Source organism: Salmo trutta, chromosome 28, assembly GCF_901001165.1.
Source record: "Salmo trutta chromosome 28, fSalTru1.1, whole genome shotgun sequence".
NCBI lineage: Eukaryota > Metazoa > Chordata > Actinopteri > Salmoniformes > Salmonidae > Salmo > Salmo trutta.
In genome coordinates this window covers 17,241,046-17,385,224 of record NC_042984.1, presented here as the reverse complement: position 1 = coordinate 17,385,224, position 144,179 = coordinate 17,241,046, and the positions used below count along the sequence as shown (strand labels likewise).

Genomic DNA, 144,179 nt, shown 5'->3' with positions numbered 1-144,179 from the left:
GCAGCTCAGTTTCCAACTCATTTTGTGGGCAGTGTGCACATAGCCTGTCTTCTCTCAATAGCAAGGCTATGGTCACTGAGTCAGTCACAGAGGTCCCCCCCCCACCCCAATCTCAATCAGTCTGAGAGTACACGACTGTACCACTGTCAGTCTCACTTATCCGCTGAGCTCTGGCTCCTCATCAAACATTCAGCAGCAGCTTCTACTTTACTTTTCTCTTTCTGTCTCCTGTCTCCTATCTAGATTGTTTTCGACAGGACTCAGGGCCATGTACTATATCTTTAAATATAGAGTCCTTTTACTCTTTTACTAGAGTAAAGGCTGCCATCTTTGTATCGTTTTATAGGCGTATGGATGGGTTAGCAGGGAATCAGCAGAACTGTCACAGTCCACCTTAACCCCATCTCCAGAGAGGAGAGAAGAGATAGGCAACAAACAGAGAGGAGAGAAGAGAGAGACGACAAACAGAGAGGAGAGAAGAGAGAGACGACAAACAGAGAGGAGAGAAGAGAGAGACGACAAACAGAGAGGAGAGAAGAGATAGGCAACAAACAGAGAGGAGAGAAGAGAGAGACGACAAACAGAGAGGAGAGAAGAGATAGGCAACAAACAGAGAGGAGAGAAGAGAGAGACGACAAACAGAGAGGAGAGAAGAGATATGCAACAAACAGAGAGGAGAGAAGAGAGAGACGACAAACAGAGAGGAGAGAAGAGAGAGACGACAAACAGAGAGGAGAGAAGAGAGAGACGACAAACAGAGAGGAGAGAAGAGATAGGCAACAAACAGAGAGGAGAGAAGAGAGAGACGACAAACAGAGAGGAGAGAAGAGAGAGACGACAAACAGAGAGGAGAGAAGAGAGAGACAACAAACAGAGAGGAGAGAAGAGAGAGACGACAAACAGAGAGGAGAGAAGAGAGATACGACAAACAGAGAGGAGAGAAGAGAGAGACGACAAACAGAGAGGAGAGAAGAGAGAGACGACAAACAGAGAGGAGAGAAGAGAGAGACGACAAACAGAGAGGAGAGAAGAGAGAGGCAAATGACCTGGATTATGCTGTTATGTTATTTAAAATGCCAGCCGCCAGCCCGACACACTCCTAGCTGCCCCGTAGTTTCCTTTATCTCCCGTCATTAGGAACACGTTGGTTTAAGTCCTGCTGGTCTGGCCTTCAGGCCTGAATATTCCTTTAGTTTTTTAACATTACCTTCCATTTCTTCAAAAGAATTTAAAGGATTACCAATTTGACACACTGTTTATTTTCTCTTGACGTTTTTCTTGTGGCTCATTGTGGCAAAGGTACGGTTGGCTGACACACAGAGAGGAGCGTGCTGATTCATAAGCAAAGAAAAATCCTCATAGTGACTGAAATGGGACATATGTGTAATGTGTTGTTGTCATTAATGTGGATGGTTGAGGAATTAGGACAGCTCTGTTCTACTCTGATGGCAGCTCATCAATTAGCAGTTGATAACAGGATGGCTGAGCCTGTTATTATGTTTAGGCCTGAACCATCTCTACCTATTATTAATGAATTAGTCCGTCTCTGCCTTCCATCACTTCCTATACTGATGTAGTCTGTGACTGTGTGCCAAAGATCACCCGTTCCCTGATATACATAGGGTGCAATTTAGGACACAGCCGTAGAGATACATCTACACTTCCCTTCCCTGAAATCCATCAGGAGCCTCTATGCTACTTTACATTTCAGTCATACACTTCCCACGTGGAGACTATAGCAGCTACTATCTCTCCCACTGTGAGATGTACAGTCATTCATCCCATTCAGCCCACACAGATAGTGTGCACCCCAAATGGTACTCTATTTCCTACATAGTGCACTACTTTTAGCCAGAGCCCTAGCGAAGTGTAGATAAAATATTTTATCCTTATAGGTGTGTCCTAAATGGCACCCTATTTCCCATATAGAGTGTGACTTTTGACCAGGACCCATAGGGGTCTGGTCAAGAGTTGTGCACTTTGTAGGGAATAGGGTGCCATTTGGGATTTATACTATATGTAGACCCATGGCAGTGTACTGTACAGTATCTGAGGCAGCAGGAGGAGCAGTAGCTCTATAGTAGTGTATGACCATGTAGTATGAGTTATTACTGACCGCCACAGCACCGGACCTGGTTTACACGGTCGGACCTGGTTTACACGGTCGGACCTGGTTTACACGGTCTCCCCTGGTTTACACGGTCGGACCTGGTTTACACGGTCAGACCTGGTTTACACGGTCAGACCTGGTTTACACGGTCAGACCTGGTTTACACGGTCAGACCTGGTTTACACGGTCAGACCTGGTTTACACGGTCAGAGGGCGCCACCACACCTCTTTATTATTTTAACCTTTATTTAACTAGGCAAGTCAGTTAAGAACACATTCTTATTTACAATGACGGCCTGCCTGCGGGGACGGGGAACACATTGTTATTATTTCATGTTTTAATAACATATGAATATAGAACAAAACATATATCACGACAAGAGAGACAACATAACACTACATAAAGAGAGACCTAAAGACAACAACATAGCAAGGCAGCAACACATGACAACACAGCATGGTAGCAACACAACATAACAACAACATGGTAGCAACACAACATGGTAGCAACACAACATGGTACAGACATTATTGGGAACAGACAACAGCGCAACGGGCAAGAAGGTAGAGACAACAATACATCACACAAAGCAGCCACAACTGTCAGTAAGAGTTTGATTGAGTCTTTGAATGAAGTTATTGAGATAAAACTGTCCAGTTTGAGTGTTTGTTGCAGCTCGTTCCAGTCGCTAGCTGCAGAGAACTGAAAAGAGGAGCGACCCAGGGATGTGTGTGCTTTGGGGACCTTTAACAGAATGTGACTGGCAGAACGGGTGTTGTATGTGGAGGATGAGGGCTGCAGTAGGTATCTCAGATAGGGGGGAGTGAGGCCTAAGAGGGTTTTCTAAATAAGCATCGCAAAGGGTATACAGAGATGACCAGTTTACAGAGGAGTATAGAGTGCATTGATGTGTCCTATAAGGAGCATTGGTGGCAAATCTGATGGCCGAATGGTAAAGAACATCTAGCCGCTCGAGTGCACCCTTACCTGCTGATCTATAAATGATGTCTCCATAGTCTAGCATGGGTAGGATGGTCCTCTGAATCAGGGTTAGTTTGGAAGCTTAGGTGAAAGAGGAGTGATTACGATAGAGGAAACCATGTCTAGATATAACTTTAGCCTGCAGCTTTTATATGTGCTGAGCGAAGGACAGTGTACTGTCTAGCCATACTCCCAAGTACTTGTATGAGGTGACTACCTCAAGCTCTCAACCCTCGGAGGTAGTAATCACACCTGTGGGGAGAGGGGCATTCTTCTTACCAAACCACATGACTTTGTTTTGGAGGTGTTCAGAACAAGGTTAAGGGTAGAGAAGCTTGTTGCACACTAAGAAAGCTTTGTTGTAGAGCATTTAACACAACATCCGGGGAGGGGCCAGCTGAGTATAAGACTGTATCATCTGCATATAAATGGATGAGAGAGCTTCCTATTGCCTGAGCTATGCTGTTGATCTAAATTGAGTAGAGCGTGGGGCCTAGGATTGAGCCTTGGGGTACTCTCTTGGTGACAGGCAGTGGCTGAGACAGCAGATTTTCTGACTTTATACACTGCACTCTTTGAGAGAGGTAGTTAGCAAACCAGGCCAAAGACCCCTCAGAGACACCAATATTCATTAGCCGGCCCACAAGAATGGAATGGTCTACCGTATCAAAAGCTTTGACCAAGTCAATAAAAATAGCAGCACAACATTGCTTAGAATCAAGGGCAATAGTGACATCATTGAGGACCTTTAAGGTTGCATTGACACATCCATAACCTGAGCGGAAACCAGATTGCTTACCAGGGAGAATACTCTAGACATCAAGAAAGCCAGTCAGTTGATTATTGACAAGTTTTTCCAACACTTTTGATAAACAGGGCAAAATAGAAATAGGCCTATAACAATTAGGATCAGCTTTATCTCACCCTTTAAATAAAGGACATACAGGAAGTTACCTAGGGCACTTAACCTCCGGCTTCCTGGACCTTCAGCTTCCTGGTCCTGTCTTATCCATATTGCATCTTGTATATTATGGGGAATGTCAACAGAATGGCACAGTGTACACACACACACACACACACACACACACACACACACACACACACACACACACACACACACACACACACACACACACACACGGCTTTCCTGCCCACTCCGCTGTAGCAGAATGCATTTCTGTAGTACTCACAGTAGCATGTCCATAACATACATAACATGGACCTGTAGATATATATGGTTGAAAGAATAACCCTTACAACAGGGACTTACAGATGGGAGATGTAAACATAGCTGTCCCAATGCTTATAGTGGCTTTCAGTCCTGAAATACTGTATATGTGAAATATATTTAAAGGTATATGTATGCCAAATGTCTTCTTCTCTGCATGGCTCTGTCCATATAGTTTAGCAGTGTATACAGGGTATGTAGTATTGAGGTACTTGACACTGGAAAACATAAACATACAGTACACATATGCATATTAGTGCTGGGAATTTCCAGGGACCTCACGATACGATAATATCACGATACTTAGGGCTGAGGGGGCTGGGGGCCGGGGACGAGGAGGGTTAAGGGGGCTGGGGGCCCGGGAACGAGCAGGGCTGAAGGGGCTGGGGGCACGGAGGATGAGGAGGACTGAGGGGACTTCTCTTTCTGACAGGGCAGTTGTAGGATCTCATGGGGCTGCTCCATTACTGACTGGGACCTTCATTATTGAGGCCGTCTCAAGCAGAGAGCTCCATTGAGAAGAAGAACTGCCACGCTAGCTGCCACACGGCGGCGGTCAGCGCTCTCCTTTTGCCGTCCACCAGCCCGTTTAAGGGATTCCTGGACAGCTCTGCAGGTCTCCTTTGAGCGCTGCACCCAGTCTTCCACCGCAGGAGCCTCAGTCTGGCTCTGAAGCCAGGGCACCAGGACCGGCTGGTAACCCAACACGCACTGAAAGGGCGACAGGTTAGTAGAGGAGTGGCGGAGAGAGTTCTGAGCCATCTCGGCCCATGGCACAAACCTTGCCCACTCTCCCGGCCGGTCCTGGCAATAGGACTGCAGAAACCTGCCCACATCCTGGTTAATTCTCTCCACCTGCCCATTACTCTCGGGGTGAAAACCTGAGGTCAAACTGACCAAAACCCCCAGTCGCTCCATAAACGCCCTCCACACCCGGGATGTAAACTGGGGACCCCGATCAGAGATGATGTCCTCAGGCACCCGTAATGCCGGAAGACGTGAGTAAACAGGGCCTCCGCGGTCTGTAGGGCTGTAGGAAGACCGGGCAAAGGGAGTAGACGGCAGGACTTAGAGAACCAATCCACAACAACCAGGATCGTGGTGTTCCCCTGAGACGGAGGGAGATCGGTGAGGAAATCCACCGACAGGTGGGACCACGGCCGCTGTGGAACGGGGAGGGGCTGTAGCTTCCCTCTAGGCAGGTGTCTAGGAGCCTTACACTGGGCGCACACCGAACAGGAGGAGACATAGAACCTCACGTCTCTCGCCAATGTGGGCCACCAGTACTTCCCTCTAAGACCCCGCACCGTCCACTCAATCCCTGGGTGACCCGAGGAGGGTACCGTGTGCGACCACCTGATCAATTGATCGCGGACACCGAGCGGGACGTACTTCCGACCCGCAGGACACTGAGGTGGAGTAGGTTCTGACTGTAACGCCCGCTCGATGTCCGCGTCCACCTCCCATACCACCGGTGCCACCAGACAGGAGGCCGGAAGTATGGGAGTGGGGTCGATGGACCGTTCCTCGGTATCGTAGAGACGAGACAGTGCGTCGGCCTTAGTGTTACGGGAACCTGGTATATACACGAGATAGTAAACTGGAATCTAGTGAAAAACATAGCCCACCTAGCTTGACGAGGGTTCAGTCTCCTCGCCGCCAGGATGTACTCCAGATCACGGTGGACAGTCCAGATGAGAAAAGGGTGTTACGCCCCCTCAAGCCAATGTCTCCACACCTTCAGGGCCCTTACCACAGCCAGCAACTCCCTGTTCCCCACATCATAGTTACGCTCCGCCGGACTAAGCTTCTTAGAAAAGAAAGCACAGGGGCGGAGCTTCGGGGGCGCGCCCGAGCGCTGTGACAGCACGGCTCCAACCCCAGCCTCGGACGCGTCCACCTCCACTATGAATGGCAAAGAGGGGTCCAGATACGCCAGCACAGGAGCATCAGTAAACAGAGTCTTCAGCTGACCAAAAGCTCTGTCCACCTCCGCCGACCACCGCAACTGCACCGGCCCCCCCTTCATCAGTGAGATAATGGGAGCCGCCACCTGCCCAAAGCCCCGGATAAACCTCCGGTAGTAATTGGCAAACTCTAAGAACCGCATTTCGGCCAATTACGCACGGCCGAAATGCGGTCACATTCCATCCCCATCCCAGATGTGGAAATGCGATACCCCAGAAAAGAGACGACTTGTTTGGAGAACACACATTTCTCGGCCTTGAGGTACAGGTCATGCTCCAACAGTCTCCCAAGCACTTTACGCACTAGAGACAAATGCGCGGCGCGTGTGGCGGAGTAGATCAGAATGTCATCGATGTACACCACCACAGCCTGACCGAGCAGGTCCCGGACAATCTCGTCTACAAAGGATTGAAAGACGGCTGGAGCATTCTTCAACCCATACGGCATGACGAGGTACTCATAATGGCCAGATGTGGTACTAAATGTGGTCTTTCACTCGTCCTCATCTCGGATACGTACCAAATTGTACGCGCTCCTGAGATCCAGTTTTGTGAAGAAGCGCGCCCCGTGAAATTACTCCACCGCCGTAGCAATGAGAGGTAGCGGGTAACTGAAACCCACTGTGATGGAATTTAGACCTCTATAGTCAATGCACGGACGCAAACCTCCCTCCTCCTCCTTCACAAATGCAGCACGCATGCTCACGCCGTAACACAATTTAGTTTGTGTTTCCTGTTTGAAGGGCAAGAGTGTAATAATCAGGTTCTCTTCTTTGTAAGTGTGTTATTCAATTTGTGTGATATAGGATTTGTGCAATTTAGTTTTATTTGTGTGTTTTTTGTTAGCAATAGGGTAATAGTTTAATAATTTGATTATTTTTTATTTGTATTTATATACTACAATTTGTTTCTATTTGTCTTTGTTACTTTTTTATATTCATGAGTCTTATTTTGTATACATTTATATAGTTTTAAATGTTATGATTATTTATTTGTGTTGTTCCAAATGTCTGAATAAGAATGACTTAAATGTAAATGTTAGTGCGGAATGGGGCTTTTTTTGTGTTGGGTGGGGGGGCTGAAGGGAGGGTTCGCCCAGGGAGCCATACAAGCTAGAACCTCCACTGCTTGTATGAAAGGCGTTTCTGGGTTAACAAGGTGCATTAGACATGCAGCACGCATGCTCACACCGTAATTAACATTTAGTCTGCTCTCTGTGTCTCTCACAACTCTCTCTCTTTCAGCACACATCTGCTTTAAGACCAGCTTCACATCAAAAGGTTCATCATTTACTTACTGATGGTATTTCACTATTTTATCTATTCTTTGTAGATGTATAAATTATTATATGCACACTGTTCAAACAAAGGTTAGTTAACCTTATACTTGACCTGTAACGACAATTTATAATCCTATAATACCATGTATTGAGTTTAAGAATGGGCTACTGAATCCTTCTAGAAATGTCTCTCAGGGAAAGAAAGAGCAGGAGCAGAATCTCATTGAGGGAAACTGCATAATAACCCGGCATAATACCCTGAGGGCAGCTTGAGCTGGGTGGAAAAACAAACCATATTGTATATTATGGGAAAAGTTAACCGAATGGCACACACACACACACACACACACACACACACACACACACACACACACACACACACACACACACACACACACACACACACACACACACACACACACACACACACACACACACACACACACACACACACACACACACAATCAGACATTGACTCCTGTCTTAGGTTATATTATGAGTATAATGAGGGCTGACCGAGGCATGGCCGTTTATATGTTATTATATTTACACAGCAGTTCAGACTAGAATCTATATTTCAGTCAGTAACCTCTACAACATCCTATTAGAACATATAGCCTGTATAGAACATACACTGAGTGTACAAAGCATTAGGAACACCTGCTCTTTCCATGACATCGACTGACCAGATGAATCCAGGTGAAAGTTATGATCCCTTATTGATGTCACTTGTTATATTCACTTCAATCAGTGTAGATGAAGGGAAGGAGACAGGTTAAAGTTACATTTGTTAAGATTTTTAAGAGGGTGAATGGGCAAGACAAAACATGTAAGTGCCTTTGAATGGGGCATGTAGTAGGTGTCTGGTGCACCGGTTTGTGTCAAGAACTGCAACGCTGCTGGGTTTTTCACGCTCAACAGTTTCCCATGTGTATCAAGAATGGTCCACCACCCAAAGGACATCCAGCCAACTTGACACAAATGTGAGAAGCACTGGAGTCAACATGGTCCCACATCCCTGTCGAACACTTTTGACACCTTGTAGAGTTCATGCCCTGACGAATTGAGGCTGTTCTGAGGACAAAAAGGGGGGGGCAACTCAATATTAGGAAGGTGTTCTTAATGTTTTGTACACACAGTGTATACGGTGCCTTCAGAAAGTATTCATGCCCCTTGACTTATTCCACATTTGCTGTGTTACAGCCTGAATTCAAAATGGAATAAAAAAAATGTTTCCTCACTAAACTACACACAATACCCCATAATGACAAAGTGAAAACATGTTTTTAGAAATTATTGCACATTTTTTGAGCATGAAATACAGAAATATCGAATTTACATAAGCATTCACGCCCTTGAGTCAATACTTTGTAGAAGCAACTTTGGCAGTGATTGCAGCTGTGAGTCTTTCTGGGTAAGTCTAAGAGCTTTACACACCTGGATGGTACAATATTTGCACATTATTATTATTTAAAAAATTCTTCAAGCTCTGTCAAGGTGGTTGTTGATCATTGCTAGACAGCCATTTTCAAGTCTTGCCATAGATTTTTATACCGATTTAAGTCAAAACTGTAACAAGGCCACTCAGGAACATTCAATGTTGTCTTGGTAAGAAACTCCAGTCTATATTTGGCCGTGTATTTTAGGTTATTGTCCTGCTGAAAGGTTAATCTATCCCCCTGTGTCAGTTGGAAAGAAGCCTGAACCAGGTTTTCCTCTAGGATTTTGCCCGTGCTTAGCTCTATTCCATTGCTTTTTATTTTAAAAACTCTGTAGTCCTTGCCGATGACAAGCATACCCATAATAACATGATGCAGCCACCACCATGCTTGAAAATATGAAGAGTGGTACTCAGTGATGTGTTGTTTGGATTTGTCCCAAACATATTCAGGACATAGTTAATTTCTTTGCCACATTTTTTTTGCAGTTTTACTTTAGTGCCTTATTGCAAACAGGATGCATATTTTTTTATACTTTTCAATCTGTCATTTAGGTTAGAATTGTGGAGTAACTACAATGTTGTTGATCCATCCTCAGCTTTCTCCTATCACAGCCATTAAACTCTGTAACTGGTGAAATCTCTGAGCAGTTTCCTTCTTCTCCAGTAACTGAGTAAGGAAGGACACCTGTATCTTTGTAGTGACTGGGTGTATTGATATTCAATGTCTACTTTATCATTTTTTACCCATCAACCAATAGGTACCCTTCTTTGCAAGGCATTGGAAAACCACCCTGGTCTTTGTATAACATCGATATTTTGTGCACACAATACCCCATAATGCCAAAGTGGAATTATGTTTTTAAACATTTTTACAAATGAATACAAAGTGAAAAGCTGAAATGTCTTGAGTCAATAAGTATTCAACCAACCTCTTAGTTGTGGCAAGCCTAAATAAGTTCAGGAGTAAAAATGTGCTTAACAAGTCACAAAATAAGTTACATGGACTCACTGTGTGCAATAATAGTGTTTAACATGATTTTTGAATAACTACCTAATCTCTGTACCCAACACATACAATTATCAGTTGAGCAGTGAATTTCAACCACGAATTCAACCACAAAGACGGCAGGTAGCCTAGTGGTTAGAGCGTTGGACTAGTAACTGAAAGGATTGCAAGATCGAATCCCCGAGCTGACAAGGTACAAATCTGTCGTTCTGCCCCTGAACAAGGCAGTTAACCCACCCTTCCTAGGCCGTCATTGAAAATAAGAATTTGTTCTTAACTGACTTGCCTAGTTAAATAAAACTAATCCAAATTAGAGATGGCAATGGTACATCAACAAGCCATGGTCATGGCTTTCTATATGAACTTTATTTATACTTCCCATGTTGTTTTGAAGATCTTTTTAGATTCTGAGAGTATGCTCTCCACATTAATAGTCTAGAAGTGATGTTCCCCTCCCTTAGTTGAAGTGTAGTCTGTCTACTCGTGAGAGTCTACAGCACAAACATTAGATGGTTTTTCCCCTGAAAGCTTTCTGAACATGGTATCTACGTTTTGACAATCTGTCGACTTTAGACTACTTACGTTCCCATTTTAATTTGTTAATCTGCTTTTAAACCTTTTAGTCAGACAATTGTTTGGTTGTAAGTTTGTTTCATATACTCTCTTTCACGTTCTCTTTCTCTGTGTTTCTCTTTTTCTCTGTTTCTTTCTCTCTAATTCTCTCCATCTCTTTACCTAACTTTAACCCTTTCTTTCTTTCTCTAGAGACATCCTTAATCCTTCTGTACTCTATAATGATCCTTACCTGGATATGTTGCATTTATCTCTCACTCCGTCCTCGGTCCCACTCTCTTATAGCTTTCTGTTTTCTATCTCTCACTCCGTCCTCGGTCCCACTCTCTTATAGCTTTCTGTTTTCTATCTCTCACTCCGTCCTCGGTCCCACTCTCTTATAGCTTTCTGTTTTCTATCTCTCACTCCGTCCTCGGTCCCACTCTCTCATAGCTTTCTGTTTTCTATCTCTCACTCCGTCCTCGGTCCCACTCTCTCATAGCTTTCTGTTTTCTATCTCTCACTCCGTCCTCGGTCCCACTCTCTCATAGCTTTCTGTTTTCTATCTCTCACTCCATCCTCGGTCCCACTCTCTTATAGCTTTCTGTTTTCTATCTCTCACTCCGTCCTCGGTCCCACTCTCTTATAGCTTTCTGTTTTCTATCTCTCACTCCGTCCTCGGTCCCACTCTCTCATAGCTTTCTGTTTTCTATCTCTCACTCCGTCCTCGGTCCCACTCTCTCATAGCTTTCTGTTTTCTATCTCTCACTCCGTCCTCGGTCCCACTCTCTCATAGCTTTCTGTTTTCTATCTCTCACTCCGTCCTCGGTCCCACTCTCTTATAGCTTTCTGTTTTCTATCTCTCACTCCGTCCTCGGTCCCACTCTCTCATAGCTTTCTGTTTTCTATCTCTCACTCCGTCCTCGGTCCCACTCTCTTATAGCTTTCTGTTTTCTATCTCTCACTCCGTCCTCGGTCCCACTCTCTTATAGCTTTCTGTTTTCTATCTCTCACTCCGTCCTCGGTCCCACTCTCTTATAGCTTTCTGTTTTCTATCTCTCACTCCGTCCTCGGTCCCACTCTCTTATAGCTTTCTGTTTTCTATCTCTCACTCCGTCCTCGGTCCCACTCTCTTATAGCTTTCTGTTTTCTATCTCTCACTCCGTCCTCGGTCCCACTCTCTCTTATAGCTTTCTGTTTTCTATCTCTCACTCCGTCCTCGGTCCCACTCTCTTATAGCTTTCTGTTTTCTATCTCTCACTCCGTCCTCGGTCCCACTCTCTCTTATAGCTTTCTGTTTCCTATCTCTCACTCCGTCCTCGGTCCCACTCTCTTATAGCTTTCTATTTTCTATTTCTCACTCCGTCCTCGGTCCCACTCTCTTATAGCTTTCTGTTTTCTATCTCTCACTCCGTCCTCGGTCCCACTCTCTTATAGCTTTCTGTTTTCTATCTCTCACTCCGTCCTCGGTCCCACTCTCTTATAGCTTTCTGTTTTCTATCTCTCACTCCGTCCTCGGTCCCCACTCTCTTATAGCTTTCTGTTTCCTATCTCTCACTCCGTCCTCGGTCCCACTCTCTTATAGCTTTCTGTTTTCTATCTCTCACTCCGTCCTCGGTCCCACTCTCTTATAGCTTTCTGTTTTCTATCTCTCACTCTGTCCTCGGTCCCACTCTCTTATAGCTTTCTGTTTTCTATCTCTCACTCCGTCCTCGGTCCCACTCTCTTATAGCTTTCTGTTTTCTACCTCTCACTCCGTCCTCGGTCCCACTCTCTTATAGCTTTCTGTTTTCTACCTCTCACTCCGTCCTCGGTCCCACTCTCTTATAGCTTTCTGTTTTCTACCTCTCACTCCGTCCTCGGTCCCACTCTCTTATAGCTTTCTGTTTTCTATCTCTCACTCCGTCCTCGGTCCCACTCTCTTATAGCTTTCTGTTTTCTATCTCTCACTCCGTCCTCGGTCCCACTCTCTTATAGCTTTCTGTTTTCTACCTCTCACTCCGTCCTCGGTCCCACTCTCTTATAGCTTTCTGTTTTCTACCTCTCACTCCGTCCTCGGTCCCACTCTCTTATAGCTTTCTGTTTTCTATCTCTCACTCCGTCCTCGGTCCCACTCTCTTATAGCTTTCTGTTTTCTATCTCTCACTCCGTCCTCGGTCCCACTCTCTTATAGCTTTCTGTTTTCTACCTCTCACTCTGTCCTCGGTCCCACTCTCTTATAGCTTTCTGTCTCTCACTCCATTTTTAAATGGAACGACAGAACAGTAGCAAGTTTTCTATCGCCTTGAGTCTCTTCACTCTTTTTTTGTCTTCAGCGTTTTTCTAATGACATTCCCGTCCATGCGGAGCGCTGCTAGAATAGAATGGCTTAATACGGAAAGAGAATGTTGTGTTTAGCACTATTCCATTCTGAAGACATTCCACAGCCTACTAATCGGTCCCCCTCAACCTATTTATCAGCATCAAGCCCCAGTCTTAATGCACTGTAAGATAATGAAAATCCTGATGTTCATTAATGGAACTCAATTAAAAGAGCGAGGGAAGGAAGGGGAGATGGGAGGATGGAGAGATGGGGAGGAGGAAGGAAACATAGTGAGGAGTCTCAGTGAACCATTGAAAGGAGCCCCAACATGGCCCCGCACAAAGGCCTTTATTTGACTTTCCTTCTACAGGGACTTGCTGGGCGTATTAAAACCCTTAATAGGTTCTATTAACACACAATCCACTGTGAGTCAGAGGAGGGGCAATGAGGGGGAGGGGAGGATAGTTCTCTGTGGAGGAGAGAGGGGAGCAATTATGGAGGGTATGTGCACTTTGTCCAAAACACAATATTTGTATGTTTTTTCAGCTTCGGTCCGTATTGATTTTGAGGATGAAGACTTTAGTTGAGAGTAGTAGTAGAGATGAGAGATGCAGTAGGTGGATGCACATGTGTGTGTGAGTTGGTGTGTGTATCAGGGGTTGGAATTGAAATGATTTTCCAATCGTTCTGTTCCCCTATTTGTTTCATTCTGTTCTAGTGCTCCGACCAGCATAATGAAGTTCTGAACCGGTTTGAACCCCAAAAAAGTACAGCTTCATATAGTTCCTTTTCCTACATTTTTTAAACTCTTGAAATCAACATCATTTTTTACATTGAGCTTATTAATTTACTCCACCAATAAGGATAGAACAGCTTGCTATAAAAGGGGTAAGCTAGTTGTTTACATGTTTGATTGGTTAATAAGTGCAGGTGGGAGATGTGACTGAAATTGTATGGGTGGGAAGAGAGCGAGAGAGATGCGTGGGTGTGAGGGGGCTTGGCTTGAGGCACTGAACATCATGACGTGAGTTGGATTGCATTTAGGCTACTAGCATCATAACTTCACTGAATTACATCATTATAAACTAGACATTAGTGATATTTTTGGAACCAACAATTACATTATTAACCAGTTCTCAAGATTTGAAAACAATGGTTTCATTTTGGAACACTAGAGATCACTTTCATTCCTGGTTTTGGTTCTGTTTTTTCCCCAAAAATATGTTTGGTTCTGTTCCCTGAACCAATTCCAACCCCAGGTGTTTATAGAAGAGGGCACAATCATACACTCCTTCGGCTGTCAGTAGTGCCTCTTCCTCTCATCCTGCAGCTGAAATGAGGTGAACAAAACTCCACCTTCCATCAACCTGGTGCATCTCACATCAAATAAGCTGTCACAGAGAGAGAGCTGCAGCCCATCCTAGCAAATACCTCTCCTTATCCCTGTACACCACTGTTACATGTTACAGCCCCAGCCAGCATTCCCCCGCCTGCAGCCCAAAGTAATCATAGTCATTTCCCGCCACATTAAGAGGGTCATTTTCACAACGCCGCACCAAGTAAATTGGCAACAGGCTTCTGTATGGCCCTGTAACTGAAGGGTGTGGGGTGGGATGTGGGGTGGGATGTGGGATGTGGGCGCGAGCCGGTGACAGTCACGATATTGTAAAGCACAGTGGTTCTCTGAGTACTCAGAAACACACCCACACTCAAGGGTACTTTGATTGGGGACAATATGCTAGTAGCATGTCCAGGTGGGAGCTGAGGTAATCACATAGTCACGCCATCAGTTGGACAATAGTCAATGAACTGTTTGTGAGGAGAGGAGAAGCTTAGGCTGGTGATGTGGAGGAAGGAGGGAGTCCGAGGAGGAAGAGAGTGTGTACTTGTGCTTTCCCTGCACGGTTAGCCCAGCTCTCAGAAGATGAAGCATTGCAGTGTTGGTATTCAGGAATAGTACTGTTGGTCCTCTGGAGGGGGAGGGAGAGAGAGTAACCCTTTCATCTATTTTTTATGCTCGTTAACCACTACTGTCTGACTGCTTTTTCTTCTCTTTCTCATTCCTCCTCTTTCTACTGTTTTTCTTCTTCTAATAAGTCCATCGTTTTCTGACTCTGCCCTGAAATGTTTTTGGAGCTATTTGGGAAAGGTCACATTAGCATAAAAAAGTCCACATAATTTTCCCTCTTTCTTCAGAACGGAGTCCGTTGCAGAGAAGATGCTCACCAACTGGTTCGCTTTCCTTCTTCACAGATTCCTCAAAGTGAGTCTAATGCAACCTCCACTTCACCCGTTTTAGTAAACCAGGGTTTTATAAGAGTTGTTGTTGAAATACATTTTATATCCTTAATCGATATGTGTTCTCTCTGTCTCTCTCCCTCGCCTCTCTCTCTCCAGGAGTGTTCTGGTGAACCTCTGTTCATGCTGTACTGTGCCATCAAGCAGCAGATGGAGAAGGGGCCTATAGACGCCATCACCGGAGAGGCACGCTACTCCCTCAGTGAAGACAAGCTCATCAGACAGCAGATAGAGTACAAAACTCTGGTCAGTACCACTCAGGCAATCACACACACACACACACACACTGATATACAGACAGACAGACAGACAGACAGACAGACAGACAGACAGACAGACAGACAGACAGACAGACAGACAGACAGACAGACAGACACACACACAGATTCTACTGACTCTACATACACTATATCCCCCCCCCCCCCCCCCCCCACACACACACACACACACACACACACACACACACACACACACACACACACCCTGACCTCCTCTCCTCTCCTGTAGATCCTGAACTGTGTGAACCCGGACAATGAGAACAGTCCTGAGATCCCAGTGAAGGTGCTGAACTGTGACACCATCACCCAGGTCAAGGAGAAGATACTGGACGCCTGCTATAAGAACATGCCTTACTCACAGAGGCCCCGCGCTGTCGACATGGACCTGGGTAAGATAGACACACACACACAATACACACAAAGGGGATGACATACACACACACACACAAAGGTGCTGACATACACACAAACACACACACACACACACACACAATACACACAAAGGGGATGACATACACACACACCTTCCCTAGTCTGACAGACAGCCCCCCCCCACACACACACACAGTCTGCCACCCACTCCACCCCAGAGCCAACACTGCCTCTTCCACCTCTCCTCCTCCTCCTCCTCCTCCTCCTCCTCCTCTTCTCATGTGCTCTCCCTTCACACCAATGAGAGACAAACAATAACCTCAAGTCAGAAGTGCTAATCACCAGCAACAACCACAGGGGACAACCTCTCTCTCCATATCACTATCACCTAGGTAACACTAGGGTGTGTGGCAGTGATCTCCGGACACAAAGTAATACATTCCAGTCAACAGAGTAGAAAAATCAATGATCACTACCTGGTGCCCGACATGGCCCACCATTTCCACATCAACAACCTTATTATCGTTTCATTATCAGACGAAAAGCCGTCAATGTGCCCATCTACTCCCCACCCTCCTCTTCCCCCTCCCTCTCCCTCTCCCTCGAGTCACTTTTCTGGAAAGGATTCTCTCTCTTAGTCCTTCTCCTCCGGCGTGCGTTTTTCCCACCATGCGACACAAGTATCACTGACACCAATTACGCCGGTGAGGCTGAGTGCCAGCTACGCCGGTGAGGCTGAGTGCCAGCTACGGCGGTGAGGCTGAGTGCCAGCTACGCCGGTGAGGCTGAGTGCCAGCTACGGCGGTGAGGCTGAGTGCCAGCTACGCCGGTGAGGCTGAGTGCCAGCTACGCCGGTGAGGCTGAGTGCCAGCTACGCCGGTGAGGCTGAGTGTGTATACAAATTGAAATTGTTTGTGTGTAATGTTTAATTAAAATGGCCGTCAATCCGGGCGGGCGCCTTCTCTCTGGTCTCCTAAGCGAGCGGAGGACACGGCGTGCTCTGTGTGTGTCTGCAGAACAGAACGGCAACACGAATGGCTATTGATACGGCTTCATTTGGATAATGTGTTTTCTCAAGAGTCCTTTGGAAGCTTGTGACGTCTGTGTGCCTCTCCTCAGTGACACCAAGGCAAATGAAGACGCAGTCAGAGAATAGCTTAATCGTTTTGGACTCATCTTGCTTGAAGAAGTAATGGCTATTATAGCAGTCTTGGCAACACCCTTAGAGACAAACAGATAGAATTGTCAATCCCTTTAAACAGTAGAACAGTGTTGTTCAGTCACTGGAATTGGTTATGCTGTAGGTAACTCTGCTCACACCACATAAAAAAGGCATTACTGTAAGATGCAAAGGCTTCAATAGTGAATGGATAACACAGACTAGAGAATATGTGTGTATGTTCTTGCGCACACTGTGTGTGTGTTTGTGCACGTGCATAGGTGCGTTGGTGTGTGTGTGATTGTGTTTCTGGCAGTGTGACTGACGCAGCATCTCTTCTCTCTGGTCCCGTCAGAATGGCGTCAGGGGCGGATGGCCCGCGTGGTGCTGCAGGATGAGGACATCACCACCAAGATAGAGAACGACTGGAAGAGACTCAACACACTCATGCACTACCAGGTACAGTGAACTGATCTATGTTACGTATATCTAGACTCAACACACTTATTGATCACCAGGTAGGGTTATCCCATCTACATCAAGTATATATTACAGTTTGTTATGGTACAGTATCTATGTATGTCTCTCTGGAGGTGATTGGATTCAGCTGCATTATGAACACCCATTCTATACAGTAGATTATGGAAATTCAATGTATAGAAGTTAAATGACCCAAGCCCACTCAGGTGTTCTGTAGGGGAAATGTAATGCTCAGACTCCTGACTTTGAGATGTTGAATCCTCCTCCTACAGACTCTCATTAGAATTCACTAGTCTGGTTTGATCTGATCTGCATGACTCACATAGAGTAGAGGGCAATTATTCTGCAGGTGGTGGCCGTGGAGAGAGAGGACCACCCTGGAGAAATACAGCTCAGTATTTATTTATTTATTCTCTCTCTCTCTCTCTCTCTCTCTCTCTCTCTCTCTCTCTCTCTCTCTCTCTCTCTCTCTCTCTCTCTCTCTCTCTCTCTCTCTCTCTCTCTCTCTCTCTCTCTCTCTCTCTCTCTCTCTCTCTCTCTCTCTCTCTCTCTCTCTCATCTGCCTCTGCTCAGGGACTAGGCTGTCCTTTACCTGTTACCATGGCAATTAGCCCTGCCTCAGCCTCCGCTGAACTTCTCTCCACATCTCAGAGGGTCCGACTTTACCTGCAGTTCCCCGCCACCTTAATGTCTCAAAGAGAGAGAGAAAGTGAGAGGGACAGAAAGGGAGAGCGAGAGAGATAGACGGGAGAAAGAGTGAGCGAGGGACAGAAAGAGAGACAGAGAGAGAGGGGCGAGTGAGAGAGAGGGGAGAAAGAGAGAGACGGAAGAAAGAGTGAGAGAGAGTGAGGGAGAAAGAGAAGTAGAGAGAGAGGGCAGTCTTCTCCAGAGCACATGAGTCTTTCAGCAGTACAGAGGGTCAGCAGGCTCCCATTACTCAGACAGGGAGACCATCTGCCCATCTGCCCAGAGCTCCCGACTGCAGCCTGTAGAACCTGCAGCCCTGGAGCCAGGCTGAGGTCGGTCTGTGTGTGTGTGTGTGTGTGTGTGTGTTTGTGTCTGTGTGTGACTGAGGACCGGGACTGGTCGGTCAGGGAGGATGGGACGGGGGGGCTGGGGCTGCAGCCTTACCAGAGGCCCTCTCTCTCTCTCATACCTGCTGCCCCAGAGGAGGAGAAGAGAGAGGTAGAATCATTTACAAGGTGTCAGGGTTATTAGATGTGACATAACGTAGTGTCCTTCATAGAGGACTTGGTCCCCTGCTGATTTACTGTCTGTACCCCCTCTGTCTCCTTCCCTAGTCCTCTCTATCTCACTCTTCCACTTTCTTTTCCTCTAACCTTCTACCTACTTCCTCCCTCCACATCCCTGTCACCCACAGATAGTGAGCACTGAGCAGTCTCACCTTCTATCTCTCTCTCTCTCTCTCTGTCTCTTCCCCCCCCCTCTCTCAGCAGTCACAACCTCTCTCTCTCCCCCTGAGCTCCGAGACTGTCTGAGTCTCTCTGAGTCTCTGGGGTAGCCTGTAATCATTGATGGAGGAAGTGCAATATGTTAACTTCCATCTGTCTGTTGTTGTTCTGTTGCTTTGTGTCACTCTGTTTCCTTCATTAGCCATGGGAGACGCTGCAGGGCACATCATCACACACACACACACACACACACACACACACACACACACACACACACACACACACACACACACACACACACACACAACATCACACACACACACACACACACACACACACACACACACACACACACACACACACACACACATGCATAGAGACAAGAAAGTACGGGGGAAGAGAGTAGATGGTGAGGAGAGGAGAGGTGAAGAGAAGAGAAGAGAGGTGAGGTGAAGAGAGGAGAGGAGAGGTGAAGAGAGGAGGTGAGGTGAAGAGAGGAGAGGTGAGGTGAAGAGAGGAGAGGTGAGGTGAGGTGAAGAGAGGAGAGGAGAGGAGAGGTGAGCTGAAGAGAGGAGAGGTGAGGAGAGGAGAGGTGAGGTGAAGAGAAGAGAGGTGAAGAGGAGAGGTGAGGTGAAGAGAGGAGAGGTGAGGTGAAGAGATGAGGTGAGGTGAAGAGAGGAGAGGTGAGGTGAAGAGAGGAGAGGTGAGGTGAGGTGAAGAGAGGAGAGGAGAGGAGAGGTGAGCTGAAGAGAGGAGAGGTGAGGAGAGGAGAGGTGAGGTGAAGAGAAGAGAGGTGAAGAGGAGAGGTGAGGTGAAGAGAGGAGAGGTGAGGTGAAGAGAAGAGAGGTGAGGTGAGGAGAGGTGAGGTGAAGAGAGGAGAGGAGAGGTGAGGTGAAGAGAGGAGAGGTGAGGTGAAGAGAGGAGAGGTGAGGTGAGGTGAAGAGAGGTGAGGTGAAGAGAGGAGAGGTGAGGTGAAGAGAGATGAGGAGGGTGAGAGGTGAGGTGAAGAGAGGAGAGATGAGGTGAAGAGAGGAGAGGTGAAGAGAGGAGAGGAGAGGTGAAGAGAGGAGAGGTGAGGTGAAGTGAAGAGAGGAGAGGTGAGGTGAAGAGAGGAGAGGTGAGGTGAGGTGAAGAGAGGAGAGGAGAGGTGAGGTGAAGAGAGGAGAGGTGAAGAGAGGAGAGGAGAGGTGAAGAGAGGAGAGGTGAGGTGAGGTGAAGAGAGGAGAGGAGAGGTGAGGTGAAGAGAGGAGAGGTGAGGTGAAGAGAGGAGAGAAGGGGATTAATGGAGCATCTTTTGTTGTGTACTGTATGAGCTAGGTTGCTAGGGTGTGTGTGTGTGTGTGTGTGTGTGTGTGTGGGCACAAAGAGAGACCCCAACTCATTAATCCCCAGTGAGAGAATAGAGAGAGATGGAGAAGTGTGTCTGTGCGTGTGAAATATTTTGATATTCAGATTTACACTGCACCCCTGTGACTCTGCTAATTCTCACACATAGAAGAGGGACCAGACTGAGATGCATTAGAATTCATGGAACTCCTATCAACCAGGGACACCCTGCTATTTATTTGCCCTATCACATGGGAGATGATCGTGTACATACCCTGGTTATGGAAATACACACCACCTCCTCACCCTCAGCTCCTGCAACTGAAATTAACAACAGAAAATACATTTCAAATGAGACTGTACAGTAGCATCTTTATTCAGTAGCTACCTTTGCTAGTTTGAGCTCATGGGAACTGAATGAATCTCTAGATAATAGATTAATGAGATAGGATCCTGGCTGATTGGAGATTTTAATCTCTCTGTTGATTAGTCTTCCTCCTTGTCAAAGCCCAGCTCTTACTCTCTATCTCCTACCCTTGAACCTCTTCCTCCCTCTCCTTCTCTCTTTTCATCAGCCCAGCTCTTCCTATCTCTCCCTCTGTATCCCCCTCTCCTTCTCTCTTTTCATCAGCCCAGCTCTTCCTATCTCTCCCTCTGTATCCCCCTCTCCTTCTCTCTTTTCATCAGCCCAGCTCTTCCTATCTCTCCCTCTGTATCCCCCTCTCCTTCTCTCTTTTCATCAGCCCAGCTCTTCCTATCTCTCCCTCTGTATCCCCCTCTCCTTCTCTCTTTTCATCAGCCCAGCTCTTCCTATCTCTCCCTCTGTATCCTCCTCTTCTTCTCTCTTTTCATCAGCCCAGCTCTTCCTATCTCTCCCTCTGTATCCCCCTCTCCTTCTCTCTTTTCATCAGCCCAGCTCTTCCTATCTCTCCCTCTGTATCCCCCTCTCCTTCTCTCTTTTCATCAGCCCAGCTCTTCCTATCTCTCCCTCTGTATCCCCCTCTTCTTCTCTCTTTTCATCAGCCCAGCTCTTCCTATCTCTCCCTCTGTATCCCCCTCTTCTTCTCTCTTTTCATCAGCCCAGCTCTTCCTATCTCTCCCTCTGTATCCTCCTCTTCTTCTCTCTTTTCATCAGCCCAGCTCTTCCTATCTCTCCCTCTGTATCCCCCTCTTCTTCTCTCTTTTCATCAGCCCAGCTCTTACTTTTAGCACTTTATCTCCCTGATTTGAGTCAGATTTACTTTCTACTTACCTTGGTTTTATCTCTCGCCTGCTGTGCCTACATGGGTGGCTTTGGCCAGGGGGACAGCTAGAAATGTGATGAAGGAAATGGCTCCATGAAAGGCCTTGTCCCTATCCTCCTGCAGAATAGTTGGCTGAACTAGGCCAAGACATTACTAGAGCCCTGTCACTGTGCCTCCATTCTGACCTTGTGTTGTCCTGCTGGTGTTGTGTTGTGGGGGAACTGCCATGACTTCACCAGGGGCTCCGGTTTCACACTTCCCCGACAGAGAACCTGCACTGGGACGTTTGGGGATATTTTAGACAAACCCAGACAGACACAACAGATAGTTGGATATATGATCATTTCCTACCATTTTTATATATCTTTCCATCAATCTGATTCTCTGTGGCGGCTCATCCCTTCTTATCATCTGAACAAACAACGCCCCACAGGCAGACTTTGAGTTTTAAAATATGTTCCAACAGAAAAGGAAATCTAGATCGACGTTTTGGCAGGCAGAGTGAAGAGTGTGTTCCTCTCCTCTCCACAGATTCCTTTGAGCCAAGACAGTTGGTATTGGGTCTAATGACTGGCGTCTGGTATTGCAGCAGGTTGAGTGATATTTTCAATAGAAATGAACCCAGTGGGACTGGACCCTCTACACATAACATGTCACTTTCGAGGTGTGCTCTGAGACACGATTTTGTTTGATAAAAACACAGTTTAGATAATTTGAGTTTCATGTAATATACTTATAACCATTTAATCTTAATGATCTTACGTCTATATTAAAGACCTATCAGTTAGGTCATTTTGTGTGACTAAGCTACAGCCCAGTACAATCTGTGATAGATAGTCATCCTAAACTGGGCTTCCAGGGGATCAGGTGGCCTGGGAATCAGAGGATCGGGAGATGAGAGATAGAAGTGGGTGGGTGGGGGGGCTGTTTGATGGAGGTCTTATCACTGTGTAGTACTGGCCTCTTATCACACCTGCAGGCCACTCTCATGCTCACCTCACCTCCCTCCCTCCCTCCCTGCCTCACACTGTGGATTAGCCCTGAAGGATGGAGGGCGGAGAGAGGGAGGTAGAGAGTCAATGTCCAATCCCTGCCAGAAAGAGAGAGTGTGGGAATAAACAGTAATGGGGCCTTCCAAGTTGTCACTACTGTCAGAGCTTGTAGGAGTGAGAGAGAGCAGAGGCTTTAGACAAAATGGAGAAGGTTAGGATGGAGAGGGGGAAGAGGATAGATTAGGGTTGAGAGGAGGAAGAGTGAGGTCTTCACAATCCAGAGCTGGCAGAAAGAGGTTTCCAAAGAGCATTTTTAATTTCCCTCTAAGAGGGCAGACGGTGTGGCATCAATTTCTGAGAAGAATCCTCCTTAAGCCTATGTCCTTTCGTGTCTCTCCAGTGTGGCTATTAGAGTGGGCCCTGTGCTGGAGCTGGAGCTGGCTGTGGCCTCTACCCCAACCCTGGCTGTGACCCCAACTAATGGCCTGGTAGAGATTAGTCAGGGAGGGGGGTGGAGAAGAGAGATGAATAGAGAGAGGGGGAAGGAGATGAGGGAAGAGACACCCCTATAGGTGCATCGTGGGGCCATGTTATTAGCAGTTGAATAATGGGGGGAGAGGAGAAGGGGAGGAGAGTGAAGAGAGGCGACCCAGCCAAAGAATTATAGAGGCTAAAAGTCAGGAGGGGTCAGGGGAAAGGAGCTTATTTCTCTACTCCTATATGACATGAAAATAAATATTTTTCTTTCTTTAAATAGAATCTGAGGTTTTCTTTGAGCCTGTGGCTGCTTGGTGCTTTCACATCGTTGGATGTTTGTCCTTCTTGTTCTCTCAAACTCAGATCCATCCACTGGGCTGGCTGCAAATGCCAGAGAAGGCTTCAGATAGGAACAATAGTGTATTTATGTGACATTCTTTGTCCATTCAGTTTGAAAGAGTGCACACAAACACACCTTCACAACTGTGATTAGCAGTGCACTGTAGAGGAAATGTACAGCAAATGTACAGCAAATGAACAGCAAATGAACAGCAAATGAAAGTGGCTTGGTTTAGAACACTAACTTTTATGGCTGTGGCTTGGTGAGACTGGACACAGAGACAGCAGTGCCTCTTCCAAGACAAAAGGTAGTCAGAGAGCCCAGGTTGAAGTTATTTTCTTCTGGAGTAGAGCAGACGCATCCTCCTCCTATATCACCCTACCATATCTCACATCATCCTACAATATCTCACATCATCCTCCCATACCTCACATCATCCTCCCATACCTCACATCATCCTCCCATACCTCACATTATCCTCCCATACCTCACGTTATCCTCCCATACCTCATATCAGCCTCCCATACCTCACGTTATCCTCCCATACCTCACGTTATCCTCCCATACCGCACCTCATCCTCCCATACCTCAAATCCTCCTCCCATACCTCACGTTATCCTCCCATACCGCACCTCATCCTCCCATACCTCAAACCCTCCTCCCATACCTCACATTATCCTCCCATTTCTCAAATCCTCCTCCCATACCTCACATTATCCTCCCATACCTCAAATCCTCCTCCCATACCTCACATTATCCTCCCATACCTCACATTATCCTCCCATACCTCACGTTATCCTCCCATACCTCCCATTATCCTCACATTATCCTCCCTATATCCTCCCATGCCTCACATTATCCTCCCATACCTCACATTATCCTCCCATTATCCTCCCATACCTCACATCATCCTCCCATCATCCTCCCATACTTCCCATTATCCTCCCATAACTCACCCCCCCTCCCATAACTCACATCCTCCTCCCGTACCTGACATCATTCTCCCATACCTCACACCATCCTCCCGTCTTCCTACATACCTCACATCATTCTCCCATACCTCACATCATCCTCCCATATTCCTCCTATCACCCTCCCATACCTCACGTTTGTCTCACTCTCTCTCTTTTTTTCCCAATCCCCACACTTTTAGTCTCTCTCTTTCCCTGTCACTATTATGGCTTTATTTCTCTCTCTCTCTCACTCTCTTTCTTTCTCTCTCTCTTTCTCTCTCTGAGCTGCTTGGTGGAAGCGTCGCCACCACTGCTGTGAGGACAATGAGGCAGAGGCGGTTGTTCGCTAGACGTGCCAGTGGGAAGCCCTCACTCCGTCTTTCTACCCGCTCCCCCTTCCATCCCTCCTTTCCTTATTTCCCTAATGGCTGGGGAGTGATGGGAATAACAATGAGGATGATCTCAAGCACAGTCATCACGGAGGCATTTGAGTCGTTTCTTACAGAGATGGTCTTCAGAGAAATCCCACAGGGCTTTAGAGAGAGTAGAGAAAGAAGCTGAATGGAGAGAACATGACAGAGTACAGGGACTGAGGGATAGAGGTAGAGAGGGAGGAAATGATGTGTCATGTGAGGATGTGTTTGTACAGTGAGGGAAAAAAGTATTTGATCCCCTGCTGATTTTGTACGTTTGCCCACTGACAAAGAAATTATCAGTCTATAATTTTAATGGTAGGTTTATTTGAACAGTGAGAGACAGAATAACAACAACAAAAAATCCAGAAAAACACATGTCAAAAATGTTATAAAATGATTTGCATTTTAATGAGGGAAATAAGTATTTGACCCCTCTGCAAAACATGACTTAGTACTTGGTGGCAAAACCCTTGTTGGCAATCACAGAGGTCAGACGTTTCTTGTAGTTGGCCACCAGGTTTGCACACATCTCAGGAGGGATTTTGTCCCACTCCTCTTTGCAGATCTTCTCCAAGTCATTATTAAGGTTTCGAGGCTGACGTTTGGCAACTCGAACCTTCAGCTCCCTCCACAGATTTTCTATGGGATTAAGGTCTGGAGACTGGCTAGGCCACTCCAGGTCCTTAACCTCTCTGGGCAAGGTGGGACGTTTGCGTCCCACCCTAGTCAACAGCCAGTGGAATCGCGTGGCGCGAAATACAAATACCTCAAAAATGCTAGAACTTCAATTTCTCAAACATATGACTATTTTACACCATTTTAAAGACAAGACTCTTGTTAATCTAACCACATTGTCCGATTTCAAAAAGGCTTTACAGCGAAAGCAAAACATTATGTCAGGAGAGTACCCTGCCAAAAATAATCACACAGTCATTTTCAAAGCAAGCATATATGTCACAAAAACCAAAACCACAGCTAAATGCAGCACTAACCTTTGATGATCTTCATCAGATGACACTCCTAGGACATTATGTTATACAATACATGCATGTTTTGTTCAATCAAGTTCATATTTATATCAAAACCAGCTTTTTACATTAGCATGTGATGTCCAGAACTAGCATACCCACCGAAAACTTCCGGTGAATTTACTAAATTACTCATGATAAACGATGACAAAATACATAACAATTATTTTAAGAATTATAGATACAGAACTCCTTTATGCAAACGCTATGTCAGATTTTAAAATAGCTTTTCGGCGAAAGCACATTTTGCAATATTCTGAGTACATAGCTCGGCCATCACAGGCTACCTTATTTGACACCCTCCATGTTTGGGGCTCACTAAACTCAGAATTACTATTAGAAAAATTGGATTACCTTTGCTGTTCTTCGTCAGAATGCACTCCCAGGACTTCTACTTCAACAACAAATGTTGTTTTGGTTCCAAATAATCCATAGTTATATCCAAATACCTCCGTTTTGTTTGTGCGTTCAGGTCACTATCCGAAGGGTAACGGGCGAGCGCATTTCGTGACAAAAAATGTCAAAATATTCCATTACCGTACTTCGAAGCATGTCAAACAGTGTTTAAAATTATATGCATATTCTCGTTTATGGGCAAGAGTAGTAACCAGTTTAAATCAGGTACGTTTTTTATCCGGCCGTGAAAATACTGCCCCCTAGCCCCAACAGGTTAATGTGCTTCTTCTTGAACCACTCCTTTGTTGCCTTGGCCGTGTGTTTTGGGTCATTGTCATGCTGGAATACCCATCCACGACCCATTTTCAATGCCCTGGCTGAGGGAAGGAGGTTCTCACCCAAGATTTGACGGTACATGGCCCCGTCCATCGTCCCTTTGATGCGGTGAAGTTGTCCTGTCCCCTTAGCAGAAAAACACCCCCAAAGCATAATGTTTCCACCTCCATGTTTGATGGTGGGGATGGTGTTCTTGGGGTCATAGGCAGCATTCCTCCTCCTCCAAACACGGCGAGTTGAGTTGATGCCAAAGAGCTCCATTTTGGTCTCATCTGACCACAACACTTTTGCCCAGTTGTCCTTTGAATAATTCAGATGTTCATTGGCAAACTTCAGACGGGCATGTATATGTGCTTTCTTGAGCAAGGGGACCTTGCGTGCGCTGCAGGATTTCAGTCCTTCACGGCGTAGTGTGTTACCAATTGTTTTCTTGGTGACTATGGTCCCAGCTGCCTTGATATCATTGACAAGATCCTCCTGTGTAGTTCTGGGCTGATTCCTCACCGTTCTCATGATCATTGCCACTCCACGAGGTGAGATCTTGCATGGAGCCCCAGGCCGAAGGAGATTGACAGTTCTTTTGTGTTTCTTCCATTTGTGAATAATCGCACCAACTGTTGTCACCTTCTCACCAAGCTGCTTGGCGATGGTCTTGTAGCCCATTCCAGCCTTGTGTAGGTCTACAATCTTGTCCCTGACATCCTTTGAGAGCTCTTTGGTCTTGGCCATGGTGGAGAGTTTGGAATCTGATTGATTGCTTCTGTGGACAGGTGTCTTTTATACAGGTAACAAGCTGAGATTAGGAGCACTCCCTTTAAGTGTGCTCCTAATCTCAGCTCGTTACCTGTATAAAAGACACCTGGGAGCCAGAAATCTTTCTGATTGAGAGGGGGTCAAATACTTATTTCCCTCATTAAAATGCAAATCAATTTATAACATTTTTGACATGCGTTTTTCTGGATTTTGTTGTTGTTATTCTGTCTCTCACTGTTCGAATAAACCTACCATTAAAATTATAGACTGATAATTTCTTGGTCAGTGGGCAAATGTACAAAATCAGCAGGGGATCAAATACTTTTTTCCCCTCACTGTATATCTTAGAAAGAGACAGAGGGTGACAAATCAGGCTTGCAGATCAATGTGTACTGCATACATTCAACATGTTATCTGAGAGCAGTACACCTGTAGATTGGTGATTGAACATGTTATCTTATCAAAATGTTCTCTGTTGTGTTGTTGCAGGTGTCTGACCGTTGTGTGGTGGCGCTGGTGCCCAAACAGACCTCTTCCTACAACATCCCCCCGTCAGCCAGCATCTCCAGGACCTCCATCAGCAGATATGGTGAGTACCATTGAACGACATTGAACATTATACATCTCTATGATAAGTACTGTACCACCTTAGCTCCTCCCTCTGTTGGACCATTTCAAACAAACACCTGTTACATAATAGATTAACACGGGGAGGGGTTTGAGATTAAAGTGTTCACTGTGTAAGCCAATGGGAGCAGACCTGATATAAACATTAGACTTTTAGATTAGCTTGTAGACATTTTAGCAGACACTTTTGTCCAGAGCCACAATGTGAGCAAAACTAAAATCATCCTAGCTAAGACCAGCTCTTTTTGGATCGTCTATGCTTTGCTGCGGAGGCATAGTTTACCTTACTCTCTCCTCCCGACCGTGTTTGCTGCAGTTTGCCTCAGCCCAGAAACTGCAGGGGTGGCAGAGGGATGGAGAGAAACAGGAACAGAAGGGGATAGAGGGATGAAGGGTGAGGGGGCGAGTAGAGAAGGCCGATGGGAGACATGGAGAGAGGTGTTTGTTTTAACCATCAAGTATAATAATGAGGATGCCAGACTGAGCCTGGAGCCAGGGTATAATAGTCCGACACACACACACACACACACACACACACACACACACTGGTGACAGACACAGCGGTGAGCCACAGGGCGTCCCGTCTGGTCCCATGCCCAACCCCAGACCTAGAGAACCACAGCCAATTATTCACTGTGAATGATACTTTACACCAATGGGAAGTGAGAACAGAGCGTGGTTGGACAATTATCAGGGCTGGGATTGAATGAGAACCCCCATAGGTTGTTGTCAGTCGCCTGGAGACATGGCCAACTGAGCCAAAACAGAAACATCATCCCTCCTCCCTCCCTCTCTTCCACACACACACACACACACACACACACACACACACACACACACACGCGCACTTCTCTCAACTAATTTATCAATAACAAAACCAACAGTGTATATCAAATTACCAACTTTAAATATCTAAACTAAGTTTGGTTCAGTGGCCAGTGAGGCATACAGTATTATACAGTATTCCGTCTTGAACAGTATTCCGTTCTCAACAGTATTCCGTCCTCCACAGTATTCCGTCCTCCACAGTATTCCGTCCTCCACAGTAATCCATCCCCAACAGTAATCCATCCCCAACAGTAATCCATCCCCAACAGTAATCCATCCCCAACAGTATTCCATCCCCAACAGTATTCCATCCCCAACAGTAATCCATCCTCAACAGTATTCCATCCTCAACAGTATTCCATCCCCAACAGTAATCCATCCCCAACAGTAATCCATCCCCAACAGTAATCCATCCCCAACAGTATTCCATCCCCAACAGTAATCCATCCCCAACAGTATTCCATCCCCAACAGTATTCCATCCCCAACAGTAATCCAGCCTCAACAGTATTCCATCCCCAACAGTATTCCATCCCCAACAGTATTCCATCCCCAACAGTAATCCATCCCCAACAGTAATCCATCCCCAACAGTATTCCATACCCAACAGTAATCCATCCTCAACAGTAATCCATCCTCAACAGTATTCCATCCCCAACAGTATTCCATCCCCAACAGTATTCCATCCCCAACAGTATTCCATCCCCAACAGTATTCCATCCCCAACAGTAATCCATCCTCAACAGTATTCCATCCCCAACAGTATTCCATCCCCAACAGTATTCCATCCTCAACAGTATTCCATCCCCAACAGTAATCCATCCCCAACAGTAATCCATCCCCAACAGTATTCCATCCCCAACAGTATTCCATCCCCAACAGTATTCCATCCCCAACAGTATTCCATCCCCAACAGTATTCCATACAAGGGTTGCTTCAATCTGTTTTACTACAAAGAACGTGTTGAATATTTTACCAAACTCATGAAATAGCAATGAGACGGTGAAAGGGGATGTTTTATAGTGTGTGTGTCTATGTATCTGTGTCTGTGTGTGTGTGTGTGTATATGTATCTGTGTGTGTGTGTGTGTGTGTGTGTGTGTGTGTGTGTGTGTGTGTGTGTGTGTGTGTGTGTGTGTGTGTTTTGTACTGCTTTAGAAAACAGACGCTCCTCCTCTGGCTCCACCCCCATCAATCATAGCCTGGCACAGCAGGCACAGATGTGCCTGACACCCAGCTGATTGATTCATATCAATTTAACGTTCAGCACTTAGCATCTCGCCTCAATTTACCGTGCCAGCGGTCCCCCGCCCCCAAATAACCCGCTACACGTTCCCCCCTGACGCCTCACAAACACACACACCTGCGGCCCTCATACCCACCTCAGGTAGCCTGAAGCCTGATACTGTGGTCACAGAGCTGAAGAGCAATCTTCCCCATGGAGAGGAGAGGAAGGAGGAGAGAGAGGGGTAGGGACCTGACAGTGGCATAAGATGAGATTTGAGACCTCAATTCACCCCACTGTCACACAGAGAGAGAGAGACATACATACACACCCTACCAGACCGAAAGGTCCCCAGGGGCCAACCTAAAGACAACTGCTGGTCTTTAGAACATATCACTTAGAGCCGAAAGTCGCTGTAGTGCTCTGGGGCGTTGTTGTCCTGCACTGCCCTTAGAAGCCAGGTGAGAGAGATCTGACACTGATCTAGAGTCCCACGAGACCACTCATAGACTCAGACACACACACACACTGCCGGGAAGGAAATAACTGCTAATTAGGAAGACTGGAGAGGAGGAGAGGAGGAAGAGCACCATTCCTTAGTGTCAAAGGAATGGGAGATCTGAGATTGGAAGAGAAGAAAGGACAGACAAGGGGAGGATGGCTGGAGGGCTTTACATATTAGAGATCTTTTGATGCATTGATTAGGACTGTGACTGAGGCCCTTACAGTGTGGCGACAGCAGGAAAGAGACAATGATTTATTTTAAGAGGAGAGCCACGTCTCTCTGTCTCTCTCTCTCACAGATCTATTCAGAGAGATGGATGATATGAAAGAGTGAGCGAGAGGAAGAGAGACAGAGAGATAATATGCGAGTGAGAAAGAGTGATATGATAAGAGAGAGAGATGGGGGAGAGAGAGAGAGAGAAATGGGGAGCGAGAGTGATATGATAAGAGAGAGACAGAGCGAGAGAGATGGGGAGAAAGAGAGAATGGGGAGAGACACAGATGGGGGAGAGAGAGATGGGGAGAGAGAGACAGAGCGAGACAGATGGGGAGAGAGAGACAGATGGGGGAGAGAGATGGGGAGAGAGAGAGTGATATGATACGAGAAAGACAGATGGGGGAGAGAGAGACAGAGAGAGAGAAACAGGGAGAGAGAGACAGAGAGAGAGATGGGGAGAGAGAGAGATGATATGAAGGAAAGAGAGGAGGGAGCTGGGCTGACAGCTGCCCCTCCACTCTCTGGACTTAATGAAATATTAATGAGGTGCATGGCTCCTTTCATCTTTGGCATTTTATTAGGATCCATCTAGTCTAGTGAAAGGGAGCTGCTCTTGCACTCCAGAGGCCCAACAGACATGTATCAACATCGATGGCCGGCTGTAAGCTGTATGTGCCTGCTGTAAGCGGTCTCTATGCAGATAAATGCGGTCAGAGACCAAGAGCAGCACTGCCCCCTCAAGATTCTGAGCCCGCTTGGCAGGGTTGGTCCTGCAAAGCCAAAGCCCCCTAAAGGGAGAGCATACTACACAAGGAAATTCTCAAAGCTGCTAATGAGAACCTTGATGACCTTGTACCTAGCGGGGATTCCGGTGGGGTGCCCCCACCCAGGCAGTGGCAGGGCTTTTACACTAGCTGCAGTAACCCATGGGGAGGGGGTCACACTCGGACATTCAGAGAGGGGGTATATTATTGTGAACCTGGTGGCACAAAATCAAAAGTCTGACTGCATGGAGATGCTTGGGAATATGGTCAATACGGGTGACCGTATTGTGGGTGTTTCAGGGAAAAGGTGTACATTTGACCACCATCATCTAGGATGTGACAATAGTTAATAAAATCTCTCAATTTCTGCCCATTTTTTTGCACAGTCTTGCAGGCCTTCTAATGCAGCTGCAACTGTATATGCATTAGTAAATCAAGACCTTTCTTGAGTTGGGCTCTGAGATGGTGCAACTGTTGCGAAGAAGTAAAAGATGTTAGGGACAATAGAGGATGATCCACAGCTATATATACTGCTCCAAAAAATAAAGGGAACACTTAAACAACACATCCTAGATCAGAATGAAAGAAATAATCTTATTAAATAGAGTGAAAGCACCGCCAGCATTCAAAAGTGACCAAAACATCAGCCAGGAAGCATAGGAACTGAGAAGTGGTCTGTGGTCCCCACCTGCAGAACCACTCCTTTATTGGGGGTGTCTTGCTAATTACCTATAATTTCCACCTGTTGTCTATTCCATTTGCACAACAGCATGTGACATTTATTGTCAATCAGTGTTGCTTCCTAAGTGGACAGTTTGATTTCACAGAAGTGTGATTGACTTGGAGTTACATTGTGTTGTTTAAGTGTTCCCTTTATTTTTTGGAGCAGTGTATAATACAAATCGAGGTGAGGGCGATGGAAATGCATTTGGCAATTGATTTACTTCAATTCGGTAAATGGCACTGTGTGCTCTTTTCGAAGGATGGATCCCAGTCTGTTTAGGGCTATGGGATACGGGGGATCAGGGGGTGGTCTGCTGGGCATTGGGATGACAACCCAACTAGGGATGAGGAAGGCTTTTAGCGGGTGGAATAGTAGGGACCAATTGGAGGTTTACTTAGTAGCTATGCAAATATCATGGTACGGTGCTTTCACTCTAGTGGTAGCATGAGACGGAGTCTACAACCCACACAAGTGGCTCAGGTAGTGCAGCTCATCCAGGATGGCACATCAATGCGAGCTGTGGCAAGAAGGTTTGCTGTGTCTGTCAGCGTAGTGTCCAGAGCATGGAGGCGCTACCAGGAGACAGGCCAGTACATCAGGAGACGTGGAGGAGGCCGTAGGAGGGCAACAACCCAGCAGCAGGACCGCTACCTCCGCCTTTGTGCAAGGAGGAGCAGGAGGAGCACTGCCAGAGCCCTGCAAAATGACCTCCAGCAGGCCACAAATGTGCATGTGTCTGCTCAAACGGTCAGAAACAGACTCCATGAGGGTGGTATGAGGGCCCGACGTCCACAGGTGGGGGTTGTGCTTACAGCCCTACACCGTGCAGGACGTTTGGCATTTGCCAGAGAAATCCAAGATTGTCAAATTCGCCACTGGCGCCCTGTGCTCTTCACAGATGAAGCAGGTTCACACTGAGCACATGTGACAGACGTGACAGAGTCTGGAGACGCCGTGGAGAACGTTCTGCTGCCTGCAACATCCTCCAGCATGACCGGTTTGGTGGTGGGTCAGTCATGGTGTGGGGTGGCATTTCTTTGGGGGGCCGCACAGCCCTCCATGTGCTCGCCAGAGGTAGCCTGACTGCCATTAGGTACCGAGATGAGATCCTCAGACCCCTTGTGAGACCATATGCTGGTGCGGTTGGCCCTGGGTTCCTCCTAATGCAAGACAATGCTAGACCTCATGTGGCTGGAGTGTGTCAGCAGTTCCTGCAAGAGGAAGGCATTGATGCTATGGACTGGCCCGCCCGTTCCCCAGACCTGAATCCAATTGAGCACATCTGGGACATCATGTCTCGCTCCATCCACCAACGCCACGTTGCACCACAGACTGTCCAGGAGTTGGCAGATGCTTTAGTCCAGGTCTGGGAGGAGATCCCTCAGGAGACCATCCGCCACCTCATCAGGAGCATGCCCAGGCGTTGTAGGGAGGTCATACAGGCACGTGGAGGCCACACACACTACTGAGCCTCATTTTGACTTGTTTTAAGGACATTACATCAAAGTTGGATCAGCCTGTAGTGTGGTTTTCCACTTTAATTTTGAGTGTGACTCCAAATCCAGACCTCCATGGGTTGATAAATTGGATTTCCATTGATTATTTTTGTGTGATTTTGTTGTCAGCACATTCAACTATGTAAAGAAAAAATAAGAAAAAATTAATAAGATTATTTCATTCATTCAGATCTAGGATGTGTTATTTTAGTGTTCCCTTTTTTTTGAGCAGTGTATATAGGTTCAGAACTTTTGTGAAATAGCACAGTTACAAATAGAAATCAAACTGGATGGACATCAGAAATAGAGGAACAACTAAAAAACAAAAAAAAATAACTATTGGAAAATAGATTGTGTCTATAAAATGTGTATAAGATGAATAAATTGAAGGTAAAAGCCAAAGTGTTTATTAGTTTACTCCAATTGGGGGTCGGTGGTAGGGTTGGTGGTAGGGTTTGCGGGGAATAATAATAAAGGTATATTCTTTAAAAAATGATGTATGTCTATATAGGTATGTGTATGTATATATGTGTATATGTATGCATGCGTGTAAGGATATATATATTGACCAAAAAAATACATGGGGGATTGGAAATGATGCAGACAATTACATTGATGGAAGCAATATTCTTTCCGCAATATTAAGCTGATCCACCCCCCCAATTATTATTATTTTTTCATTATTTTAATTTATTTCTTTAAGTAAAAAAAAAACATAGATGGCCGGCAGACAGACATAGACCTGCAGGCAAATTAGAGAGGAGGTGTGTGTGTGTGTGTGTGTGTGTTAGTGTTTATTTCCAAACTGAACAGGACAAGGGAAAAGAGCACAGAACTAGGAACACAGTGGCTCATTTACAAGTGTCTAATTTCTCTCTCTCCCTCTCTCTTTCCCACTCTAGACTCATCCTTTCGGTACACAGGTAGTCCAGACAGCCTCCGTTCCCGTGCCCCTATGATAACCCCTGACCTGGAGAGTGGGGTCAAGGTGTGGCACCTGGTCAAGAACCACGAGCATGGAGACCAGAAGGAGGGAGACCGAGGCAGCAAGATGGTCTCTGAGATATACCTGACCAGGCTGCTGGCCACCAAGGTAACCTCCAGCTTACATACTTCTTTATATACCAACACACTGCATTGTCTCTCCATATTTCAATTCTACTACAGTAGTTAACTTTCAGTTCCTGTGGTTATGTTTACATACATTTTACAAAGTGGCTGGGGATACGGTTGTATGTTATGTATCCCGTGGCTATTGACAGACTTTTGTCTCCGTAGGTTCTCTCCTATTCTTTGAGGAAATCAGTTGTTGTTGAGTGAGTTTATGTAAGTCTGAACTAGTGTGTTCATTGTTTTTACCCAGGGTACCCTGCAGAAGTTTGTGGACGACCTGTTTGAGACGTTGTTCAGTACCGTCCACCGGGGTAGCGCCCTGCCCCTCGCCATCAAATACATGTTTGACTTCCTGGACGAGCAGGCGGACAAACACGGCATCCACGACCAAGATGTCCGCCACACATGGAAGAGCAACTGGTGAGAAAACTGAATGATGTAGAATAGAAATTATAGGATGGGTCTATAATAGGATGTATAATATAGGATTTAATGTGTATCTCTTAGTTCTACAAAAGAGTCATGACTAAACTATATCAGAGGATGATACACTGAGTCATCAGTTAGAAACATTTTCAAATATAGCAATACTGATTTCTGCCTGGCGTTATGAGCCTTAAGTTCCTCACTTTAGTGACCCAGAAAGAGGAGAGAAATAAAGTACTGATAGTTAGTGGATTCTGACTCTGACTGAGGGCTTTGGTAACCCAGAGAGTGAAGAAAAATACTGAGAGTGGATTCTGACTCTGACTGAGGGCTTTGGTAACCCAGAGAGTGAAGAAAAATACTGAGAGTGGATTCTGACTGACCCATTTCTTTGCCCTCTCTCTCCCTCTCTCCCCCTCTTTACCTCCCTCTCTCTCTCTCCCTTTCTTTACCTCCCTCTCTCTCTCAGTCTTCCACTGCGGTTCTGGGTGAACGTGATCAAGAACCCCCAGTTTGTGTTTGACATCCACAAGAGCAGCATCACGGACGCCTGTCTGTCTGTGGTGGCCCAGACCTTCATGGACTCCTGCTCCACCTCAGAACACCGCCTAGGCAAGGACTCACCCTCCAACAAGCTGCTGTACGCTAAAGACATCCCCAACTACAAGAGCTGGGTAGAAAGGTAAGAGTGAGACACAATATACACATGGTCATTTCCATGTAAAAGAACCCATGAGCACCAGCATGTGGAGTTTATAGGAGCATATTCAATTGGGTGTCAAATGAAAGCTGAAAGTCTTTGTTTTCCATCCTAAAAATGTGGAATTAGCAAAGGCTTTGAGTTCTGGTCAGACAGACGGAAAAGGGGTCTTAGAAAACATCTACCAGAAAAGGTTTTAAAACGTCTTAGAAATACATTAAAACACAATGTTAAAGTAAAGACCCCTGCCAACTAATATCAACACCTATATAGTTTCAGAGAAAATGTTTTGTCTTCTAAGTTTAAGAAACATTGCCTTGTGCCTTGAAATGCCATTACCAAAAACCCACATATCTAAGATATTTTCTAAATTCTCTCCCTCATGAGGAAGGAGGATAATGAAAGTTCACAGAAGTAACAAGTAAAGGAAGACCTATCACTTAGTTATAGTGGTTTTTACTAATATCAATTTTCTTTATGAATTATTAAGTGATCGAATTTCTGACATTTCTGAAAAATGTATGCAATTGATACAATGGGAAATCATAGTTGTCACAAACCACAGTTGGGTTCACAAGTTAGGACAGGACAGCACAGTTAATTGTACAGCACAGTGGAGTACAGTACAGTAAAGTATAGTTCAGTACTGTACAGTAGAGTAGAGTTCAGTACAGTACACAGTAGAGCACACTATGATGTACTGTATTGTACTGTACTGAACTATACTCAACTGTACTGTGCTCTACTGAACTCTACTTTACTGTGCTGTACTCTACTGAGCTCTATTGTGCTATACTGTACTCTACTGTAATGTACTGAACTATACTGTGCTGTACTGTACTGAACTCTACTTTACTGTACTGTACTTTGATGTCCAAACTTGTGAAACATAGACATCTGTGATTGATTCAGATTTAGTCCGATCCTGACCAACCAAATGGGGTCTTGTTTGGGGGCAGAGCTCATTAAAATAATAGCAAGTGTGTAGAATAATACCCAAATATGCAAAGGAGGATATTACATATCTATCCATACCTTTGTGTACCTACAGTATTTAGGATACATCACCATGAATAAAATCCATAATTATACATTTCTGTGTACAGATCAGATCAAGTTGAAATTCCTTTACCACAATTATGTTACCGAGTGTAAATCCACTTCAATAACCAAAATAGATGTTTTCAAAGTCAGCGAGTCATGTCATAGATGACACCCCATTCTTTCTGCAGACATCGTGAGTCATTATTCGGAGCAGATATTTAACAGAGTTTTTCGAAAACGTGGACACAGAAAACTGAAGGAGATTTTTTTCTGTTACTAAACAGTTCTTACAGTAAATGTGTTTTTGTAAAAGTCTAAATTGTTGAAATTAGTCCTTGTGCATAGAGTTTTGTATTTGTTGAACTTTGAAATAAAATGTTTTTGTTTGGCATACATTTTAACTCTGAGCACAATTCTGGTACTGTGGAAATGCCCACATACAATTCTATATCCTTGTTTTATTACCGCTCATACAAACTGTTTTGGTCCTGGATACACTTGCATTATATATGTACTTGTAAAATGTGACTAATATGTAGAAAATGAGGCTCAACTTTCCAGGAAAGCATTGTGGTATAGAATATGTGCATGTTGATAGTGAGTGTCGCCCCCTGTGTGTGCCTCCAGGTACTACGCCGACATTCACCGTCTGCCAGCCATCAGTGACCAGGACATGAATGCCTACCTGGCAGAGCAGGCCAGGCTCCACTCCACAGAGTTTAACATGCTCAGTGCTCTCAACGAGATCTACTCCTACGTCTCCAAATACAGTGAGGAGGTGAGTCCTGACACGCACATATAGACACACACACACTGCAGTGATGGCCATTCTAATAGGCTAGGCTACAATCCTATTAACCCTCCTCTTCACTCAAGGCTAGTTAAAGGTCATTCCTAACTCATTTAGAGTGTCTAGAACTTTCAGAAAGGCCAGGTTTCTCTGATCTGATGCTATTCTTAAAAATAACCATACTCCCCACTCTACCACATCACATAACCCATCCTAAGTGCCACATGTCCCGGGTCAGTGAGAGCTGTAGCAGACCTGGCTGTGGGTGTATGATATGTGGAGGAGCGACAGGAACAGAAACTGTACAAGCAGCTCAGCATGCCGCCCCATCCCCTGAGTGGTGTGAAGGAACACAGCCCTGTTCTCTCCCTCTCTCTGTGGCTCTCTGGAGCAGAATCAAGATGTGGCAGACCATTTGTCTCAGATCACAGGAAGAGTGAAGAGGGGGGTTGAGGGGATGAGAGGGGAGAGATGGAGAGACAGAAAGAGAGTTAGAGAGACAGACAGAGAATCAGGGAGGGCAAAGTGAAAAAGAAAGGGAGGAGAGAGAGAAAGAGAGAAAGATTGAGGAGGAGAGAGAGAGTGATTAGGGGAGGAGGAGAGAGAGAGAGAGAGAGCGAGAAAGAGAGAAGGATGGAAAAGTGCGACAAAGAAGAGACGGAGAGAGGCGAAACAATGTGGAGAAAGAGAAGGAGAGAGAAGACAGAAAGACAGAGGGGAGAGAGAGAAGGAGAGAGGGGGAGAAAGAGGAGAGAGAAAGAGAAAGGTTTCTGTAATGGAGACGTTCTGGCTTTAATGTCAGCAGCTCCTCTGGGAGCCATTAGTCTGACCTTTATATTAGACCACATTCACAAGAATTAGGAGCCCACTCTCTCTTCTCTCACTTTCTTTTATTTTTATCTATCTCTCTTCCACTCTCTCTGTATCTCTCTCTTCTATCTCCTCTTTCCTTCCTGCCCTAAGAGCTTGAAGCTGCTGTAGCTAGAACTAGGGCTCACTTTAACTCGCTCTCTTTAAACCTCTCATAGACCACCTCTTTAACTCTCTCTCTTTAAACCTCTCATAGACCACCTCTTTAACTCTCTTTAAACCTCTCATAGACCACCTCTTTAACTCTCTCTCTTTAAACCTCTCATAGACCACTTCTTTAACTCTCTCTCTTTAAACATCTCATAGACCACCTCTTTAACTCTCTCTCTTTAAACCTCTCATAGACCACCTCTTTAACTCTCTCTCTTTAAACCTCTCATAGACCACCTCTTTAACTCTCTCTCTTTAAACCTCTCATAGACCACCTCTTTAACTCTCTCTCTTTAAACCTCTCATAGACCACCTCTTTAACTCTCTCTCTTTAAACCTCTCATAGACCATCTCTTTAACTCTCTCTCTTTAAACCTCTCATATACCACCTCTTTAACTCTCTCTCTTTAAACCTCTCATAGACCACCTCTTTAACTCTCTCTCTTTAAACCTCTCATAGACCACCTCTTTAACTCTCTCTCTTTAAACCTCTCATAGACCACCTCTTTAACTCTCTCTCTTTAAACCTCTCATAGACCATCTCTTTAACTCTCTCTCTTTAAACCTCTCATATACCACCTCTTTAACTCTCTCTCTTTAAACCTCTCATAGACCACCTCTTTAACTCTCTCTCTTTAAACCTCTCATAGACCACCTCTTTAACTCTCTCTCTTTAAACCTCTCATAGACCACCTCTTTAACTCTCTCTCTTTAAACCTCTCATAGACCACCTCTTTAACTCTCTCTCTTTAAACCTCTCATAGACCACCTCTTTAACTCTCTCTCTTTAAACCTCTCATATACCACCTCTTTAACTCTCTCTCTTTAAACCTCTCATAGACCACCTCTTTAACTCTCTCTCTTTAAACCTCTCATAGACCACTTTTTTAACTCTCTCTCTTTAAACCTCTCATAGACCATCTCTTTAACTCTCTCTCTTTAAACCTCTCATAGACCATCTCTTTAACTCTCTCTCTTTAAACCTCTCATAGACCACCTCTTTTATTGCCACTCTATCTCCTGCACTTTCTTCTCGCTTTGTCTCTTCTTTTACCTCATGCTCCTTCCCCACTCTAACTTTCTTTCACACACACACACACACACACACACACACACACACACACACACACACACACACACACACACACACACACACACACACACACTTATGCCCTCTCTCTGTGTCTCCTCTCCCTGTCTCCTGAGTGCTTATGCCCTTATCTGTAGCTGTCGGGGTTGTTTGTTCCTTGCCTGACTCCTTGTGCGGCCCCTCTATGAACGGGCTAGAGCAATACTAAATGGATTAGGGAGATGGTAGACAGAGGAAGGGAGCTGCACCTGCATACAGCACAGCAGATTAATAACAGAGTGGTATGAGGAGGAGGAGAGGCTCCGCTGGGCTCTGCTCTGCTTGCCTCGAAGAGCACTTAGGCAGATGAGAGCGAGACAACAGGCAGGGAGTCTACTATGGGACAGATTGCTGGAGCTATGTACAGACTGCCAACAGACCCTAAGAGAAACTAGTCTTCATTAATGTCCCCACAGTGTGTTTAGCACAATGCCTACAATGCTTAGTTATGGCAACACTGTTTATTCCTGGGAGGCATATCAAGCTTTTTCAGCCCTTATTCTTGTTCAATGAACCACTGTTCACATAGAATACATTTCTGTCATATAGAAAAAGGAGAGATTTGCTGCATTAGCATTGATCCATACCTTTGATCGATGTCACTGTGTGGCATGTGGCCCATACCTGTGATCTTATTGGGTATTATTTCTCCTGTTTGATACAAGCACATGAAAAAGCCCCGCCAGCCACCGCGATGCCACGCTGATGTACATACAGCATGACGTGACTGTGTGACACTGCAGACAGCAGAGAGGAGACCCTGTCGGATTCCCCTTTGAACAAGACTTGACAAATGCCACATTTACGGAGAGAGAAAAGCATAAGATGAAACCGAGAAAGGGCATTATACTTGTTGGATTCCTCGGTTTTGTGTTACCATCTCCAACAGAGACAATGTTATATTCATTAAATAAAAAGCACACATGATCCCACCCATCCAACAGACAGTGAAGTCTGGACCTTTTGCGTGCTGACTGGCAAAGACCAGAGTCATAAACTCAGCCAAAAAATGAAATGTCCCCTTTTCAGGACCCTGTCTTTCAAAGATAATTCGTAAAAATCCAAATAACTTCACAGATCTTCATTGTAAAGGTTTTAAACACTGTTTCCCATGCTTGTTAAACAATTAATGAACATGCACCTTTGGAACGGTCGTTAAAATTCTAACAGCTTACAGACGGTAGACAATTAAGGTCAGAGTTATGAAAACTTAGGACACTAAAGAGGCCTTTCTACTGACTCTGAAAAACACCAAAAGAAAGATGCCCAGGGTCCCTGCTCATCTGCGTGAACGTGCCTTAAGCATTGCTGCAAGGTGGTATGAGGATTGCAGATGTGGCCAAGGCAATAAATTGAAATGTCCGTACTGTGAGATGCCTAAGACAGCGCTACAGGGAGACAGGACGGACAACTGATCGTCATAGCAGTTTCAGACCATATGTAACACCTGCACAGGATCGGTTCATCCGAACATCACACCTGTGGGACAACAACTGCCCGAGATACACCAGGAGCGCACAATCCCTCCATCAGTGCTCAGACTGTCCGCAATAGGCTGAGAGAGGCTGGACTGAGGGCTTGTAGGCCTGTTGTAAGGCAGGTCCTCACCAGACATCACCGGCAACAACATCGCCTATGGCCACAAACCCACCGTCACTGGACCAGACAGGACTGGCAAAAAGTGCTCTTCACTGATGAGTCACGGTTTTGTCTCACCAGGTGTGATGGTTGGATTCGCGTTTATCATCGAAGGAATGAGCGTTACACCAAGGCTTGTACTCTGGAGCGGGATCGATGGAGATGGAGGTGAAGGGTCCATCATGGTCTGGGGTGGTGTGTCACAGCATCATCGGACTGAGCTTGTTGTCATTGCAGGCAATCTCAACGCTGTGCGTTACAGGGAAGACATCCTCCTCCCTCATGTGGTACTGTAACAGCTGTCGGGAGAGAGAGTAGACCAGGGTGCAGCAGAGGATGTGTTCATCATTTGAATTTTAATAGAACAACGTGAACACCATACAAAAAACAAGAAAACTGACAGCCAAAACAGTCCTGTCAGGTGCAAACACTAACAGAAACAATTACCCACAAAACCCAAAGGAAAAACATGCTCCTTATGTGTGACTCCCAATCAGCAACAACGAGCTTCAGCTGTGCCTGATTGGGAGCCACACACGGCCCAAAACAAAGAAATACAAAAACATAGAAAAAGGAACATAGAACGCCCACCCAATGTAACACCCTGGCCTAACCAAAATAAAGAACAAAAAACCCCTCTCTATGGCCAGGGCGTTACAGGTACCCTTCCTGCAGGCTCATCCTGACATGACCCTCCAGCATGACAATGCCACCAGCCATACTGCTTGTTCTGTGAGTGATGTCCTGCAAGACAGGAATGTCAGTGTTCTGTCATGGCCAACAAAGAGCCCGGATCTCAATCCCATTGAGCATGTCTGGGACCTGTTGGATCGGAGGGTGAGGGCTAGGGCCATTCCCCCCAGAAATGTCCGGGAACTTGCAGGTGCCTTGGTAGAAGAGTGGGGTAACATCTCACAGCAAGAACTGGTAAATCTGGTGCAGTCCATGAGGAGGAGATGCACTGCAGTACTTAATGCAGCTGGTGGCCATACCAGATACTGACTTACTTTTGATTTTGACCCCCCCTTTGTTCAGGGACACATTATTCATTATCTATTAGTCACATGTCTGTGGAACTTGTTCAGTTTATGTCTCAGTTGTTTAATCTTGTTATGTTCATACAAATATTTACACATGCTAAGTTTGCTAAAAATAAACGCAGTTGACAGTGAGAGGACATAAACATTTTTGCTGAGTGAATACTTTGTCATTCCTTACCATTCAGTCAACATTGTCTATGTTGTACAGATGTAATTGAGCATTACATGAGCATACTCTAAGCCACCAGCAATTGTCTATACGTTCTATTTGAAATAGTCTTGCAAAATATTTGCATATGAAGGGTTTGCAATTGATGGAGTCCCTGCATGTGGCTTCCGGGTTAGAGTGACACTAAATCATGTTGTTGTCCTGTCCCTAACCCCCCAGATCACCATGGCCCTGGAGCAGGACGAGCAGGCTAAGAAACAGCGTCTGGCCTACAAGGTGGAGCAGCTCATCTCAGCCATGTCCCTGGAGAGCTGAGACAGACCACGGGATTAGACGACTGGACCGGCCCAGGATGTCCATCAGCCACCCAACAAACAGTCCCGATACTCACCGTGTGATGGACAACTAACCACCACGGACCTGGGACATTTTTAAATCCACAAACAAAGAGTTTTGTTTTTATCTTATTTTCCTCTCATGCCATATTGCCAGCACCTGGCTAAAAGACGCCATCGTCTCTGGAAACATGGATGGTGATGATGATGATGTAAGGTGGGACGACCACACCACAGACCTCCATAAAGGCTACATGGCATATTTCTTTCCAAAGGATATTATTTTTGTGTTGTGTGTGTATAGCCCTGAAGGAGAGATTTGTTGAGAGACAGAACAAACCGAGGGGAGATCTTATAGTCAGATACACTCTCTGTCTGCTCAACTCACATCAGAGACACTGAAAGAAGAAGGAGAAGAGAGATGGAGGATAAAGACTTCTCATGTTTGATTCCAGAGATATTGTTCCTGAGTTTTGCTTCCAAATGTTTATTTTTGTATGTGTACATTTTGATTTTATTGGTTGCAGTTGAGCCATCTTCCTCTTGATACATACATGGACATTGTTGTACTGTACAAAGTCAAAGGTTGTGTTATAACACATGTTATAGGGTGGTGTAGCCATCAGAAAGACATGGTTCTATGTCATGTCTTGTCCTGCTCTCTGTTCTCCTCAGACAGTATTACCGTTCATTATCAACATGATACTCGAGACCAAGTGGACAGAACCCAGCTCTGACTGTAACCCATCAGCCCTGTACAGAAACCAACCAAATGCATCCTCATCATACGAGAGCGAACGGAACTCAGAACAGACTTCCTCTGGAGGGGTCAAAGTTCAACCAGCATGCTTATCAACCCCAAACCCCTTTACCCTGTGTGATAAGAGAAAATACACAGGTCCACAGAGTATGTTGGGTATAAGGACAAAACAACAACCAGCACCATACTGGTTTGTATAAGACCCTCCTCAGCAGTAACGTCATCTGTATGTACTGTAGGTTCTGTTTCATACATGTCAATGTATGTGAATGTACAAAAGCAGATGTGGGTTTTTCTTTCTCGTTTGGGTTTGTTTTCTAAACAAAATGGAGTTAGTTGAACAGAACACTATAATGTCTAAATAGATGGCCAACTGAACATGTACTGAAAATTCATCCGTCCTAGTCCTTTGCCCCTCTCACAATGTTTTACCTGTTACCAAATCTCTATCTTTATCATAGGAGGGTGTGTACTATGCCGTCTGTATTTTAGGCGTCTTTGCCGTGACTACGCTGCCCTTAACATACAAATACCATAATATACTGGAGACTAGATTCTAGAGGCCTGCCAAGATGGGGACTGAGGCCGTCCGGCCGGTGGCAGCAATAGTGAAAATACTCCCTAATATAACCATCGTTTGTATCGCTTTTGGGGATCGGATCAATTGTGTGTGTAAAACTTGCATGCATCATATCACATGTCAGAAGAAGTGTTTTCAAGGTCTATCTTTGTTTTTTAAGTGCCAATGGATCAGGCTAGCTGGAGATGGCCAGCAGCTAAATGTTAGCAGACGTTAGTTTTCTACCCAACTACTGCACCAACAACAATGTATTTCTAAAAGATAGTAAGAAGAAGCCTGTGTGGGTCTAGTTTGAGTAAGTGCCAAAAGATCCTGTCGTTTTAAATGATTCACTGATGTGTCCAAATCGATGAATGCTTTACAGAGGGAGCCAGCCGGGCCCTCAGACTGAGTCTGTAGAGAGGTGCTCATGTAACTGGAAGCTTGTGAACAGGCAGCAGGTACGGAGGAAGGTAATGTAGTAGGCTCAGGAGAGACACGACGCCGTATAATAGTTACTTGCCCTTTTTTGGTTTTTGGCAAGAAGAAAATATCTCAACTGCAAGCATGGACAAAAGAGGATATAAACATCAGACATAATGCATGTTACATTACCAGGTAGATCTTTGGTAAGATTGGATTGTCCTTTACCAAACTTAACCCATTCATGAAAGGATATATAGACTGACTTCCAGTGAGGAATAAGAGGGAACCTTACATGTACTCGTCATAGCTGGATGACCATATACTGTAGATTCACTCTGCTGGATTAGTGACCATCACCATTCTGTTTTCTCCAGACTTTGATGTTTGCTCATTGTTTACATCAAGTACTTGAAACTAGGTAGTATTAAAGGTGTACAGTATAATTACATTATTTATGGATGGAGAAAATATAACACCAATGTTGATGGATGAAAGGTGCTTATTATTTTCTCTGCTGCCTTAGAACTCCAAATGAACCAACCATAAAACCCCTGAGTTCTCCTGATTCTTCTTCACCACTTCAACATTAATCTACAGCCTCTGGTGGCTCCATTTTGTTGAATTTGACACTGTACTTTTGACAAGGTACCTGGGCTGCCACGCTGTGTAAAGAAGTGAAGAGGGTATGACCTGGTTCTGTACAGGAAGGTGGGCGGTGATTCAGTCATCTCGCCAGAGCTGTTTGAAGAGTAGAGCTCAGTCAGAAATGAGAAAGAGAAACACCTTTATTTTCTTTCTACTTTTTCTCCCCAATTAGTAGTTACAGTCTTGCCCCATCGCTGCAACTCCCGTACGGACTCGGGAGAGTCACCGGTCGAGAGCCATGCATCCTCCGAAACACAATCCTGCCAAGCCGCACTGCTTCTTGACACACTGCTCACTTAACCTGGAAGCCAACTGCACCAATGTGTCAGAGGAAACACCATACAACTGGCGACCATGTCAGCGTGCACTGCACCCGGTCCGCCACAGGAGTTGCTAGTGTGCGATAGGACAAGGACATCCCAGCCGGCCAAACCGTCCCCTAACCCAGACGACGCTGGGCCATTTGTGCGCCGCCTCATGGGTCTCCCGGACGTGGCCGGCTGCGACACAGCCAGGGATCGAACCCGGATCTGTAGTGACGCCTCAAGCACTACCGATGCAGTGCCTTAGACCGCTGCGCGGGAGGCCCTGAGAAACCCCTTTAGCTCTGGTTTCCTGCTATGAAGCAGTGATCGGAGTGTAGTTGTGTGATCAGGAGATAGATGAAAAAACACATCAAAACTGGTAAAGAGAAATGCAGGGAGACCACATGATTGGCATGGTATTAATATGTCCAGCCAAGGGGGGTGGATGGGTATAGGGAGAGAGGGGGGATGTCTGTTGGCCCCCTGGTAAGCAGTAACTACTCCTGCTCAACACAAATTCTGTGTCTATAGGTGCACTCTAAATATAGACACAGACACTCATGCTCAAATGTACCTTGTATATTGTTACGCTATATTCTCCATAGTAGTAACAGATTAAAGGCCCAAGGCAGACGTTTTTATCTCAATATCAAATCATTTCTGGGTAACAATTAAGTACCTTACTTTCAATCAAAATGGTCAAAAACAAAACAAAATAGCTTCTCAGCAAGAGCAATTCCATCCCACCAAAACAGGCTGAAATTTCAGGCTGTCTTTTCAAACAGCTCTTACACTAAAAGGGTATTATCATATTTTTCACGATTTAACAGTATTATTCCACCTCATGTTTTTGACTGCACTGGGCCTTTAAAAGAAAAAGTGGGATTTGACTTGAACAAAGTTTGCTTTTCTCTTGAGGGATCTTTATTTAATGTTCTGTTTTTGCTTCACTGTTCTTAAAATGATAAATCCAACCTTGTCTTTTGGTCAGCATGCCATAACACCAATAGAAAATACATTTCTCACATTGTATTATTCCTTAATTAAGTCTTAACTCAAATCTGTCTGCGTCTGACGTTTTGTGAAAGAGATTTTTATAGTTTTTTTCATACTATACACTTTTGTATTTCTTGGGAGATGATTACATTCAATAAGAAATGAAAAGGTACATTTTTTATAATTATGTTTGTTTGACATTCTGCAGCGCAGAATTTAATTTCACAGCCAGTTAATGGTCTCTGAGGCATGTTGCAGTTGATACACGTTGGCGATAGAATATTATTAAACGGCGACTTAATTTCCACTACAGAAGACATGAGACCTAATTGAAGAAGATTGTGCACTTTTCTGCTCTTGGCGCTGTAGGTGATGTAGGGATGGGTTTACTGGTATGTTTCATTACTCACAGAAAAACAAGAATTATTCACCTTTTTTCTTTTCTCACGATGTCAGTCGGAGGAATTGAACATCAGATTAGTAATATTCTCTTCATGTCGAAAATATCACGGAATATGAAATGAATATCCTTCTTCCATTCGAAACACAATACAATGTACACAACCCTTTGTAGACACTGGAGTTCTGTAATATAATCAATACAAATGATGACGATGATAATAATAATGGCTGTCCTTGTTGTTTTATAAAAGTGTTGTGAAAATTGTAAGAAAGTTAAAAGTATTTAAAGAAATTGTTCTTGTGTTTTTTTATTTGCTTTGGTTTTGTTATCATAATATATTATTGTGTACCTATTGTAAATATGAAGCACACCTATTTTGCAAGCCAAGGATTCACTTTGTACTGTTGTTATATATAAATAAACTTTGCTGGTTAAAAAACACATAGAGCTGAAATACACTGCCTTGTCTGATTGACACGAGAAGAAACAAACTGCATCTGAGAATCAGACTAGGAGAGTCCTGGGCAAGCATATTGCATGTGTTAGCTACAGTACGACAGATACAGGCAGTCAGAAGTGGGAGATATTAGGGCTGGGAATTGCCAGGGACCTCACAATACGATATTATCATGATATGTAGCTGCCGATACGATATGTATTGTGATTTTCATGATTCTGTATGTATTGGCCCAGTACATCACTGGGACAAGCTTCCTGCCATTTAGGACCAATATAATAGGCGGTGTCAGAGGAAGGCCCAAAAAATTGTCAAAGACTCTAGCCACCCTAGTCATAGACTGTTCTCTCTGCTACCGCACGGCAAGCGGTACCGAAACACCAAGTCTAGGTCCAGAAGGCTCTATACCAGCTTCTACCCCCAAGACATAAGACTGCTGAACAATTAATAAAATGGCCACCCGGACTATTTACATTGACACCCCCCCCTCTTTGTTTTTACACTGCTGCTACTCGCTGTCTATTATATATGCATAGTCACTTTACCCCAACCTACATGTACAAACTACCTCTACTAACCTATACTCCCGCACATTGACTCGGTACCGGTACCCCCTATATACAGCCTCGTTATTTATTTTTTTACTATAGTTTATTTAGTAAATATTTTGTTAACTCTATTTCTTGAACTGCATTGCTGGTTAAGGGCTTGTAAGTAAGCATTTCACGGTAAGGTTGTTGTATTCGGCGCATGTGACAAATAATATTTGATTTGATTGCAATTTGATACTGCGATTTTATTGCGATATGATGTTTCAATATTTTATGTTGCTAACTATTTTTCTGCTGGAGAGAGACAAGAGAGAGAGCATGAGAAAATTACTTTTGATCAGTCATGGAAATAAAAGTACTGAAAACATGTTGGCCACTATTTACAAAGAAGATGGAGAACAAGCTATAGGATAAAAAATACTGGAGTTTTTGCAGACAACCGACTAGTGATAGGTAATACAGTAGCTAAAAAAATCCACATCACAAGGTGACATCATGAATATTATATTTTTGATCTCAGGGTTTATTCTGCATCAAAAAGGGGCTTAGGTGGTGGGCGTGGCAGGGGGCCTAGCTGTGGAGCGCAGTCTGCCTGTCGGCTTGGCTGAATTTCAGAGAGCATAGAGATTTTTGCATTTCTAAGACAATTTACTGCTATGCTACACACTTCTCCATGGAGCTGAGAGAAATATTTGCAGTTTTAAAGTTAATTTCCTGCAATTCTATATATTTTTCCATGCAGCTGAGAGAAAATTATACAGTTTTAAAGCAAATTTCCTGCGATTCTACATACAGTGCCTTCAGAAAATATTCATACTTTTTGATTTATTCCACATTTTGTTGTGTTAAAGCCTGAATTCAAAATGGATTAAAAACAATTTTTCTTACCCATTTACATACAATACCCTATAACGACAAAGTGAAAACATGTTTTTAGAAATGTTTGTGAATTTATTGAAAATGAAATACAGAAATATCTCCTTTACATAAGTATTCACACCTCTGCTTCACCTTTGGCAGCGATTACAGCTGTGAGTCTTTCTGGGTGAGTCTTTGCACACTTGCATTGTACAACATTTGCACATTATTCTTTTTAAAATTCTTCAAGCTGTCAAGTTGGTTGTTGATCATTGCTAGACAGCCATTTTCAAGTCTTGCCATAGATTTTCAAGCTGATTTAAGTAAAATCTGTAACTAGGCCACTCAGGAACATTCAATGTTGTCTTGGTAAGCAACTCCTGTCTATGTTTGGCCGTGTATTTTAGGTTATTGTCCTGCTGAAAGGTTAATTTATCCCCCTGTGTCAGTTGGAAAGCAGCCTGAACCAGGCTTTCCTCTAGGATTTTGCCCGTGCTTAGCACTATTCCATTGCTTTTTATTTTAAAAACTCTGTAGTCCTTGCCGATGACAAGCATACCCATAATAACATGATGCAACCACCACCATGCTTGAAAATATGAAGAGTGGTACTCAGTGATGTGGTGTTTGGATTTTCCCCAAACATGACGCTTTCTATTCAGGAGATAATTTGGTCCCACATGTTTTCTGAGCCAAAAATTTGAATACAAAGTTATATATTTTTTTTGTGTTATAATTTTCAATGTTGGACATGAAAGACTAAAAATACCACGGTAAAAACAACAGGGAATCAGCTCCAAGTGATTTTGATTTAAAACAATATTTTCCAAAGTATTCGTACGTAATCTAGCCGCAATATTAAATCTGATCTACCCCCTCATTAAAACTAATTTTTCAACCACTCCACAGATTTCTTGTTAATTAACTATAGTTTTGGCAAGTCGGTTAGGACTTCTACTTTATGCATGACATAAGTAATTCAAGTGGGTCAGAAGTTTCCATACACTAAGTTGACTGTGCCTTTAAACAGTTTGGAAAATTCCAGAAAATTATGTCATGGCTTTAGAAGCTTCTGATAGGCTAATTGACATCATTTGAGTCAATTGGAGGTGTACCTGAGGATGTATTTCAAGGTCTACCTTCAAACTCAGCGCCTCTTTGCTTGACATCATGGGTAAATTAAAATAAATCAGCCAAGACCTCAGAAAAGATTTATAGACCTCCACAAGTCTGGTTCATCCTTGGGAGCAATTTCCAAACATCTGAAGGTACCACGTTCATCTGTACAAACAATAGTACGCAAGTATTAACACCATGGGACCATGCGGCTGTCATATCACTCAGGAAGGAGACGCTCTCACCTAGAGATTAATGTACTTTGGTGCGAAAAGTGCAAATCAATCCCAGAACAACAGCAAAGGACCTTGTGAAGATGCTGGAGGAACCGGGTACAAAAGTATCTATATCCACAGTAAAACGAGTCCTATATCGACATAACCTGAAAGGCCGCTCAGCAAGGAAGAAGCCACTGCTCCAAAACCACCCAAAAAAAGCCAGACTACGGTTTGCAACTGCACATGGGGACAAAGAGCGTACTTTTTGGAGAAATGTCCTCTTGTCTGATGAAACAAAAATAGAACTGTTTGGCCGTAATGACCATCATTATGTTTGGAGGTAAAAGAGGGAGGCTTGCAAGCTGAAGAACACCATCCCAAACGTGAAGCACGGGGGTTGCAGCATCATGTTGTGGGGGTGCTTTGCTGCAGGAGGGACTGGTGCAGTTCACAAAATAGATAGCATCATGAGGTAGGAAAATTATGTGGACATATTGAAGCAACATCTCAAGACATCAGTCAGGAAGTTAAAACTTGGTCGCAAATGGGTCTTCCAAATGGACAATGACCCCAAGCATACTTCCAATGTTGTGGAAAAATGGCTTAAGGACAACAAAGTTAAGGTATTGGAGTGGCCATCACAAAGCCCTGACCGCAATCCTATAGAAAATTTGTGGGCAGAACTGAAAAAGCATGTGCGAGCAAGGAGGCCTACAAACCTGACTCTGTTACACCAGCTCTGTCAGGAGGAATGGGCCAAAATTCACCCAACTTATTGTGGGAAGCTTGTGGAAGGCTATCCAAAATGTTTGACCCAAGGTAAACAATTTAAAGGCAATGCTACCAACTACTAAATTGAGTGTATGTAAACTTCTGACCCACTGGGAATGTGATGAATGAAATAAAAGCTGAAATAAATCATTCTCTTAACTATTATTCTGACATTTCGCATTCTTAAAATAAAGTGGTGATCTTAAATGACCTAAGACAGGGAATTTTAACTAGGATTAAATGTCAGGAATTGTGAAAAACTGAGTTTAAATGTATTTGGTTAAGGTGTATGTAAACCTCAGACTTCAACTGTATATATACTGCTCAAAAAAATAGAGGGAACACTTAAACAACACATCCTAGATCTGAATGAAAGAAATAATCTTATTAAATACTTTTTTCTTTATATAGTTGAATGTGCTGACAACAAAATCACACAAAAATAATCAATGGAAATCCAATTTATCAACCCATGGAGGTCTGGATTTGGAGTCACACTCAAAATTAAAGTGGAAAATCACACTACAGGCTGATCCAACTTTGACGTAATGTCCTTAAAACAAGTCAAAATGAGGCTCAGTAGTGTGTGTGGCCTCCACGTGCCTGTATGACCTCCCTACAACGCCTGGGCATGCTCCTGATGAGGTGGCGGATGGTCTCCTGAGGGATCTCCTCCCAGACCTGGACTAAAGCATCCGCCAACTCCTGGACAGTCTGTGGTGCAACGTGGCGTTGGTGGATGGAGCGAGACATGATGTCCCAGATGTGCTCAATTGGATTCAGGTCTGGGGAACGGGCGGGCCAGTCCATAGCATCAATGCCTTCCTCTTGCAGGAACTGCTGACACACTCCAGCCACATGAGGTCTAGCATTGTCTTGCATTAGGAGGAACCCAGGGCCAACCGCACCAGCATATGTTCTCACAAGGGGTCTGAGGATCTCATCTCGGTACCTAATGGCAGTCAGGCTACCTCTGGCGAGCACATGGAGGGCTGTGCGGCCCCCCAAAGAAATGCCACCCTACACCATGACTGACCCACCGCCAAACCGGTCATGCTGGAGGATGTTGCAGGCAGCAGTACGTTCTCCACGGCATCTCCAGACTCTGTCACATCTGTCACGTGCTCAGTGTGAACCTGCTTTCATCTGTGAAGAGCACAGGGCGCCAGTGGCGAATTTGCCAATCTTGCTGTTCTCTGGCAAATGCCAAACGTCCTGCACGGTGTTGGGCTGTAAGCACAACCCCCACCTGTGGACGTTGGGCCCTCATACCATCCTCATGGAGTCTGTTTCTGACTGTTTGAGCAGACACATGCACATTTGTGGCCTGCTGGAGGTCATTTTGCAGGGCTCTGGCAGTGCTTCTCCTGCTCCTCCTTGCACAAAGGCGGAGGTAGCGGTCCTGCTGCTGGGTTGTTGCCCTCCTACGGCCTCCTCCACATCTCCTGATGTACTGGCCTGTCTCCTGGTAGCGCCTCCATGCTCTGGACACTACGCTGACAGACACAGCAAACCTTCTTGCCACAGCTCACATTGATGCATCCTGGATGAGCTGCACTACCTGAGCCACTTGTGTGGGTTGTAGACTCCGTCTCATGCTACCACTAGAGTGAAAGCACCGCCAGCATTCAAAAGTGACCAAAACATCAGCCAGGAAGCATAGGAACTGAGAAGTGGTCTGTGGTCCCCACCTGCAGAACCATTCCTTTATTGGGGGTGTCTTGCTAATTGCCTATAATTTCCACCTGTTGTCTATTCCATTTGCACAACAGCATGTGAAATGTATTGTCAATCAGTGTTGCTTCCTAAGTGGACAGTTTGATTACACAGAAGTGTGATTGACTTGGAGTTACATTGTGTTGTTTAAGTGTTCCCTTTATTTTTTTGAGCAGTGTATATATATAAACTCAGAAAAAAAAGAAACATCCTCTCACTGTCAACTGCATTTATTTTCAGCAAACTTAACATGTGTAAAAAATGGTATGAACATAACAAGATTCAACAACTGAGACATAAACTGAACAAGTTCCACAGACATGTGACTAACAGAAATGTAATAATGTGCCCCCGAACAAAGGGGGGTCAAAAATGGTCAAAATCAAAAGTAAGTCAGTATCTGGTGTGGCCACCAGCTGCATTATGTACTGCAGTGCATCTCCTCCTCATGGACTGCACCAGATTTGCCAGTTCTTGCTGTGAGATGTTACCCCACTCTTCCACCAAGGCACCTGCAAGTTCCCGGACATTTCTGGGGGGAATGGCCCTAACCCTCACCCTCTGATCCAACAGGTCCCAGACGTGCTCAGTGGGTTTTGAGATCAGGGCTCTTCGCTGGCCATGGCAGAACACTGACATTCCTGTCTTGCAGGAAATCACGCACAGAACCATCAATATGGCTGATGGCATTGTCATGCTGGAGGGTCATGTCAAGATGAGCCTGCAGGAAGGGTACCACATGAGGGAGGTCGTCTTCCCTGTAACGCACAGCGTTGAGATTGCCTGCAATGACACCCCAGACCATGATGGACCCTTCACCTCCATCTCCATCGATCCCGCTCCAGAGTACAGGCCTTGGTGTAACGCTCATTCCTTCAATGATAAACGCGAATCTGACCATCACCCCTGGTGAGACAAAACCACGACTCGTCAGTGAAGAGCACTTTTTGCCAGTCCTGTCTAATCCAGCGACGGTGGGTTTGTGCCCATAGGTGACGTTGTTGTCGGTGATGTCTGCTGAGGACCTGCCTTTCAACAGGCCTACAAGCCCTCAGTCCAGCCTCTCTCAGCCTATTGCGGACAGTCTGAGCACTGATGGAGGGATTGTGCATTCCTGGTGTAACTCGGGCAGTTGTTGTTGCCGTCCTGTACATGTCCCGCAGGTGTGATGTTCGGATGTACCGATCCTGTGCAGGTGTTGTTACATGTGGTCTGAAACTGCTATGACGATCAGTTGTCTGTCTTGTCTCCCTGTAGCGCTGTCTTAGGCGTCTCACAGTACGGACATTCCCATTTATTGTCCTGGCCACATCTGCAGCATGCTTAAGGCACGTTCACACAGATGAGCAGGGACCCTGACCATCTTTCTTTTGGAGTCAGTAGAAAGGCCTCTTTAGTGTCCTAAGTTTTCATAACTCTGACCTCAATTGCCTACCGTCTGTAAGCTGTTAGTGTCTTAACGACCATTCCACAGGTGCAAGTTCATTAATTGTTTATGGTTCATTGAACAAGCATTGGAAATAGTGTTTAAACCCATTACAATGAAGATCTGTTATTTGGATTTTTACAAATTATCTTTTAAAGACAGGGTCCTGAAAAATGGACGTTTCTTTTTTTGCTGAGTTTATATATATGTTTGGATTTAGGAGACACAAAAAAAAATGCTTAGGTGGCCCGCCTAGGGATTTCAACAGCAGAAATATCCTTGATAATGATGCCAAACATTGGTGAAATTCTTGGCTGGACAGTTGAAGTAGCTACTGTGGTAGATTTCTATAGTAGCCACTCCACTATGAGCCCTTGGCCCAAGCTAGCTGACCCTGCATCAGCCATCAGTCACAGGGACCAAAGAGCTGCTATCTCATTCATCCCTTTTAGCTCAGGTTAATCCGTGGATGCAATCTAAACCCTGCCCACAATGGACACTCACACTGTGGCTAGCCACTTTGCCGCTAACAAGATAACCCATCAATGAACACTTACATCGTGGTTAGACTTTAACAAGATAACCCATGCCTCTATTATGTGGAAGTGCAACCATTTGTCTTCTTCAGGCAGCAACATTATCTCAGGCTGCACAATCCTCCACACCATCGAGGCGGGAAGAATCACATTAGAATGGTAACAGATGCCCCCCCCGGGGACACCCGTTGAGGGCTAGTCTAAGGCTGAGGTTGACTACGCTGCTCCAGTTTAACCCATCACCAATACTAGTGCCTGAAAAGGGCGTAGGTGGGCTGTAGCATCAAATATTTCAGAATCTTGTAATGAATCTAACTGGGGACCCAGGACTTAAACCGGCACATCTCTTAAATGGTAGTGCTCTGTCCATGGTCCTTCGAGCAGGATATGAACCAGCTCTTGATTGTTAAATAACACAGGTTATAGTACAGTACCTCTAAACCTCCATGAAAAATCCCTCCAACCCACATGGTTGGAGGTTAGTGTGTCTAATGTATGATTAACAGGCTAGGCAGATGGTCATAATAACCCAGTACATGTGTGTCTAATGTATGATTAACAGGCTAGGCAGATGGTCATAATAACCCAGTACATGTGTATCTAATGTATGATTAACAGGCTAGGCAGATGGTCATAATAACCCAGTACATGTGTATCTAATGTATGATTAACAGGCTAGGCAGATGGTCATAATAACCCAGTACATGTGTGTCTAATGTATGATTAACAGGCTAGGCAGATGGTCATAATAACCCAGTACATGTGTATCTAATGTATGATTAACAGGCTAGGCAGATGGTCATAATAACCCAGTACACGAAGTCCACAAGATCCTGATGATCCTTCATCAATATTCAGCCAGATGGTAACTGGACAGATAGGCTCGTCAGCTGGTGATGGCTGGATATTGATATTTAAAAGCAGGATTTCTTACACTTTCTATAGGTATTTCACTCATTTTGCACATTTCATTTTCTGATTGCAAAAGATTAGAAACAATGCATCTCAATCACATTAGATGAAATCCTCCCCCAGATGCAATCCTGTGGTTTGGTCCCTAACAGTTAGAGATATGGATCCAGGTAATAGGCTCTGATCTGGCTCTGTGTGACTGAGAGCATTGGCTGAAGGTGAGGTGTCAGTGTCGGAAGCTCTTGGCTGATCCTCAGACACACTTTATCTCTCATACCCCATCACAATATCCACCAGATCCAAGCCACCCAGCCCTAAACTTATCCCCATTCCCCAGAGCATGGGCTATTCCTGTATTTTCTTCAGGGGAGGGACCTAGACATACTGTATCCCCCATACCCCAGCCAAAACTCCAACCTCTGTCCTCCATCACCACGGCGGCCACCCTTGCCCCAGTCTTATTCCCCATCACCAGTTCCCTATCCCCCAGCCCCCGGGCCACCCCTATTCCTGCCTCCAGTATTTACTTCAGGGGAGGGATAATCCCTGCAGTGCTGTAATCCTGTACTGCTGAGACCAATTCAAACCCATATGGGACTTAATGCCCTGTAATGCCTTTATAAGGATGATGCATAAAGCTGACATTCCATTCGTCCTGGGTGGGATTCCCTGCTAGGCAAATTCTGAAATAATTAATGTAAGTTGGTAAAAGAGGTAGGTTAGGTTATATCAACCCGATTTTTAATGCATGGGATATTAACTTCAATATGAAACAAAACCAGCCCCTTCTACTCTCTGTACTTTTTTTAGCTATTGTCATACAACTTTGGGTTTTTATTGTTCCTTTTGTTGGGGTTGCAATGCCTTGGCATCCAAATTCAGGGTTGCCTTGGAGCATTGTGGCATGGTGTACCTATCACCTGTCACCTGCCTGCCACCTATCCTTTCAAAACCAGAGGGCACAGTGCCCGGAACACGATGTGTTGTTGATAATTCTATATTCCACTGACACTCAGAATTACTGCTGAAAGTTTGGTGCATGGCAGCAAACCGAACAGCTAAGACGAAGTTTCCATGGCTCTCAGTTAAAAGCACTCAGATCGATGAGGGCTTTTTGAAAGTGGATCTGGCCTGTTTCACTTTGCATAAGACTCCTCCCTCTGCAATGTCGATGGCTATCAACTCTCACTATCAGTCAGAATGGAGGATAGGTCCCTGGGACCTTTAGGAAGAATTTGTTAGAGAAGAAAAGAAGGCTCTTCCTCATGAAGCTCCTCTCTCACCTGTCACAGGGATGGAGGAGGAGAGAATGGGAAAAGTGGAGTGACAGACTTGGAGAGAAAAGGACAAATTGAGAGGAGAGGAAAGAGGGAGGCAAAGATGGAGTGAGTGGAGTGAAAGGAAAAAAAATGTCAGGGAGATGAAGAGATAATGATTTGGAAAGTCAGAGGAAGTGCCGGAAGAGAGAAAAAAGGCAGCAAGGAGGAAGAGAGAGTGAGGGAGAGAGAGTATGAAGGAGAGAGATAATCCAGGTGTCATTAGTTGTTGGCACAGGGTCACAGGGAGGGATAATCCATGGTTTTCTTCTGAGCTGTCTTGTATTGTTCACGACCGTAATCTAGCCTGGGCTAAAGCAAGGAAATCGTGTTCTGAGGCTGATTGGCTTGTTTTTAGGCAGTTACGAAACAAGTGTTATTTTCTTCTCAGGAAGGCCAAGTCTAAATATTTTATGTCTGTTACCACTGATAACCTGAATGACCCTAGAAAGTTTTGGAAGGCTATTAAGTCTATGTCTGGTAACAGTAATGTTAATGAATTACCATCATGTGTTTTGAAGGACTCTGTTGCTGTATATGACAAAACTGAAATGCTGAATTGTTTCAATGAGCATTTTGTATCATCTGGTAGGCTGTTTGATTCAGTGTCCTCTGTCTCTGTACAACCTTGTGTGGATGAACCAGTGAGAGCTGGTCAAACTTTTTGCTTTTTGCCATTCTCAGTGCAGGTGGTACATAAAGCCCTGAAATCCTTAGATCAGAGAAAGCCTGCAGGTCCTGATCTTTTGAATCCCTGCTTTTTAAATCTGGCTGCGGATTTCATAGCTGAACCACTTACATATCTGTTCAATCTAACCAAGGAATGTAATGAAATTCCAAAGATCTGGAAATCAACATTGGTCCTGCCACTTTTAAAAGGACGAGATCCAACAATTTTAAATAATTATAGGCCAATCTCAAAGCTGTCACCCCTGGTGAAAATACTTGAAACCCTTGTGAGTGAACAGCTAAAAGAGTTTTTATTTACTAACTCTATTTTATCAATGTACCAATCGGGTTTCAGGAAGAAGCATAGCACAATTACAGCAGCCATGAAGGTTTTAAATGATATCACTGAAGCTCTTGACAAAAAACAGCATTGTGTCTCACTTTTTATTGATCTCTCTAAGGCTTTTGATACAGTTGATCATGCTATACTAACGCAGAGGTTGTCGAGTGTAGGTCTTTCAGAGCATGCAGTTGCATGGTTTGTTAACTATCTGTCTGATAGAACTCAGCGATGGGCTTATGTTTGTTAAATTGTCTGTCTTTAATGGTGTGCCCCAAGGCTCTGTACTTGGTCCTCTCTTATTCACTATTTATATAAATAATTTAGACAAAAATGTCCAAAATGCACAACTTCATTTTTATGCTGATGATACTGTTATTTACTGTTGTGCCTCGTCTCTTACATAAACTTTCCAGAACTTGCAAACTGCTTTTTATACTGTTCAACATACCTTGTGTCAATTGAAGCTTATCCTCAATACTGACAAAACTAAACTAATGGTGTTTTCTAAAGCAAGAAATAGACCTCTGAACCTTTCACCTATTACTACCTGTCAAGGCAAGGAGATTGAGGTTGTAACCTCAAATAAATATCTTGGAATGTTGATTGATGATGGCCTCTCTTTTAAAATGCATATTCAACAACTTACAAAAAAATGGAATCTGAAATTGGGATTTTATTTTAGGAATAAGGCCTGTTTTTCTTTTGAAGCCAGAAGGAGGCTAGTAGAAGCTACATTTATGCCTTTACTAGACTATGGTGATATTTTATATATGAATGCTTCCGCTCAGTGTTTGAGATCAATTGACACCCTTTACCATGGCACTTTGAGATTTATTTTAAACTGCAAAACCCTTACGCACCACTGCACTTTGTATACCAGGGTTGGCTGGCCTTCTCTAGTCACTCGTAGGCTCAGTCATTGGTATACAGTAATTTCCGGACTATTAAGCGCACCTGAATATAAGCCCCACCCACTGAATTTAAAAATATATATTATTTCGAACATAAATAAGCCGCACATGTCTATAAGCCGCAGGTGCCTACCGGTACATTGAAACAAATGAACTTTACACAGGCTTTAACGAAACACGGCTTGTAACAAAAATAAATAGGCTTTAACGAAACACGGCTTGTAACAAAAATAAATAGGTTTTAACGAAACACGGCTTGTAACAAAAAATGTAAAATTAGCAGTAAGCTTTAGTTGTCTTTTTGCACTGAGTCAATTCCTCACGCCGCTGTTTCCAACATCTTATCATCGACTCATTAAGACCAAGCTCCCGTGCAGCAGCTCTATTTCCTTTTCCAACAGCCAGATCAATTGCCTTCAACTTGAAAGCTGCATCATATGCATTTCTCCGTGTCTTTGCCATGATGAGGGTGACAAAATGACTACCGTAATCAGAATGATGGGAAGTTTGAGAGCACTCGATTTAATCTAAACAGTAAACAAAAAAGTTGTTTGACCTTAACCCGTTCGGCAATTTCATTGGTCTAATGAAAGCTTCATGCCGCCAAAAAACTGAGCACGTCACAGAATGTGTTTTTTTGGAGCAAAAAAATTGAAAGCGGGAAAAATCCATATATTAGCCGCGTCATTGTTTAAGCCGCGATGTTCAAAGCGTGGGAAAAAAGTTGCGGCTTATAGTCCGGAATTTACGGTACTTTTATTTACAAAGCCATTTTGGGTTTACTACCTTTTTATTTGCCCATTTTTATTGTTCAGAAATGTGGTGGGTACTCTCTTCGTTCGCGGGACTTTATCCTGCTAACTGTTCCAAATGTCCGAACTGAATTTGGTAAAAGGGCTTTTATGTACTCTGCGCCATCGTCTTGGAACGCCTTACAAAATACTTTTAAACTGGAAGAACTTGTCCCGATTGGTATTTTTAAATCACTGATGAATGATCTTGAGACTGATTCCCTGACCTGTCAATGTTTTTAATTTGCTGTTTTTGATTTTATTATACTCTTGTGAATTCTATGGTTTTTACTAGATTACTTGTAGTTTTTCATGTTGTTTGTCTGTCATTTTTGTAATGACTTGATGCTGCCTATCTTTGCCAGGACGCTCTTGAAAAATATTTTAAATCTCAAATGAGCCCTTCCTGGTTAAATAAAGGTTAAATAAAAAATAGAATATTTATAGTATTGTGTCTAGTTGATGTCTACCACTCTCAGTGTGCTCTCCAGCCCTCTCGCCTCCCTCTCATAATTTCTACGGTTACTCTCCTGGCTGGTAATAAAGATAATCACCTTAGATTTCCTTCATGCCTCATTTCTCCCGCTGACCTGTTGCTACAATACAGAAAGGTTCTAGTCTAGCCTGTCTCTCTCTGATTCTGATTCTCCACAGCCAGGCCTTATCAGTATACTGCATGGCAGGCCAGGTGAGGGCCACGCCATATACAAACACCAGAAGAGACCGTTTAGTCAGAGTCTCAGCGAGACGGTACGCGATTGGCCTCGGATTAGCCTGGATCGTTTGATGTGGTCATGATGATATTATGTGGGTGAGACACAGGCCAGATGAGATCTGGGACTATGATGGGCAAGCAGCTGGTGTGTAGTTAGTCCCCAGGCTGGGGGAATATAGGGACACTGGAGGAGGTTTGAGGTTATTTAAACTTTAAATGGTTGCCAGTTGGAACACTAAACCTCCCATAAAGAAGAACGCAACATGGCCTGCTGAAGGCTCTCCAACAGTTCTGTCAAAGGACTTTTGACTCATTTGACATTTTGAGTTGCTCTCACAGAGCTAGGCCTGGTGATTTTAAGTGTCACTAAAAGCCCTTGTTTTGCCCAGAAACCCTTTGTGTTGTCTTCTTGCCTATTCATGGTCCTGGTGTCTCCGTGGTCAACCCCAGGCTATACAACAATGCAGGTAAGTGTTCTAGAGCTATGGACAGGTTTTCTATCTTGTCCACACTCACAATTCCCCTCCTTCCCTATATGAGCCCTACATGTCCTATGCCCATAGATGTAGCTCGTTTTCACTCCTTCCTTCACCATTTGCTTTCAAGCCTTTATTGCAATCATTATCACTATTTGCTAAAGACAGTCTGTTGCCCCCCCCCCCCCCATATACTGTTAAAAGCAAGCCATCTGTTACATAAAATGTGAAGAATACATCTAAACTCACCCCTCCTTTTCTCTTTATCTCCCTCATTCTCTCTCTCTCTCTTCCTCTTCCCTCTCTCTTTATTTTCCTTGTTCCCTCTATCCTTTCTCACTGTGCTCCCTTGGATCCATTGTCCAGAGAGAGAGAGAGTGAACGTGCCTGGGGTGGCAAGGACTCGCTTTCGGCACACTTCTTTGAGAATTATTAAAGGCTGAGGAGTTTCTGTAAAATGAATATTTTATGTAGAGGAACGGAGCGGAGCGCTCTTAACTCTCCTTTCCCCCCAGCCCAGAACAACTCTTCAGAGGGGTGGAGGTGAGACGTCACACCCCCTTGCCTCCACCCTCACCCTCACCACCACTACAAAACTACAAACACCCCATCCATACCTTTTTAGTCAAGGGTAGAATTACATTCTCCACACATAGGAAGAGATGTGCTTCTGTGAATGTATACTGTACATTACACATTGATACATACATGTACTGATCCAGTTCTTCTAGTTCAACTGCTTTGAGGGCAGGTTTAGGTTGTATCTTTCTTTTCTCTCTCACACATACACTTTCTCTTCTTCCCTCTCCAGTTCTTTGTTCACTACCACCATGAGTACATTATATGTTGTCTGTGTCAAGAATATTGATGTGTTTCTAACTCTAAGCCATGATGCTCTGATTCTAGGATATAATACTTATATATATAAATATATCATCTAAAACTGCCTGATGTTGTATGTTTGTGTTGAGTGACTGTTTGGAGAGAGCATGGAAGAGCTTCAGACTGGACTTTTGATTCATAGAATGGCCACAAGAGTACAGTATTGAGCAGGTCAGAAATGTCTCTGCTTTCTATCAACTGCAGTTTACTTTCAGAAACCTAGTCTTACAGTGTCATCTTGTGGCTAACTCAATAATAGCCCCTATTTGTAGTCAAATTCACTAATGTATCACACAATATGTTCTGGGTGGCAAAGCCTGAATGCAATGAAACCAAACCACACAGTAAAACAAAGTATGCTCATGTCATGGTTGTATTGAATGGTTGTCACGGTCAACCTCAGCCTCATGTCATAGTTTTATAGCTCATTAGAACATAGCACATAAGGAGTCTGCAGTGCAGATCATCTAAAGTTAATCTAACATGGGACTGCTTAGACGGCTGACTGACTATACAGTATGACTTACTTAATTGTAGAGAAAGGGCTCTAAAGATGTATCCATCCAGCAGTATGATATAATCAGAGCCATCTGGGTTCTGCTTAATGAATGAATCCCACAAGCCTGATCTGAGCTAAGAACGTGAGAGGAACCAACATGTTCCTCAACGAGGACTTCTCTGAAGCTGTGTGCCAGAGGCGGAAAGAACTTATCCCAGCTATGAAAGCTGCCAGAGAGCATGGGAACATTGCTTACATCAGCTGAGACAGGGTGATTGTCCACCCTCCCTCCCTCCCTCCCAAAAGCCTGGGAGGAATGAGAGAGCCAAGCCTAAGGGTCAGTAGCTTCAGTCCAATATCACTCACACACAAAATGTTTTACACACACATTTATTGATCTCCGATAAAATAAGGAAAGGCCTAAGAATAGCCCATATTAATATGTAGCCTTAGAAACAAGGTTCATGAAATCAATAAGTTGCTAACATCGGATAAAATTCATATACTGGCCATCTCTGAAACACACTTAGATAATTCATTTGATGCAGCAGTAGCAATGCAGGGATATAACATCTACAGAAAAGACAAGAATGCCTATGGGGTAGGTGTTGCTGTATATGTTCAGAGCCATATTCCTGTAAAACTAAGAGAGGATCTCATGTCAAATGTTGTTGAAGTGTTGTGGTCGCAAGTTCACCTGCCTCTTCCAAATCTTCTTCTTTTGGGGTGGTGCTATAGACCACCAAGTGCTATTGTAACACAGTATTTTGATAATATGTGTGCAATGCTTGATAATATGTGTGACATTAACAGAGGTCTATTTTCTGGGTGACCTGAACATTGACTGGTCAGCAACTACTGTAGCTGTCCTCTCAAGAGGGCGCTTCTAACTATAATATGACCCAGCTTATCACTCAACCAACTATAGTGCATACCAATAGTGTTGGATCTGTGACATCCACTCTTCACTAATGCTGCAGAGCTTTGCTCAAAAGCAATATCAGTTTCCATTGGCTGTAGTGACCTTAACATTGTGTCAATAACAAGGAAAACCAAAGTGCCAACATTTGGGCCTAGTGTAATTTCTAAGAGATCATACAAAATATTTTCTCAGGACTTTTGTTGAAGATGTAAAAAATGTAGGTTGGTCTGATGTGTATGAGGAAGTGAATCTAGATGCAGCACTGGAAGAATTTATAAAACTATTCATGCCAATTGTTGACAAGCATGCACCTGTTTAAGAAACTAAACTGTGAGAACTGTTAGAGCCCTCTGGATTAATGCTGTTTTACATCACGTGCCCTCGCATGGTTGGAGAGGTATTTATCCAATAGAATAGAAAGTGTTCTTCAATTGAAACTTCTCTAACATCAGAAATATACAGTGCGGTGTACCTCAGGGCAGTTGCATTGGGCTGTTACTCTCTATTTTTACAAATGATTTGCCATTGGTCTTACACAAAGCTAGAATGACTATGTATGCAGATGATTCCGCACTCTACATAAGGAGTTGCAGTCAGTACCAGAATGGGTGATTAATAATAACCTGATTTTAAGTACATCTTAAACTAAAAGCATTGTATTTGGTTCAAAACATTCTCTATGACCTAAACCTCCACTGGCTTTCCAGAGGGTGGTGTGGTCAGCCCAGTGCATCACTAGGGGCACACTGCCTGCCCTCCATGACATCTATAGCACCGGTGTCACAGGAAGGCCAAGAAGATCATCAAGGACCTCAGCTACCCGAGCCAAGACTGTTCACCCTGCTACCATCTAGAAGCCAGAGACAGTACACATGCATCAAAGCTGGGATCGAGAACTGGAAAACATCATCTCTCTCCAGGCCATCAGACTGTTAAATAGTTACCACTTGCCGGCCTCCACCCAGTACCCTGCACCTTGAACAAAAATATAAACGCACACTGAACAAAAATATAAACGCGACATTCGTAATATATTTTTGTTCAATATATATTTAGCTATTTGATTTAGAATTTTAATTAAGACCCCTTGAAGTCTCCCCCCAAAATATATTAAAAGTTTTTTGATTAAAAAAAAAAAATTGGCCTTACTGCGATTAGCTCATACAAATGCATTGAATAACAGATTCACTACATGGAACAACAGATAGTCCCAAAAACAATCTAAAGGAAGTTTGTTCTGAAGTGTCTGTATTATATCCAAGAGATATAAGAAAGATCAGGAAACATTTTTTTTTTACATGTATTTAACCACTTAATTTTGGCACTTAACAGTCTCCATATATACTTCAATACATTTTTTCAACTGATACCGGGGGACCTTCAGACAAGTCTTATGAGGCCTGTAGGCCTGTTGTCCTAGAGCAAAACAGCAGATGTACTTGTTCGTGAGAGTCTCACCATTCCGCAGAGGGTTCATATAAAAGTGTGTACCCAAACTGTTTCGACGCTACAGACAGAAGTTGGCAGAAATCGGCTGTACCGAGTCCCAAGACGCTTGTGGGGGTTGTAGAGCAAAAAGGAGAAGTCTCAATCGTTTGTAGGACAAAATGTTGGGACACTACAGACGATTTGTGAGAAGACCGATTTTTGGGATGTCTCATAGTCTGACAAACATCGCTCTGTCACCTTTCACCGCAGATGAGGATGTGCGTCATTGACGGATGCGGTGGATTGAGACACATCCAATGTAAAAAAAAAAAAAAAAAAACTCAGCTTAAACAAACATATTTTTTATGGGGATGTTATTATGCTAATTTACTTTCCACGGGGGTTCGATCATCGACATGCATCATGTTTGCAACAAGACACTAAAGTAATACTGCAAAACACTTGGCAAAGAAATTAACTTTTTGTCCTTAATATAAAGTGTTACGTTTGGGGCAAATCCAATACAACATTACTGAATACCACTTTCCATATTTTCAAGCATAGTGGTGGCTGCATCATGTTATGGGTATGCTTGTAATCGTTAAGGACTGGGGAGTTTTTCAGGATAAAAAATAAATAGAATGGAGCTAAGCACAGGCAAAATCCTAGAGGAAAACCTGGTTAAGTCTGCTTTACACTAGACACTGGGAGATGAAATCACTTTTTTAGCAGGACAATAACCTAAAACACAAGGCCAAATCTACACTGGAGTTGCTTACCAAGAAGACAGGCAATGCTCCTGAGTGGCTGAGTTACAGTTTTGACTTAAATCTACTTGAAAAATGGTGGCAAAACCTGAAAATGTTTGTCTTGCAAGGATCAACAACCAATTTGACAAAGCTTGAAGAAATCTGAAAGTATTAATGGACAAATGTTGCACAATAAATTAGTAAACATTTCTAAAGACATGTTTTCACTTTGTCATTATAGGGTATTGTGTGTAGATGGGTCATGGATAAAAAAATATATTGAATCCATTTAGATTTCCGGCTGTAAAACAACAAAATGTGGAATAAGTCAAGGGGTATGACTACTTTCTGAAGGCACTATACAGTGCAATCGGAAAGTATTCAGACACCTTGACTTTTTCCACATTTTGTGACGTTACAGCCTTATTCTAAAATTGATTAAAGAAAAAAATATGAATCTACACACAATACCCCATAATGACAAAGCGAAAACAGTGTTTTTTAAACAATTTTGCAAAAATAAAATAAATTAATTAAAAGTATTCAGACCCTTGGCTATGCGACTAGATATTGAGCTCAGGTGCATCATGTTTCCATTGATCATCCTTGAGATGTTTCTACAACTTCATTGGAGTCCACCTGTGGTAAATTCAGTTGAATGGACATGATTTGGAAAGGACACGTCTGTCTATATAAGGTACCACAGTTGTCTATATATTCAATTGAATGGACATGATTTGGAAAGGACACGTCTGTCTATATAAGGTCGCATTCAGATTTATATCTGAATTCCCAGTCATGCGAGCCTAATTAATTTATTTAGATTTACAGTTCATATAAGAAAATCAGTCAGTCACTCAGATAAAATCTTTGAAATTGTTGCATGTTGCGTTATATTTTTGTTCAGTATAGTTTGGATGTAGTGAACTACTTTTTCAAAGTAACTTTAAGTAAATTATATTTTTGTTAAAGCGGCAATCAGCATTTGAAATAATAAAGCATTTTCCCAGCCCGTTTCGGTAAAGAGCTGCGGGATGGTGCTGTGAAATGTAACCACTCTGAAATTCATAGACAGCGCTATGGATGCAATGACTGACCATCCATGATATTAAAATGATAGTTTTAACCATGTTTTGAGGGTATATAGTGTTTGTTTACATTTACTTGGTTTACAAAACTTTGGCGTAAAACAAGCCTATATTTTGAGTTATGTACGGGGTACAACCGTTGAACTAAGCTCATGAGGCATTTACAAGTTATATTCTTAAATAATCAAAAGGTACATATGATTAATTTAAAAGTCCCAAAATGTATGAAACAACTGCAGATGGACCCTTTTTAAGGGTAGCTTTAGTGTAGATTAACTTCTTCCCGTGTTAAGTAATTGGTAGCTTGTTAAACTATATTTTCAGTGGCTTCCCCAACACTGGTGAGCACATACACATGTTCAGATCACATACGCATCTGTTCATGTCTCTATCTTTCTCTTGTTCTCTGCTTCCTGTTCTCCTTAGTCTATAGACTACTGTGAAACCCAGAGCCTCTCCAACCCTACACATAAATCACTGCCAATTAGTGGTTGTTATGGACCTCTCCCTTCCTCTTTCTCTCTGCCATTAAGTACCGAGATGATATATATATATATACTGCTCAAAAAAATAAAGGGAACACTTAAACAACACAATGTAACTCCAAGTCAATCACACTTCTGTGAAATCAAACTGTCCACTTAGGAAGCAACACTGATTGACAATACATTTCACATGCTGTTGTGCAAATGGAATAGACAACAGGTGGAAATTATAGGCAATTAGCAAGACACCCACAATAAAGGAGTGGTTCTGCGGGTGGGGCCACAGACCACTTCTCAGTTCCTATGCTTCCTGGCTGATGTTTTGGTCACTTTTGAATGCTGGCGGTGCTTTCACTCTAGTGGTAGCATGAGATGGAGTCTACAACCCACACAAGTGGCTCAGGTAGTGCAGCTCATCCAGGATGGCACATCAATGCGAGCTGTGGCAAGAAGGTTTGCTGTGTCTGTCAGCGTAGTGTCCAGAGCATGGAGGCGCAACCAGGAGACAGGCCAGTACATCAGGAGACATGGAGGAGGCCGTAGGAGGGCAACAACCCAGCAGCAGGACCGCTACCTCCGCCTTTGTGCAAGGAGGAGCAGGAGGAGCACTGCCAGAGCCCTGCAAAATGACCTCCAGCAGGCCACAAATGTGCATGTGTCTGCTCAAACAGTCAGAAACAGACTCCATGAGGGTGGTATGAGGGCCCGACGTCCGCAGGTGGGGGTTGTGCTTACAGCCCAACACCGTGCAGGACGTTTGGCATTTGCCAGAGAACACCAAGATTGGCAAATTCGCCACTGGCGCCCTGTGCTCTTCACAGATGAAAGCAGGTTCACACTGAGCACATGTGACAGACGTGACAGAGTCTGGAGACGCAGTGGAGAACGTTCTGCTGCCTGCAACATCCTCCAGCATGACCGGTTTGGCGGTGGGTCAGTCATGGTGTGGGGTGGCATTTCTTTGGGGGGCCGCACAGCCCTCCATGTGCTCGCCAGAGGTAGCCTGACTGCCATTAAGTACCGAGATGAGATCCTCAGACCCCTTGTGAGACCATATGCTGGTGCGGTTGGCCCTGGGTTCCTCCTAATGCAAGACAATGCTAGACCTCATGTGGCTGGAGTGTGTCAGCAGTTCCTGCAAGAGGAAGGCATTGATGCTATGGACTGGCCCGCCCGTTCCCCAGACCTGAATCCAATTGAGCACATCTGGGACATCATGTCTTGCTCCATCCACCAACGCCACGTTGCACCACAGACTGTCCAGGAGTTGGCGGATACTTTAGTCCAGGTCTGGGAGGAGATCCCTCAGGAGACCATCCGCCACCTCATCAGGAGCATGCCCAGGCGTTGTAGGGAGGTCATACAGGCACGTGGAGGCCACACACACTACTGAGCCTCATTTTGAGCCTCATACATCAAAGTTGGATCAGCCTGTAGTGTGGTTTTCCACTTTAATTTTGAGTGTGACTCCAAATCCAGACCTCCATGGGTTGATAAATTGGATTTTCATTGATTTATTTTTGTGTGATTTTGTTGTCAGCACATTCATCTATGTAAAGAAAAAAGTATTTAATAAGATTATTTCATTCATTCAGATCTAGGATGTGTTATTTTAGTGTTCCCTTTATTTTTTTGAGCAGTGTATATATATATACAGCTGAAGTCGGAAGTTTACATACACTTGGAGTCATTAAAACGCGTTTTTCAACCACTCCACAAATTTCTTGTTAACGAACTATAGTTTATATATATAGCCTTTAAACAGTTATAGCCTTTAAACAGTTTGGAAAAATCCAGAAAATTATGTCATGGCTTCAGAAGCTTCTGATAGGCTAATTGACATCATTTGAGTCAATTGGAGGTGTACCTGAGGATGTATTTCAAGGCCTACCTTCAAACCCAGTGCCTCTTTGCTTGACATCGTGGGAAAATAAAAAAAAATCAGCCAAGACCTCAGAAAAGATTTATAGACCTCCACAAGTCTGGTTCATCCTTGGGAGCAATTTCCAAACGCCTGAAGGTACCACGTTCATCTGTATAAACAATAGTACGCAAGTATTAACACCATGGGACCACGCAGCTGTCATATTACTCAGGAAGGAGACGCTCTCACCTAGAGATGAATGTACTTTGGTGCGAAAAGTGCAAATCAATCCCAGAACAACAGCAAAAGACCTTGTGAAGATGCTGGAGGAAACAGGTACAAAAGTATTTATATCCACAGTAAAACGAGTCCTATACCGACATAACCTGAAAGGCCGCTCAGCAAGGAAGAAGCCACTGCTCCAAAACCACCATAAAAAAGCCAGACTACGGTTTGCAACTGCACATGGGGACAAAGAGCGTACTTTTTGGAGAACTGTCCTCTTGTCTGATGAAACAAAAATAAAACTGTTTGTCCATAATGACCGTCGTTGTTTGGAGGAAAAAGGGGGAGGTTTTCAAGCCGAAGAACACCATCCCAACCGTGAAGCACGGGGTGGCAACATCATGTTGTGGGGGTGCTTTGCTGCAGGAGGGACTGGTGCAATTCACAAAATAGATGGCATCATGAGGAAGGAATATTATGTGGTGTGGCAAGCCTCTTCAAGGTTAGGAGCGTTTGTAACAAATTAAGTGGGAAACTGTCACCAAAATCACTCCAGAATGAGAGTTCTTTCAAACAGGACAGTACCTGTGTGTTTGTTTCTCCGTCCTGGTCCACCCAGGCCGCAGGCAAGGTCAAGGAGAGCAGGGTTCGGTACACAAATCGGGTTTTCGGTAGGTCCAGGTCCAAACGCTAACAGGTAAGTCCAAAACAGTCCAGCTCATACACGGTAAATCCTGCCAATATTGATTGTCTCTTTCTCTATGGTTCACAGATCTTTGCAGCCCTCTCTCTCTCTTCCTGCTTTGTCTGGACCCTTTATCTGTGGGTCGGCTCCACCTTCTGAGGGTTCCCCTTGCTTCTGGGAATTGTAGTTTTGGCAGTCGGCCATTTTGTGATCTGTAGTTCTGATCGGGGTGGCCGTTTTAGTGATCGGGCAGAGCCCGTTTATTAGTTCTGCTCTCACATATCTGCCATTTATCACTCGACCCCCTTCTTTGTCACAGTGGATATATTGAAGCAACATCTCAAGACATCAGTCAGGAAGTTAAAGCTTGGTCGCAAATGGGTCTTCCAAATGAACAGTGACCCCAGGCACACTTCCAAAATTGTGGTAAAACGGCTTAAGGACAACAAAGTCAAGGCATTGGAGTGGCCATCACAAAGCCCTGACCTGAATCCTATAGAAAATTTGTGGGCAGAACTGAAAAAACGTGTGGGAGCAAGGAGGCCTACCCACCAGGCCAAAATTCACCCAACTTATTGTGGGAAGCTTGTGGAAGGCTACCTGAAATGTTTGCCCGAAGTTAAACAATTTAAAGGCAACACTACCAAAAACGATTTGAGTGTATGTAAACTTCTGACCTACTGGGAATGTGATGAAAGAAATAAAGCTGAAATAAATAATTCTCTCTACTATTATTCAGACATTTCACATTCTTAAAATAAAGTGGTGATCCTAACTGACCTAAGACACGGAATTTTGACTAGGATTAAATGTCAGGAATTGTGAAGAACTGAGTTTAAATGTATTTGGCTAAGGTGTATGTAAACTTCCGACTTCAACTGTATCTGTATAAAGTAAGAATTGTTGTGGACTAGACTGGCCCCAGGCATGACATAAACTTCCGACTTCAACTGTATATAACTCAGCAACAAAATAAACGTCCTCTCCCTGTCAACTGCATTTATTTTCAGCGAACTTAGGGCGGCAGGTAGCCTAGTGGTTAGAGCATTGGGCCATTAACCGAAAGGTTGCTAGAGAAAATCCTTGAGCTGAACAAGGCAGTTAACCCATTGTTCCTAGGACGTCATTGTAAATAAAAATTTGTTCTTAACTGACTTGCCTAGTTAAATAAATAAAGGTTAAATTTATAACAAAAATTCTAAAATGGATTAAATTGTGTTTTTTTCTCGTCAATGTAATGACAAGGCAAAAACAAGTTTAGAAATTCTTACAAATGTATTAAAAAAAGAGAAATCTCACATTTATTCAGACCCTTTACTCAGTAAAAGCCACTTTGGCAGCGATTACAGCCTCGAGTCTTCTTGGGTATGAAGCTACAATTTTGGCACACCTGTATTTGGGCAGTTTCTCCCATTCTTCTCTGCAGATCCTCTCAAGCTCTGTCAGGTTGGATGGGGAGCGTCGCTGCACAGCTATTTTCAGGTCTCTCCAGAGATGTTTGATCGGGTTCAAGTCCGGGCTCTGGCTGGGCCACTCAAGGACATTCAGAGACTTGTCCCAAAGCGACTACTGCGTTGTCTTGGCTGTGTGCTTAGGGTCGTTGTCCTGTTGGAAGGTGAACCTACGCCCCAGTCTGAGGTCTTGAGCGCTCTGGAGCAGGTTTTTGTCAAGGATCTCTCTGTACTTTGCCACTCTACCATAAAGGCCATATTGGTGGAGTGCTGCAGAGATGGTTGTCTTTCTGGAAGTTTTTCCCATCTCCACAGAGGAACTCTGGAGCTCTGTCAGGCACTTCTCACCCTGATTGCTCAGTTTGCCAGGTGGCCAGCTCTAGGAAGAGTCTTGGTGGTTCCAGACTTCTTCCATTTAAGAATGATGGAGTCCACTTTGTTCTTGGGAACCTTTAATGCTGCAGAAATGTTTTGGTACCCTTCCCCATATCTGTGCCTCTACAAAATCCTGTCTCGGAGCTCAACGGACAATTCCTTCGACCTCATGGCTTGGTTTTTGCTGTGACATGCACTGTCAACTGTGTGACCTTATATAGACAGGTGTGTGCCTTTCCAAATCATGTCCAATCAATTGAATTTACCACAGGTGGACTCCAATGAAGTTGTAGAAACATCTCAAGGATGATCAATGGAAACAAGATGCTCCTGAGCTCAATATCGAGTCTCATAGGAAAAGGTCTGAATACTTATGTAAATAAGGTATCTGTTTTTATTTATTTTTTCAATTTGCATTTGAAAAATTGACTAAAAACCTGTTTTTGCTTTGTGATTATGGGTATTGTGTGTAGATTAATGAGGAGGGAAAAACTATTTAATCCATTTTAGAATATGGCTGTTATGTAACAAAATGTTGAAAAAGGGAAAGGGTCTGAATGCTTTCCAAATGCACTATATACATATTGATATATAATGAGTGGAGGTGAGGGAGAGGTCAAAAACAATGATGCAGTCAAACTCACACTGAGGCTACAATCTGCCAACTTTCTACTGTAGAAGCAATTGAGCGCACTCAGAGTTCCTAGTAGTAGCATGTTTGCATGTTATCTAAGTTGTTGTGCTTGCTTTTCCAATTTTAAGATGGCTTGGTTTTTTTGTGTTGTGCTTCATCAAATTAAGCTGGTTATGGGTGTAACACTGTGTGTGTGTGTGTGTGTGTGTGTGTGTGTGTGTGTGTGTGTGTGTGTGTGTGTGTGTGTGTGTGTGTGTGTGTGTGTGTGTGTGTGTGTGTGTGTGTGTGTGTGTGTGTGTGTGTGTGTGTGCAGGTTATGGGTGTAACACTGTGTGTGTGTTTGGTGTTGGCGGGGCTCTCTGGGTTGGTTTTATGAACAATAGGAGGATGCTCTCTCCTGAGACCAGTTTTTTAAAGAGGAACAGCTGTAAGGAGTGAAGTGGATAAGGCTTAGAGAGGGAGAGAGAAGCTCACCTATTGTAATCGAAAATGTTATCTACGTAATCCCCCAAAGTAATTATTTATCATGAGGGCCATAAACATTTACATTTAAGTCATTTAGCAGACGCTCTTATCCAGAGCGACTTACAAATTGGTGCATTCACCTTATGACATCCAGTGGAACAACAATAACTAGTCATGCTGCATGCTCAAAGAAAGGTTAACATCTCACCTTTCTGGTAAAAATAGTTATACATATCTGAGGTGTAGTCACTTTTGAGGACACAAGCCAAGTACACAGTACAAATATGATAAAAATATGAAAATGTGAAATATTTTATGATGAATTTCCTATTCAACAAAGCTGCATGAGTAAGGCTTGAAATGACTAACAAAAATGTCACCTTAACTGTAAAATTCGTATTTGTATATTTAGTGTTAGAGTAATTGTGCATAATTTTTAAAGGTCTTTCTTGATCAAAACATCTGCCCCCATCGCTGTGAACATCTCACAGAGCTCTAGCTTGGCTTCCTGAACTTATGAACTCTCCTTTCATCTCATATTAATCTTGTCCACCTATGACAGAAAATGTTTTTTGTTTAAAATCTATTCATTATTTTAGATTACTGGTTATAAATCGATCTCTGAATATGCTAAAGGAATGAAACCACTCTCTCCTGCTGTGTTATGGTGTAAGGATGCTTGGCATTGTTAGTGGATGTGACATACGGTTCAGCCAGGAGTTAATGGACAGTCGGCAGAGTGAATGAAATGGTAGGAGGGACATCCCAGCTTCAAGTGGTGTCAGATTTAACATCCTGCTTCACACAAGCAGAAGAGACAAACTCCTGTGTCCGTGAAGAATCAGGTCTACTGCTCAATGCGTGCCATTTCGACCTATGGTTTACAGATATCGATTTATAAGCAAAAATGTTGGTCGGTACCGGTACAAAAACCATGCTTCACATCTAAGAGGTGGAGGGAGGAGGATAAAGAATGAAGTGAACTTGGCTCTAGTCCTTCATGTTTTGGAAAGTCCATTACAGACGACTCCAAATCAATAAAACATGCAGGTCATACATGTCAGAACGAAATGGATGCAAATTGAGAGAACAAATAACTTGGACTATATTGCAACTTATTGACGGGCTCCATGTCAAGTGGCCAACACTGTATGTTTGGACTACCATAATAATAAAGGTAACCTACTTGTTAAGAATACATTTAGATGTTTACATCTGTTTGCCTCCGTCTTGCCTGACAGTCTGTTTCCCTCTGGTGTTGTCCGTAGTCTTCCCTCTGTGCCAGGAGTAGCATCAGGCCTTGGCAGGACCAGGATTCCCTCATGCCTCCTCACCAGGCTCACTAGGGACATGGCTGATTCAGGACTCTCCATTGGCCATCTGGATTGAATGGAGCCTCTCCACTGGCCAGTTTTTTGCATGGGTCGTCTCAATCTACCGCATCCTCCTATGTCGGCCTCCCACATCTGCGGTCTTCTCATAAAAACTTCTGTAGCGTCCAAATGGTTTGACATACTAAGAAAGGGGAGACTCTCTTCAAATTCGATGATGTTCTCCGTTTTGCTCTACGATCCCTACAAGCCCCAATCTGTACATATTTTTGGAGGATACCTACAGAGGTCCTAAGAATAGCAGGAAACAGGAGGGATGGGAGGTCAGAGGGATGATTGCGGGAGAGAGAAATACGAGAGAGGGAGAGAGAGGAGGACCGGGGGTTTATCTGGAGGTCTTAGTCTCTCTAGTGTTTCCTCCTCTGGCAGCATGCCTGAGTACCCACTGATGATCCTGCCTTGGAAAACAGTCCCCTCACTCTCTGTCACATCCTGCTACTCTCTCAAGCTGCTCGTTTCTCAGGCCAGGTCACACCCTGACTCTATTCCCGGTCTCTCCTCACCATTTCCCACTTCTAGGAATTCTGAGTCGGAATTCCATTCTAACAATCTTGGAAGCAGGAAAGTTGCCCTTCCTTTTTGGAAGTCTCCTGATTGCTCAAGGGGAAATGAATTACAAATTAGTGTTGCTGTTGAATTCCACTTAATATCGAGAGGTGTGATACCTTATTTTTTCATCTTCACAATCTGTAATTTAGACAACTCTGGAAATAAAATGTTCTTATTTTCTTCAGCCACAGCAGCAAGATATAGTATTTAGAGGAAGAACAAGGAAACCCCCATGGTTTTTCATTATGACTTGGGTGTCACGACTTCTGCCGAAGTCGATGCCCCTCCTTGTTCGGGTGGTGCTCGGCGGTCGACGTCACCGGTCTTCTAGCCATCATTGATCCGTTTTTCATTTTCCATTGGTTTTGTCTTGTCTTCCTACACACCTGGTTCCAATCCCATTCATTACATGTTGTGTATTTAACCCTCTGTTTCCCCTCATGTCCATGTCAGAGATTGTTTGTTGTTATGTGCTCGTGTATTTGCATTGGTGCGCGGCGTGTTATTTTACCCATGTTATTTTTTTATGTACGTTGGTTTTTGAAGTTTGTTTTATCTTTATTAAAATACTCCAGTTACACCAAGTTGGTTTCTCCTGCGCCTGACTTCCCTGCCACCTACACACACGACAATGACATTGGGACTGCAGTCCAACAGTGCAATGTGGTGGTCATTGGTCAGTGAACAAGAAACCCAGCCACAGTAGTCTGCCAGAGACAGTCCTACTGCAGTTCAACCTGGCTGTCTGCTCCTTCAGACAGGAGGTTAACACTGTCCAACCACAGGAGAAAAAAACACCAAAGGGTAAATACGGCCTTAACCAGGACTATTACACAAACCAGCAGGGTTATTACAAGGACCAGCAGGGCTATTACACGGACCAGCAGGGCTATTACACGGACCAGCAGGGCCATTACACAGACCAGCAGGACTATTACACAGACCAGCAGGACTATTACACGGACCAGCAGGGCTATTACACGAACCAGCAGGACTATTACACGGACCAGCAGGACTATTACACGGACCAGCAGGGCTATTACACAGACCAGCAGGGCTATTACACAGACCAGCAGGACTATTACACGGTCCAGCAGGGCTATTACACAGACCAGCAGGGCTATTACACGAACCAGCAGGGCTATTACACGGTCCAGCAGGGCTATTACACGGACCAGCAGGACTATTACACGGACCAGCAGGGCTATTACACGGACCAGCAGGACTATTACACGGACCAGCAGGGCTATTACACGGACCAGCAGGGCTATTACACGGACCAGCAGGGCTATTACACAGACCAGCAGGGCTATTACACGGACCAGCAGGGCTATTACACGGACCAGCAGGACTATTACACGGACCAGCAGGGCTATTACACGGACCAGCAGGGCTATTACACGGACCAGCAGGGCTATTACACAGACCAGCAGGGCTATTACACGGACCAGCAGGGTTATTACAAGGACCAGCAGGGCTATTACACGGACCAGCAGGGCTATTACACAGACCAGCAGGGCTATTACACGGACCAGCAGGACTATTACACGGTCCAGCAGGACTATTACACAGACCAGCAGGGCTATTACACGGACCAGCAGGACTATTACACGGTCCAGCAGGGCTATTACACAGACCAGCAGGGCTATTACACGAACCAGCAGGGCTATTACACGGTCCAGCAGGGCTATTACACGGACCAGCAGGACTATTACACGGACCAGCAGGGCTATTACACGGACCAGCAGGACTATTACACGGACCAGCAGGGCTATTACACGGACCAGCAGGGCTATTACACGGACAAGCAGGGCTATTACACAGACCAGCAGGGCTATTACACGGACCAGCAGGGCTATTACACGGACCAGCAGGACTATTACACGGACCAGCAGGGCTATTACACGGACCAGCAGGGCTATTACACGGACCAGCAGGGCTATTACACAGACCAGCAGGGCTATTACACGGACCAGCAGGGTTATTACAAGGACCAGCAGGGCTATTACACGGACCAGCAGGGCTATTACACAGACCAGCAGGGCTATTACACGGACCAGCAGGACTATTACACGGTCCAGCAGGACTATTACACAGACCAGCAGGGCTATTACACGGACCAGCAGGACTATTACACGGTCCAGCAGGACTATTACACGGACCAGCAGGGCTATTACACGGACCAGCAGGCCTACTACACGGACCAGCAGGGCTATTACACAGATCAGCAGGGCTATTACACGGTCCAGCAGGGCTATTACACAGATCAGCAGGGCTATTACACGGACCAGCAGGACTATTACACGGACCAGCAGGGCTATTACACGGACCAGCAGGGCTATTACACGGACCAGCAGGGCTATTACACGGACCAGCAGGGCTATTACACGGACCAGCAGGGCTATTACACGGACCAGCAGGGCTATTACACGGACCTGCAGGGCTATTACACGGACCAGCAGGGCTATTACACGGACCAGCAGGACTATTACACGGACCAGCAGGACTATTACACGGACCAGCAGGGCTATTACACAGATCAGCAGGGCTATTACACGGACCAGCAGGACTATTACACGGACCAGCAGGGCTATTACACGGACCAGCAGGGCTATTACACGGACCAGCAGGGCTATTACACAGACCAGCAGAGCTATTACATGGACCAGCAGGGCTATTATAAGGACTCAAATCAATCAAATCAAAGTTTATTTGTCACGTGCGCCGAATACAACAGGTGTAGTGATATGCTTACTTACAGCCTCTAACCAATAGTGCAAAAAAGGTATTAGGTGAACAATAGGTAGGTAAAGAAATAAAACAACCGTAAAAAGACAGGCTATATACAGTAGCGAGGCTATAAAAGTAGTGAGACTGCATACAGACACTGGTTAGTCAGGCTAATTGAGGTAGTATGTACATGTAGATATGGTTAAAGTGACTATGGATATATGATGAACAGAGAGTAGCAGTAGCGTAAAAGAGGGGTGGCGGGTGGTGTGGGACACAATGAAGATAGCCCAGTTAGCCAATGTGCGGGAGCACTGGTTGGTCGGCCCAATTGAGGTAGTATGTACATGAATGTATGGTTAAAGGGACTATGCATATATGATAAACAGAGAGTAGCAGCAGCGGGACTATTACAGTGACCAGGATCTGGAGTTTAAGAAATGCTCTATAAAGATGAGATGATCGTGGACTTCAGGAAACAGCAGAGAGCATCCCCCTATCCACATCGACGGGACAGCAGTGGAGAAGGTGGAAAGGTTTAAGTTACTTGGCATACACATCATGGACAAACTGAAATGGTCCACCCACACAGACAGTGTGGTGAAGAAGGCTCAACAGCGCCTCTTCAACCTCAGGAGGCTGAAGAAATTTGGCTTGTCACCTTAAACGCTCACAAACTTTTACAGATGCACAATTGACAGCATCCTGTCGGGCTGTATCACCGCCTGGTACGGCAACTGCACCGCCCACAACCGTAAGGCTCTCCAGAGGGTGGTGTGGTCTGCATAACGCATCACCGGGGGCAAACTACCTGCCCTCCAGGACACCTACAGCACCCGATGTCACAGGAAGGCCGAAAAGATCATCAAGGACAACAACCACCCGAGCCACTGCCTGTTCACCCCGCTACCATCCAGAAGGCGAAGTCAGTACAGATGCATCAAAGCTGGGACCGAGAGACTGAAAAACAGCTTCTATCTCAAGGCCATCAGACTGTTAAACAGCCGTTACTAACACAGAGAGGCTGCTGCCTACAGACTTGAAATCATTGGCCACTTTAATAAATGGATCACTAGTCACTTTAATAATGCAACTTTACTAATGTTTACATATCTTGCATTACTCATCTCATATGTATATACTGTATTTCATACCATCTATATCAAGATACAACTCCATGTCTCTTTTTAAACAGAGTAGTTCAGTGTTTGGAAATTGGAAACCATAACAGAACATACTTACAAAACTACATAGACAAGTCACCCTGCCAAGAGAGGAGCACAGAGATGTCATTATCTAATCTACACAGAAATTGGAAGCAGTTATCTGGAAATCTGGTGGGATACTGAGTGTAGAAGATCTGCTAAACAGATTGTCCATTGAAGTCTCTGATCAAGTCTAGTATCCAAGGTAGGATGTCTAGTATCCAGTCCTATCAGTAGTCCTCCACCTCACTAGGGCAGTAGCCTAGTAAAGATAAATCCCCATAACCCTTTGCCCCTCTCAGCAGCCGCACTAAAACTAGCCACAAGTTCAGTGATGAGTGCTCCTGGCTGGGGGAAGGGCCGTGTGTGTGTATTATGTGTGTGTGTGCCTGCTCAGGTGTGTTTGTGTGTGCTCGGGAGTGTGTGCGTTTACACGTGTGGGATCTTAATTTGATCAGCATTGTCGGAACAAAATAATTCTGCAGCAACAGGATTTGAACATTTTAGTCCATAATGTTGCTTGATCGGTGGTTAGGCTATTGGCTGGACAAAGTAGGCTACATGAAACATGCAATACTGTTAAGATAACCGTGTGTTAGTGCAGGTTTTCATTTGAATTTATGTAAACCATGAAGCTCATCGGCATTTCTTGCAGCGCAGGAATATTCTCGGCAGCAAAAAAGTGATTAAATGAAGATCCAACATCTGTATGTGTGCTCGGGAGTGAGCTTGTGTGCGACTCAGTCTGGTCAGCATTAGAAAGTTAAGGATGCACAACCCCCCCACCCCTACCATGCATTGCCATTTCCAGATAATGAGAGAGGGTCCGTGGAGGGGTGGGGTGGGGTTCAGGGGGACTTGAAGAGGGGGTTCGTAAAGGGATCAGATTACCAAATCCCAGTCAGTCCCAAAAGAAAGGGAACATGCACAGGGACTTGATTCAGCCCCATCTGGTCCGATTGTTTGACAAGCAATTTTGCAGGCAATCCCCAAGAAAACACCAGTGTGGCTGCACTGCTTCCAGATGTGTCCTGCCTTTCTCTCTGCTAGGCTGGCGCACATCTATGTGTGAACACCCAGCAACAACAGCACATTTACAAAGAGAGAGAGAGAGAAAACACAGCACAACTGCTGGATCCCAATCGTTGCTGGGATGGAGTGTGAGATTGCAAAACAGCATGCGTGTGTGAATAGGGTGATTTCAGTGAGTGTATGGCATGTGTGTGTGTAGGGATTTATTTGGGATTATAATGATGACAGAACTATGCGAGTTTGTATTTTGAATTTTGTGGTCCCACATTGCAAGTACGATTCGCAAATGTGTCATTTAATTTCACAAGCTTGTATCATGATGTGTGATAGATTTAACAACGGTCGCAAACGTGTAACTTGACATTTGAATACATTCAATAAGATTTGCAAGCATGAGTTCTTTTCAGAATTATTGCAAGTCCATTTACAACTATGTACAGTGATTCCTCAACTAAAAGCTTTGTGATTATGCTGCGGGATTTAGAGGTAATTTGTGGTTCGGTATGGTACCCTGCGTCACCAGTTTATTGCTCCAGACCAGTGCAAGGGGGAGTTTGAGCACTGATTATGCTTTTGGGTCCCAAGGCACTACTGTGTCTCTAACTGACAATGAATGGGTGACATAAACCAAATAGAAACTGATAATTGTGCACAACTTCAGTATTACTTACTAAAACTGTTGTGACACTAAGGTTTTTATTCTAAGAGAAACTTAGACTTCAGTTAGGGTGTGGAAATGTTAGGATTATTTTGCTCTTACTGTAGTACTGTAGCCTACTCTCAACTGGCCACGTTGTACAATGCCATGAGGTGACTGTGGGCTTTTAGTTGTTCTCCCTCTAAAAACAGAAATAAATCATTCTAAATAACAAACTGGATTTATTTACAAATTAGTAACAATGTCTCACCCCATGTTCAAGAAAGGCCTTTTATTATTATTATTATTATTATATAATTAATTTAGAATTATATAAAAGCCCCTTAGATATTCTCACAGATATATTATTAACCCTGTTTTTCACAAGCATAGCAGGCTGTGAATTCTGTCACGCCCTGACCAGGTGAACTCTGCTATTTTGGTCAGGGTGTGGCATTTCTATGCTTTATTTTCTATGTTTTGGTTATAGCCTTTCTTTGTGTTTTATTTCTATGTTGGGCTCGGGTGAATCACATTTAAGTTCCTTTTCCCCCACGATGTTTGTGGGTTGTTGTCTCGTTATTTGAGCACGTAACGTATTGGCAGTTTTTCCTTGATTTTGTGTACATGTTTAATTCTAGTGTGTTAAATAAACATGTATTCGCTCCCAGCTGCGTTTTGGTCCGCTTCCTCGTCTCCCGACGACAATCGTTACAGAACAACCCACCGAACCAGGACCAAGCAGCGGGAGGAAAAGGAGCGCGAGAGATGGGCTCGCGAGGGGAAGGAGTTCTGGACCTGGGAGGAGATCATGTCGGGGAGAGGACCCTGGCGGAAGGATTCCCAGGTCGAGGAGGTAAAGCCAGCCGGTAGACGGAGTCGCAGGCGGCGGTCGAGGAGGCCCGGAAAACACCCCCAAGAAAATTTTTTGGGGGGGCTAATGGGGTGGTCCGGAAGGGCAGAGGAAGAGCCCAGACCACTGCTCTCATGGGGGATGACGGCGGAGGAAGAGAAGGAGATGAGGCGTTTGATTGAGGACCTGCAGAGGGAAGATCTGGAGGAGGAGCCATGGTATGCTGAGTTGCGCGCTGTGTCGCCAGTGCGCCCGCACAGCCCGGTGCGTCCGGTGGACATGCCCAGCACATGCCGTGCTAGGATGGGCATCCAGCCAGGACGAGTGGCTAAACCGGCTCCACGCTTCAGGTCACCAGTGCGTGGTCACAGTCCTGTCTGGCCCGTTCCTGTTCCCCGCACCAAGCCCACGGTGCGTGTACCCAGTCCTGTCCGGCCCGTCCCTGCTCCCCGCACCAAGCCATGGGAAGCGGAGTTGCGCGCTGTGTCGCCAGTGCGTCCGCACAGCCCGGTGCGTCCGGTGGACATGCCCAGCACATGCCGTGCTAGGATGGGCATCCAGCCAGGACGAGTTGCTAAACCGGCTCCACGCTTCAGGTCACCAGTACGTGTTCACAGTCCTGTCTGGCCCGTCCCTACTCCCCGCACCAGGTTAGTGGTGCGTGTCCCCAGTCCGGCCCGGCCCGTCCCTGCTCCCCGCACCAGGTTAGTGGTGCGTGTCCCCAGTCCTGTCCGGCCCGGCCCGTCCCTGCTCCCCGCACCAGGTTAGTGGTGCGTGTCCCCAGTCCTGTCCGGCCCGTCCCTGCTCCCCGCACCAGGTTAGTGGTGCGTGTCCCCAGTCCTGTCCGGCCCATCCCTGTTCCCCGCACCAAGCCCACGGTGCGTGTCCACAGTCCTGTCCGGCCCGTCCCTGTTCCCCGCACCAAGTCCACGGTACGTGTTCACAGTCCTGTCTGGCCCGTCCCTACTCCCCGCACCAGGTTAGTGGTGCGTGTCCTCAGTCCTGTCCGGCCCGTCCCTGCTCCCCGCACCAGGTTAGTGGTGCGTGTCCCCAGTCCGGCCCGGCCCGTCCCTGCTCCCCGCACCAGGTTAGTGGTGCGTGTCCCCAGTCCTGTCCGGCCCGTCCCTGCTCCCCGCACCAGGTTAGTGGTGCGTGTCCCCAGTCCTGTCCGGCCCATCCCTGTTCCCCGCACCAAGCCCACGGTGCGTGTCCACAGTCCTGTCCGGCCCGTCCCTGTTCCCCGCACCAAGTCCACGGTGCGTGTCCACAGTCCTGTCCGGCCCGTCCCTGTTCCCCGCACCAAGCCCACGGTGTGTGTCCACAGTCCTGTCCGGCCCGTTCCTGTTCCCCGCACCAAGCCCACGGTGCGTGTCCACAGTCCGGCACGGCCCGTGTCTGGTCCACCGGTGCCCAATCCTGTTCAGGTCGACGGCTCCACTCCGGAGCCTGAGCATGCCGCTCCACAGTGGTCCAGTCCGGGCCAGAGGGGTAGGGCTAGGGTGGAGGCAGGGGGAGAAACACGCCCGGGGCCAGAGCCTCCACCGAGGGTGAGGCGCCCACCCGGGTCCCCCCCCTAATAGACTTTAGGTTGGTGCGCCGGGAGTACGCACCGTTGGAGGGGGGGTACTGTCATGCCCTGACCAGGTGAACTCTGCTATTTTGGTCAGGGTGTGGCATTTCTATGCTTTATTTTCTATGTTTTGGTTATAGCCTTTCTTTGTGTTTTATTTCTATGTTGGGCTCGGGTGATTTCCCAATCAGACAGCTGTCGCTTGTGAAGTCTGATTGGGAATCACATTTAAGTTCCTTTTCCCCCACGATGTTTGTGGGTTGTTGTCTCGTTATTTGAGCACGTAACGTATTGGCAGTTTTTCCTTGATTTTGTGTACATGTTTAATTCTAGTGTGTTAAATAAACATGTATTCGCTCCCAGCTGCGTTTTGGTCCGCTTCCTCGTCTCCCGACGACAATCGTTACAAATTCTCCAAACAACGTCATGGCTCCCGAGTGGCGCAGTGGTCTAAGGCACTGCATCTCAATGCAAGAGGCATCCCTACAGTCTCTGTTTCAAATCCAGGCTGTATTACATTTGACTGTAATTGGGAGTCCCATAGAGTGGTGCACAATTGGCCCAGCGTTATCTGGGTTAGGGGAGGGTTTGGCTGTCTGGGATGTACTTGTCCAAAAAATAGGCATGGTGGGCTAATGGTTTCCCTCCCTCTAAAAACATAAATAAATATTTTGGCCTTTATAAATATTATTTTGGCCTTGATTCAGATTACAATCGCTGACTTCTTTTGTTTTTTTACAAAATATTCTCCAAAATATCGTTATACAGTTTATGGCCTACCCGCTGTGGTCAACTATTTCAGCACCGTTTCACACTGTGCTGAGACAATCAGGGAGAAACGAAAATGTTCAATTATATTCCATGATATTCTTAAGATATATGTGTTGACTAAGCAAGTGATGTCTGCTAAATTATCAAGTTGATGGCACTGTCATATAGCCTCGTCACCTACATAAAGCTGAGTGACTCACTCATTCATGGCTTTGGGTCAAAATAAATAAGTACCAACATTCTTTCTGATAGTCTTTAAAAGGATAGGTGTCTCACTAGAGGGACATCTTCCGGTGAAACTGGAGGGCGCACAATTCAAATAAACAATCATAAATATTATGGATTTTAAACATTTATGTACATATAAGTGTCTTATCTCGGCTGAAAGCTTAAATTATTGTTAATCTAACAGCACTGTCTGATTTACAGTAGCTATTACAGCGAAAACATGCCATGCGATTGTTTGAGGATGGCGCCCCACATCAAAATATTTTTCCACCGGCACTGGTTTCATACATTCACATATAACGATTAAATATTCACTTATTTTTTTAATCTTCCTCTGATTTTTCATCCAACGGGTCCCAGCTATAACATGTAGTGTTGTTTTGTTAGATAAAATAGTTTAGTTGGCGCCATCGATTTGATTAATCCACTCGTTCAACTTGCAGAGAAAGGAATCCGAAAATCTACCCCTAAACTTTGTTTCAACAAGTCAAAATACATTTCTATTTACTCCTCAGATACCCTAAAATGTAATCAAACTATAATATTTATTTCCGAAAGAAGTATGTTCAATAGGAAACCGATTTTAGCAGGTCCGTAATGTCTTCATTGTATTTCTGATATTTCTTATTCGTTTTTGAAGTTACAAGCCTGAAACCTTGAACATAGACTGCTGACACAATTACATCCAGGGAACTAATTTTCAATATGACCTGGTCTCTCTCAAAAAACATTTCAGGTTGGTTTTTCTTTGTATTTTCTCCTACCATATCTATTATGTTATATTCTCCTACATTATTTTAACATTTCTACAAACTTCAAAGTGTTTTCTTTCCAATTGTACCAATTATATGCATATCCTGGCTTCAGGTTCTGAGCTACAGGCAGTTTACTTTGGGCATGTCATTCAGACAGGAAGTGGAGAAGAAAGGGGCCTAGCCCTAACAAGTTAATAAAGACATTTTTTGATTATCCTGACCTGGACAGTATAATAACAGCTCATTATGAGCTATTAGCAGGACACTATACGCTTACCAACACCTCTTTGTATTTTGATACTTTGTGCAAGGGCAATTGATCAGCATTAAAAACTTTGTGGATGGGACCTCCCGAGTGGCGCAGCAGCCTAAGACACTGCATTGCAGTGCAAACTGCGTTGCTACAGATGCTGGTTTGATACCTGTGCCGGCCGCCACCGGGAGACCCATGAGGCGGCTTTTGGTTTATCTCCCTCTAAAAACAGAAATAAATCATTCTTAATAACAAACTGGCTTTATTTACAAATCAGTGAGAATGTCTCACAATGGTCAAGAATGGCCTTTTTCCTCGCTCACTCTAGATTAAATGAAAACGATATCATCACCAAAATATCTTTATTTTTTAAACAAAGTGATAATTATTATTATAGTGCCTTGCGAAAGTATTCACCCCCTTGGCATTTTTTCTATTTTGTTGCCTTACCACCTGGAATTAAAATAGATTTTGGGGGATTTGTATCTTTTGATTTACAGAACATGTCTACCACTTAGAAGATGCAAAATACTTTTTCTTGTGAAACAAACAAGAAATAAGACAAAAAAATTGAAAACTTGAGCGTGCATAACTATTCACCCCCCCAAAGTCAATACTTTGTAGAGTCACCTTTTGCAGCAAATACAGCTGCAAGTCTCTTGGGATATGTCTCTATGAGCTTGGCACATCTAGCCACTGGGATTTATTTCCCATTCTTCAAGGCAATTCTGCTCCAGCTCCTTCAAGTTGGATGGGTTCCTGCTGGTGTACAGCAATCTTTAAGTCATACCACAGATTCTCAATTGGATTGAGGTCTGGGCTTTAACTAGGCCATTCCAAGACATTTAAATGTTTACCCTTAAACCACTCAAGTGTTGCTTTAGCAGTATGCTTAGGGTCATTGTACTGCTGGAAGGTGAACCTCCATCCCAGGCTCAAATCTCTGGAAGACTGAAACAGGTTTCCCTCAAGAATTTCCCTGTATTTAGCGCCATCAATCATTCCTTCAATTCTGACCAGTTTCCCAGTCCCTGCCGATGAAAAACATCCCCACAGCATGATGCTGCCACCACCATGCTTCACTGTGGGGATGCTGTTCTAGGGGTGATGAGAGGTGTTGGATTTGTGCCAGACAAGCATTTTCCTCGATGGCCAAAAAGCTACATTTTAGTCTCATCTGACCAAAGTACATTCTTCCATATGTTTGGGGAGTCTCCCACATGCCTTTTAGCAAACACCAAATGTGTTTGCTTATTTTTTTCTTTAAGCAATGACTTTTATCTGGTCACTCTCCCGTAAAGCCCAGCTCAGTGGAGTGTACGGCTTAAAGTGGTCCTATGGACAGATACTCCAATCTCTGCTGTGGAGCTTTGCAGCTCCTTCAGGGTTATCTTTGGTCTCTTTGTTGCCTCTCTGACTAATGCCCTCCTTGCCTGATCCGTGAGTTTTGGTGGGCGGCCCTCTCTTGGCAGGTTTATTGTGGTGCCATATTCTTTCCATTTTTTCATAATGGATTTAAATGGTGCTTTGTGGGATGTTCAAAGTTTTAGATATGTTTTTATAACCCAACCCTGATCTGTACTTCTCCACAACTTTGTCCCTGACCTGTTTGGAGAGCCCATTGGTCTTCATGGTGCTGCTTGCATGGTGGTGCCCCTTGCTTAGTGGTGTTGCAGACTCTGGGGCCTTTCAGAACACGTGTAAATATACATGTGACAGATCATGTGGCAGTTAGATTGCACACAGGTGGACTGTATTTAACTAAATATGTGACTTCTAAAGGCACCAAATCTTATGTAGGGGTTTCATAGCAAAGGGGGTGAATACATATGCATGCACCACTTTTCCTTTTTAAATTTTTCATAATTTTTTGAAACAAGTTATTTTTATTTCACTTCACCAATTTGGACTATTTTGTGTATGTCTATTACATGAAATCCAAATAAAAATCAATTTAAATTACAGGTTGTAATGCAACAAAATAGGAAAAACACCAAGGGGGGCAAATACTTTTGCAGGGCACTGTATTAATTCATTTAGAATTATATAAAAGCCCCTTAGATATTCTCACAGATCAGATTTACCCTAACGAAGAATCCTCTAAATGTAACTATTGATGGAGAGTCACGTCATTGAAAAAACCTATTTCGATACACTGTAGGCGACATGAGTCTCACTAGTGTTGAGTAATGTGCTGTTAAAAGTGGTGTAGGTCTTATTTATTTAAAAAGGATATTGAAGTTAGAATGTTATGCTCTTAGTACTGTAGCCTACTCCCGACCGTCACGTTGTACAGATCCATTTTTTCCGTTCCATCCTAACTAAAACCCTGAGGGTTTCGTTTTTCACTTTTCTTGGAATAGAAACACCATAATATTAATCTAATTAATTAATCCAAATTTCTTAAAATCAATCCCATATACTATGTTCTTACAAAAAAGATTTTAAATTCTCTAGTACAACCACTATTGAAGGCTATCAAATGCTTCTCAAATATTCCCTCTGGTGGTCAAACTAGCACCGGCTAGCATTAATGGTAACAATGGCTGACAATTAAATAACGTGCCATAGAATTCTGCGGCAGCCCGCAAGATGTGCTGCAGTATGGCGCAACTTTTATAGGTGGAACCGTTGTATATTCTTCTGTGAATCAAAAATCCACTTGCAGATTTTGAATCTGCACGCTCTCTGAGTTCTGTCACTGTTGTCTCATTTTAGAAAGTTTTGTCAATGTGTAGAAAGAGATTTGCAAGTAAATATTTTATTTGCACTCTGGGGGCAGGACCTTAAACTCCTGACCAATCAGTTCCCTTTACCAAAACCACAACCGCCTAACCATTGGCTGGATTGTTCCACCAATCAAATATTAGGAAGTAGCAACAGGCAGTGGAATGAAGCAGTTTGACAAAAAGTGTTCAAAAGTCAGTAGCAAGTCTTTAAAATATAGCTAGCAAATATAGCTACAGTTAATAGTTTTTATTTTCTAGAAACCTAGCCAACATTAGCTACACTGCAGTGATGATGGAGTTAGCTAGCTACCTTTCCCCCAGCAGTTTCAATTTAGTTAGCCATCTAGCTAGTCAATGGCATTTATTTCAACTTTATCAATCAGATGCTTAACTAGCAAATATATTTGTTTTCCCCTCACATCTAAAACTGCCTGATAAAGCTAGCCAGTTGATAGCCTCTGACATTCATCCTAGCTTTACCATCTAATGCAATAATGGCTGTCAATGCAATGGCTGGTCTGGAGTTCATCTGAAATGAACCATTATATTTCACATGATAAAAAAACGACTGTCACGCCTTTTCACTCCCCTCAAAAATCCATATACACAGATAAAAGCAACAATTACCTTCAATTAGATCATTTTGGTTTTCTTTAATTCATCCTTTCCTGCTCATGTGGTTGGCTACTTTCTGATATTTCATTGATGGAACAATCCAGAAAATGGTTAGGTGGCTGTTGTTTTGGCAGAGGGAACTCATTGGTCAGGAGTATTTTTTTTTAATTTTACCTTTATTTAACTAGGCAAGTCAGTTAAGAACAAATTCTTATTTTCAATGACGGCCTAAGAACAGTGGGTTAACTGCCTTGTTCAGCGGCAGAACGACAGATTTTTACCTTGTCAGCTCGGGGATTCGCTCTTTCAACCTTCCAGATACTAGTCCAATGCTCTAACCACTAGGCTACCTGCCGCCCCGTAAAAGGTGGCCCCAGAGCACAAGTCAAAATTTGACTTTCGAATCGCTTTCTACAAATGCATAAAACCTTCTACAACGAGACAACAGTGACAGAACTGTGTATTTTTGATTCACAGCAGAATATTCATAGTCGTAAATGGACTTGCAATAATTATGAAAATAAATTATGCTTGCAAATCTAATTGAATGTATTCAAATGTCATGTTACAAGTTTGCAACCGTTGTTACATATTATACACATTTTACATTTACATTTTAGTAATTTAGCAGACGCTCTTATCCAGAGCGACTTACAGTAGTGATGATACAAGCTTGCAAAATGTAATTACACATTTGCAAATTGTACTTGCAACCCCAAAATTCTAAATAGAAACTCACATAGTTCTGTCATCATTATAATCCCATAGATTTCAGTGAGTGTGTGCGTATGGCATGTGTGTGTGAATATGGTTTTATGATTTCCACGAGTGTCAAATAAAATGTTATTTGTCACATGCTTCGTATAGACTAACAGTGAAATGCTTACTTACAGGTCATTTTCCAACAATGCAGAGTTAAAGATTAGATAAAAAAGTAAGAAAAAATAGTGACACAGTGAATAATGAATAAAAATAAAGAGTACAAATAACATGGCTATATACAGGGAGTACCAGTACCGAGTCGATGTGCAGGTGTACAGGGTAATTGAGGTAGCTATATACTGTACATACTGTATAGGTACAGGTAAAGTGACTAGCAGCAGCGTGTGTGTTGGGGTGTCAGTGCGAGTGTGTGGGTAGAGTCCAGTGTGTGTGCATAGAGTTAGTGCAAAAAAGGGTCAATACAGGTTGTCTGGGTACCCATTTGATTAGCTATTTAACAGTCTTGTTTAGAAGTTTTATGGCTTGGGGTTAGAAGCTGTTCAGGGTCCTGTTGGTTCCAGACTAGCTGTGCGGTAGCAGAGAGAACAGTCTGCAGCTTGGGTGGCTTCCTCTGACACCGCCTGGTATAGAGGTCGTGGATGGCAGGGAGCTCGTACGCACTACGCTCTGTAGCGCCTTGCGGTCAGATGCCAAGCAGTTGACATACCAAATGGGGATGCAGCCAGTCAGGATGCTCTCGATGGTGCAGGGGTATAACTTTTTGAGGATCTGAGGGCCCATGCCAAATATTGTCAGCCTCCTAAGGGTGAAGTGTGGTCGTGCCCTCTTCACGACTGTGTTGATGTGTTTGGACCATGATAGATCCTTAGTGATGTGCCCGTTTTCCTGTAGTCCACGATCAAGTCCTTTGTCACACTGACGTTGAGGGAGAGGTTGTTGTCTTGGCACCACACTGCCAAGTCTCTGACCTCCTCCCAATAGGCTGTCTCATCCCCATCCTTTCCTCTTCAGAGGGCCTGGTCTGGGGTAGGGTGTCGGCGATTAGGGCCTGGTCTGGGGTGAGCAGTGTCCTGCGCCGCCGAGTCATTGAAGTAAAATTCTTAATCCAAATGGAGGTTAGTGATCATTGTTCTGATGTCCAGAAGCTCTTTTCGGTCCTAGGAAACGATGGCGGAAACATTATGTACAAAAAAAGTTAAGATCAGTGCAACAAAAAAACACACAGAATAGCATAATTGGTCAGTAGTCCATAAAATGGCAGCTATACATCCCAGTGGCATCAAGTGTGAACAGCTGTGTGTGTCTGTGCGTGTGAGCAGAAGTACCTGGTATGTATGTGTGTGTGTGTGTGTGTGTGTGTGTGTGTGTGTGTGTGTGTGTGTGTGTGTGTGTGTGTGTGTGTGTGTGTGTGTGTGTGTGTGTGTGTGTGTGTGTGTGTGTGTGTGTGTGTGTGTGTGTGTGTGTGTGTGTGGGAGGGGGAGGGGGGTCCAGTGGATGACTCATCCCAGTATAATTCTGACTCACCAGTCCAGGGACACACTAAAGCCCAGGCACAGCACAGCAATGTGCGTGACGCCATGCACTTTTACAGGCCTCTCAGCTGTGCAGCACAATATGAAGCAGGTAGGCAGATGAGACCAGGGGGAGCACTTCTTGTTTACCAGGGGCATCTTCAAAGCAGAACCTCTCTCAGCCTATCAGACGAGCCAGAGCCAGCAGGCTGCCTGGGACTGGTATGTCTCAATTAGGTACTCAGGGGGACAGCGAGTCATGGTTGGGGTCAACTCCAAATATACAGCTGTGGTGCTAGTTCACTTGTGGATCGTAAAGCCTGATGTGAATTTACTTCGTTTTCAACAAATGTGTACTAATGATGTATGCCTCAGACAGACAGATGGCTTGATATGCAAGTCACACCAGCATTATATTACCATTGCACTCACACAAACTTACTACAGTATGCCCTGCTCCCTCACTGACTCGGGTTCTTACACGCGCTCTTTCTTACGCACACAAACGAGGAGGACCCAGAGGGGTTAAATCCAACCAGTGAGAAAAGGGGTGTGGAGAATGAAGGAGGGAGTGGGAGAGAGAGGGTGCGAGAGAGGGGAAGAGAGAGGGCGAGAGAGAGAGGGAGGGCAAAGGAGAGGGGCCATATAAAACCAGCGGAACACAAGCCACGCTTTATCCTGCCAGTCTGTCACGCTCTGCGAGCATTCACAGGAAACACACACAGACTCCCCCAGCGCTCAAACACTCACTTACTTAGCTCTCTCTTTCTCTCTCACACACTCCTACAGGGAAACACACTCAGACACCGGCTGCACTCACAAAGGACTGGAGGATGGCTGTGTCCATGAGAAGAATGAATGGGTCCTGGCGAGGGTTGACTCTAGCCCTGGTTCTCTGTGCTCTGTTCCTACACAGTGAGTAGTACATCTCTTTACCCCTCTCTACCTCATGGCTTAGAAGTTATCTGTGTCTTATGTGCTCAATCTTCAACTATGGATAACGCTAGTAAGCTAACTCTAAGCATGGTACCTCAATAAACCTAAGCCTGATTGACCCAGGTATAGATGACCCAGGTATAGATGACCCAGGTATAGCAAGCCATGGGAGGGTTTATGAGCATGTGCAACATGCTGTGCAACAGGAATTCCTAACTTCAACTTTCCCCCGAGAGGTGAACATGCCAATAAAATGTTCCATAATGTAGTTTCAATTATCTTAAATTACATATGGCTTTTTCACGTGAGTTCTGTTATACTTTTGTTATTATGGTGTGACATGAGGCAGCTATGAGCTTTTAGGAGTTTAGGGCTGGTAAAAAGTTGTGGATGTGGCTAGCTGACACAAAGGGGAAAGTTGCCATTAAAAATAATGATGGACTACATCCTGAGAAGAGTGTGTGTGTGTGTGTGTGTGTGTGTGTGTGTGTGTGTGTGTGTGTAAGCATACACTTTGCAGAGATGGAGAGCCCACTCCTTCTAAAACATGCTCTGCTCATTTCAGATGTAGGTCCATCAGTCAGCTTTTACTCAGATTAAATCTTTTTAAATTGGGAAAATATACTTCTGGAAGTTCAATTTGATCTTCGCAGTGTGTTTGGGGGCTTTTCATCTGTGTTTCTAGAAGTTGAATAGGAGAAGGAAGTTCATCCTGTGTTTGTTTCCTGCTTCTCCTGTGGAGCTGCATCCTGTTTATACTATAGCCAGCAGGATGGGTGGGAAGAAGGAATGGATGTGCATGACAGAGAGATATGGGAAAGTGACTCAGCAGGGAGTAAAATGACATTCACAAGATTACGCCCCTTAGGTGGTGGAAACTGTCATGCTGTGTGTGTGGTGGGTATTTCTGTTTATACGTGTACTTCTCTTTTCCTCATGTTGGGAAGGTGTGAGTGGAAGCTTCAGCAGTCAGATCCAAACCTCACTCTTAAGTCTGTTAATATAGATGATAATTGCCTGGTGATGTTATGGTTTGAAGATGAGACTGGTGGGACTGGTGTTGGTTCGGTCTGCGTGATGACTTCTCCAGAACTCCATAGTGGCTCATCTGGGCACTGGGACAGTAAAACATAAGCTCTTTGGCACAGTGTAAACTGGGGGAACACTATGCCAGACTAACCAGAAGGATGGAAATAAACAGTGAAGTTACTCTAAAGTGGAAAGGAACTTGCGCACGGCACATTAGAAAGGCACATTAAGATTCATCTTAATCTGAAACAGAGATAGATGTATTGTGCTTTTACTATGCCTTTAATTGTAGGCTATTTAGTTACTTTATTTGGAGTCTCCTTACAAATGGTTATTAGATGTTCAACTAACTATCAACTATTTAGATTAATATTGTGAAATTGTTTGGAATAAAACCCTTACACGAGTAGAACGTTTGCCATTCCTGTTCAGGTTAACAGCTCTTGCGTTTCACTTTGAGAATAGCACAGGGATGTTGCCACAAGTCCTCCCTATATCCTCCTCCATTCCAGACCACACTCCACCGATCACACTAACCTACTACATAGTTGACACTTGTGTGCCACCGGCACTGCTATGTGAATTTGCCAAGGAATGGTCAGCATAAGGTATTGGAGCACAACATTGGAACATTTCTGTCAAACCCGGGAACATAATCAGCTGTAGATGGTTGCCCTGGTGATTCAGTTGTGTGTGTACGGCCTAGATGACTGGTGTTTTGTAGGAGCTGGTGGTACTGATTTTTAAATAATGTGTCCCATGTCTGCCCCCATGATCCCTGTCCCATATCTGCCCCCATGATCCCTGTCCCATGTCTGCCCCCATGATCCCTGTCCCATATCTGCCCCCATGTTCCCTGTCCCATATCTTCCCCCATGATCGCTGTCCCATATCTGCCCCCATGATCCCTGTCCCATATCTGCCCCCATGATCCCTGTCCCATATCTGCCCCCATGATCCCTGTCCCATATCTGCCCCCATGATCCCTGTCCCATATCTGCCCCCATGTTCCCTGTCCCATATCTTCCCCCATGATCGCTGTCCCATATCTGCCCCCATGATCCCTGTCCCATATCTGCCCCATGATCCCTGTCCCATGTCTGCCCCCATGATCCCTGTCCCATATCTTGCCCCATGATCCCTGTCCCATATCTTCCCCCATGAGCCCTGTCCCATATCTGCCCCCATGATCCCTGTCCCATATCTTCCCCCATGATCGCTGTCCCATATCTGCCCCCATGATCCCTGTCCCATGTCTGCCCCCATGATCCCTGTCCCATATCTTCCCCCATGATCCCTGTCCCATATCTGCCCCCATTATCCCCCCTTTTCAACCACTTTTCTAAACTACAGCTCTCTGGCTGTACAGACATAAAGAGGTTGGAGGTCAAGTTCCATGATGTCAATATTCCTTATTCTCCAGAAGAAGACTACTTTAATGTTTCACGGTCAGTTAACATTGTCTCTATATTGGGGAGTTTAAATTATTATTACATATATATTTTTTTTATGTTTGTTACTTTTACCCCTTTTTTGTGGTATCCAATTGGTAGTTACAGTCTTGACTCATCGCTGCAACTCCCGTAGAGACTCGGGAGAGGCGAAGGTCGAGAGCCGTGCGTCCTCCGAAACACAACCCAACCAAGCCGCACTGCTTCTTGACACAATGCCCACTTAACCCAGAAGCCAGCCGCACCAATGTGTCGAAGGAAACACCGTGCACCTGGTGACCCTGTCAGCATGCACTGCGCCCGGCCCGCCACAGGATTCGCTAGTGCGCAATGGGATAAGGACATCCCGGTCGGCCAAACTCTCCCCTAACCCGGATGACTCTGGTGCAATTGTTCGCCGCCCCATGGGTCCCCCAGTCGCGGGCGTTTTTTTTATGTCTTGGTGTTTTGATGAATCCAGCATGTTCAGAGGACCGTTGTGGTCTTGTTCGTGAAGGGTATTTGCTGTGGATTAGGTTTAATCAATGACACAGTGGATTTAGGGCTAGTGATGTAATTAGCCCAGAGAGGGCTTCTTTGTGCTTCTACTCAGAAGAGCCGGACATGAACCATAGATTACAGGCCTCTGGATATATCTGGAAACCAATAAACTCATTTCCCAGGGGCCACTGGGCTTATCTTTCATACAAATATGCGTGTTTGTGGATAGTCTGATAGCAGCATAGCATGCAAAGCCTGCATCTGGGGAGAGAACATTGAGACCAACCACATGACCCCCAGACACAGGAGCTCCACTGTGGTGAGTTACAGATTGGAGGCTACAGTTACAGTTGAGCTCTCATCTACAGCAGTTGCAGCATGGCTATGGTGACTAAAAGTTGACAGTGGGTAACTGAGATGGGAGCCTCTGTGTAGCCATTAGGGCTCCTAAGCACCTGACAACGGAAGGCCATGCATTCCAATGGTACATGCAGGGATCAGATGTTGCAGCAGGAATGCCAATGCAAACCTTTCTTTAGAGGTGTCAGCCACTGACTGAGACAGATGAGGAGAGATCGAAAGAGTAAGAGAGAGACGAAGAGAAAAGAGAGAAGAAGACAGAGGGGGGAAGCTTTCTATGACTCAACTCAATGGTGAAAGTGTTAAGCTGAACTAACATTCTACTCTTATCCAAGCCAGATGTTCAAACTACACACTTTCATCACAAACACTGATTGAGTTTATGTTCCCGTTTCCCGTGGCTTTGATTCAGCAGTTATGTAGACTCTCAAATATGTAGCAGTGAAATGGGCTGGGTTAGAAAAGCTGCATGATGTCATACCAATGCCTCATGGAATACATTTCATGTAAGGAGCCCTAGTTTTCTGTGGGGAGAGGGAAAACTATCTAGCTTTAGAGTTATATGGAGAGAGAGAAAAACACGCAAATGTGTTTAATTTCACGGCTGGGCTGGTACTCCAGGAGCTGCATCATTTGTGCTACTAATTCAGTGCCTGTGCACAGTTGAGTGAGCCATTGTGATATCCGTATTCCAAAGTATTCGCCACCATTCCAACTTGGGTGAAAGTGCATTCCTATTATTTGGGGGAATACAATCCTTGTCTCTCCTCACACCACATCCTTTACATGTCTGATAATTTTAAAGAAATAAGTTAAATAACAGGTACAACAACAACAAAAAAGCCCGGCTAGACACAGCACAGTCATTAAGGATGGTGTGAACCATAAAGTCTCAATGAATATGGACACAGCTCGGCACAGTGAAGACCAACACAAAGAGGCAAGATAGCTCCATCATGTGTTAGTTGATTGGACATCTGAATACCAGTAGTGGGAGTGTTCAAGGAGAGAGGCATGCCATTACTGTCACAAGTATCTTCGTCTTCTGACGATATAACGAAATCGTCGTCGGAAAAGGATGACCAATACGCAGCAGAGTCGATATAGTTCATCTTGAACATTTAATTAAATCAACACGAATACAAAAAAACAACAAACAAGAAAACGAACGATAAACTGACAGTCTGCAAAGCATAGGCTCAACACAGAACAATCACCCACAAATAACAACCACAAACACACCCTAATATATGGGACTCTCAATCAAAGGCAGATAGACAACACCTGCCTTCAACTGAGAGTCCCAACCCCAATCAACACAACATAGAAACACACTCACCAGACTAGACATAGAAATACATAAACATAGACTATAAACCAAAACCCCGGAAATACTAAATCAAACACCCTTTAACCAAACACACCACCCTGAACCACATAAAACAAATACCCTCTGTCACGTCCTGACCAAACTACAATACTAATTAACCCTTATACTGGCCAGGACGTGACAATTACCAATGGGGAGAGGTACTGTATGATAAGATTGTGCCCTTGATGTCTCCATGGTTTGACTCCGTAACGCTCTCTTTAACAGACAACATTTCCGGCCAACATAAACAAGTGCAGAATATTGGCCCTCTTTTTTCTCATGGCTCTCAGCTATTGACTAGCATTCCATCAGTCCCAAGTCAGGATGGTTAACGTGGACTCACGTCATCCAGAGGAGGGTGTGGGGCTTTTTACATAACAGTCTGGCAGATGACTGGGTTATGTCAGAGGGAGCAGGGTGTTGGGTGCGTGTCCTGTCCACGTGGGCTTATAGTCATGGTCCAAAGACCATGAGACCAAATCATTAGAGCTGGATTACAGTTAAATGGCAGTTGCCTCAGTGGTTTTGTAAAAATAAAGTTGAAATCATCGTGTTTGTCAGTGTCAATCTGGCTACAGGGTTCGACAGGGAAACTTCTCACTCCCCTTTGTCCATTCTATGGCCTCGCACTCTGGACTACATCAACACACTCCACAAGTAACTGTTCTGTTCAACAGAACATCTTCATTTGGGCTTTGGCTTCTATCAACCCTATTCCAAAGAAAACTTATTAAAAAAGGCAACAAAACCAAGGATAAGAACAATCACAATTGCCCAGAATGATTACCCTTCTAGGGCAATGAACCAGACAAATACAAAAGACTGCAGACTCTAGCAACCATATTTACCCAACTAAACAGTCTTAATGAATTACAGACAGTGTGTTACCATTCAAATCATCCTCTCCTCATTATGCTGTTTCTAGCAATCTTTATGTTCCATGATCCCCTGGCACCCTGGTGCAGTTTTATAGCTGTTGGGGCTTTAACAAGGCTGCGTCCTAAATTACGCCCTATTCCCTATATAGTGCACTACTTTTGACCATGGCCAATATGGAGTTAGTGAAAAGTAGTGGACTATATAGGGAATAGGGTGCCATTGGGATTCAAACGAGGAGCAACAACCCTCTCCTCTCCTCCTAGTTCTCTTTGATTTCAACACACCACAGCAACCTTGGACAGGGAGCAGAAACACTTGGGAGCTTGTAGACAACAGTCTTCCACACTCAAGTCATGCAGAGTTAAACTAATGAACAACCCTGAAATGAGGGGAAATTTCAAAAGATCGACATGGAGTATGTGCGTCATCACCAATGCTTGTTACATGAGCTCAGGCAGTGATGAAAGCTTATCGCAAACTTACTTAGCTCATGTTTGGAAGATCCCAGGTCATGGTAATGTCACAGACTGTCAGCATATAAGACCACAGCAGGTTTACAATAACAGTAAGTATATGACAAGTATACGTCGTCGAAGGCAAGACATGCTTGTCAGGAGAAGGCAGAGTGAGGCATGCCTCTTTATGGTGGTGTGTACAATTTAGCCTGAGGAATAAAGGGTCTTTTAATGAGGCTTGGCTGAGGCCCTTTCACTGCTAGAGTAATTGCTCCTTGTAATTAATGTTCAGCTAGAAATGCTTCGGTCGTTGGGGCCCTTCTTTATGCTGCTGGCTAATTGAAAACATAACATTACATCCTGTTCCTGCTTTGGATGGCACTGGGACTTTCTGTTCTCATGGCAGTTTGAGGGAGAGAGAGTGAGAGAGTGTGAAGCAACAGCAAGGACCCTGGTGTCTGGGAAGGTCTCCTCTATGAGGGGAAATCAGGGAGTTTAACCAGGCAGTGTGTCTTTTACTCTTCCCACCATCTTTCTGCTTTTCCTTCTTCCCTCCTTAATCCAAACCGTTGTATAAAGCTAGCCATTGGAGGGGAACTATACATTAACATATACTCTAACACAACCTCTCCCCTTTCACTCCCTACTCTGATGTCAAAAAGCTGTTGGAAGCCATCCAGCAACATCTGCACTCAGCAACAGTAACAGCCCAGCTTTGGTTCTGACAGTGGGAGCTGTGAGGGAAAGAACAAGCCTGTAAGAGCAGCTGGTATTTGGGTTGCGTCCCAAATGACACCCTATTCCCAATATAGTGTTCTAGGCTACTTTGACCGGAGTCCTTGGTAAAAAGCAATGCACTATGTAGGGAATAGGATGTCATTTTGGATCGCAGCCTTGGTATTGAGGAACAAGGCCTGGCCTATCCTTCAGTAATGAGATGGACGGTCTATTTAGGAAACTGAGGTTTTATGTTACGGAGGGGCTGCCTGTCCAAATTTAGATGACAGCGTTGTTAGCGCTGAAGAAATACCAGAGCCATGTTTCAGACCATTTTTCAAATGCACAACAAAGCCTCATCCACGTTTCTTCTCTTTGCTCTCGAGTGGATTTCAATAGCAGTGTAGAGTGTAGAGATGTAGAGCCAGCAGAGGTGGAAATTGAGTGGCAGTTACAGTATACTGTAATATGCCTGTGGCATTATGAACCATTAGCTTTTGACTGGTGGCTCTCTCTCTCCGTGTCACTGTGTGGTGATTGGTGAACCTGCTGTGTGTGTCTCTGTGGGAGGCCTGTTCTGGGTATTATTGATGGGCCCGGTCTCCTTAGCTCTGAGGCTTAGTGAGGTCACAGTGTGCCAAGTGATATAAGAGCCATTTCCTGTCCAAGGATATGCATGGACAATGTTCCAACGTCTGTCGCTAATTCAAAGAAAAGTCACCCTGTTCGTGTTTTGTTTAAAAACAACCATCCTGACCATCCTGGTTTTAGAAGCATAAATAGTTATCACCTTATTTTCATGTAGACAGAGAGTGGGACCCGGTGACTGTTCCAATGCAGGTTTTTTCCAGATTGTGGTTTGGTGTTTGGACTGGCCGTCTGGTCACAGGAGAGGAAAAACTGTAAGCTGTATTTGGTTACCAGGGAAACTTTTTTTTCTGGCCAGTGCTTCATGCAAGGCAGGCTGGTGTGGCTGTCTAGTAGCTACAGGCTGGCAGAACAGAACAGGGTGCCCACATTGTTCGACTATAAGCTACATGGACACCTAATGGAAGGTGTCCCAGTACAGAGGGGCTCAGTTGACTTGCTGACTAGTAGGAATGGGATCCCTGTCCAGCCTCCCTGTACATTCCTCTGGCCGCAGGCATTCTCTGGAGGCTCTGGAAGCCTGGAGGAATTCCACCCTGGCCTGGGTCTGAGGTGACAGTCTAGCCTAGGAGAATCAGGGAAGTCAGGGTTCTACTACTGACATCTGGAAGTGGGAGAGTTAGAGACTGGGGCTGGGAGGGATGCAGCAGGCAGGTGGTAACAGCCAAGGTGCTGTTTCTGTGGCTTGGGTGGGGAGGCGAGCCCAGGCTGTAGGCTGAGCCTGAGGCCTGTCTGTCTCTGAGTGGCTGCATGACGTCAAAGGACCTCCTGATCATCTCCCTAAAACTAGGCAGGGCCAGGGAGACGGACAATGGTTCCCCAGGGAGACTGACATCAGCTGGGCAAGACCCCACCCTGTTGGAGGCCCCCAGGACCCAACCCTGCTACAGGCCACATCTCCAGCCCTCCCCAGAGAAGAACCAGGCCTAATTAGAGGTTAGAGAGGTCATGCAACAGGACCTTCGTTGCTTGCTCTCTGTCTGCCCCTTTAATTCTGTGTAGAGATGTTTGTTTTGGTTCAGTCTGTTCTCCTGCATCCCTTACACTGGGAAAATAGGAAGGGTCAGAGATGGCTATCACAATGGTAAAAGGTTGTAGAAGGAAGTGCAGAAGGAAAAAGGAGGACACAGGGACACAGCGAGTAAGTGAGAATAAAGACGTCTTCACAATAAATTATCAAAAACGTCACAATATTTACATTTTAGACTCTCTTATACCAAGAGTGAGTATCTAGAAAAGCCCAGTAAATCAGGGTTAAATGGTCTGTAATTAAGGCATTGTTGAAAGCAGAAAGATGTTGTGCGGCGTAAACATGATGCCACACAGCTTGTTGATCTTTCCACACAACATTGCTCCTGGTTGGGCTGGGCTGGGGAGTCAGCTGAGTTCTGGCCCCCTAAGCCAGATCGGTTACAGCAGCCAAATGGCAAAAGTCACATCCTCCTTAGACCCTCCTGGGGATATGGAGACACACACTGGTTCATTTTCTAGTGCTGCACTGGAGCATGAATTGCATGTTCCACTGTTCTCCATGACCTCTTCCATTAGGTGAGCTTTTCAAGATGTCTCTATGTTTCCATTGGTCCTGCTGTGATCACACAGAGGTTTTACTCAGAGCTGAGCTGTCATTACCTGGCCTGGTTCCTGTCACATGTCTACTCTCTCTCTCTCTGTGTGTGTGTGTGTGTGTGTGTGTGTGTGTGTGTGTGTGTGTGCGTGTGTGTGTGTGTGTGTGTGTGTGTGTGTGTGTGTGTGTGTGTGTGTGTGTGTGTGTGTGTGTGTTTTCCCAGTGGACTTAGGTAACTGGCTTCCCTGTTCCTGCGCCACAGCTAGCCTCACTACACTACTCTGCCACGTGTTGACGCAGTGTGAAGCAAACAAATTATAATCTGGCCATTTTTCCCTTCTGCACCCATACAAATCTGGCAACCACATTTTATGCATTTCTTTATGGAGACCCGAGCTGCTCATGAGCACAATGAGACAATCTGTTCCGTTGGTGCCATGATGACATCAGTGAGGGGCCAGGAAACGCTCTCCACAGGGCTGGATGGGGCTGTGGAGAGGATGGACCTGGACCCTGTCCTGAAAGGAGCTGGACACACGCACGCACACTCTGCACAAACACAGAACCACGTCCAAAGTCTTAAACTTGCACTGTTAGTATCTGTCCTCAAGTTCATCAAGTAAAAAGAGAACGGCTTGCCTGTATTTACTGATTCTTTGGTTGAAGTTCCACTAATAGTTTACTTGTCTGTGTACCCAGCCTGGTCTCATAGACTAGACGTAATATAGTAAACATAAATCCGGGATACAAATTAGTATGATATGTTACGTTTGGTATGGTGGGCGTATAACGCAAACGTCTAGCAACCCAAAGGTGCAAGTTTAAATCTCATCACGGACAACTTTAGCATTTTAGGTCATTAGTAACTTTTCAACAACTCATTACTTTTTAGCTACTTTGCAACTACTTAGCATGTTAGATAACCTTTCCCCTAACCCTTTTAGCTAACCCTTCCGTAACTCCTAACCTTAACCCTGACCCCTAACCCTAAATCCTAGCATAAGTTAGCTAGCTATAATTCGTAACATATCATATGTTTTGCAAATTTGTAACTTATAGTACGTTTTGCAAATTCTTAACATATTGTACGTTTTGCAAATTCATAATAGTAAGAATTATAATTTGTAACATATCATATGAAATGGGTTATGAACATCCACAAATTAATACATACAGTACCATACGAAATGTAACATCATACTAAATGGAATGTCACGGATTTACGTACAGAATAATACAAAATGTTCTGAGACCAACTTGGTGTACTGCTGTGCATATGTGTAATGAAATGAAACGTGAAAAGAGCAGCCATCAACAATAATGGGCTAATAGATGAATGTGTATAACTCTCTCCAGTCCAGACACAATCCTCCTGGCTCGCTCAGTGTGTGTGGGTTAGACAAGGGCCCCTCTCTCTCTGATGAGCTAGAGGGACCAAAGGGAGGTTGCCTGGCTGGTTGGGAAGCAAAACCAACTGTGGGATCTGGCTTTCATTCAAACATTAACACATGTAAATGAATGATAAGAGACACCTCCTCTCCCACCTCCTGCTTATAATCTCTCTCCCTCCATTCCTCACTCCTCCATGGTTGGTTTCCTATGGCAACATGGCCAATACAGAAAACTGCTCTCACCACAGTGTCCTGTCAGCTCCAACAGGGGAGTTAGTGTCAGCTCCAACAGGGGAGTTACAGTGTCAGCTCCAACAGGGGAGTTACAGTGTCAGCTCCAACAGGGGCGCTTCAGTGTTGTGTCAGCTCCAACAGGGGAGTTACAGTGTTGTGTCAGCTCCAACAGGGGAGTTACAGTGTCGTGTCAGCTCCAACAGGGGAGTTTCAGCGTTGTGTCAGCTCCAACAGGTGAGTTTCAGTGTTGTGTCAGCTCCAACAGGGGAGATTCAGTGTCGTCAGCTCCAACAGGTGAGATTCAGTGTTGTGTCAGCTCCAACAGGGGAGTTTCAGTGTTGTGTCAGCACCAACAGGGGAGATTCAGTGTTGTGTCAGCGCCAACAGGGGAGATTCAATGTTGTGTCAGCGCCAACAGGGGAGATTCAGTGTTGTGTCAGCTCCAACAGGGGAGATTCAGTGTTGTGTCAGCTCCAACAGGGGAGATTCAGTGTTGTGTCAGCGCCAACAGGGGAGATTCAGTGTTGTGTCAGCGCCAACAGGGGAGATTCAGTGTTGTGTCAGCTCCAACAGGGGAGATTCAGTGTTGTGTCAGCTCCAACAGGGGAGATTCAGTGTTGTGTCAGCGCCAACAGGGGAGTTACAGTGTTGTGTCAGCACCAACAGGGGAGATTCAGTGTTGTGTCAGCTCCAACAGGGGAGATTCAGTGTCGTCAGCTCCAACAGGGGAGATTCAGTGTCGTCAGCTCCAACAGGGGAGATTCAGTGTCGTCAGCTCCAACAGGGGAGATTCAGTGTCGTCAGCTCCAACAGGGGATATTCAGTGTTGTGTCAGCGCCAACAGGGGAGATTCAGTGTTGTGTCAGCTCCAACAGGGGAGATTCAGTGTCGTCAGCTCCAACAGGGGAGATTCAGTGTCGTCAGCTCCAACAGGGGTGTTTTAGACATTTACATTTAAGTCATTTAGCAGACGCTCTTATCCAGAGCGACTTACAAATTGGTGCATTCACCTTATGATATCCAGTGGAACAACCACTTTACAATAGTGCATCTAAATCTTTTAAGGGGGGGGGGGGTTAGAAGGATTACTTTATCCTATCCTGGGTATTCCTTAAAGAGGTGGGGTTTCAGGTGTCTCCGGAAGGTGGTGATTGACTCCGCTGTCCTGGCGTCGTGAGGGAGTTTGTTCCACCATTGGGGTGCCAGAGCAGCGAACAGTTTTGACTGGGCTGAGCGGGAACTGTACTTCCTCAGAGGTAGGGAGGCGAGCAGGCCAGAGGTGGATGAATGCAGTGCCCTTGTTTGGGTGTAGGGCCTGATCAGAGCCTGAAGGTACGGAGGTGCCGTTCCCCTCACAGCTCCGTAGGCAAGCACCATGGTCTTGTAGCGGATGCGAGCTTCAACTGGAAGCCAGTGGAGAGAGCGGAGGAGCGGGGTGACGTGAGAGAACTTGGGAAGGTTGAACACCAGACGGGCTGCGGCGTTCTGGATGAGTTGTAGAGGTTTAATGGCACAGGCAGGGAGCCCAGCCAACAGCGAGTTGCAGTAATCCAGACGGGAGATGACAAGAGCCTGAATTAGGACCTGCGCCGCTTCCTGTGTGAGGCAGGGTCGTACTCTGCGAATGTTGTAGAGCATGAACCTACAGGAACGGGTCACCGCCTTGATGTTAGTTGAGAACGACAGGGTGTTGTCCAGGATCACGCCAAGGTTCTTAGCACTCTGGGAGGAGGACACAATGGAGTTGTCAACCGTGATGGCGAGATCATGGAACGGGCAGTCCTTCCCCGGGAGGAAGAGCAGCTCCATCTTGCCGAGGTTCAGCTTGAGGTGGTGATCCGTCATCCACACTGATATGTCTGCCAGACATGCAGAGATGCGATTCGCCACCTGGTTATCAGAAGGGGGAAAGGAGAAGATTAATTGTGTGTCGTCTGCATAGCAATGATAGGAGAGACCATGTGAGGATATGACGGAGCCAAGTGACTTGGTGTATAGCGAGAATAGGAGAGGGCCTAGAACAGAGCCCTGGGGGACACCAGTGGTGAGAGCACGTGGTGCGGAGACAGATTCTCGCCACGCCACCTGGTAGGAGCGACCTGTCAGGTAGGACGCAATCCAAGCGTGGGCCGCGCCGGAGATGCCCAACTCGGAGAGTGTGGAGAGGAGGATCTGATGGTTCACAGTATCAAAGGCAGCCGATAGGTCTAGAAGGATGAGAGCAGAGGAGAGAGAGTTAGCTTTAGCAGTGCGGAGCGCCTCCGTGACACAGAGAAGAGCAGTCTCAGTTGAATGACTAGTCTTGAAACCTGACTGATTTGGATCAAGAAGGTCATTCTGAGAGAGATAGCAGGAGAGCTGGCCAAGGACGGCACGTTCAAGAGTTTTGGAGAGAAAAGAAAGAAGGGATACTGGTCTGTAGTTGTTGACATCGGAGGGATTGAGTGTAGGTTTTTTCAGAAGGGGTGCAACTCTCGCTCTCTTGAAGACGGAAGGGACGTAGCCAGCGGTCAAGGATGAGTTGATGAGCGAGGTGAGGTAAGGGAGAAGGTCTCCGGAAATGGTCTGGAGAAGAGAGGAGGGGATAGGGTCAAGCGGGCAGGTTGTTGGCCGGCCGGCCGTCACAAGACGCGAGATTTCATCTGGAGAGAGAGGGGAGAAAGAGGTCAAAGCACAGGGTAGGGCAGTGTGAGCAGGACCAGCGGTGTCGTTTGACTTAGCAAACGAGGATCGGATGTCGTCGACCTTCTTTTCAAAATGGTTGACGAAGTCATCTGCAGAGAGGGAGGAGGGGGGGGAGGAGGATTCAGGAGGGAGGAGAAGGTGGCAAAGAGCTTCCTAGGGTTAGAGGCAGATGCTTGGAATTTAGAGTGGTAGAAAGTGGCTTTAGCAGCAGAGACAGAAGAGGAAAATGTAGAGAGGAGGGAGTGAAAGGATGCCAGGTCCGCAGGGAGGCGAGTTTTCCTCCATTTCCGCTCGGCTGCCCGGAGCCCTGTTCTGTGAGCTCGCAATGAGTCGTCGAGCCACGGAGCAGGAGGGGAGGACCGAGCCGGCCTGGAGGATAGGGGACATAGAGAGTCAAAAGATGCAGAAAGGGAGGAGAGGAGGTTTGAGGAGGCAGAATCAGGAGGTTAGAGTGGCAGCGGCCACGCGGTGTGAAGCGTTTGTATGGCCTGTGCAGAGAGGAGAGAACAGGGATAGACAGACACATAGTTGACAGGCTACAGAAGAGGCTACGCTAATGCAAAGGAGATTGGAATGACAAGTGGACTACACGTCTCGAATGTTCAGAAAGTTAAGCTTACGTTGCAAAAATCTTATTGACTAAAAATGATTAAAATGATACAGTACTGCTGGCTGGTGAAGTAGGCTAGCTAGCAGTGGCTGCGTTGTTGACTTTGTTTGAAAGTGTAGCTGGCTAGGTAACCTCGATAATTACTCTAAACTACACAATTATCTTAGATACAAAGACAGCAAAGACAACTATGTAGCTAGCTAACACTACACTAATCAAATTGTTCCGTTGTAATGTATTATTAGTTTCTACAGTGCTGCTAGTCGGTAGAAGTTGACTAGCTAGCTAGCAGTTGTTGACTAAGTAGGAGAACGGTGGCGCGGCGCGGCGGACGAAAATAGCTGGCTAGCTAACCTCGATAATTACTCTAAACTACACAATTATCTTAGATACAAAGACAGCAAAGACAACTATGTAGCTAGCTAACACTACACGAATCAATCATAGAAGTGGAATGTTTGATGAAATACTGTTTCAGAATCTATGTGAATCCAGATGCGTAAATAACAATCATGCATGTAGGCCTGTCTTACCATATAGACGTCAAACTTGTTGAGGCACCTGAAGGGGAGGAGAAAAGCCTATGTGGTTATGAAGGTACCTACATTTTCAGGTAATTGCATTCATAGCTAGAGTGGTAGCTCATCGTTAGGATGACCTGAGATTTATAAATAATATTTACTCCTTGTGACCTTCCTGGAACTCTTGATTTAAAAATGACTGTGTACAGTCGTGAAATACATAACATACGTCCAGGAATAGCACTTATTTATGGATGTGTAGATACTTGATATTTGTACAGTGTGACTTTCTATAGTATGTCAAGTCAGTGACCTCACCCAGGGAAAATACCCAGCTCCCCTCAGAAAATATAACCATGAAGTCAACCATCTCCTCTCCATACATCAACCCAACAGAATTACCCACAGACCAACACATCTCTGTAGCGTGTCAGTTAGGTCTATGGCTGTCCCACAGAGATCCTATTAAATCACTATTCTATATAGATTCTATATGTCATTCTATGGGTTGTCCTCTCATTTGGTCATAGAACATTATTACTTACTATGGTATCATGTGCTGTTGATGGGTCCAACGACAGCCAGGCTACAGAAGCAGCGTTTCAGCTGTCACGCACTACCAGGCCCGTCACATCCCATCCACACTGCAGCCCATGATTTAGTGGCCTACGGCGGCCGTGCCTCCCCACCACACTGTGATACAGGCTAAAACACCCAGAGTAGCATTGGCTGGTGAAGACTTATACAGGGTAGGAGCTGTATTTGACTGGTGCCCAGCCTCCATGCTCCAAAGCACCCAAAACACTCCTGCAGGAAAGAAGCCACTGTGTGGAGTATGGGCGTGTGTTTGGGCTGAAAGCAGGCTGGTGTGGTGGCCTGACACGGTAGTGTAGTGAGGGATAACAGAGGGGATTGGCTTGGCTGGGGGAGTAGTTGAGATTTCTCACTCAGCTCTCCCGCTCTGTGTGTGTGTGAGTGTATGTAGTGTACTGTGTGTGTGTGTGTGTGTGTGTGTGTGTGTGTGTGTGTGTGTGTGTGTGTGTGTGTGTGTGTGTGTGTGTGTGTGTGTGTGTGTGTGTGTGTGTGTGTGTGTGTGTGTGTGTGTGTCTAAAGCATCACATAAAGTGTAAACCACTGTCATGCTGCCTGATAGGCCAGGTTGGATGTGTGTGTAAACAGGGGAACACATTAATAGCATGATTTATACCTTCAGAGCTAAAAAGTCTCACGCCATTAACAGCTTTTCCACTCCAATCATCACTGGCCAACGAAGCACTCTACTGTATAACCTGCTGGAGTACAGAGAGAGAGGTCCAACAATCAGAAGAGACATTCTGTAAGCATCTTATTGCAAGACTATACATTTGTATTTTGTTAGTGCATTCCAGGGTTATTTTGTTAGTGCATTCAAGGACATGTGTACAGTACAGTATGCTTGCAGACATGAAAATAAGTTGTAACATTTTGAACATGTGAGTGTTAGTAAGAAGGTATCAACATGAGAAGGCCTACATATGAGGTGAGCGATGAGGTAGGGCGGTTTGATTGCTAGATCTTGGAAGTTTAGCTGTGCATTCTTATTCACAATTACTGTATCAATAAACGTGTCATCTCAGGGCCAAAGGGAGTTAGCTAGGGTCTTTTAATAACACTTAAACGTTGAGGAACTATGCCCAGCTAAGCCAATTCAAATATATGACGTGCTCTGCATAATGTCCAATGCCTTGGTTGGTGCTGCCACTTGCTGTCTAGATAAAGTGCACTGCAGGAGGGAAGTGTAGCACATTTTACAGGACTTAGTGTGCAGCTCTGGAGACACACTATCATGGTGGCCACTTGGCAGCTATTAATCATTGGAAATATTGAGGTAACGCTTCAAACTTGTTAATAATGCTTGCTAGCTAACATCCATACAAAGACGTTGGCTGTGCGTTAATCCTTAAAAAGAGGTTGGCTAACATCCTCTCATCTGTGGTTGGCAGTATGTTCAAATTTAAAATGCATCATCACAATAGAAGAAAAAAGGAAGTTAACATCCACTAGAATGTGTGGATGGTTTGTGGTGATTTGATAAATAATGTGTTGTGGTGTGCTCATGAGCGTTGTGACTTTGCCGTAGCGTTGGGAAGATAATTGTTCCAGTTATAGGGCTTTACAAACCACATTTGTTTCCACATCAAGCAGTGTTTAAACCATAGAAATATAATAAATAGAAAGGGCGCCACCATTCAAGCTAATGATGGCATAATGGGTGGGCTGGCAGCCATTTTAAGTAAAAGTGGAAGTAAAAGCAGTGTACCCTTCAATCTGTGCTGTGATTTGTTGAGTCAACTGACATTACAAAAACATACATTCCATTGCATGAGCCACATCAGTTAACATCATTTGAATGAACATTCTACATTACCATGGCAATCCAGCATAGTCCCAGTCAGTTTTAGATATTATAAACTGGGTGGTTTGAGCACTGAATGCTGATTGGCTTACAGCCATGGTATATCCAATCCAAGATGGCGTAGCAGTCAGACGTCTTTGTCCTTCGTCTTGTCGTGTCCCATGTATATATATATTTACATATTTTCTTCGCATATCTTTTTATATATATATTTCTTTAAACTCAACCTCAAAACACTCTCCTGCAACCTGCCTCACCAATTAAAAAAAAAAGTATTATTTACCTCAAATCTGAAATCTGAAATCCACAACAGAAGCTAGCCAGAGGTTAGCCAGAGGTTGGCCAGTTCACTGGCTAACATTGGAGTTCAGCTAGCCATGGTTGGCGGTCATCAGCTATCCCATAGCTCGAAAAGCTATCGCCAGTTTTGTACAACGCGACTCAGACCAGAGCATCCTGGACCTATTTTCTCTCCATATCCCCGGATTTCTACCGCAGGCTCTGGACATTTACACCTGGATCTTGCAGCTAGCTAGCTGCTACCCGAGTGACTATTGGCTAACATCGGTCCCGGAGCTAACATCAATTATTCCGGAGCTAACCAGCTGAAGAGTTCCATCAGCCACTCCTGGGCTACAATCACCAATCCGGACCCGTTTTACTGCCGATGCGGAGCCCCATCGGGCCTTCACGACTGGACTACCGACGTTATCTGCCTGAGGGTGTTATCCAACTGGCCCCTCCATCGCGACGTAATCTGAACGCCCATCTGTGGCCCGCTAATTGTTAGCTGTCTTATCGGCTGCTATCTGAATAGCTCTATCGGACAATTTTCTTGGGCCACTATAACTATAACTATTTTGCCAATGGGACTGGTCCCCCCTACTACACGGAACCCCACTAATGTACAGACGGAAACGCACGAGGTGGCTAAAAACAGACCTCCCTCCATCTTCTGCCAGCTTGCTACCTATGGCCCGGCTAGCTGTCTGAATCTCACGGGACCCTTATGATCACTCAGCTAAGCATGCCTCTCCTTAATGTCAATATGCCTTGTCCATTGCTGTTCTGGTTAGTGTTTATTGGCTTATTTCACTGTAGAGCCTCTAGCCCTGCTCATTATACCTTATCCAACCTTTCAGCTCCACCACCCACACATGCTATGACATCTTCTGGTTTCAATGATGTTTCTAGAGACAATATCTCTCTCATCATCACTCAATGCCTAGGTTTACCTCCACTGTATTCACATCCTACCATACCTTTGTCTGTACATTATACCTTGAAGCTTATTTATCGCCCCCAGCAACCTGCTCCTTTTACTCTCTATTCTGGACGTCATAGACGACCAATTCTCATAGCTTTTAGCCGTACCCTTATCCTAGTCCTCCTCTGTTCCTCTGGTGATGTAGAGGTTAATCCAGGCCCTGCAGTGCCTAGCTCCACTCCTATTCCCCAGGCGCTCTCTTTTGATGACTTCTGTAACCGTAATAGTCTTGGTTTCATGCATGTTAACATTAGAAGCCTTCTCCCTAAGTTTGTTTTATTCACTGCTTTAGCACACTCTGCCAACCCGGATGTCCTAGCCATGTCTGAATCCTGGCTTAGGAAGTCCACCAAAAACTCTGAAATCTTCATCCCTAACTACAACATTTTCAGACAAGATAGAACGGCCAAAGGGGGCGGGTTTGCAATCTACTGCAGAGATAGCCTGCAGAGGTCTGTCCTACTATCCAGGTCTGTACTCAAACAATTTGAACTTCTACTTTTAAAAATCCATCTCCCTAAAAACAAGTCTCTCACCGTTGCCGCCTGCTATAGACCACCCTCTGCCCCCAGCTGTGCTCTGGACACCATATGTGAACTGATTGCCCCCCATCTATCTTCAGAGCTCGTGCTGCTAGGTGACCTAAACTGGGACATGCTTAACACCCCAGCCATCCTACAATCTAAGCTTGATGCCCTCAATCTCACACAAATTATCAATGAACCTACCAGGTACCACCCCAAAGCCGTAAACACGTGCACCCTCTTAGATATCATCCTAACCAACTTGCCCTCTAAATACACCTCTGCTGTTTTCAACCAAGGTCTCAGCGATCACTGCCTCATTGCCTGCATCCATAATGGGTCAGCGGTCAAACGACCTCCACTCATCACTGTCAAACGCTCCCTGAAACATTTCAGCGAGCAAGCCTTTCTAATCGACCTGGCACGAGGATCCTGGAAGGATATTGACCTCATCCCGTCAGTAGAGGATGCCTGGTTATTTTTTTAAATGCCTTCCTCACCATCTTAAATAAGCATGCCCCATTCAAGAAATGTTGAACCAGGAACAGATATAGCCCTTGGTTCTCTCCAGACCTGACTGCCCAAAACCAACACAAAAACATCCTGTGGCGTTCTGCATTAGCATCGAACAGCCCCCGTGATATGCACCTTTTCAGGGAAGTTAGCAACCAATATACACAGGCAGTTAGAAAAGCCAAGGCTAGCTTTTTCAAGCAGAAATTTGCTTCCTGCAACACAAACACAAAAAAGTTCTGGGACACTGTAAAGTCCATGGAGAATAAGAACACCTCCTCCCAGCTGCCCACTGCCCTGAGGATAGGAAACTCTGTCACCTCCGATAAATCCACTATAATTGAGAATTTCAATAAGCATTTTTCTACGGCTGGCCATGCTTTCCACCTGGCTACCCCTACCGCTGTCAACAGCACTGCACCCCCCACAGCTACTCGCCCAAGCCTTCCCCATTTCTCCTTCTCCTAAATCCAGTCAGCTGATGTTCTGAAAGAGCTGCAAAATCTGGACCCCTACAAATCAGCCGGGCTAGACAATCTGGACGCTTTCTTTCTAAAATTATCTGCCGAAATTGTTGCAACCCCTATTACTAACCTGTTCAAACTCTATTTCGTGTCGTCTGAGATTCCAAAAGATTGGAAAGCAGCTGCTGTCATCCCCTCTTCAAAGGAGGGGACACTCTTGACCCAAACTGCTACAGACCTATATCTATCCTACCCTGCCTTTCTAAGGTCTTCAAAAGCCAAGTCAACAAATAGATTACCGACCATTTCGAATCCCACCGCACCTTCTCCGCTATGCAATCTGGCTTCAGAGCTGGTCATGGGTGCACCTCAGCCACGCTCAAGGTCCTAAACGATATCGTAACCGCCATCAATAAACAATACTGTGCTGTCGTATTCATTGACCTGGCCAAGGCTTTCGACTCTGTCAATCACCACATCCTCATCGGCAGACTCAATAGCCTTGGTTTCTCAAATGATTGCCTCGCCTGGTTCACCAACTACTTCTCTGATAGAGTTCAATGTGTCAAATCAGATGGCCTGTTGACCGGGCCTCTGGTAGTCTCTATGGGGGTGCCACAGGGTTCAACTCTTGGGCCGACTCTTTTCTCTGTATACATCAATGATGTCGCTCTTGCTGCTGGTGAGTCTCTGATCCACCTCTACGCAGACGACACCATTCTGTATACTTCTGTCCCTTCTTTGGACACTGTGTTAACAACCCTCCAGACGTGCTTCAATGTCATACAACTCTCCTTCCGTGGCCTCCAACTGCTCTTAAATACAAGTAAAATTAAATGCATGCTCTTCAACCGATCGCTCACATCAAACATTTCCAATCCAAAGTTAAATCTAGAATTGGCTTCCTATTTCGCAACAAAGCATCCTTCACTCATGCTGCCAAACATACCCTCGTAAAACTGACCATCCTACGATCCTCGACTTCAGCGGTCATTTACAAAATTGCCTCCAACACTCTACTCAATAAACTGGATGCAGTCTATCACATTGCCATCCGTTTTGTCACCAAAGCCCCATATACTACCCACCACTGCGTTCTGTACGCTCTCGTTGGCTGGCCCTCGCTTCATACTCGTCGCCAAACCCACTGGCTCCAGGTCATCTACAAGACCCTGCTAGGTAAAGTCCCCCCTTATCTCAGCTCACTGGTCAGCAGCCCCCACCTGTAGCACACGTTCCAGCAGGTATATCTCTCTGGTCACCCCCCAAAGCCAATTCCTCCTTTGGCCGTCTCTCCTTCCAGTTCTCTGCTGCCAATGACTGGAACGAACTACAAAAATCTCTGAAACTGGAAACACTTATCTCCCTCACTAGCTTTAAGCACCAGCTGTCAGAGCAGCTCACAGATCACTGCACCTGTACATAGCCCATCTATAATTTAGCCCAAACAACTACCTCTTCCCCTACTGTATTTATTTATTTTGCTCCTTTGCACCCCATTATTTCTATTTCTACTTTGCACTTTCTTCCACTACAAATCTACCATTCCAGTGTTTTACTTGCTATATTGTATTTACTTCGCCACCATGGCCTTTTTTTGCCTTTACCTCACTTATCTCACCTCATTTGCTCACATTGTATGTAGACTTATATTTCTACTGTATTATTGACTGTATGTGTGTTTTACTCTATGTGTAACTGTGGCTCAGTTGGTAGAGCATGGTGTGTGCAACGCCAGGGTTCTGGGTTCGATTCCCATGGGGGGCCAGTACAAATTTTACATAAAAAAAAAAAAAATGCATGAAATGAAAATGAAATGTATGTATTCACTCCTGTAAGTCGCTCTGGATAAGAGCGTCTGCTAAAATGTCAAATGTAAATGTAACTCTGTGTTGTTGTATGTGTCGAACTGCTTTGCTTTATCTTGGCCAGGTCGCAATTGTAAATGAGAACTTGTTCTCAACTTGCATACCTGGTTAAATAAAGGTGAAATAAAAAAATAAAAAAATATCAGATCGTATACCATGGGTATGACAGAATATTTATTTTTACTGCTCTAATTAGGTTGGTAACCAGTTTATAATAGCAATAAGGCACCTTGAGGGTTTGTGGTATATGGCCAATATACTATAGCTAAGGGTTGTGTCCAGGCACTTTGCGATGCGTTTTGCATAAGAACAGCCCTTAGTCGTGGTATATTGGCCATATACCACACCCCCTAGTGCCTTATTGCTTAATTATACCATTGCATTGTTGAATACTCGTTTCTGATTGGCTTGAAGGGCATTCTAGAGCATGCAATATTTCCCTAATTGCGTGGTATAATTCAATGGCTATGAAGTTCATTCTTACATGTTCTATTTTTAACCTGCTTTTGAAAGCAAAAGTCGAATTGAAAATATTATTGGCATTGTTGAATTCAATTTTCATAATAGCATGCTAGGATAATACTTTGGCAAGCAAGTCTGTTTGGTTACCAAGGCAACTGCTGTAGCTATCTAGATCGTAAACTTGCTAGCTACTTCAGTGAATGTCGTCACATATCTATCTGCAAATAATTAATAATTAATTTTAAAGCCATGGTATAAAAAAGTATAATCAACGAGTGGCGGTGCGTTCTCTGGAAAATAATGCACAACGTGGAAGGTGTATTCCACAACGCTTTAGCGGAATGGAACTAACCTCTCACGGAACGCATTTGCGGCGAAAACAACCTGTTGTTACCTAGGTACCCCCGTTGGTTCACAGCAAAAACGTAATCTTTTTCGAACGCAATTCTCACCTGTGTATTTTAGTCAACTACATTTTAAGAAAAGTACAACATGTCTAAAGATTACTTTTCAACATTGCCTTCTCCCAATAGTTTAGACTACTTAGAAAAAATTAATATTGTAGGGCCGCCCTCATGTCCCTTTCCATGACGGCGCTATCAGCCACGAGTGAGTGCTAGCTAGCTACCGACCGGAACATTATAAGCTAGCCAAAACCAACAACACAAACAAACGTTAAATACAGCTACAAGTAGTGAGTGGATTGAACATTACAGTGCTCATTTAGACCCCTCGACTTTTTTCACATTTTGTTATGTTACAGCTTTATTCTAAAAGATTTTAGATCATTTCTTGTTGTTGTAATTAACACACAATACCCTATAATAACAAAGCAAAAACAGATTTTTAGAAATGTTTTATAAAATAAAAATGGAAACATCACATTTATATAGGTATTCAGACCTTATAGTTAGTACATTGTTGAAGCACCTTTGGCAGGGATGACAGTACTGAGTCTAAGGTATAATGCTAAAAGCTTGGCACACCTGTATTTGGGGAGTTTCTCCCATTCTTCTCTGCAGATCCTCTCAAGCTTTGTTAGGTTGGATGGGTGTTGCTGCAATTGAATTTACCACAGGTGGACTCCAAACAAGTTGTAGAAACATCTCAAGGATAATCAATGGAGACAGGATGCATCTGAGCTCAATTTCAAGTTTCATAGCAAAGTGTCTGAATACTTATGTAATACTTAAGGTATTTCTGCTTTTATTATTTTATACATTTGCAACGGTTTCTAAACCTGTTTTTACTTTGTCATGGGGTATTCTGTGTAGATTGATGAGGAAAATGTTTAATTTAATACATTTTACAATAAGGCTGTAACGTAACAACATTTGGAAAAAGTCAAGGGCTCTGAATACTTTCCGAATCCACTGTATATCCTAACATGACCTGGTTGGGTAAAGACTGACTTAAAAAGATTGACAGTGACTCCTCTGTTTCACCACGCTCACCACCAGGTCTGCGTCGCACCAAACGTTGGGCATTACAAACACCAAGAAACTTCAATTGCTCCACCTCCACACTTAACGCTACCCCATAAATCACTCCTTTCAATGGTGCCCTGTTCCTATGAGAAAAGCAAGAAACAGATCTTGACCCAAATTGTGTGACACGGAGCGCCTGTTCCCTCTGGTTAGAAGAAACACAAACAAATATCACAGGTCCAGTACAGGTTACCTTCCCTGATTCAACTGCACCCAACTCCTTTCTCAACCACCCTGAAACCACAAATGGATCCGCCAAAAGACAAGGATCCACTTTCTCCAAAAATGTCACTCCTGGATTAAACGTATCTTTATCATAACCATGCCCATCAATGCAAGGCTCGTGCAACGAGCTCCTCACAACACCTTCTACCCCTTCCATTTCACCTCCAGAACTCGAACTGGCGTCCGGCTCACTCTGTTTCAACTTGACACCAATCTTCCTGGACATACCCTCTCCCTTGTTATTGCTAGCTTCAACATATTCAAACCTCTGCCTCCCTCATTCTTTTCAAACTTCCCTCTCTTTCCAATCTTCCTCCCTTAATCAATTACCCGATCAATTACCCGATATTTGCAGGAGTCGGGTGACTCCTGCAAATATTCAACTTTCCAAGCCAAAATCTTTTTTTAGCCTCTTGAGAGACATGTTAAGCCCTGTACTCCACGTTCAAATGATCAACATTTTCAGGGCTCTTCTCGCAGGTTCTATTTCCCAATGTGGGATCATTAGGAACCGTAGGTCAGCATTTTTAACCTGGTTACATGTACGTTGAACAACACAGCAGCTTATCGGCATGTTTTGTGATTTCTGTATAACAAAAAACGATGTTGGGGGTCAATGGGAAAGAATGTTTGTTTTCCCCAATTTCTGGGCGTGGTCGAGGGGAATTCCTTATTATTACTTGAATATCAACTCTTGAGTATCAGTTGATAGAACATTCCAAAATACCACGGAAATTGATTGCATAACATTGTTTTGGCACCTTTTAGGGTTGTGACCATAGATAAGTATCTGAATACTACATGACATAGGAGTTTACATCTTTCAGCCAGTGCACAGAAAATAGTGGTTATGTTCATGTACTGCACCATATCTCAGTAAACCTGCTTTGACAACTTGTACACCCTGAGATAAACACAGTAGTGAGACAATGAGTCGTTGAAGCTGTGTTAGAGAAAAGGATCACATCAGTCTTTGTGTCAGTGTAACTAGATAACCCAGATGAGGGGTATTAACGCTTGTGTAGCAGGGCCAGTCCTAGCCTGCATTCTGGAGCCTTGGTGATAATGAGTTTGGACTCAGGGAGTACTGGGCTCTAGAATGCCAGCTCATACACTGTAACACATCTGCCCAACCAGTTATCTTTGAAAATGTCCACTCTGGCCCCAATAGCAAGTGAAGATCCAATATAGCAAGTGTAGACTCCAATAACAACATCATAACATAATACATATATACCATTGACCCCATTAACTCACATGGATAAACATTTTCTTACAGTTTCACTTGACTTTATCAACATCTAGTCTTCCGTTGCACTACCTGCAGGGCTACCTGATCTGACTTTAGAAATGTGATCTTTCCCGGAGGATTGGTGTAGATTCAGGGGTCGTGACTTTGGAGCGCGGGGTTTATTTGCGCAGGCTGTGGAGTGGGCAGTACCACACACTTCAGCCATTAATTATCTAGGGTGACTGAGAAAACAGGCCGAATTGGTTCATCGTCAGGGTGCGGGGGGCGGCTGGGGCACAGGGTGTCTGTCATAGGGACCAGGTAGTGTTAACCTGACCTCCACCCCCGAACCACAGTTACACAAACACACCACCCATGCGCAAAAACTCATCCCACAGATTAGTCTTCTGGATGCCTACAGCCGGGCTACAACAGTAATTTACCATCGCCGCTTTTTAGAATATTGTTTATAGAGAGTGCAGAGCTACAGTCTGAAAGGAGAGGAATACTAAATAAAGTTTGAGCGCTCCCTACAGTGGAAGGGTTAGTACAATTCTGTCACTAGCCTATGTGAAGCAAAACCAGTCTTGCATTGTCCGTTTCATTGGTTGTTTGACATGCTTTACAATCATTACAGGATATAAAGGCCTTGCACTAACGTTGCAAGGTAAGGTTGCACTAAGGATGCGAGGTAAGGTTGCATTAAGCTCTGAACAGTGGGGCAGTATCAGGTCTACTGTATTGATTCATTTTTGTTTCTCTCTCTCAGATGGAGTTCAAGGAGTTGACCCCACTGATCCCTCTGCTGCACCTGATACGGGCATCACATTTGCCCCCAGCTCTGTTACAGAAGTACTCAAAGATGCAACCTACAACCCTACAGTCACAAGTAAGACATTAATAACATCCCTGTCCAAAGTCCAGATCAAAGCTGAAGTCAGTAGTTATGATATGGAGGATCAGGAGATGACAGCAGGTCATCATGATTTGAGATTGGCTCTAATTACACAATTACAATTAGTACATTACATGGCAACTGAATGTAAGGTACAGTATAACAGTAATACCTTTTCATTAGCCGTCGGTCACTCATCTATAAGTGAATTACATCACACCCATTCATAACATTTATAACACCAGCAGACCTATAGTGCTCACTTCAAACTATGACACTGCTCTGATGGTTTTGGAGTCCCAGCCCTCACTGACGACACCCAAAGTACTGATAGTCCTTTTAATTTTTCTTCTTCCTTTTCTCTCTAGTTTTTAAAATGTAATTCTGAACTATATACTAATTATGTTGATAAACTGTTGATAAAAACAATCTTCCTCCCAAATTAACTTTAATACACTTGACCATATATTTGGTCACTTTCCTTTCACAACTGTTCAGTCTGTATTATTAAGTTGTCCTGTCTGCCTGTCTAGTCTGTTATTATTATGCTGTCCAGTCTACCTGTCCAGTCTGTTATTATTAGATTGTCTTGTCTGCATGTCCGGTCTGTTATTATTATGTTGTCCTTTCTGCCTGTCCAGTCTGTTATTATTATGTTGTCCTGTCTGCCTGTCCAGTCTGTTATTATCATGTTGTCCTGTCTGCCTGCTCGTCTCTACCAGTACCTGTTGAATGTTTGTCTTGTTTGTTTGTTTTCTTCTTCACTTCTATTGACATACATCAGGTGACTGGGTTAGGATAGGGTGGGTTGGGATTGGGAGGATTCATGAAGGGGACTGGGTAGCCTATTCGGAGCGGCTTCACTTGTGTATAAAATATGTTTTCAATGCAATCTGCGTCGTAGAATACACCTTCCACGTCATGCATTATTTTTCAGAGAACGCATAGCCCCTCCTTGATTATCAATACGAACGTTGTGGCCCTGCCCGCTTGTGGCGAAAACAACCTGTTGTTACCTAGGTACACCGTTGGTTCACAGCAAAAACGTAATCTTTTTCGAATGCAATTCTCACCTGTGTATTTCAGTCAACTACATTTTACGAAAAGTACAACATGTCTAAAGATTACTTTTCAACATTGCCTTCTCCCAATAGTTTTCACTACTTAGAAAAATGTAATATTGTAGGGCCTCCCTCATGTCCCTTTCCATGACGGCGCTATCAGCCACATGAGTGAGTGCTAGCTAGCTACCGACCGGAATATTATAAGCTAGCCAAAACCAACAACACAAACGAACATTAAATACAGCTACAAGTAGTGAGTGGATTGAACATTAAAGTGCTCATTTAGACCCCTCAACTTTTTTCACATTTTGTTATGTTACAGCTTTATTCTAAAAGATTAGATCGTTTTTTCTGATATTTTAATATCTGATCACTTAGTCTTCTGATTAATTAATTATTCTTTACCTCACGTTAGTCTCATTCCAAACGTTGTAAATTGTTGGTTATCTGCACGAACCCAGTCTTCACTATGAGCCATCCATACATCAATTGTCTTAAAATAATTTATTTACTAACTAAGTACTCACAGAAATGCATCACACAAACAAACAAAGTAGATATGGTTACAAAGAAATGATAGGGGGATGTGCCCTAGTGGGCTAAACCGGCATGGGGGCTTGTTAGACAAAAGGGGAGTGGGGGTCAGCTGAGAAGACACCACAGAGTTGATAATTATAACAATTGAAATGCTAATCCTTTGCACATGAACGCTCACTCATTTGGGAATAATTGCAATCGATATATATATTTACGCTCAGTGTGTCGTCGGGATCTCTGTTGAAAAGTTTGTTTCTGTTGGAGAGTTTATCCGCCCTCTCTCTCTCTCTGTTGGTTAGATTAGATAGTTCAGAGTGACATTCATTCATGTCGTTATAGAATAGATGTTTCGGCAGGTGTCAGTCTTCGCGTTCAATGATGCCGAATTCCTAGCTGCAGACTAGTAACTAATATCAAAGACTTGTTCTTATTCTGTCGGTATCAATAGTCTGAGAGTTTAACCACGTGGGATGGTTAAAAGATTCAGCAATCTACTTAAACCTTATTTCCCTCTCTGATAGAGGTACTGGTCTCATCTCAACCCTTAGCCCTCTCATAATTGAGGTAAGCTCGGTCTGGTGATAGAAAACCCAGGTGGGGGTTTTATTCGGGACATAGAAAAAGGCTGTCTCATGACGCCAGGTCCTGTCTGTGGCCCTGGGTGCGTGCCAATGACTTAGTGAAACTTTAAACAGAAATACAATTATCTCACATTAACATCATTACATAGCATCATATCATTTCACAAATAGTATCATCCTTACTCATTCATTTTATACAACCATTAGATGTAAGCCTCATAACTGAGGCTATTGTATAAACAGCGTTATGGTAATGTGGACGTATTGTCTCTCATGAGTTTCACAAAATTGTACCAAACGGACCAGTTCGTAGGTGGATTCTTCACCGATCTTTTATACATTCTCCAAAACATAAATATTGTTCGGACCTCCAGTTCTGTGAGGTGGAAGAAATTCCTTTGTTCTCTCTATGAAACTCACCCTCTCTATACTGTCTGGCCCTGAGGCAGGATTCTCCTCCAGGAATTTATGACCTCTCTGACCACAGCAGCCTGAGTGTAACAGAGAGAGAGGTAGGGGGATGGTGCAGAGGTAGGGGGATGGTGCAGAGGGAGGGGTAATAGTGCTCACTGTACCCAAAGAGGGCAACGTCATGACATCACCAACAAACTAGAATGGTCCAAACACACCAAGACAGTCGTGAAGAGGGCACAACAAAGCCTATTCCCCCTCAGGAAACTAAAAAGATTTGGCATGGGTCCTCAGATCCTCAAAAGGTTCTACAGCTGCAACATCAAGAGCATCCTGACTGGTTGCATCACTGCCTGGTACGGCAATTGCTCGGTCTCCGACCGCAAGGCACTACAGAGGGTAGTGCATACGGCCCAGTACATCACTTGGGCTAAGCTGCCTGCCATCCAGGACCTCTACACCAGGCGGTGTCAGAGGAAGGCCCTAAAAATTGTTAAAGACTCCAGCCACCCCAGTCATAGACTGTTCTCTCTACTACTGCATGGCAAGCGGTACCGGAGTGCCAAGTCTAGGACAAAAAGGTTTCTAAAACGTTTTTACCCCCGAGCCATAAGACTCCTGAACAGGTAATCAAAGGGCTACCCGGACTATTTGCATTGTGTGCCCCCCCAACCCCTCTTTTACGCTGCTGCTACTCTCTGCTTATCATATATGCATAGTCACTTTAACTATGCATTCATGTACATACTACCTCAATTGACCCGACTAACCAGTGCCCCCGCACATTGGCTGACCGGGCTATCTGCATTGTTTCCCGCCACCCGCCAACCCCTCTTTTACGCTACTGCTACTCTGTTTATCATATATGCATAGTTACTTTAAACATATCTACATGTACATACTACCTCAATCAGTCTGACTAACCGGTGCCTGTATACAGCCTCGCTACTGTTATTTTTCACTGTCTTTTTACTGTTGTTTTTATTTCTTTACCTACCTATTGTTCACCTAATACCTTTTTTGCACTGTTGGTTAGAGGCTGTAAGTAAGCATTTCACTGTAAGGTCTGTTGTATTCGGCGCATGTGACAAATAAACTTTGATTTGATTTGAACTTGACACCAATCTTCCTGGACATACCCTCTTCCTTGTTATTGCTAGCTTCAACATATTCAAACCTCTGCCTCCCTTAGTCTTTTCAACCTTCCCTCTCCTTCCCTCCAATCTTCCTCCCTTAACAAATTACCCGACTCCTACAAATATTCAACTTTCCAAGCCAAAATCTTTTTTTAGCCTCTTTGAGAGACATGTTAAGCCCTGTACTCCACATTCAAATGATCAACATTTTCAGGGCTCTTCTCGCAGGTTCTATTTCCCTATGTGGGATCATTAGGAACCTGTCACGGTTCCTTAAGGCAGGAGGAAAGGGCAGAGTCAAACGCAGGAGACGTAGTCCAGTAGTGTCGTAGAATGATATATTTATTGCACCGAAAAACCACTCGGCGTAACAAAAGGGCATAGGGTGCGCCCAGAGACCACACGGGAACACAGTAAACCCAGAGAAAACAAAAATACGCACGGGGCGCAGCCCGGCAAATGCAATATTCATCCAGCGAGAATCCGCTGGGGAAAAATGTGCAAAAAGCACAGAACGTACACAGACCTGCCCGCTGACAAACAAACAATCCCGCACAAAAACGAACCCAAAGAAACAAACTAAATACCTCCCCACTAATGACAGACAAGAGACAGGTGCGGGCTAGAGCAGACAAAAACCAAAGAACACAGAAACATAGATCGGTGGCAGCTAGTAGACCGGCGACGACGACCGCCGAGCGCCGCCCGACCGAGGAGGGGCGCCATCCTCAGTGGATACTGTGACAAAACCGTAGGTCAGGATTTTTAACCTGGTTACATGTACGTTGAACAACACAGCAGCTTATCGGCATGTTTTGTGATTTCTGTATAACAAAAAACAATGTTGGGTCTTTTCCACTGGGGGTCAATGGGAAAGAATGTTTGTTTTCCCCAATTTCTGGGCGTGGTCGAGGGGAATTCCTTATTATTACGTGAATATCAACTCTTGAGTATCAGTTGATAGAACATTCCAAAATACCATGGAAATTATTGCATAACAATACCAGGCAGCCATTCCGAGTGTACCCATGAGTTACCCCAGTCAAATTGCCAGGGTCAGAGTTTCCAAGCACGTAGGAGCAGGGTGTCGGTCATAGGGGCCAGGCAGTGTTAACCTGACCTCCACCCCTGAACCACAATCACACAAACACACCACCCACCTGCCAAAACTCATCCCACAGATTAGTCTTCTGGGTTTTTTTTATTTATTTATTTCACCTTTATTTATCCAGGTAGGCAAGTTGAGAACAAGTTCTCATTTACAATTGCGACCTGGCCAAGATAAAGCAAAGCAGTTCGACAACATACAACGACACAGAGTTACACATGGAGTAAAACAACATACAATCAATGATGCAGTAGAAAAAAAAATAAGACTATATACAATGTGAGCAAATGATGTGAGATAAGGGAGGTAAAGGCAAAAAAATGCCATGGTGGCAAAGTAAATAAAGTATAGCAAGAAAAACACTGGAAAGGTAGATTTGTAGTTTGAAGAAAGTTCAAAGTTCAAATATAAATAATATGGTGCAAAGGAGCAAAATAAATAAAATAAATAAATACAGTAGGGGAAGCGGTAGTAGATTGGGCTAAATTATAGATGGGCTATGTACAGGTGCAGTGATCTGTGAGCTGCTCTGACAGCTGGTGCTTAAAGCTAGTGAGGGATGCCTACAACCGGGCTACAACAGTAATTTACCATCGGCGCTTTTTAGAATATTGTTTATAGAGAGTGCAGAGCTACAGTCTGAAAGGAGAGGAATACTAAATAAAGTTTGAGCGCTCCCTACAGTGGAAGGGTTAGTACAATTCTGTCACTAGCCTATGTGAAGCAAAACCAATCTTGCATTGTCCGTTTCATTGGTTGTTTGACATGCTTTACAATCATTACAGGATATAAAGGCCTTGCACTAACGTTGCAAGGTAAGGTTGCACTAAGGATGCGAGGTAAGGTTGCATTAAGCTCTGAACAGTGGGGCAGTATCAGGTCTACTGTATTGATTCATTTTTGTTTCTCTCTCTCAGATGGAGGTCAAGGAGTTGACCCCACTGATCCCTCTGCTGCACCTGATACGGGCATCACATTTGCCCCCAGCTCTGTTACAGAAGTACTCAAAGATGCAACCTACAACCCTACAGTCACAAGTAAGACATTAATAACATCCCTGTCCAAAGTCCAGATTATTATTACTAAGTTGTCCTGTCTGCCTGTCTAGTCTGTTATTATTATGCTGTCCTGTCTGCCTGTCCAGTCTGTTATTATTATGTTGTGCTGTCTGCCTGTCCAGTCTGTTTTTATTATGTTGTCCTGTCTGCCTGTCCAGTCTGTTATTATTATGTTGTGCTGTCTGCCTTTCAAGTCTGTTTTTATTATGTTGTCCTGTCTGCCTGTCCAGTCTGTTATTATTATGTTGTCCTGTCTGCCTGTCCAGTCTGTTATTATTATGTTGTGCTGTCTGCATTTCAAGTCTGTTTTTATTATGTTGTCCTGTCTGCCTGTCCAGTCTGTTATTATTATGTTGTCATGTCTGCCTGTCCAGTCTGTTATTATTATGTTGTGCTGTCTGCCTGTCCAGTCTGTTATTATTATGTTGTGCTGTCCTGTCTGTCCAGTCTGTTATTATTATGTTGTGCTGTCTGCCTGTCCAGTCTGTTATTATTATGCTGTCCTGTCTGCCTGTCCAGTCTGTTATTATTATGTTGTGCTGTCTGCCTGTCCAGTCTGTTATTATTATGTTGTGCTGTCTGCATTTCAAGTCTGTTATTATTATGTTATCCTGTCTGCCTGTCCAGTCTGTTATTATTATGTTGTCCTGTCTGCCTGTCCAGTCTGTTATTATTATGTTGTCCTGTCTGCCTTTCCAGTCTGTTATTATTATGTTGTGCTGTCTGCATTTCAAGTCTGTTTTTATTATGTTATCCTGTCTGCCTGTCCAGTCTGTTATTATTATGTTGTCCTGTCTGCCTGTCCTGTCTGTTATTATTATGTTGTGCTGTCTGCCTTTCAAGTCTGTTTTTATTATGTTATCCTGTCTGCCTGTCCAGTCTGTTATTATTATGTTGTCCTGTCTGCCTGTCCAGTCTGTTATTATTATGTTGTGCTGTCTGCCTGTCCAGTCTGTTATTATTATGTTGTGCTGTCTGCCTTTCAAGTCTGTTTTTATTATGTTGTCCTGTCTGCCTGCTCATCTCTACCAGTACTTGTTGAATGTTTGTCTTGTTTGTTTGTTTTCTTCTTCACTTCTATTGACATACATCAGGTGACTGGGTTAGGATAGGGTGGGGTGGGATTGGGAGGATTCATGAAGGGTACTGGGTAGCCTATTCGGAGCGGCTTCACTTGTGTATAAAATATGTTTTCAATGTAAACATTTCTTTTATGGTATTTATGCCACCGCAACCCCTCAATCCCCTGTAGACGACACGGCCACTACCGTCGCCGACGCCACAGCTTACGACACTACTGGGAACAGTGCTCCTGGATCAGACCAGGACACTGCCTTCTCCTCCATGGTGCCAAACAGTGACCCCTTAGCAGGAGGTGAAACTTCTGGAGCCACGGCTGGACCTGGTGTAGACACACAGGGCACTGAAGCAACTGATGCACTGGTTGTACCCAAGACACAGGTTCTTGTGAATGTGAGTAATACCTAACTAATGGCGAATGCCTACAATATATTTAGATGCTGTGTCATAATGAAATTCTGAAAGACAGTTCAGGACAATGATGTATATAAACCCTGAATTGCTGATGCTATGTTTTGGCCAATGAGAGGCTTTGAAGCCACTGGTCAGCCATATTGGCACTCCTTTCAGAAAAAGCATTCCAATTCTACAGTATTTCAATTAAATGTTTCAAGTGCAAAATTACATTTATTTAAGTATTTTGTTGTTGTAGTGGGGACCGTATTAGAACTTTCAAAAAATTATACTTTGACAAAAATGTTATATATTTCAATTGTTTATGTTTATCTCACATAATATCATTTAAAAGTATGCATTAAGGTGTCTGTAATATAATAAACGTGTCAAAAACAAATTTCTATAGCTTCCAAAATATGTTTTTACAACGGTGGGGGAGTTGGGGGAGATGGAGGCACGCTGGCTTCAAAACAGTGCACCCTGTCAGTCATCTAGTGTATACACTGAGTGTATAAAACATTAGGAACACCTGCTCTTTCCATGACATATACTATCTAGGTGAAAACTATTATTCCTTATTGATGTCACTAGTTAACTTCAATCAGTGTAGGTGAAGGGGTAAAGACATGTTAAAGAAGGATTTTCAAACCTTGAGACGGATTGTCTATGTGTGCCATTGAGGGTGAATGGGCAAGACAAAAGATTTAAGTGCCTTTGAACAGGGTATGGTAGTAGGTTCTAGACGCACCGGTTTGAGTGTCAAGAACTGCAACACTGCTGTTTTCTTTAACGCTCAACAGTTTCCTGTAAGGGGCGGTTCTGGGGGGGGGGGCAGGGGGGGGCAGTGCCCCTGTGACAACAATTTTGGACCCCCTTGTGGCCCCCCTAAATGCCACAAATAATTTTTACATAACACATTTTTGCTATCGTTCTTTTTTACACCCGTTATTAGACAGTGGCAACGCGGAACACTAATGATTATGAACATGGTCTTTTGCCTGCTAATGCCTGCAATGCAGTGAAGAAAATGATATGACAACAATAGCGTCTAATGTAACTGGCCCCTCTAACAGTACAACTGGCCCCAGCTTGGCCCCCCCAGTTGAAATGGTCTAGAACCGCCACTGTTTCCTGTGTGTGTCAAGAATGGTCCGCCACCCAAAGGACATTCAGCCAACTTGACACAACTGTAGGACAGCAAATTAACTTTGAATTCCCCATATCATAACTCACTGTAGAGGGAATGTAGCAGATTGTGATTGAATGGAGACAAACTTACAGAATCTGATGATGTCAACACTTGAGTGAAAGCTTTATGCAGTCTCTGTGTTTCTGCAGCCCAATGTTGAGTGTGTGGACAAGGAGGCAGTGAAGGACAAGGATGCAGTCAAGGTGGAGCTTTCTTCAGAAACCAGCTGTGTGAGTAGCAACATGTTTTACTGTCATTATGAAATGTTTCCTTATGGACTTCTCCCATACCATATTAGCCGGTGTGCTCTACCACCCCACCTAGCTCTCGTCTATCATAAAACAGAACAATACAGTCTAAGCCGCATACAAGGGTATCTCTGGTACAGTTGCCCTCCCCCAGCCTCTACCACGGTGTGTATTGTACTACATTCTGTTTCCAACCACAGCCCTTACAGAGCTATCAGCCTGTACCAGCCAACTGCCTGGGAGACGAACAGACAGACATGAGGCCTCTTACCCTTCAGCCCTGGTGCCACGTTTCATATACCCTGGCCCTTATCTGGCTCCCAGCGCCTTGGCATCGGAGGAAGTCTCTGTCTCATTCCACTTAATATGTTTAAGATGAATATGTTCCAAATAGCTTGTTGGAAATATGGGGCCTGATAAAGGCCGATCTGTTCTCAGACATTCTTTAGCCGTTCTAAATCATCCGTCCGTCTGTCGTCACAGAAGACAAACGGGGAGGAGGACAACGTTTCCTCCCTGGGCGTCTCTGTGTTCTCCAGTGGCCAAAGGTCAATGGAAGAACAGCAGGGTGTGCAGAGTGGAACTGGTGTAGTGGAACCTTCGGTGTGAGATGGAATGAAACACCATGGTAGTGTTGACCGATGACATGATAATTCCATGAAGACATGTACCCATGTACAAAAACAAACACCTTATCATAACAATAAGGGATTGACGTGTGGGTCTAGCCTGCTAATCCTAGCATGATTCAACCAGAGAAATTGGCCTGGGGACCAGGTCTGAAACAAGTGGAAAAAGACAAGCGTTCACAGAGAGTGGGTGAACTGCTGGGAAAGCCTTGATAAGACAAGAGTAATGTCTATCTATCACCTTCTATCCTTGGAGCCGTTCCCATGAACCGAGATCCACTCCAAAGTAGTGGAAAATCTCTTAATGAGAAAAGTCCTGGAATGTGTTCTCTAAAAAACATCCCTGTAAATTCCCAGAAACGCTGTCCCCTTTTCTGAGGTTTCAGTCAAAACTATAAATGGTAGCAGCTAATAATAACACAATTACTATAAAGAACACACACACCAGTCTCACTCAAGGCCTTAGATGTCAATCACAAACGGCAATCTCGTAGAGCCCATCTCAATCTAAATGAAAATAAATAGAAACGCAGACATAGTGTTGTGGATGCCAATAGTGAGGCTGAGGTCATCCCTGAGAGAGGCCCACTGTGACGAACGTTAGAGATCCTGAGCGTAGCTTTAATGAGTTACTGGTTAAGCAGGGAGAGGGGGGGGGAGAAGAAGGAACAGGAACAGGAGGCAGAGAAGGAACAGGAGGCAGAGAGAAGAAGACGAGAGCGAGACAGGATACTAAACACGGATTAGCTTAGTACTGTAGGGTAGAATTCATTGGGAGTAGTAGGGATGGGGAGCTGATGTGGGATGTGCAGGGTTCCTTCCTTCCTACCCATAGGATAGCTCAGCGTTATGGGGAGACCAGGCTGTAGCTGTAGATGTGGAACTCCTGACTGAGGATGCTGTGTTTGCACATAGCGGCCTATGGGGAAGAGAAGCGCTGTCTGGATCGCATTACACAGAGTGGGGAGGAAGAGCTCCCATCCCAAGATCCTTGTGCAATGTGATGATATTATAGTTCAAGACCAAGGTGGGAGAGAGAGAGATGGGGTGTGGTCGCCGAGCTGTTTTCCATTCGACGCTATCCATCTTCCATTACGCAAACACAAAGGCATATGGCGTGGTGAACACACTGACTCACACACTCAGCTGGACAGATTCACACGCACACCCACACAGCATTTAACACTGCAAGTCTACTGTGAAGCATCTGAGAGGCATTAGCTCTACAGAGGAAGGGAGAGAACGCTGAGAAAGAGAGCAGAGTGTATGTTTGCAGACGGCTCAAACCATGACCGTCATTGTGTGTTTGGTGTGGTGACGTTAAGATGAGGATAGACATCCTCCCTGCGTAGGAGAACCACAGCAGTCGGCGCAGCCTAGTCCCTTTGGGTCACTGGAACAGGGCGTGCCAAAATACTCTGTGGACCTCTGGCTTTCTGTGAGAATAAACAGATTAGATATCAGTGTCATCAACAAGGTGATGTGGTTTTAACACATAAATCATTGTGTTATAGTTGAGAGTTGAGCATAACAATATATGATCGTTAAACTGACGTGTTTTTCCCATAGTTGGAGACCAAGAGAATCTTAGAGGATTCAGCCTGGTGCACAGGGGACTGCAACCTTCAAGTGTTCCAGGAAGAGAACTCTAACACATTGGTTTTGACACGCGCTGATGGTAGGTTTCATTATAATGATAATCATAACAATATGTTTCAGTAATGAGTTTCTTTGAACGCTATAGTATTCTAATCTAGACAATCTGAATATTTCACTGAATTACCAAGAAGGTATCTTTCTAACTCCCATTGGTCTCTCCTTACAGGTGGTGTCAAAGAATTGTCAGAGAGCCTGGTCAGTGAAGGCATCAAGGGCCAGGTATGTCCACTTCAACACACTCATACATATGGGAGCAGAAAACTAGGACTATTTTCTTCTTATTCCCTGTCACTTTTAACAACTGTAGCTACTGTATAGTCATCATCCCCATAGCGATAGATGGAAGGGAAAATGTATTGATTCACATGCTATCTTTTATGTACACAACTCTAAATGGACTGCGACACAGGTACCATGATAGTTTTATAAGAGAGAGATATGGACAATGTAGGGAACCAACCAGGCAGTGGAATGCTATGCAGAGCCCCACTTCCAAATCACAATCTGGTTTAATATAAATAACAGGCTTGGCATAAAGCCGGGTAGTGAACTAACCATGACGTGAACAGTCCCCAGGCACCAGAGTGAGGAATCCAGAGCGATCCTATTATATTACTAGAGGGGCTGTCATAAACCCTAAAAGTTCCATAATGGGGACAAAATGGCAGCCATCTTGGTCAGGGAGAAATCCAAAACCAGTCTAATTGGAATTAATGGCAGTAGAGGCATAGGTGATGCATTTCCTGCTTTAACTTATGCAGGAAAATAAAAGTAGGCATGTGATGCATTGGCAATTGTAATGGAATTATAGTCAACCTAAAATATTGTCATTTATTTATAAATACAGTTTATATGGGTTTTATATACATTTTATGTATAAATAGCCTCTAAAATGTATGTAAAAGACCAGAAATGTCTCAGATTTTCTTTCTTTTAAAGCTGTGAGTGCTATTATATGATACAATATCAGTACTTGTTGCATTAACAACTTGTATAAGTCTTATCATCAACTAATTTTAGCCCGTGTGTGGCTGTGGCTTGACTGCATTGTTTGAATGGAATGTTTTTATGTTGTAAGTTCATTTGAAAAATGTACGGAATCATTCCTCTAAAACTGTCTGGCTAGCTGGCTAACACACATACAGTGCAGATAAATTCTTCACATTCATTGTTTTACATAATATCTTATCACAGCACTGGCAAACCATGATTGACCAACTCCCTGACCAAAATGGCTGATCTTTGGACCATCAGAAGAAGGTTCATGTCCATTCTAGTGTTCTAATTCCTAATTCTATTGAGGAATCTCCCATAGCTTCCCAGAGTCCCCTCCATAGATACAGCCAGTGTGGCATGGCTTAACCCCTAGTAAAGAAATCCTATAGGATTCCAATTTTAAAGATCCAATAGAAAATCCTATCAGATTTTGGAACCAGTCCCATTGGACTCCTATAGGATTCTATCCTAGAGGATAAAATCCTGTAGGATATGTTCCAAAATGTGATAGGGTTATCTATTGGATTTTTAAAATTGTAATCCTATATCAGGCATTCTCTCAACCAGCTTCATGAGGAATGATTTTCCAACAGTCTTGAAGGAGTTCCCACATATGCTTGTTGGCTGCTTTTCCTTAACTTGTGGTCCAACTCATTCCAAACCATTTCAATTGGGTTGAGGTCAGGTTATTGTGGAGGCCAGGTCATGAAAAACAAATGATAGTCCTACTAAGTGCAAACTAGATGGGATGGTGTATTGCTGCAGAATGCTGTGGTAGCCATGCTGGTTAAGTGTGCCTTGAATTCTAAATAAATCACTGACAGTGTCACCAGCAAAGCACCCCCACACCATCACACCTCCTCCTCCATGCTTCACAGTGGGAACCACAGATGCAGAGATCATCTGTTCGCTTCTTCTGCGTCTCACAAAGACACGGCGGTTGGAACCAAAAATCGCAGATTTGGACTCATCAGACCAAAGGACAGATTTCCACCGGTCTAATGTCCATTGCTCATGTTTCATGGCCCAAGCAAGTCACTTCTTCTTATTGGTGTCCTTTAGTAGTGGTTTCTTTGCAGCAATTTGAGCATGAAGGCCTGATTCACGCAGTCTCCTCTGAACAGTTGATGTTGAGATGTTCCTTGAATTCTGTGAAGCATAGGTAGCTCTGGGTCTTCCTTTCCTGTGGCGGTACTCATGAGAGCCAGTTTCAGCATGGCGCTTGATGGTTTTTGCGACTGCACTTGAAGAAACTTTCAAAGATTCCAGATTGACTGACCTTCATGTGTTAAACTAATGATGGACTGTCGTTTCTCTTTGCTTATTTGAGCTGTTATTGCCATAATATGGACTTGGTCTTTTACCAAATAGGTCTATCTTCTGTATACCACCACTACTATGTCACAACACAACTGATCGGCTCAAACGCATTAAGAAGGAAAGAAAATCCACAAATTAACTTTTAACAAGGCACACCTGTTAATTGAAATGCATTCCAGATGACAACCTCATGAAGCTGGTTGAGAGAATGCATGATTACATATGTGTTATTTCATTGTTTTGATGTCCACTATTATTCTACAATGTATAAAATAGTAAAAATAAAGAAAAACCCTTGAATGAGTAGGTGTGTCCAAACTTTTGACTGGTAGTGTAAGCAGGCAAAGAGATAGAGATTGTGCTCTGGAGAGGCACTGTTCCTTTACAGTTAACTGGTCTTTAATCTTGATTGAAGTTTACCATAAATGTTTAGGTTTCTGTGCCATATTTAGCTGTGAGATTGTCCAATAAAGCTACATAAGATTATTTGTGCTAATTTCCTGTACATGAACAACCTTATATTTTGGCCACATTGAATTGATGGTAATAACACATCCTTTTTACCTCAGATTAGTGATATTAGTGTCAACGTTTATAGTAATCACAATGACACAAAATCGATTGCTTAAAAAAGATCAATATCATTGGTTTTGTACTGTTGATTTTGTCATAGGTGCCGATGGTTTCAGGAATTCCACTGTTATTTTCAAACTCAAATGGCAGGGAACATTTGGGTGCTCTCTGTATAAAAGCCTCACAGCAATACATGGATTTGAGAGTCAAATTATCACTCAAATAACAGGCAACTCTTGTCACTGTTGATATCCTATGGCGGATCGTGATTCGTTGAAGTTAAATAACAAAGCAAAAAAAACAACAACAAAAAAACACTTCCATCCAACATTCTAGAATTTAAATGACAGCAAATTCTCTTCTAACCAGTGATATACAAATTATTCTCAGATTCAAACCAGATACACTGTGGCCTTTTGAATAGTGTTAATTTAAAGAGCGCATACAAGTTTCTGCTCCGCTCTAGTGATATCAATATGAGTGATTAACAAATTGACAAAGTGTTGCATTTCTCTTTTCGTTTTGGCGACCCCCAATTCAAAATGCATCACTCCAAAATGTAGCTGGTTGTCTTCAGCCGGTTTTCCTTTAACAAGTAATGCAAACAATATTTCCATGTGGTTTTTGAGTTGTGCTAGTTTCAACAGCGCATACAACTTGATTTATCAATATGAGTGATTAATTGCCACTTGTCAAAACAACAGGGGTTTTGGTGCATATGCAGTTTATAAGATGCTCGTAAATATCATGCCCTGACCATAGAGAGCCCTTGGTTCTCTAAGGGCTCTCTATGGTTACTAGGGGGGTGTTCTAGTCTTTTTATTTCTATGTTGGTGCTCTTAGTATGGTTCCCAATTAGAGGCAGCTGATGTTTGTTGTCTCTAATTGGGGATAATACTTAAAGGTTCCCTGTTCCCACCTGCTTTGTGGGATATTGTTTGTGTATGTGCTTGTTGCACCACGTAAGTCACGTTTCGTTGTTTGTTTTATTGTTTTGTTGGAAGTTTCACCGTGAAATAAAATGTGGAACTCAAATCACGCTGCGCCTTGGTCTGTCTCTCATCACGAACGTGACAGAATATCCCACCAAAAGAGGACCAAGCAGCGTATTCATGAGGTAAAGGAGTTTTGGACATGGGAGGATGTCATGAGTGGATGCGACACCCTTCCTTGGCAGGAGTCGCAGAGGACTCAGGAAGGACAGCAACGACGCCGGGGACCGCGGCTACAGAAACCCCAAGATTCTTTGGGGGGGGGGGCACAAGGGGTGGCCAACTGAGCAGGGGGGAGTGCCAGAGCCCGCCTGGGAGTCGATGGAACAGTGTGAGGAAGGATACCGGAGAATGGGGTTAGCTAAGAGTATGCGGCAACGCAGGCGTTTGGAGGAGTGTGTCATAAGTCCGGTGAAACCTGTGCCGGCTTCACGCATCTGGCCTCCAGTTCACCTCCCCAGTCCAGTACGTCCTGTGCCAGATCCCCACACTCGTCCTAAAGAGTCAGAGACCGTCAGGGAGGCAATGGAGAAGTTGGGGGAGACAGAGATGAAAGAGATGTTGGTCAAGTGTGTTCTGCACAACATTAGACCTTAAGATTCTGTCAGCAGTATGGTGCGTCATTGGCCAGCTCTCCGCACCCTCCCGGAAGTGCGTGTCACCAGTCCGGTGACACCTGTGCCGGCTCCACGCACCAGGCCTCCAGTGCGCCTCCGCAGTTTGGTACGTCCTGTGCCAGCTCCCCGCACTCGCCCTGAAGTGCGTGTCACCAGTCCTGTGCCGGCTCCACGCACCAGACCTCCAGTGCGCCTCCCCAGTCCGGTACGTCCTGTGCCTGCTCCCCGCACTCGCCCTGAAGTGCGTGTCACCAGTCCGGTGCCACCTGTGCCGGCTCCACGCACTAGGCCTCCAGTGCGCCTCCCCAGCCCGGTACGTCCTGTGCCAGCTCCCCGCACTCACCCTGAAGTTTGTGTCACCAGTCCTGTGCCGGCTCCACGCACCAGGCCTCCAGTGCGCCTCCCCAGTCTGGTACGTCCTGTGCCTGCTCCCCGCACTCGCCCTGAAGTGCGTGTCACCAGTCCGGTGCCACCTGTGCCAGCTCCAAGCACCAGGCCTCCAGTGCGCCTCCCCAGCCCGGTGCCACCTGTGCCGGCTCCACGCACCAGGCCTCCAGTGCGCCTCCCCAGCCCGGTGCCACCTGTGCCGGCTCCACGCACCGGGCCTCCAGTGTGCCTCCCCAGCCCGGTACGTCCTGTGCCGGCTCCACGCACTAGGCCTCCTGTGCGCCTCTACAGCCTGGAACCTCCAGCGACGGTTTACAGTCCAGAGCTTCCAGCGACGGTTCACAGTCCAGAGCTAGCTTCCAGTGACGGTTCACAGTCCAGAGCTTCCAGCGACGGTTCACAGTCCAGAGCTTCCAGCAACGGTTCCAGTCCAGAGATTCCAGTGACAGTAAACGGCCCGGAGCCTCCAGTGACGGTCAACGGTCCGGAGCTTCCAGTGACGGTCCACGGCCCGGAGCTTCCTGCGCCGGTGCGATGGCCAGAGCCTTCTTCTGCGCCGGTGCCCAGTCCAGGCACGGCGTCCAGTCCCACTCCAAGGCCAGAGCCTTCCTCTGCGCCGGTGCCCAGTCCAGGCACGGTGTCCAGTCCCGCTCCATGGCCAGAGCCTTCCTCTGCGCCGGTGCCCAGTCCAGGCATGGTGTCCAGTCCCGCTCCATGGCAGGAGCCTTCCTCTGCGCCGGTGCCCAGTCCAGGCACGGTGTCCAGTCCCTCTCCATGGTCGGAGCCTTCCTCTGCGCCAGTGCCCAGTCCAGGCATGGCGTCCAGTCCCGCTCCAAGGCCGGAGCCTTCTTCTGCACCGGTGCCCAGTCCATGCACGGTGTCCAGTCCCGCTCCATGGCCGGACTCTTCCTCTGCGCCGGTGCCCAGTCCAGGCATGGCGTTCAGCCGGGCGCCATGGCCGGATCTGGGGTCTGGGCGTGGGCTACGACCCGCCCCGGAGCTTTGTGGGATATTGTTTGTGTATGTGCTTGCTGCACCACGTAAGTCACGTATCGTTGCTTGTTTTATTGTTTTGTTGGAAGTTTCACCGTGAAATAAAATGTAGAACTCAAATCACACTGCGCCCAGGTCCGTCTCTCATCATGAACGTGACCGTAAAAAAACAATATAAGCAATATGATTACTTTTGCGGCACATGTATGTGTAGGTTGTACATTTAGGTTTTCAATATATCAAACTGTTTATTGATTTGGACACTTCAAAGCGCTCTTTTGACACTGGGCTATTTATTAAAAGTTATTGTCAACAGGAAGCAGGAACAGCATCATTTTCAACTTGTGTTTTAGGCATATAAATTAACTTTCATCATTCATTTCCAATAGTATTCTACTTAATTAGGTAAAAACTGCAGAATGACTCCAAAAACGTGAAGTGATTTATTTATTTTGATGATCTACCAGAAATCATGGAAACGGGGTTGACTTGCCTATAATAAGGCACATATATTTAGCAATAACAAACAAGAAAAACATGTATAATCTGCTATAACAATACAGTGCCTCAAAAACAACATACAAATGGCTACAACTTAGCTAGCTAGTCAACTGACAGGCAAAATGTGGTTAAAAGTAGTTTCTTAGCTAGCATAAAAACAAGTGTATAAAATGCTGTACAATGTCGAAAATATGACACAAGGAAACAAATGCTGTACTTATTCTGTGCATTCACGCACAGGTAAGGATTAAACGGTTAGAGTTATAATGTTAAAACTGAGATTCTCTGCCCATACACAGGTGACTAGCTGAACTTGGGAGTCAGGCTAATTAACAATGTGAGTGCATGATAGCTGTGACGTCATCAGTCACTCTTAAAGATGCACTATGCAGAAATCGCGGTTTTAGTCATGGCCGACGACTGCAGAAGACAGGCGTTCGAACTGGAGAGAAGGATTTTTGAGTTGGACAATAAGTGCGCCAGCCTCAGAACCGAGAAACAAGATGATGACTATTTACAGAATGCTTCTTCGATACAGACAAAGGGGGACAGTAACAGTCTGCCTAAACTGCTTTAGGATTACACTCAGGTGATCCTGGACATTACGTTCTATGAGGAAAACAAGCTGGTGGACCAGGAGTTCCCGGAGGACTGCTCACCCTTTAAGATCCAACAGCTGCGACAGGACCTCACAGAGCCAGAGGTGCTGGCCGGGAGACTGGTTCCGGCCCAAGAGGTGCAGTCAGTGCTGGGGCTAGAGGTGTTAGAGTGCCTCTACTGGAGACGTGGAGTACTGATTTACATGTACTGCCACACACTCCACCAACGCAAGCAGTGGATCAAGAAGAACAAAGCCATTTTCCTCAAGTGTCTTCAGGAGGGCATATGTTACCTGATGAGGATGCTGCATGTGAGAAACTCCGTGAAGCTCAACGATGGGGTGGTGTTTCACAACTCTGCTACCGCCAACTTCCTGGCTGAAGGCATCTTCTCAGACACCCACATGCTGATGATGATGTACATAGGGGAGATGTGTTTCTGGGCAGTGAAGTACGAGGACTGCAGCGTGGACATTGGGACGCAGATCCTGCACAAATACGTGCTAGTCTGTGACGCCCCTCTTCAAGGCCAGGGCTGGAACACAGAGAATGCCAAGGAAATCCTAAGTATCTTACAGGGAACCAAGGAGGGCTATGGGTGCAAGTTTCCCTTAGGCACTGATCTAGGATCAGATGATCAAACCCCAAATTGTAATGCTGCATTAAGGGAGGAAGAATGGATCAGTGCCTAAGGGAAATGATGGATCAGTTTCTAGGGTCAACTTCTTTCCATTCTGAAAGGCTCCGGCTGACTGGGGGTGTGAATTTTGGTGCAAGGGTAGGTGAAGAATGAAGGGCTAGGGTAGGGAGGGATGTTAATGAAATGTGAGTCTCCCCGTCTCCTGCAAGAAGCACTTATCTTCCAGTTTTCAGACTGTTGGTTGGGCATGTGTTTTGCTCTGAGAATGTGGTAGAATAATAATTATATTAAAATAAGAATATTACAAAATACATTGAAAAATAAATTATATATATATATGTGCAGAAATCGCTCAGCCATTTCCTGGTTGCTAAAATTCTAATAGTTCGCCTAATTTCAGTTTGTGACAAAACAAGCAAGTATAGTGTAGATAATCAGTTCAGTAGAATGTCGTTTACTCTACTGGACTGTATTGTATATGTTTTATTTGAAACATTTATTTGCTGCATTTGTCATTGGCTTGCAAGTAAGGTCACACATTTGCTGAGCCGTACTTGAAAACAGCCCATGTCTTCATAGTTGACACATTCCTGAATTAATAATTAGTTAGCTAGTTTAGCTGTTTAGCTTATGACGAGATCGGCTAACGTTAGCTAGCAAGCAGGCAAACATACCGACAAACAGATGAGCTAGCTTGTAAACAATCTGATACATCATCTTACCTTCTATGTCGTGAATGTTATTTTTCTTGTACTGCTTTTGGCACCCTGACGTCTTCATCTGTCCATTTTTCAATACTTATACTAACTTATCGGTGGCACATTTCGCAAGTGTATGGTCCATCTATACACCATCGTTTAGGGACAACAACTTCCAGATTTTTTCTATGCTTTTGTTTATGTCGAAATCCAATATGGCCGCCAGCTGAGCCTATTGTGTTTTATAGGTGTTCCGTGTGTGTCTTTGCGTATAAAACTCTATAAGATATGTCCTAACATTTTTTTTTAACTGGAGTCACTATGATCCCACTGGGCACAGACATCAGTTCCAGTCTATTTTTGATTTACATTTGGTTGAGCCAACTGGCATGAATTCAACGTGAAATCAACAAAAAAATTCACCATGACATTGGATTTAGTTTCAAATTGGGATAAAAAAAAAAATCCCTTACATTGACTTTTTGTAAATCCAATCAGTTTTCCATGTTGAGTCAACGGCACCACATAGGGAAAAAAATGCTTTAATGACGTGGAAACAAGATTTAATCAACCACGTTTTGCCCAGTGGGATATGGCTCCGTCTATTACCAAAGATCTCTCTCTATCTCTGTCTGTCTGTTTCTCTCTCACTGTGTGTGTGTGTGTGTGTGTGTGTGTGTGTGTGTGTGTGTGTGTGTGTGTGTGTAGCTGGGTGTAGTGGAGGCAGCTCCTCAGTGGGGAACACACACTCCCATTGTGCTGGTGCCCCTGCTCATTACTGGCCTGCTGCTGGCTGCTGCCATCATCGGATGCTACTATATGAAGAACAACCGTGGACACAACGCCAAGGGCATGAGGCTGGTCAGTTCACCTTCTATCTCTTACTACACTGGCTGATACCCAAAAAACGACTTGTTTCTGGTTGATTCTACCTCTAGGCCTCTAGGTGTATTACTCTAGAGCTATTAGCATGTTTTCTAGATCTCATTTGTGTATGACTTTAGCTTGTAATTAATTGGTTGTATACTACTTTATTATACATTTTAGCACCACTGGTTAACCTTGAGCATAGGCCAACTGTGCCGTGGAGCAATGTAATGAGATGATGAGTGTGTGTTTGGTGTGTGTGTCTGTGTACGTGTGTGCATGTATGCATACAACTGTTTCATCTCCTGGTCAAAAAGCTACAGCTACTTTTCTCTAAGACCAGTCAGTAGTGATGTCACATGATAAAGACCCTCCACCAGGTATGTGCCTCAGAGAGTAACAAAGACAGTGCTGCTAGTGGAGGAAAGACATCCATAATGTTTGTTTATCATTGACGAGCAGCCTGTTGATGTTGACTGTGTGTGTATGGTGTGTGTTTGTGTATGTGTGCAGGCTGAGGAGGCGTACCCAGTCGATGAGGAGAACCACGGAAACACCCTGGTGTCTGTTGCCCCTCTCAACCCCCCTGAGATCCTGGAGAAGCCTGCTAACGGGGACTCCCAAGAGGCCGCCAAGACCCAGCCCCCTCCCACCAACGGCCACTCCACCACCAAGACAGCAGACACAGAGCTGTGAAGACCCCTGAGAACACCTGGAAAAGAATGGATCAGATCCCACACCCCTCCTCCAACACCAACCCTTCCTCCCCAGAACACCCCAGAGACCCCATCCTACCATGGACATTAGGGACTAGAACTACCCCTCTTAACCCTCACATAAACACTCCTTCAGACTCTCTGTGAGCCCCACTTCGACTACATGCCTCAACAATTAAAATAGAGGGACAATCCCATGGTAAAGTAGCCATAAGAATACAATGAACAGGTGTTGATGATGATGTGAATGATGATGATGCCGAGGGCTGTGTCCCTGTCCCTGGGTTGCTGACGTCATACAGGGCTGGAGACTGGGCCAGGGTTAGTACTGGGTTGTGGGGAGGGAGTGTTTTATGTTGTCAATCACCAGTGGCTCTAAGACTGCAGCTTGGGTCACATCAACCATGTGGTCATTTTCAATGCCCAGGAGGGGCCCTGCCTACACATGTCATCAGGTTTTAAGCTTCCTTCCATAAATCCTTTAACCATAAATTGAAGCACACTACCACTCAAATTGGTCCTCAGTTGATCATAAAAAGGAGAAAATAAAATAACACATTCTTGAATCTGTTTACAAACTTATCAGAGTGGAAGCTGAGCTAGTTTGGTTGTGTTTGTGTTATTGTGTTCTGTGTGTGCGTGTAAGGAGTGTTGCTGTGTGTGTAAAAGCAGTGTGTGTTTGTGCTTGTTTTCTGTGTGTACAAGCGGATGTGTGTTGGCATGTGAGTGTCTTTGTGTCCGTGCGAGAATGTACATGTGTGTCAGCAAAAAAATGTAGAATACAATTTATTAAAATAAGCAGACAAGGTGATTGCTTGGGGAGATAGGTCCCCAGTAGTGACCTGGAGAGGGGTCTTCTTTTGGTGCTTAATGTCATTGTATCAATCTGTAGGAGACGAAGCAGGAAGGAATTCTCCCCTTCATTACTGCAAGCTAAACCCAGATAAGCCAATAGCCTGACAGAAGTTAGAAAAACTAGATCCACACAGTGTCACAATGGTGACTGCTGAAAACCATACCAGACTTATGTGTATAAGGTCTGGGACACAGTGTCGTGTATATAAAGAGGTCAGATGTGCCAGTCCTTTTAAATAAGTCAGTATTATTCTCTTTTTAATACCTTTGTAACAGTATATAATTAGACACTTAATACATACAGTATTCTACGGAACAATGTTATATAATATGATGTTTCTGTTTTGTTTTGTTTTTCTGTATTCACACTTGCTTTGTTCTAAGCCAAAGAAATCCTTTTCACCAGCTTGCCATGTGGAGATACTGTATACTGTATAGGGAGGAGGAGTGATCATATGGACAAACTACTTGCTGCTTTTTGTGACATCAAGGTAGTGTTTGGGTCTCTTTTAGTGTGTGTTATACATGCTGTTAGCCTAGTTGCCCAAATATATGTTGTTCAAAGCTTGGCAATACTACATTTTTGCAGAGTGGCATTCTTAACAACCCAGCCCAATCTATTGTTAAAGTACACTGTATACACAGCAGGGTGACTTCTTGTTTACAAATATCTACAAGCAGAGTCGCTCCGCTGGGTATGATGAAGTCATATTGCTGACCTTTTAAATCAGGAACTAAGGGGAATGTCACAATTTGCATTATACATAACATTACAACACTATGTTTATTTTTAATAAATTCAGCAAAAAAGTGAGTACTGCTGGGTATCTAACTGGAAGAAACTGCCGTTTTCGAGAACATTTCAGCGCATAAGTGTTACTTTGCTTTCAGTTCTATTTTTAACTCATTTTCTGTATTTTTTTACATTCCAGAATGACTGTTTTAATTCTACTAGCATCCTAAAGTTCACGATAAGAATACATTTTGGAAAATAAAATACATTTTTAATAAATCATGACATTTTCATCTAATTTCCTGTGTAAAGAAAAGTTGTAGCCCTCTCAATAACTTAATTAGATACTTCTCTCTATACTTCACTCAGTCCTATCTGCTGTGATGGAGGGAAGATATACAGGCAAGGTTTTGGCTCGGGGGAAATGTGTTAAAACTCAACTGCGAACACGCACGCACACACACACACCATGGTATCCCATGCAGCCCATAAGGTCACACAGCTGGTTTGCATAAGCAGTAGTTATGACATCACTTCACACAGTTTTGTCTTTCAGTGTTTGGGTGGGGCAAAGAAAACATCCCTCACACAGCTGTCTCTCTGTGTTGATCAGTACTGATCATGTTTTGTGATATCCAAGTGCCAGACGGGTTAAGATTTGATAGAGAAACGAACAAGTTTATAATTTCCACTCTCTTTATAGACAATTTGTTAGATGAGAGTGCAAAGTATTTCTCAGACAATCGTGAAATCTGTACGCCCAAGCTATATTCAGCCCTTATTTTTGAATCTGACTTTTTCTGTCACTTCATCTAGTAGACGGTTGGATAGCTGCCACCATCTCCGTATAATCACAAGACACCCATGTGACCACACAGCCCCATCCAAAAGGAAAATATTAACCCAAGGCCGTTAATTAAATCTGCAATATTAATGTGCCCTCAGACAAAGAGCCACAATGTGTCCCAGAGGCTAGACTAGAGCGACGTCATGCCTGGGGTCAGTCTAGTCCACAACAATTCTTACTTTATAGAGATGCAGTTCAAGTCGGAAGTTTACATACACCTTAGCCAAATACATTTAAACTCAGTTCTTCACAATTCCTGACATTTAATCCTAGTAAAAATTCCCTGTCTTAGGTCAGTAAGGATTATTTTAAGAATGTGAAATATCAGAATAATAGTAGAGAGAATTATTTATTTCAGCTTTTATTTCTTTCATCACATTCCCAGTGGGTCAGAAGTTTACATACACTCAATTAGTATTTGGTAGCATTGCCTTTAAATTGTTTAACTTGGGTCAAACGTTTCGTGTAGGCTTCCACAAGCCTCCCACAATAAGTTGGGTGAATTTTGGCCCATTCCTCCTGACAGTGCTGGTGTAACTGAATCAGGTTTGTAGGCCTCCTTGCTCGCACACGCATTTCAGTTCTGCCCACAAATGTTCTATAGGTTTGAGGTCAGGGCTTTGTGATGGCCACTCCAATACCTTGACTTTGTTGTCCTCAAGCCATTTTGCCACAACTTTGGAAGTATGCTTGGGGTCATTTTCCATTTGGAAGACCCATTTGCGACCAAGCTTTAACTTCCTGACTGATGTCTTGAGATGTTGCTTCAATATATCCCCATAATTTTTCTACCTCATGATGCCATCTATTTTGTGAAGTGCAACAATCCCTCCTGCAGCAAAGCACCCCCACAAAATGATGCTGCCACCACCGTGCTTCACGGTTGAGATGGTGTTCTTCAGCTTGCAAGCCTCCCCATTTTTCCTCCAAACATAACGATGGGCGTTATGGCCAAACAATTATATTTTTGTTTCATCAGACCAGATGATATTTCTACAAAAAGTACAATCTTTGTCCCCATGTGCAGTTGCAAACCGCAGTCTGGCTTTTTTATGCTGGTTTTGGAGCAGTGGCTTCTTCCTTGCTGAGCAGCCGTTCAGATTATGTCGATATAGGACTCGTTTTACTGTGGATATAGATACTTTTGTACCTGTTTCCTCCAGCATCTTCACAAGGTCCTTTGCTGTTATTCTGGGATTGATTTGCACTTTCGCACCAAGGTACGTTCATCTCTAGGAGACAGAACGCGTCTCCTTCCTGAGCGGTATGTCGGTGTAACGGGTTTCGTCGGAAGGAGTGGACCAAAGCGCAGCATGGTAAGTGTTCATGATTTTTATTATCAAAAAACACTCAAACAAAATAACGTAAGGGAAAAACGAAAGCGCACAGTTCTGTCAGGTACAGGTACAGAATAACAAAACAGAAAACAACTACCCACAAACACAGGTGGGAAAAGGCTGCCTAAGTATGATTCCCAATCAGAGACAACGATAGACAGCTGCCTCTGATTGGGAACCCTACTCGGCCAACACAAAGAAATAGATAACATAGAATGCCCACCCCACATCACACCCTGACCTAACCAAAAGAGAAATAAAACGGCTCTCTAAGGTCAGGGCATGATAGACGGCTGCATGGTCCCATGGTGTTTATACTTGCGTACTATTGTTTGTACAGATGAACGTGGTACCTTCAGGTGTTTGGAAATTGCTCCCAAGGATGAAACAAACTTTTGGAGGTCTACAATTTTTTTTCTGAGGTCTTGGCGGATTTCTTTTGATTTTCCTATGATGTCAAGCAAAGAGGCACTGAGTTTGAAAGTATGCCTTGAAATACATCCACGGGTACACCTCCAATTGACTCAAATTATGTCAATTAGCCTATCAGAAGCTTATAAAGCCATGACATCATTTTCTGGAATTTTCCAAGCTGTTTAAAGGCAAAGTCAACTTAGTGTATGTAAACATCTGACCCACTGGAATTGTGATACAGTGAATTATAAGTTAAATAATCTGTCTGTATACAATTGTTGGAAAAATGACTTGTGTCATGCACAAAGTAGATGTTCGAACCGACTTGCCAAAACTATAGTTTGTTAACAAGAAATGTGTGTAGGCCAGCGACACAATATCTAAATGTAATTCATTTTCAATTGTCAAGGGGTGTTTCAATTGTCAAGGGGTGTTTCAATTGTCAAGGGGTGTTTTACACTTTCTGAAGTGTAAAAAAAAAATATGGTTGTGTTTGTATGATTAAATGCTGTTCAAATGTCCTATGAATTAAATTAAAATGGCATGTGTGTCTATATCACCTAATAGTGGGACTACAATACAATCCTCAAATGCAAATTTCCATTAAATCTGGAGGGAAACATGATGGGGATGTATTCCAATCTGCTTTCTTATGCTCCACATTTGCATGCTGAGAATGTTGTGGTGACATTAGGTAAAACTTAAGTATAACATTTTCAAAATGTAATTGAAAGGTTATGAGGACCTCCAAGACAGTACACTACCATTCAAAAGTTTGGGGTGACTAAGATTTTTTTTTTTTGTCCATTAAAATAAAATAAAATTGATCAGAAATACAATGTAGATATTGTTAATGCTGTAAATTACTATTGTAGCTTGAAAGGGCTGATTTTCTTATGGAATATCTACATAGGCGAACAGAGGCCCATTATGAGCAACCATCACTCTTATGTTCCAATGGCACGTTGTGTTAGCTAATCCAAGTTTATAATTTTAAAAGGCTAATTGATCATTACAAAACCCTTTTGCAATTATTAGCACAGCAAAAACCTGTTGTCCTGATTAAAGAAGCAATAAAACTGGGCTTCTTTAGACTAGTTGAGTATCTGGAGCATCAGCATTTGTGGGTTCGATTACAGGTTCAAAATGGCCAGAAACAAATAACTTTCTCTGAAATTCATCAGTCTATTCTTTTTCTCAGAAATGAAGGCTATTCCATGCGAGAAATTGCCAAGAAACTGAATATCTGGTACAACTCTGTGTACTACTCCCTTCACAGAAGAGCACAAACTGGCCCTAACCAGAATAGAATGAGGAGTGGGAGGCCCCGGTGCACAACTGAGCAAGAGGACAAGTACATTAGAGTGTCTAATTTGAGAAACAGACGCCTCACAAGTCCTCAACAGCTTCGTTAAATAGTATTCGCAAAACACCCGTCTCAACGTCAACAGTGAAGAGGCGACTCCTAGATGCTGGCCTTCTAGGCAGAGTTGCAAAGAAAAAGACATATCTCAGACTGGCCAATAAAAAGAAAAGATTAAGATGGGCAAAAGAACACAGACACTGGACAGAGGAAGATCACAAAGAAGAACATTCGTGAGACGCAGAAAAAATTGAAAGATGCTGGAGGAGTGCTTGACGCCATCTGTCAAGCATGGTGGAGGCAAGATGATGTCTGGGGGTGCTTTGTTAGTGGTAAAGTGGGAGATTTGTACAGGGTAAAAGGGATCTTGAAGAAGGAAGGCTATCCCTCCATTTTGCAACGCCATGCCATACCCTGTGGACGCCGCTTAATTGGAGCCAATTTCTTCCTACAACGGGACAATGACCCAAAGCACAGCTCCAAACTATGCAATAACTATTTAGGGAAAAAGCAATCAGCTGGTATTCTGTCTATAATGGAGTGGCCAGTCAACCTTATTGAGCTGTTGTGGGAGCAGCTTGACCGTATGGTACGTAAGAAGTGCCCATCAAGCCAGTCCAACTTGTGGGAGGTGTTTCAGGAAGCATGGGGTGAAATCTCTTCAGATTATCTCAACAAATTGGCAACTAGAATGCCAAAGGTCTGCAAGGCTGTAATTGCTGCAAATGGAGGATTCTTTGACGAAAGCAAAGTTTGAAGGACACAATTATTATTTCAATTAAAAATCATTATTTATAAACTTGTCAACGTTTTGACTATATTTCCTATTAATTTTGCAACTCATTTCATGTATGTTTTCATGGAAAACAAGGACA

General features: G+C 44.4%; 3 protein-coding genes across 3 annotated transcripts in view; all 3 read left to right on the top strand.

The window, feature by feature from the left end:
• LOC115165645 (plexin-A2) overlaps positions 1–44,810 on the top strand; it is a 361,064-nt gene extending 316,254 nt beyond the window's left edge. The window contains exons 23-32 of the mRNA XM_029718900.1: positions 15,064–15,130; positions 15,265–15,411; positions 15,673–15,832; positions 17,330–17,433; positions 27,617–27,716; positions 34,413–34,603; positions 34,874–35,043; positions 35,519–35,731; positions 37,421–37,571; positions 42,799–44,810. Of these exons, the coding sequence (XP_029574760.1) occupies positions 15,064–15,130; positions 15,265–15,411; positions 15,673–15,832; positions 17,330–17,433; positions 27,617–27,716; positions 34,413–34,603; positions 34,874–35,043; positions 35,519–35,731; positions 37,421–37,571; positions 42,799–42,894 (1,399 nt within the window). The 3' untranslated portion in view covers positions 42,895–44,810. The remainder of the gene's footprint in view (positions 1–15,063; positions 15,131–15,264; positions 15,412–15,672; positions 15,833–17,329; positions 17,434–27,616; positions 27,717–34,412; positions 34,604–34,873; positions 35,044–35,518; positions 35,732–37,420; positions 37,572–42,798) is intronic.
• A 45,940-nt stretch (positions 44,811–90,750) lies between these two features.
• On the top strand, positions 90,751–139,625 carry LOC115165643 (uncharacterized). Its single transcript, XM_029718898.1, has 9 exons — positions 90,751–91,009; positions 116,635–116,754; positions 122,515–122,634; positions 123,908–124,128; positions 125,470–125,550; positions 127,767–127,875; positions 128,023–128,075; positions 136,881–137,033; positions 137,553–139,625. The coding sequence occupies exons 1-9, from the start codon at positions 90,928–90,930 to the stop codon at positions 137,733–137,735; spliced, it is 1,122 nt and encodes a 373-aa protein (XP_029574758.1). The 5' UTR covers positions 90,751–90,927; the 3' UTR covers positions 137,736–139,625.
• On the top strand, positions 133,633–135,788 carry LOC115165644 (UPF0600 protein C5orf51 homolog). Its single transcript, XM_029718899.1, has one exon. It carries the CDS (start codon positions 135,038–135,040, stop codon positions 135,524–135,526), a length of 489 nt encoding a protein of 162 aa, XP_029574759.1. The 5' UTR covers positions 133,633–135,037; the 3' UTR covers positions 135,527–135,788.
• Positions 139,626–144,179: the final 4,554 nt, after the last annotated feature.

Excerpts from the sequence above, each read along its gene's own strand:
- LOC115165643 (XM_029718898.1), top strand. The coding sequence starts at position 90,928 with ATGGCTGTGTCCATGAGAAGAATGAATGGGTCCTGGCGAGGGTTGACT. Across the intron at positions 122,635-123,907 it reads CTACAACCCTACAGTCACAA|ACGACACGGCCACTACCGTC; the intron begins GTAAGACATTAA and ends AATCCCCTGTAG. Across the intron at positions 128,076-136,880 it reads GTGAAGGCATCAAGGGCCAG|CTGGGTGTAGTGGAGGCAGC; the intron begins GTATGTCCACTT and ends GTGTGTGTGTAG.
- LOC115165644 (XM_029718899.1), top strand. The coding sequence starts at position 135,038 with ATGTACTGCCACACACTCCACCAACGCAAGCAGTGGATCAAGAAGAAC.